Source organism: Notothenia rossii, assembly GCF_949606895.1.
Source record: "Notothenia rossii genome assembly, chromosome: 2".
Classification (NCBI taxonomy): Eukaryota; Metazoa; Chordata; class Actinopteri; order Perciformes; family Nototheniidae; genus Notothenia; species Notothenia rossii.
In genome coordinates, this window is record NC_136904.1 from 25,185,697 (window position 1) to 25,329,875 (window position 144,179).

A 144,179-nucleotide genomic window follows, 5' to 3' on the forward strand; every position below is an offset into this window, starting at 1 on the left:
GTTTCTACGTTATTCATATTAAAAACAGCTGTTTCACTTCGGCCCCAGAGAAGCTACTGGCTCTGTTTACAACGTCCGCCATTGGTGTGACGTAAGCCGCATTCAAAGACCTTTGACATATCCGGAACTATCAGTTTCATTAGAGCACAACATTTTAAATTTAAACTATAGATAAATACTATTTACCCCATCTACTTTCAATAAAATAAATTACATAGAATTGTTAAAAAGTTCAGGGTTGCTTGATTTCTAAATCATCAGTATTAGCTATTTTTTTTCTTTTCCAAGGTAGTGAAAGAATAAATTGTGTTATTAACGAGGAGCAGGGAAGGCATCATAATATCCCTGGCAATGTTTTCAACTTCGACCTTTGAATCACATGTTAGGGGAATTCCACCTCCTTAGTAGCAATACATGAAAACTGATACTGGTTTTAAGTTACATGAGTATAAAGTTTTATCAAAACTAAGGTTTATTATTAGTTGTGAGCTTATTTTCAATAAATATCCAACTTTCTGCATGTGTGTTTGGCATTCCTGTGATATTTGAGCAATCCGAGTAGCCTACCATCTATTTCTGTCACAGCTGCTTGGTGAGGGTTGGACTGCCTTCACAGCTGACTTGTCGGACACCAGTGTTGGCCTAAAATGGCCGTTGAGAACAGACTGTTTTGCTGAATTATCAAGGTAAACATGCATCAAATAATATAATCACAATTCATCCTTTTATCACTAGCAGACTGTTATGTTAGACAACTTGGTGGGTTAATGAATGAAGAGTGTAGTTGTTAGTTCTTCTCTTGTGTGTTGTTTCTATTGAGTTGTTATTTGATGCAGAATGTTGTGTTCTTAAATGTTTTTAATCAATAAAGAATTGAAGTAAAAAGATATTCTATCCGAAACTTAAAAAATATTTTTAAAACTCACAGCCCCTCTCACCATGGACTTGTTTGAGATCAGAGGAGGCGCACTGGATGTGATTGAGGAGGATGCTGAGCACCAGGATTTGAACAGAGATTCAACCATCATGGCAGGCAGAGAAGCGAGGCCCCCCCGAGGTGTGTCCACCTTCCAGAGGTTTTCTGTAGGCACCAACGAGTCCCTTCACTTTGAGCCCTGTGAGGACAGCCTTCCATCTCCCACCCTACCAGAAGATGAACTGGATGATGACAATGTGTTCAGAGAGGGAGAAACTGAGGTGAGACATTGGCACATATTTTGCCCATGATGTATGAATGAAAAATTGCATTTTTTTCCTTTATTTGTTTGGGCTTAAATGATTAAAATGGTATTGGTAAACATAGCAGCACAAATGCAGAACCTGCCAGCTAGAGATGCCATGAATAGTAAAAAAAAAATCCATTAAAACATGCCCTTTTTTTTGTTCTTAATATGGCAATTACATTCCACATGCACATCTATCATTTCAGGTTTCTTTGTATCCCAGAAGATGGAGCTGTCCCCATGGAAGCTTTTGTTACCGAGACACACAATGTCACATGAGCAGAAAGTCCAGGCTGAAAAGTTGTTGTTACTGGATTATATTAAAAAGGCAATTTTGACTTTCAATTGTTTTCAGGGTGAGATCGTCACAGTCAGGAATCGATTGCAAGGAAAAGTTCCTGAAATGGAGAACTTTGCAGGTCATCTGGAAGAAATCTTTCTCACTGTGGAGGTAAAGTCATTCTCTAAACACTCTCCGTTTAGTGGAACAGATTGTGGTAATGTGTTTTGACATTGATTTATTATTTTATGGCGATGTGAGCATTTTGGGAATACTTATTTTCAAATACTTAGTTTTATCAAACTTGAAGACAAAAAGAAAGTTCAATATGTCAGATTTTATTTTTGTAAGTATATGTGTGTCTCCTGAGGACCCTAACTCAGAAGTCAAACACGGACATATCATTCACTGCCTCCCTTTACCCATCTTCCTCTCCTCATTTCTCTTCTTTTCATAGTTAGTTTAATGCGCAACACATGTGTAAATCTCTTTTAACTGTGGTCGTATGTGCAGGAGAATTTTGGCCGTCAGGAGCAGCACTTGGAGCAGCACTACAACGATGTGCTGCTGACGTTGTCTCAGCGTTACGACGAGAGGGCGGCAGGGCTGGAGGAGGAGAAGAAGGGCAAGCTGGAGGCGCTGTACAAGCAGCTGCTGGCCTGTGGGCGAGCCATGGACGCCTCCAAGGAGCTCATTGAGACGGCCCAGAAGGTGTACCGCAGCCAGGACAAGAGGCTGTTCCTCAAGGTGTCCACGCTTTTGTTCAAGTGCAGATTACATTAGCTCCAGTGAAGGATGTTACTGTCAATGTTAAAACCACTGCTGATAGTGATTGTGGATCTGAAATATTGTATTGTAATTCTACATCTATTTACTTTATTCAATTGATTTCTTTGACTTTATTGACAGGCAGTTATGCCCACCATTAAAAGGTAATTATGAAGCTTGTCAGTGAGCATGCCAGATAGTGTGAATCTGACCGTGACTGCAGTGTGATTTCAATGGATTAACAATATGTTTTTGCCTTTAGTCTTATATTATGTAAATAGATACCGTTTGAACATTTAATAAGTGTTATACAAACAAACAGCATGACACAAGCTGCTTGACCCTAAATGTTAAATTGTATTACTCAGACTTTTTTTTTTGTTCAACACAAGAATTGAGGACTTTGCCAAAGAGGAGGTTGAGCTCACGTTGTCTACAAGTCTGGAGTTTAACACACCACTCTCTGACATGTCGGATGTTAAAACCATGATGGACTCAATCAACGTTGTTCCAGGTCTGATTTACAAATAGTTTCCCCAAATCAGCTACAGTGCTGCTAATAATCAATAACTAATTGTTAGTACAGCAAAGAGATGAGGGTTCATTTATAGGAGACATCATTTGCCTGCAACAATATTTATTGGGTTTAGCAGAGAAAGAGACTGTGGGGATTGGAAATATATTTCTATTGAATTTCATCCACAAGCCATCATACAGATAGGAGATGGAAGTACAGTTGATGATGGAAGTCTCCCTAAACATCCTTGAGGTTATCACTATGATGGGAGCTGTGGTACATAGTAAGCCTACAAAAGCAAATGATAGGATTACAGTGATATTTTAAGTACATCTTAGGGATGATTTTACCTGAGTAACAAAGATCATTGGTCAGATATGGTCATTTCCAAGTTGTGAATGTAGGGAAGTGGAAAAACATTATGGACATAAACAATTAAATCAACAAGCCAAACCAGAAAAAGTCCGCTTTTAGATTAAACTACAGCAAGCAGTCGTAATGCATTTTATGCAAAACCGCTCCTGCACCGTTGTACTTTTGATTATATGACGTGATAACAAAAACAAATAAAAAATGTTTCACCAATATATAAACAGCTCCATCAGCCCCGGTAATCAACCCACAGATGCCCAACTCGGCCTCCCAGACGTCCCTGCGTGTGTGCTGGAGCCTGTTCTCCGACGACACGGTGGAGTACTATGAGCTCTACTACAGGCCGGTGCTGGAGGACACACCAGCAGACAGCTCCTGTGCACCACCTGGTACAAGACACGGACTACAGATTGCATGATAACACCATCTACTGTTGGAATAACATTGATTTGGAAATGTCTCTGAAGAATACTGGCAGTATGATGGTAATCAGTGCAGCCATTTGCCTGCTTTTCAGTCAGCAAGGTGAAAGTGAAGGAGACCCACTGCACTGTGGCAGACCTGGTGCCAAACGCTCAGTATGAACTCTGGGTGACTGCCACCAACACCACGGGCATCAGCCCAGCGAGCGAGAAGGCCTTATACATGACAGGTAATAAATGTTGCACTCCTACAACACGAGGGTTCATAAAACTTGTGAACGTTTAAATAATAGTCCTGTGGTCTCAGGATCTCTCCTAAAATCACTGTTATCTATTTTGTAATCGCTCCAGCTTCACAGGATTGATGTTAGAGGGAATAAAGTGTAAATCGTGATTGCTCTCTCGCTGTAGTGCCATCGCCTCCAGTGATAAAGCAGAGGGAGTGTACCAGCTGTCCAGAGGCTGCTCTGATCCGCTGGGAGTCAGGGAACACCAACCCTGTGGACTCCTACACGGTGGAGCTCAGTGAGATGGGCACTGATGGAACAGAGAATGCCATAACTGAGTAAGAACTAGTTATTAACTTAAACCCAGTTTGATTATTTAAGCTTTATTTTAACAGGAATATTCCCATTGCAGAATCTTTTTTACAATGGCCAGAGAAGAATAAATAGTTTAAGATAAATGAACAAACCAACTTAAAATAAACAGCAAGTTACTTTAAAAATAAATGATCAGTAACAGTACATGTGCATTAGAAATAACCCTTTTAATACTGTTTCTGAAATATTCCATGCAAAAGATCAAGTGATAAATGACTATGTAGCTCACACTAGGATGAGAAAAGGTTTAGCTTACTCCAAAGAGTGCGGGTTCGAGGAATGACGTACATCATTTGTCTCAAAGGTTGCTGTACTAAGCTCAGGATTTAATTGTGCTTTCTTTTGTAAACTAAAAATAGCCCTGTTAAAACAAAAATGCTCAAGTGAATTTGCAGAGCTTCAAAGATGCAGCACCCCTGTGATATTGGTCCTCACTGCCCTTTCCTTTTAATAAGGCTTTTGCTTCAATACATCCATAAAAAAAGCCCTTGTTAGTGCTTGCTCGTTTTTTTTTAGGTCCCTTGGTTATAGAGCTGCTGAATCAAGACACTCTGTCCCAGAAAATCTATTCTTAGCCTCAGCTCCTGCAGCACAGCTCGAATACCGTCCTCACATTTGGGGTCATTTTCATTTTTCATCTGATAACTTTGGAGAACAGGAAAACCTTTTTTATAATGAATAGTCTCTGCATTTTTTTGCAAAGAGGCGCCTAAATGTTATTAACTGTAATGGATCTTTCCTTAGTTTATGAGAAAGTTCTTAGTTAAACACCCCGTTTATCCACCTACTATTTCAGAAGTTGTGAGACAAGTTGTTATTTCAAGGCTTTACACTCTGCTGAAGATATGGAAATAAAAGCCAATCCAAAAAGTTGTCATCATTGTGCAATAAGACTGTTTAAATAGTAAGTGATATCAGCCTTCTGTCCCATTGGTTAATCGTCCAGGTCTATTGTAGCCGTGCCAACCTGTCAGTGTGTGATCCAGCTGCAGACAGGACGCCGTTACCTCATCTCTGTGAGAGCAGTCAACATCGGTGGGCCCAGCGACAGGAGTGAAGTGATCACCGTCTCCACGACAGGTGAGAGGCATCAGCTGTTCGTGGTACTTTCAGACATTGGGGGAAAGAAGTCAAAGTAGCAGTACTGATTTATAAAAAAAATGGTGTTAGAAGTAAAGGTCCTGCATTTAGAAGAAGAGCGGAAGTAAAGCAACGAAATTCACTTTGAGCGTCTAAAGTAAAATAACTCATAGCTAGCAGGCCACATGAATGTCTGGGAGCAAATTAATATGCTACACAAATATGCCCAAGATTCATTGAATTTTCTGAATATTGGATTGTAGATTAACATTTTAAAAAGAGGGGTTCGTTAAGCATTAAACACTTGAAATAACTAAAGGATAAGTTAAAAAATAAAGTAGAAAAAAAGTGAAACGATTTTTGCTAACAAGTTAGCAATGATTGAGAGTCAGACCTAAACATTTCAGATGTGTATCTCACACTGCACTGTAACTTAAATGCATGTACCTTTGTTATTCATGATTGATTATCTTTGCTTTTAAATTAGTGTTTTTAAATGCCATTTCATAATATGTTTCTTAATGCTCTTCATTGTTGTAAAGCACTTTGAATTGCCTTGTGTTGAAAGGTGCTATATAAATAAACTTGCCTTGCCATAGCAGCCACAGGTGTCCTCTTCGATTCCTCTATTGACCCCCTTATGGGTCATGTTTCCCAGGTTGGGAACCATTGCAAAAACATGTAGAATAGATAGATAGAATCTGAGGATGAAACCCTCTTTAATGGTCACACAACTGTCTATGTTTGGTAGTTAGTTATAAAAATGTATCATCTCTTTGTATGAATCAGGTTGTTCTATACACCTTGACCTGTATAATAGCTTACTATAGATGGCTTAATAATTGTAGTGAAGTAGGAAGAATAATGTAGCATCAAATAGAAGTAGTCAAAATTGTATTTGGGAACCGTACTTCAGTGAGTTCACTTTTATAAGTTCCATCTCTGCTTTTTACCTGTACAGGTACACTCTTCTACCTCCTGGAGGAAACTGCCCATTCTTGCCTTTCCATCTCTGAGGACGGCTTCACAATTTTCTATGGAAACGAGGAGCTGCCAATCAGCGCTATGGCCTTAGACGATAACAACACCTTTAGCAGGTAAAAATACAATAGAGTCTTTTGTGACAGAAGATAATGGGACTTTCCAAGAGTGTAGATATGTAAAGTAAGGCTGTGTGTACAGATGTGTTGCTGTCCTGGGGGATCTGATCCCAGTACGAGGCAGGCATTACTGGGAAGTTGAGGTGGATGATGGGACAGAGTTCAGGATCGGAGTTGCATCTGAGGACACGGAGAGGAACTCCTACCTCGGAGCCAACAACACCTCCTGGTGTATGAGGCACATTCTCACTCCATCCAGGTAAATGCATCATGTCTGTTAAAAAACCATTACTGTGGATATTATACTTGCTGTTTGAGACGGTTATATAATATAGATTTGCATAAGCTCTGTCTCAACAGAACTTTGTATACAACCTTATTCCTCCTATATAACTGACCTCAAACGTAAGAGATTCCATGATCGCTATGAGATAAGCATACTTCTCCATCTTTGAGTGATTGCTCAGTCCCTTGATTGACTTGTTATTCCCATCCCCATTAAACAAGCTGGGGAATGTTTTCCCTCCCAAGTTGATAAAGATGTTCAGTCAATCTGATCCTATTAGCCTGCTGATCCTCTGAGGGTCTACTATTGCAGTACATGGAATCTGGGCCACAAATATATTTTTTGCCGCAGGAGATTTTCCCTTTCCTAAGCAAAGAAATTGTGCATCCGCTCCCACAAAACAAAGCCTATTGATTGTAGAAGACACAGTGGAACATCAGTTAATTTATAAGTGTTGCCATGGCAACTCATCTTGGTTCAAAGCAGGACACTTGGATTGTCACATTGAGTAAATCATGCAGTGCGCAATGATCACACAAGGGCTGAATGTGGTTTACGTCGTGAACATCTTTATAGTAATAAATATAATTTTAACAATTTATTCACATTACTCATTCAACAGCATCATCTGTTTTTAAAATATGTTACACAGCATTTTTTCGTTCATTCTATCTATGCACAATAATACACCAAAGAAACATCCTTTAGTGTGTAAACAAAACGGGTAATAAATTGAATTACAATGGCTGACAAAATGCCCTTTTTTCTTCAGGCATAAATTTGAGTTTCTGCACGGCGGCTGCAGTCCTGACCTGAGGATCACAGTGAACCCAGTGCGGATCGGGGTGGCTCTGGACTACGAGAGGGGGACTCTGTCCTTTTTTAACGTGGATCTGGAACAACACCTACACACTTTCCACTGTAACTTCCCAAATTATGTGCAGCCCTGCTTTGGCCTGGATAACCCAGGAGCTCTTACTGTGCACAACGGCATCGAGGCTCCAGAGTACGCATTCATCTGACAGCAGAATGACGGAATAAAACCAAGGGCTGGAAGGACGTGAAATAACGTTGTTTTTCTTACTTACCAAAGTTCTGGGAGAGTCCCAGTAAATAAAAGCATATGCCGGCTCTTCGCAATTGTGTAAGATCCAAAGACAGTAAGACAGATTTATTTATAAGTGTTTCTTTATTATAGTATTCCATGGGAACAGGCATACACCATTTTCCAAGATAAGAAAAAAAGTTTAACTGAATTTTACAATATGTATTTATAGCATCAGTAACTGCAGCAGACCAAGTGTTTGAACTAAAAAGTAGGAAATAAAGGGGCTTGTTTTGATGAGCAAAAAGATGGTTTAAAGAAATTAAAAAAGATCATGTAGTCACAATAGTATTCAACAAAACAAAAAAAAAGGGAAAATCCACCCTGAATACTTTCACACTGATCAAAGTGAGTAATTTGTTTAATAGTGACATCTTTACAAAAATGACCATCTTCTCATAATTGTATGTGGACGTTTTGGAGTCAGACACTTAAGAGTAAGAAAGAAAGGTTTATATCAAGACAGCGATAACAAAGGTGAAAGATTTATATTTTCTAAAACCATTACAATCTCTAATGAGCATGAAGCCACAAGATGTGCTGCGCTTTATAAGTCATTTGGCTACACAAATATGCACAATGAAATAGTTGGCATGGTTTTCTATATTTACAACTGCTATATAGGTGTGCAATACTATAGAGAAACCAACTGGTTCACACCCCTTGTGTGATATAACAGAGAAAAAAAAAAAACTAACTGAAAAAGTACACATGGCAAAACCTACACCAAGACCATTCAATAAAAACCTTTCCTCCTTAAGAGTCCACGAAAGCACCAAATATCAGGAGATGGTGATTATTCAAAGACCATACCAGTATTTGTTTTTTCATTTACAGCCTGTTTACTAATAATCATCTGTGCTATAAAATAATGATATATTAAGATTTTCAACCTGTCAGTGTGTACATTTTGGTCCCCTTCCTTTTAAAAAGGATGTGATACATAAAGTGGGGCCAGATGTTCCTCTCCGTAAGTGCCACATGGAGATGAAAAAAAAAACAAAAAACATTCTGCAAGTTTTAAAATGGTTAACTCTACTTGGACAATGATCAGCAATCAATGCATTCCCTCTTTGTAGTAAAAAAAAAAGGCAAAATAGTGAATGAAAATGAAAGGGCGGATTTTTCCTTTCCGGGGTTTGAGAACTGTGTTGGTAAACCGAATGGAGACTTTGGGTCTGTGAGTATCCTGGACTGGGGGGGGGGGCAGGGGTTATGAGTGATCAGGCTTACTGCTGCGCGTCCTCTCCTCCTCTTCGTCGGAAGAGTCTCCTCCGTAGGGGACTAGCCCAGACGTATCTTCGTCCACTTTCGTCTTCTTGCCGATCTCATCTTGAACACCTGTAAGAACGCAATAAAAAAAGAGACAGAGAAAGGGAGAGAGAAGGGGGGGGTGGCGAGATTAAAGAGAAAAGGAAACCCATTGAGGAGCCCCATGTTAGCGTTGGTTTTTGGGTTCGTTTGATCCACAGCCAGGGATGGGAAGCAGAGCACACATCCATAACAGGCCGTCCAGGGTCACATGTTGAGAGAGAAAACGAGGGAAAGACAAAAGACATATACAGGAGGAGTGCGTTAGTGGGTTCTGCCAGTGGGGAGCGTCACACAGGTCTCCACTCCTCCACCACTCCTCCATGGGGGGAGATGCAGCTACATGCAACAGACATGCCCGAGGTGTCACCCTCAGGATATTTGAGATGAAGAAATGCATACCCATAGACGCGGTGATGCCAGGCAGACTGACTGGGTCTTCTGTGTCTCTCGGCCTTTTGCGTGCAACAGGGGCAGGGGCCACAAACAGAGGTGGGGGAGGGGGCATCAGAATCCTGTCGAAAGAAAGACATCAATATCTACACCTCACAAAGTTCATGAAGAATAATTTAACAAGGAAAATGTAATCAATTAACCTACCTTTCTACTACCTTCTCCTTTCCAACACTGGGGGCAGGAAGGGCCATCTCTTGGTTCACAGGACCCTCTGGAGATCTGCTGGAAGGCTAAACAAACAAAGAGAGTGTTTGAAAAACATCATTCAACACATGAAAACCTTTTCAAAACGTAACCTTCTCACTTATTTGAAAAATGAACTTTGAAAGGAGGAGAAGCTGAATAGAAAGGCCACGGCCTGATTCGGATGGTAATTTGAACCTTTGATATACGTCTCATGACAGGCAGGGAAATGGTTGGAGAGAGCCTGAAGTGCTAAGGGTTGATAGATGATGTTGGGAATTTCCAGGAGTTTAACCAGTTAAGCCCTGAGCCTGAATTAATTATCTTTTTTCTCAAAGCAATGATAAACCTGTGAGTTGGATGTAGAAGAGTCAGAATCAATATAGATGTTTTTTATTTTAAAGTAAATTCAGATTGAAAATAGTAAAAAAAAATGTAAATTATAGTGTCTATCAAAAAAACAAACATTACTTATGGTGAAAACCACCCTTGAATGATGGGATAGTGGACTAAAAGCTTTAGGAATCCAAACTATAACATATAATGAATACCCTGTAGGGGTGTAACGGTACACGTACCGAAATTATTGAAAACGTGAAGAACTTTTTGGAAGTAATCTCAGGTGCTGCGCTGCAGCATTCAGAGTAATTTGCTCACATTGGGTTCAACGCGTCATAGAGCAACCAAGTAAATCCATTGGACGAGAGGCATACTATGAGAGTTGGTCAGAGGGATGCGTTCAAATGTAGTCAGTAATTTGAGGAACTGTCAAAATGGCGAACGCAGATAAAGTTGAGCTCGAAAATCCTCCAGCATCATTGAAGTCTCCGGTTTGGGAACATTTTGGTTTCGCAGTTACGTACAAGGATGACTGACAAAGACAGGTGGACCGAACCAAAGCTGTTTGTCGGCATTGTTCAACTATTGGTTACGCGGCTGGCAATACATCAAACTTCCACACTCATTTGAAAAGGCATCACCCGAACGTGAATATCACCGGTACCAAAAGAAAAAAGACTGAAGTGCAAACCCAACTCCCAATAGCATTTAAGCCTCCACCACTCGCAACAAGTTCAGACCGAGCCAAGCTATTACAAACGCCAAATATCCTTATGTTGCCATGTTAGCAAAGCGCTACCTGGCTGTATCTGCTACCTCTGTCCCTAGCGAGAGGGTGTTCTCCACAGCAGGAGACATTGTTAGTGCCAGCAGATCTGCCCTTTTGGCAAGCAATGTGGACAAGTTAATTTTTCTTTAAAAAAACATGAAAATACAATGACAAGCAAGTCATAATGTCAAACTGGTTGCTTAGGTACTAGTACAGTACAGTTCAAATACAGATTATTTCAGTTCATCTAAATGTTGCGCCTTAATGTTTATTTTATATTTATTTGAGTAAATATTCACAGTTTAATAATAATTAAAAACCCAAAACTAATAGTTTATGTTTTGTGAGTACTAGTACAGTACAGTTCAAATACAGATTATTTCAGTTCATCGAAATGCTGCGCCTTAATGTTTATTTTATATTTATTTGAGTGAATATTCACAGTTTAATAATAATTAAAAACCCAAAACTAATAGTTTATGTTTTGTGAGTACTAGTACAGTACAAATACAGATTATTTCAGTTCATCGAAATGCTGCACCTTAATGTTTATTTTATTATATTTTGTATTTATTTGAGTGAATACATTATTCACAGTTTAATAATAATTAAAAAATATATATATATTTTATGATAATTTTTTCTGCTGTACCGAAAACGTACCGAACCGTGACCTAAAAACCGAGGTACATACCGAACCGAAATGTTTGTGAACCGTTACACCCCTACTACCATGCATCAAGATTGATGCAAGACAAGGGACATTTGACCTTTTTAGAGGTTTAAAAAAAAACAAAAAACCCACCTCTGGGATCATTTGGGTGGATTCAATAGGTTGTTAAATGTTAAGCCCTGAGGCACCGTTTCCTGAATATTGTTGTGATCGCCCCCGCTGGCGGGGGCTACCGGGCTTAACAGGTTAACATTGATGCAGCTTAATCCCATGTCTGTGTTCAAAAAACACTGCTCAGCTTTGTTAGTCAGCCAGTATTAGGAACGGTGGTTAGATGTTTATGAAAAAATTATGTGACTCACTACTTAGCTAGTCTGAAAAACATAGTAACAGAGACTGTGTGCATGTAGGATAACCCAACTGTGATTGATACTTTTCATTGAAAGTAATAGTGTGTCATTTTATGTCTTTGTATTTTATTTAATCTGTCAGCGATGTGTAGAGGTGTAACTCATCAGCTAACCTGTTCCTCCTTAGTCCCCTCCTGGAAATGACGTCTGGGACTTCCTGAGTCGGGGGGGTTGTCTAAAGATCCTCCAGGCTCCACTGTCCCACTGCTGCCAGCATCCTTCAGTAGGGAAAAAACCAACACATACACACGGCTGCAGTGACAGGATTTAAAAAATGTAGCACAACGGTATAGAGGCTCTTGAGTACGCATTCAACCCTTTCTAGACCCTCCAGAAAAACGCGATTCTGCGATCGCAGAATTTACCGCATAATCAGCGAAATGGCGCAGATTTTTAAAGGCCGCATATTTATCAAAAGGCCGCATAATCCCCGCATTTTTCCACACAAAGTTGAGGGGAAAAAAGTTAACTCGTCTTGACGTTACGTCATCAGCTCGCGCATCACAAAATGTAAACAACACTGTATAGAGTGAACGTGTGGAGCTCACACGATAGAGAAAACACCAAGATGAAAAAAATCTAATCCATCTCATTTACCGACGAACATTTCTACTAAAGACCGGGCAAAAAGTGGGGGGAAACTATTCTGCACCCTGTGCAACTGTGTGTTGGAGCATAAGAGAAAATTGACGGTGACGACCCACTTTGATTCATTCAAACATTCGAAAATGCTTTCTGCTGCTGCGGACAAGAAAGCCATTCAACTCACGTTCAGCGAGGCATCAACCTCCAAAACCCTTTCTAGGGCTACAAGAAACGAAGTGTGTAGCCTACAAGATTGAAGCTGGTCAGATAACGAACGAGTAAATGAAAACAGAATGAGGCGGAGAAGTGTGTGTGTGGGGGGGGGGGGGGGGGGGGTGTGTGAGATTAAAATAGCCCAATTGCTTTTACAATAAATAAACATTGAATGTGTTTAATTGAATAGTAAAGGGGTTCAACGTTAGTGGCAGGTTTTGTGTGAGAGAGAATAAATAAGACAGCCCAATATTTAAAAAAATTGTTATTCTTTTCCCCCGCATATTTAGCATATTTCACAACTTTCCGCAATTTCACCGCATAAAATCACATAAAAACCCCGCATGTTTAATTGCATAATCAAGGATTTTAGCCCGCATAATCAAGGATTTTTGCCCGCGTTTTTCTGGAGGGTCTACCTTTCAAGGCTGTACAGATTTAAAGTCAAGCATTTTATAGGTTAAATAATACAAAAATATATAGAAATACACAGCTGCTGAAGCCTTAGCAATTACCTGGTCGAGATAGGGATTTGGTTTCCTAGGACACACAGGATACTGAACCATTGCCTGAGAAGATGGAGGGTTTGTCGACATGTTAGAATGACTTGGGGGACCATTTGCATTACTCCAATAACCACTGGCTCCTGAGTACGCTGAATAGCCGCCAGCATACCCATTTGCTGGGTAGTTATACCAGGACCCCTGGCTAGAGTAATTGCTATTAGGTTGAAATCCATGTGCTGCGTATGCTGAAATGAAAGTATAGAACGTGGAGTTAATAGCATATATAACATGAACCAATAACGGTGTTCTTGACAGTTAAGTTCTATTTGTAACTTATTGAGCCACTACAGATGTCACACGATGATTATTAACAAGATGGATGCAGTCAGCTAGTACCTGATATTGGGTCACCCTGTTGGAATTAGTTACGAGGAATAAAGGAATACTCACGTTGTGTGGAACTGGTGGCGCTGTACATCGACGCCATACGGGCATTTTCCTGTCTCACCTGGAGAGAGAGAGACAAATATATTGAAGGAGGGAGATAGCAATCAACAAAGGCTGCATTGATTGATTATAACAGTTGCATTGTGGGTAGGTGCAGAGCACTCGTAATCTATCTCTGGAGATCAGGTGGTTCTCACTACCACTTTTATTTTAGGAGGTGGGTATCAGTAAGAACTATATGCTTTAATAGTTTCACCTTCTTTAACCTCCCATTAGGCACTCATTCAGTTAAACTCACACCTTTGTTTGTGTCAACAGTATCAGGAACTTACAGTTTCCAGCAGACTCTCCGTAAGTTTCTTCGCTGACTCCAATCCAGCTGAATTTGGGTGGCTGCAAAACACAAATAATGGATTTAATGTGGGTTGATCTCAAGTCATGGTCTGTTATTGAGTGAAAATGTTTAAGTTAGTAAACTAAATTAATCTATGTGTGGTTTCCTTCAAAATAAACATGGGTCTTGTTTCTTTTAGCTTGAATAGGGAGAACATACCTGATGTAGACATAAAGAGGCTCAAAAGACTCTCGTTTGGATGCTTGTTCGATGTAGCCAGAACTTTTCCCCCTGAGAAAGACCCGAGCCCCCGTCTCTGCCTGGATGTGACTCAGGTACGATCCTCCTGGACCCTCCACCTTTTCATTCACGTTGAACGAGGGACACGCCTGATCCAGACCCACAAAAATCTTTGTGTGCACAAAACTCTGATGATGTGGGGAAATATGGTATAAATTAATGTGCCCTGCATATTCTGTTTTTTTATAAACATACAAAAAAAAGGTTGAATAATTGTAAGAAAGATTTGTAAGCAGGCGCAGAAATCCAAGGCTTTTCCCTTTAGACCAGGGACGTTCTCTCTGCTACTTTATCTGGGAGGTGGGTATCAGTGAAGGCAACATGGTCTTCATTTGTCTCACTTTCTTAACCTCCATTTGAAAAGTTCTGACTGACACTATCACATGACAATCAATATTCAATACAATAGACCTGAGCTTGTTTCCCTGTTGTTTGTAAAGGGCTACATTTAAATATATTATTGTATTATATGTCCTATATGCCTACCCCTGAATGAGGAGCTGCAGGCCGATGTCCTGGCACTGAGTTGGTGTTTGGCATCCGTGGTGCAGATGGGGAAATGACGGGCCGAGGAGGCTGAGGGTAGAGTGTGAGCGGAGGCATTATAGGCACCTGATGTCCTCCTGATGCTGCCAAGGCCCTCAACAGGTCTTCAGAGATGATCTCTTTTATCCTCAGCACAGCCTCTGGGGTTGCAGTAAAGTGTTAGACATCAGTCATAACTAGGGATGTAACGATATACCGAATATCGCGGTATCGCGGTAAATAAATTTCCCAATACCGTCGTGAGACTGACAAAATCTACCGCGATTTTTAAAAAATAATAATTTTTAAAAAAAATATTTTTTTTTTAAAACACTTTTTTTTTTTTAAACCTTTATTTAACCAGGTGGTCCCATTGAGATCATCGATCTCTTTTTCAAGAGAGACCTGTCCAACATGGCAGCAAGTAGGTTACAACATGAAAATAAAACAACAGATAACACAAAAGGACATCGTATTTACAGGGCTACATTTACACACCTAGAGACATTGACAAGTACCAACCATATAGTTATATCTCGCCATGTCAATAAGCCTGGCGTTAGACTTTTTCGCTGTCCGTCATTTTGACAGACAGGATCGTAAAATATCCGTCATAATCCCTTATTACCCGTCGGGTCTGAACAGTTCACGATAGAGCATGCTCGTGAACTGTCAACGGGGGGTGGGGGGGGGGCGGTGTTATGCCGTGTGTGCATGCACCTCGCGGGACGCGCACAGCGTGAAGCAAAACCTCCCAGACATGTATTGATCTGTACGGCAAAGTACGGTTTGGGAACTATATCATTTCCTTTTGGAGGGCATGCATAACACGGCATAACACCAGAGCCTCGCTGCGGGGAAACGTTGGCGCTGTTCCGAGTTTGTTCTAATCTGTCAAAATGACAGACTGCTTTCAGATTTTTCCGTCATTGTTAAATAAAATATTCGGTTAACGCGACCACTGGTGTCCCAGCAACATCAGTACCAAGCGAGAGAGTTGTTTCCAGAGCAGGGGATATTGTAAATGCCCAAACACCCCAGCTTATAAATACCTGGAAATGTGGACATTCTCATATTCCTAAAAACCTGTCTGATGATGCTGAGTGAGTGACTAGTGAGTTTGAGTTGAGTTACTTGAAAAACTAAAGTGAAACTTGATTTATTTTATTGCAGGGTCTGATTATTAAATGTCCTTGTTTATTTGTGAGATGCAGTGGCATAAAGAAAATGCTTACTTTGTTTGGTAGTACCAGTAGGTACAAAAACACTGGTTTTCTTGTTCCAGTCTGTTACTGTCACTTTGTTTTTGACACTTTAAAATACTGCTATCCTACAAAAAGGCTGTAAAAATCAGATTTATTATGTAATAAAGAAATATTTTCCGAATAAAAAAATGTTTTATTGAAAAAAAAAAAATTATGATTTTTTTTTTCTTCCCTTTATTATTCAATATCGCGATAAATACCGTACCGTGGACTTGTTATCGCGATATTATCGTACCGTGAGTTTTTGGTATCGTTACATCCCTAGTCATAACCCACAGGCATTAAAATGCTTTCAACATTTGTGAATTACATGAGAAGAAGAGTATGCCAGAATTTTTTTTTTTAAAGTGCTACTTACTATTGACTTGATCTTGGTTCTTCCCCTGGACATGCAAATACAAAGGCCTTTGTCTGAAAGTAAGCAAATCAGAAATGTCATTGAAAACACATCATTTGTTCAATGTGTAAAGTATTAAAATAGTCTAAATTGGGATCAGAAAAAGCCTGTGTCTAAATACAGACCCTGCTTTTCCTTTTTCCCCGTCAGACATGTAATGGCCTTTCGTTGAGACAACTGATCCACTGAACTGTCGGATCTGGAAAAGTGAATAGAATATCTGATTAAGATTTAAGAGGGATTTATAGAGTTTCTTGATGTTTTGCCTGTCCATTTTCTTTTGAACTTATCTTGTGTGACACCTGCAAAGTTACCATGGGCTCTTTGTCTAGTTACCTCTTCCTGTGTTTTGCCTTTAGTAAGAAGTTCCCTGCAATTTATTGGTACATCGTTTATGTCGACCTCTGTGACCACCATTTCTTCCGTAGAGTTTGGCACATGGATATTTCGAGGCGTCTAAAAGAAGTAAGAATTGAGAAGGAAAGCGGTTAGCCTTCTAATGACGCAATAAACAAGACAGTTATTTACCACAGATGTCTAAATCATGAGCACCTTTGCAAGCAATGGTGGAGGAGTCAACAGCTTTCCTTTTGCCATCAACATGGCATTTATTTTAGCAGCCATGGCTGCTGCCATTTCAACTCCTCCCTGAGGCGCCGGCTTCTCTCCCGCTTGTTGTGACAGGGAAGCTGAGCTGTTTGAACCAGCAGTGCCGACGACTCCAGATAAAGACAGCGAGTGGGTTGCATTTTCACTGCTTCTCTGTTTAGGTTGGGCTGTCATATCCCATCGGCTTGTTAGGCACCTGAGAACAAAAAACAACGGACAAAAAATGTAATAACCATATTTGTAATAATGTCTAATACATAGCTTTAACCTTTTAGGAAAACGACATAAAAAAGGGGACACCAGAACATATATTTGCGATTTAAATCTTTAAGTGGTAATAAGTTACACCATTGAGTACTCGGATAAAACACTGGTCAAGTTAGTGGTAACCATTACGTAGAGGGGCTAAGGGAAATGTTTTGCATTGTTTTTCCATAGTTGTGTTAAATAATTGGTCACGTAACACGTAAAATATTCCCAAAGAATAATCTAATAATTTGATTCAAATGGCGCTGGTAACGTGATGATAGCGGTTGAAGCGGTACAAAGCTCCAGACGAAGGTAAATAGGAAATAGTGGAGTTTTAAGGAGCCTGGTGGTAAACCAATTGTCGGTTCGATTAAGCTAAAAGCACAGTGTGTTTTGCGCCAGATGCGTTGCGTGTTTTAACAGTTTATTTTCAGATAAGGCAGCAACAGTCAAAGTTAGCTAGCTGTAACTGATACTAATGCTAAGGTTGAGCTACCTCAGTTAACAAGTTACGATCCTGTTTATTTGGACTTTTGCAAAAAAATAAAAAAATATTCAAGCCAGTAGAGCTCGAGTAACCTTGTAACATACACCCTGAGAGTCAACTCGTATTGAGTTTTACGCCCATAAGTGATAGCCCGTGTGCTAACAGCAGGCCTCAACAACGCAGCTAGCTTGGCTGGCTAGCTTACTGCTACACATAGGCAGTGCGGGTGGCGTTATCTCGTGTTACTCAAGTTGCACAATATATTTAAAAAAGCAAACAAAAACTTACGGTGTGCGTCCCGTCATCCCCGAAGACATAGCACCACTCCAATAAATGTGTAGTATAATTAAAACAGTTTTTAATACAGTTGACGCTGGGCGACGGGAGCCATAGGTCTCGACTGGCTGTCGATTTCTTCTGACGACTTGTCGCAAAGTCTGACTAGGCGGAAGTGGAGCTGTTTTCTTGTTACGTAACTCAGTCTGGTCAGGCCCATGCCATGGATGTATAATAGGTCAGGCCGGGCTAATGAGTCCATGGGCCAGGCTGGCAGACCAGCTTCAACCAGCTACAATCTTTAACTGGTCCAAGCTGTTATTTATTCAGCAGGGCAGTAACAATCTCTAGTATGGATTCAAAGTCTGACATGAAAACTATTACAAAATAAATTAGTCTTTTCAATTAAGAAGCTGCTTAATATTCATAACAATATTCATATAGCATAGAAGGACTAAAATCAAATATGCCCATGTCCTAATTGTCTTGCAATACCACATCTGGTTTGGATTTGGAATCACACAGTCACATGACATGATAGCTATAAAAAAAAAACTGAAATCATCTTCTGTCATTATTTTGGATACAATCCATGACACATCCTTAATCAAAAAAGGTATGCCAAAAAAATACATATTTATTTTTGGTTGGTTTTGCATAATTGTAACTAATAAGGGCAAGTTAGAATAAAGATGTTATACGTGACTTTATCTGAGAACTTGATTTCTTCCTGAGTCACAATCAATAGTTATTGGCAATAATAGTTATTTTTTTCACAGACAACCCCCACACTTTGGATTCCGTGTTACTTTTACAATGCCATCAAGACCTTTCTTCTGTCATTTCTTGATTGAGAGACCCCATGGGGGCATGATTGTTTGCCAAATTAAAGGCAGTTGTTTCTACACGGACCACTATTGCTGTAAGCATGTTGTAACTTCCGGTTGTTGTTGTCATCTCCGGGTATCCCGTGTGCCTGTTCTGTTGCTGATAGCTTATTATCTTAACTTAATCGATCGTTTTAAAACTCTTGATCACGGCAACTGCCTGACGTTGTAATCACACGTTACTACAGCTTAAGCACTCACAACTCTCCTTCTCTTAGCGACTGTAACTCCACAATTGCCTACACTCTTTTCGGGTTTGCTAACGGTAGCTACTTTAGCTTGATAGCTAGCCATGGCTCTTTCCCCACCCTCGGGTGCTATTTCCTGCTCTAACTGTCTCATGTTTGGTTACTTCCCTACCTCCTTTACTGGTACCGATACATGTGTTAAATGTAGTATAGTTGTTAGGTTGGAGGCGGGAATCATAGCCATAGAAGCCCGGCTCCGCATCTTAGAAAATAACTCAGCTACAGTAAAGCCCATGTTAGCCGGTGCGGACCGGCAAAAGGTAGCTCCTCTTAGCCGTCCCCCGGCAACTCCCGAGCAGCAGGGAGATTGGGTGACTGTTCAGAAGGGGCATAACGCGAAACCCGCAGGTCCCCACCAACCCGTTCACGTATCTAACAAATATTCCCCACTCAGCGAGACACCCGCTGAGAAGCCAACTGTGGTTATTGGTAGCTCTATTAAACACTTGAATTTAGAGACCGAAGCCTCCACAGTCACATGCATTCCGGGGGCCAGAGCGGGCGACGTTGAGGCGCATCTTAAACTGCTGGCTAAAAATAAAATTAAATACAGTAGGATTGTTATTCACGTCGGTGGTAATGATGTTCGTTTACGCCAATCAGAATGCACCAAACTTAATGTGGCGTCGGTGTGTAGTTATGCTAAAACAATATCGGACACCGTAATCTTCTCTGGTCCCCTCCCCAATCTGATCAATGATGACATGTATAGCCGCATGTCATCATTTCAGTGCTGGTTGTCTTGGTGGTGCCCAGCAAACAATGTGGGCTTCGTAAATAATTGGACAGCCTTCTGGGGAAAACCTGGTCTGATTAAGAGAGACGGCATTCATCCTACTTTGGAAGGTGCAAATCTCATTTCCCTAAACATTTCAGGGCTTTGTGGACTTAATCCATGACAAACTGGAGTTGAGACCAGGAGGCAGAGTCGCAGTCTTACACGCTTCTCTGCGCTCTCTCCTAGGCAGTCATCCATAGGAATCCCGAACCCAATAAAATACCCAATTTAACGGTGTGTGTGTCTTCCCAAGGACAATTTAAGGTAAAACCTAATAGAGGTGTCATACATAATAACCTAATAAAAGTAAATGTAACAACTACTACAGTGCAACAAAACAGGAAGATTAAATGTGGTCTCTTAAACATAAGATCTCTAGCATCTAAAGCAATATTGGTAAATGATTTAATATCAGATTATAATATTGATATATGCTGTCTCACTGAAACTTGGTTGAGACATGAAGAATATGTCAGCATAAATGAGGCCACTCCACCCAGCCATATCAATACTCATATTGCCCGAGGCACGGGCCGAGGAGGTGCAGTTGCAGCAATCTTTGACTCCAGTTTACTTATCAATACTAAACAAAAATTAATCTATACCTCCTTTGAAAGCCTCGTTTTTAGTCTTACGCATCCGACCTGGAAAACTTTGCAGCCAATCTTATTTGTTACAGTGTACCGTGCACCAGGTCCTTATTCAGAATTCTTATCAGAATTCTCTGAGTTTTTATCAGCTTTGGTACTTAAAACAGATAAAGTAATTATCGTAGGTGACTTTAATATTCATGTTGACGATGATAAATATAGCCTTAGTGTTGCATTTAACTCTATATTAGATTCTGTTGGTTTCTGTCAGAGTGTAAATAAACAAACCCACTGCTATAATCACACTCTCGACCTTGTTCTGACTTATGGTATTGAAATTGAGCAACTATTAGTCGAACCGCATAATCCTGCTTTATCCGACCATTTCTTAGTAATGTTTGAAGTACTGTTACTAGATTACAAAGCATTATTCAAAAGCTCCTGCAGCAGAAACCTATCTGTTCGTGCTATAGCCAAATTTAAGGAAGAGATTCCACCAATACTTAACTCAATAGCATGTCTGCATGTAAGGGAGGAAACTTATACAAAATGTACACCACCCCAAATTGATCATGTTGTTGATAGTGCTACAGATGCGCTGCGAATAAAATTAGACTCTATTGCTCCTTTGAAAAAGAAGAAAATAAAACAACATAGATTAGCTCCATGGCATAATGCCGAAACCCGCAAAATAAAGCAAAAGTCGAGACAACTTGAAAGGATGTGGCGTTCCACTAAACTTGAAGAATCTCGTTTAATTTGGCATATTACTCTCAATGAATATAAGAAAGCACTGCGTAAAGCAGAGCAGCCTAGTACTACTCTTCATTAATAGATGAGAATAAGAATAATGCAAGATTTCTTTTCAGCACTGTAGCCAGGCTGACAGAGAGCCACAGCTCGACTGAGCCTTCTATTCCCATAACACTCAGTGTAATTATTTTATGTGCTTTTTTAACGATAAAATTGTTACTCTTAGAAACAAAATCAATGACCTCTTGCCTTTGACCAGTATAGTCTTATGAACAGCTCCCGGAAACGTAAGTTCTAATATTACACTAGATAGTAAACTAGAATGCTTTTCAGCCATAAACCTTGGACAATTAAATTCAATGATTCTCTCTTCTAAACCATCAACGTGTATCTTAGACCCGATTCCAACTAAGCTGTTAAAATAAGTTTTCCCATTAATTAGCACTTCTTTATTAAATATCATGAATATGTCTTTATTATCAGGCTATGTTCCACAATCATTCAAAGTAGCAGTGATAAAACCGCTTCTTAAAAAGCACAACCTCGATCCAGAGGTTTTAGCCAACTATAGACCTATTTCTAATCTTCCGTTCCTCTCAATAATTCGTGAGAAAGCAGTCGCAAAACAGTTGTGTGATTACTTAAAAAACTATGATTTATTTGAAGATTTTCAGTCTGGCTTTAGAACACAACATAGCACAGAGACAGTTCTGGTTAAAGTCACAAATGACATTCTAATAGCCTCAGACAAGGGACTTGTCTCTATTCTTGTCTTGCTCGATCTTAGTGCTGCATTTGATACTATCGACCATGATATCCTATTGCAAAGACTAGAGCACTTAGTTGGCATACAGGGAACTGCTTTCGGCTGGTTTAGGTCCTATCTATCTGAACGCTCTCAGTTTGTACGTGTCAACGATGAATCTTCCATGCAAACCAAAGTTAGCCATGGAGTGCCACAGGGCTCAGTGCTTGGACCTATTCTGTTCACACTATATATGCTTCCGTTAGGCAATATTATAAGGAATCATTCTGTAAACTTTCATTGTTATGCGGATGATACTCAACTATATTTATCAATCAAGCCTGATGAAATTAATCATCTAAATAAAATTCAAGACTGCCTCAAGGACTTAAAAACATCGATGAACTTACATTTTTTGATGTTAAACACGACCAAAACTGAAGTTATTGTACTTGGCCCGAAGAATCTACGAAACAAATTATCTAAAGATATACTAACTATGGATGGCATTAATTTGGCCTCCAGTGAGACTGTAAGGAATCTTGGTGTTATATTTGATCAGGATTGATCCTTTAACACCCACATAAAATCAATTTCAAGGACCGCCTACTTCCATCTACGTAACATTGCAAAAATCAGGCATATCTTGCCTCAAAACGATGCAGAGAAACTAGTCCATGCATTTGTTACTTCAAGGCTGGATTATTGTAACTCCTTATTATCAGGGTGTACCAAGAAGTCAGTCAAGTCGCTTCAGCTGATTCAAAATGCTGCAGCTTGTGTACTAACCAGAGTCAGAAAAAGGGACCACATTACTCCTGTTCTGGCTGCCTTACACTGGCTCCCTAAAGAACACAGGATAGAATTTAAAATTCTTCTTCTCGCCTACAAAGCCCTTAATGGGCAGGCGCCATCTTACCTTAAAGAACTCATTATACCCTACTGTCCTACTAGGGCATTGCGTTCCAAGAATGCAGGGTTGTTGGTTGTTCCTAGAGTCTCTAAAAGTACAATGGGAGCCAGAGCCTTTTCTTATCAAGCTCCACTTTTGTGGAATCAGCTTCCAGTTTGTTCGGGCGGCAGACACCCTATCCGTTTTTAAGAGTGCGCTTAAGACCTTCCTTTTTGATAAAGCTTATAGTTAGGGCTGATTAGATTCAGCCCCTAGTTTTGCTGATATAGGCTTAGTTTGTCGGGGGACATCTTACTTCTTCCTTCTCTCTGTCTATACCTGTGTACTCTCATGTTCCGATTAACCCAGCTTCCCAAAGTTTCTTTCTTTTTGGTGTCTATATACGCCGGGATCCGGAGTCATGGATGATCCTGCGGTCCTGTGTCATGGATCACGAGTCCTGGATCTTGAGTCGTGGCTGTGGTCCTGGATCATAAGTCCTGGATGGATATCCTCGTGGATTCATCTTCCTATTATACACACATGCATTTCCAAACATTTGGACTACCTATGTTGCAAATGTATTATCTTTTCAATTTACACACGGCATCTATTGCACGTCTGTCCGTCCTGGGAGAGGGATCCCTCCTCTGTTGCTCTCCCTGAGGTTTCTCCCATTTTTCCCTTTAAACTGTGGGTTTTCTCTGGAAGTTTTTCCTTGTACGATGTGAGGGTCTAAGGACAGAGGGTGTCGTATTGTCTTACTGTTATTCTGTACAAACTGTGAAGTCCACTGAGACAAATGTAACATTTGTGATATTGGGCTATATAAATAAACATTGATTGATTGATTGATGATTTACATACTGTGTTAATGATAGGTTTGCATAACACTTCCACTTAGTGGTACTCTTTCCCATTTGAACTGAATACCATACAATAAATTAATTCAAGCAGGATATTCCTGTTCCAAACAGCTCCACCAGAAAACTGTACTCTTCAGTGTGTGTGAATTATTGACTTGTTTCCCAGGAATTAATTTCCCAAATGTTATCAGGTTGGGTTGTTTTATTTTTATAAAAAGAAAAGTTATAGGAAGTTAAACATACCCTTGATCCATTTAAAACAATAAGCAGTCTTCTGTGCTTTGCAGTAGAAAACATATTTTTTTAATACGGAAAATAAAAATATTCCAATGTATTAATTGTGCTATCTCAGAGAATCCTACATAATTTAATTTTTTTCATTTTTCATACCCACTAAAAGGAATCCTTCGTTGAAAAAAATGGAAATCCTTTAATTATTGATACATATGTGCCCTATAGTTATTTCATATTTTACAAAATGTAAAAGTAAAACAAGGAACCTTCAGGAAGTAAAGTGAGTAAACATAGTTAAATAACTAGACAAATTTGAGCAAATACAAAATATATGTATAAGGCTTTTGTAGGCTAATGAAAAAACGCAAAGATAAACAGAGAAATATAAAATAAGTAGGAGGACAGAAGTTGGGTCACTGCAGGAAAAAGACTGCAAACTTATAATTGACATTATTTTATTTTTCATTGAATAGTTTCTATTTTTTTTCCGTGCCTTCAGACCAACATTTGAATCAGAAGGAACAAACAAATCCCCTGATTGAGAGTACAATTCTGTCATAAGAGAGACACAAACATAACCATGGTCAATAACTTCCTATTAACCATAATTTGCTTGGCTGTTATGGTATCAATATACTGTTTAAAGAGGATTTTTTAATAAGCAACAATCTTTTACATATATTAGTATCCTAATCTGAAACCAGCCTTGAACAGAAAGCTGTTCCCTGGGTCTGTGCATAAGGATGTTGGACAAGTGGCCAAAATATAATGATGTTTGATAAAAAAAATCAATGCAAGCAGGCCTCTAGGAGACTGCTTCAAAAACAGTGATAGACAACTCTGCGATCCACATCCTTCCTAACCATTTAGATCTCTGCATACACGCTCTGTGTGACCATCCACTTCACAGGTATTCAGATAGCTAGAATGGTTGATCTCATTTGCTGCAAATCCAGTGTAAAATTCATTGTCTATAAAAATATTGAGATTTACTTGAACATAACCTTTTGACTATGTTATAATAAAAACTCCAGATGTCCGTTGCAGTTGCACAGTGGGATGTACTGTATAAATATTGTATAAAATAAGGCAGTCTTTTCAGTAGGATAAACCAGATACAAAAATCTCTGGGAGAAAAAATGTTCAAGTCCAAAATGTTTTCACATATTTCTGCTGTTGTCAAATGTCAAGCGGTGTACAGCATTAAACCAAGAGCAAGGGATTGTTGCCACACACACACACACACACACACACACACACACACACACACACACACACACACACACACACACACACACACACACACACACACACACACACACACACACACACACACACACACACACACACACACACACACACACACACACACACACACACACACACACACACACCATCCCATCCCTGGACAAATCACTGAGACGTAGACATTTCTAATATTGTTTACAGTGCAATACAAAAGTGTTCATTCAAACTGGTACTGTACTTTTGATAAGAAAATAAACATGTTTATTATGGTAATGCTTTGTATGAGTAATAATTAGCTATATTATTTGTTTTCATCAGCTTTGGCTTTTCTCTCTCTTTTTGAAATTTCTATTTGTTCTTACTTATCAACTCATTCATTTATGAATGTTTTTATTATATAAAATAAGGAAAAACTAAGAAAATTAACATACCAAATCATGGGTAATTAGTTACCTATGATCATGATGTTGAGGTGTTTGTCTCTCAGCAGTGGCCTAAAGTAAAGATCCACTCCCTGACCCAAAGAGAAAGCATCCCCTCCCACATGTCTGTTATGACAGCTATGTGTCCACTTGGATGTGTTTCTGAAGGACACATGAAAGTGTTGCAAAAAAAAAAAAAAAAGCAGTGGAGTGTTCTTTCATGGTGTGGCCTCTGGGGGCAGAAGGAGCAGTCCTGCCTTGATTCGAGCACAGGGATGGAGGTCAAAGGTAATTATGATATGGCCTGATGTGGATTGGTCACCTTCATATCCAGGCCACATTTCACCCACTCCTCCAGTGTTGCTAGCTCCTTCAGCTAACAAGCAGTTTTTACTCAAACAGCAACTTCACAGGCAGACAGGAGTGCTCATGTAGTAAATAAGGGATGGAGGCTTTGCCAGGAGGCCTGTTAGGACCATCTCTCAATCGTGTCACTTGGCCAGCTACACTGCGGATGCCTGAGAGGCACGAGGAGTTCATAAGGATGCTGTGTGTCCGTGTCTGTTTGTCACAGTTCTCATCTGACAAGCCAGCTGCAACTGCCTGCCAGGAAGTCCTTCTGTGGTTTCTGTATGGACGGACTTGTGGACGCTCAGCATGCTACAGAAGCAGAAGAGTGAAGGCAAGGAGGCCCAGTGGCTGGCTGGGCTGGCAGGGAGAGAGACGCCCTGGCAGGAGAGAGGAGGGCTGCCCCGGACCGCAGAGTCCCAGGACCCAACACTGCAGCGCCTACTCTGGAGGCGGTCGCAGGCTGTGCAGCTTCCTCTCATCAAGGCCTTTCCAGTACTTGAAGTTGTTGTCCAAGTGCTGCATAAGGTTGGGAAGGTCTGCAAAAGCTGGAAACACAATGATAGAAGGTGAACACAAGAGTCAACTTTGGTAGTTTGTTTTTTCAAGTCAATATCACCTTCCTATTCATACATTTGGATGACTGTGTATGAATGCACAAACTTAACTTTTACTCTCTTATATCTTAATTCAGGATATCTACCAATAAAGATTAATCTGGTACTCTCTTTTTCAATAATCATTTTTTCAATACAATTACTTTTTTATTTATTTAATAATGACATTGACAAAGGTTTCCTGATCTACTTGATGAAGTAGGTTTCTCCACTGATCCTGGTCTAATGTTGTAGTAAAACAGAGTGTTTAGATTTAGTACAAATGTAGGTATCAAAGTACTTTTTAAAAGAACATGATACTTTATTTGCTAATTTGACAGCTCTATTAAACTAAATACTCAGTAGGGGATTACCTAATTTCTTTAGAAGGTTTCTTAACATTTTACTCATGCCACTTACAATTGTCTTCCTTCATAGGGAATGCACTGTCCACTGTCTGAGCTATTTGTGAGCTTGAATTTGGTTTACTATGCTTGTATTGTACATCTTCCTAAAACTGGATCTCAATAAGAAATCCAGATAGAAAAATTGATTTATTACATAACAATGAAGATGTAAAGCAGTGTATGTGTTTTTAGTGTTAACGTGCAGTGCATCCTTACCATCCCATGCGTCAAACATGTCCGTAATGAAGTAGTCTATAAAGGAAATCTGAGACTTTGGGATGCTACACGTGTTTCTGTCAAACACAGGCATAACCACTGGTAGACATTGTCTCTTCTCCTCGTCCGTCTGCACCAGAGACAACAGCACAAATGATTATCATAAAATAAAAAAAATCCATTTCACAACACCATCAAAGTTGTATCTTTTGTCTAATTACCTGTGCAAAATACTCCTCTGAGATGCGCCCGGCCCATTCTATACAGAGCTCCTGAGGCCTGCATGGATTGGAGATGTCCGCACACTTAATGAGCATCCGCTTGACGAGGATGCGATTCTCGGGGGACGTCAGAATGCTTTTGGCGGAGTCCTCATCGCTGCTTCCCTAAAAGGAAAGCCAGAAGCAGAGCATTAGCACACAAGGACAACTGAAGTTCTTATTATTATCAGCAATAGACAGCTATAGCACCAAGAACAGCTTGACAACTTTAAAAATAATGAATGTGTTTAGACACAAACAAATTCTGGGAAAATAAAATATGGCACTGACAGCAGGCTTTTTGATTCATGGGAGAGGATTTTTTTAAGAAGCAGCGTTTGTTTCTTATGAACTTCAGCAACACTTGCATGTAAAAGAGTACAGCATAAGTCGGGCAGTCACATGATTTTCAGCTTACTGTATCTTTCAAGATTGGATGAACTGACAATTTTGTTTAGTAGAAGTACAGAACGTCTATTTGGCTTAGCCGAGATGTGTGAGGTCTCTGTTTTACTTAAAGGTGGGGTAGGTAAATTTGAGAAACCGGCTCGAGATACACTTTTTGTTATATTCCATGGAATGCTCTTAACATCCCGATAGCAATGAATATCTTAAGTACTTTGACAAAAAATCCATACAATTCCATCATCTGTGGAAGCCGTAGTACTGTAAAAAGCACGACCAATCATTTTAGCCGGCCTGGCTAAAATAACTGGATGGCCTACCTGCCTGTCAGCCTTCCATCTGTGCACAAACTTATCTCGTGCCCTCATTGGTCATGTGCACGTTCGTGTGTGTTGGAAGTCTGAAGGAAGTGGCAGATTTCTTCCGGCTGTGTATTTTCAAATTCTAGCGCACTCGAGCTGGTTTTTACCAAAATTACCTACCCCACCTTTAAGGCTCGAGGCTGAATGAAAGTATATGTGACAAAAAGGCCAAAGAGCTCCTTTTTGATTTGCAACTAAACTACAGTCCATTACAAATCCTATCAAATACTTCGATGTTCTTGAAGTGGTTTTACACAGTATTTTCTCAGCATTAAATCATTCATCCAGATCATTCCTGCCTTTAAGGGGCAACTTTTAAATGTCTGTGTTGAGCATTCCACACACAGACGAGAAAGATGGAACCAAGTTGTAAAATTCTCTCCCCACAAAGATATCTGTGCCCGGGCAACAACAGGCCACAAGTCCCCTGAACCACTATCGTCATCTCTCAAGCTCTTAAAACATTTGTTGCTTGCATACTGTTCGACAGAATGAGATTACAATAGTTGCGTTTATCTAGTGTGTCCTTCCTGTTCTGAACTATTGAGGAAAAAGGAATTTGTATTTGAACTACTATTTTGTCACAGTTAGTAACTATAAAAACCTTTTTTGCTGTGTTTTATCATTTCTAATCTCACCCCATTTTCCTCCAGAGCAGCCAGTGGCTTGTTGATGCTGTTGACAAATTTGTTGACATGTTCAAAGTGTTTGGTCATCTCAGTTGCGAGCACCATATCGATGATGGCCTGTCGTAGCGTTCGATATTCATTCCTAGAGAGGAAGAAAGACAGAGACAGAAAAGACAGAGGGATGGACAGATGAAGGAGGGAAGGCAGGGAGGTGGTGGAAGAAAAAAAAGAGAGAGTGAGATGACAGTGTGGTAAACAGCATGGAAACCCGTGTGAACAGTTTTCCCCTTCTGACTGCAGTGACAGTGGCGATGAATGGATGCTTTGTTCACCTTCCCCCTCTGAGGGGACCAGCACATGTGAGCTTTTCTGCTTTGGGACTCAAATCACATTACTACCCTGCCACTGTCTCTCCACACACACACACACACACACACACACACACACACACACACACACACACACACACACACACACACACACACACACACACACACACACACACACACACACACACACACACACACACACACACACACACACACACACACACACACACACACACACACACACACACACACACACACACACACACACACACACACACACACACACACACACACACACACACACACACACACACACACACACACACACACACACACACACACACACACACACACACACACACACACACACACACACACGTCTGTATCACAAACTATTTTATATAGGGAACTCAATAAATAACATGTTATCTAGTAGTATATAATATAATTATGTAGACTGTGTTGATGCTTACAAATATTATATATATTTATTAGACTATTCTGTATATTACAAAACCTCTGTTTATCTAATAAAGTTTTGCAAAAACTACTGGGTTCCTAGTGCCACTACATTATTGCACATATTCATAAAAGTCAGCACATTTGCATATAGTTTAGAATAACATAAATAAATAATTCATCTTAATACAGAGGTTATCTTTTCAACCTTATGTCACAAAAACATTTAGTTAAGCAATTTCGGTAACACTGAGGTCAAACTTTTTGTAGACCTGCAGCCCGTCCACACAATAAGGGGAATGCCTAGTTTCATAATGCTAATGTTTTGTGTCTGATGATCAAGAACATCAGAGGCATGAACTGGATGATTATTTTTGTGGGTGACTTACAGTATTTTCTTGTGTAATGACTCTCCTACCTTTCAATGTTTTTGAAGATGTTGCACTTATCATCTCTCGTAGTGATCTGGAAGGCCAGTGCTGCATGGTGGCTCTCTAGCACAGCGGTGTCGTTGTAGAGGATGGCCAGTTCACTTCCTGCATTACACAGGAAGCTGTTGGTGCGGCCTGGGTGGTCCACGTCGTGAACAGTCGCAGCAATGAGGGCGGCCACCTCGTCAATGGGATCCAAACTTTGCTGTTGGGGCAGATTGAACAAGTTGTTAGGCATTTAAAGGAAAACTCTGGTATGATGATACTTTGGTGCATTGTTTTGAGTGATAAACTAGGCCAAAGGCTAGCCATAACCTTCAAAGACATTAACTAGACATGTCACATCCCGATATTAATACAGCTGTGACTTGTTTCAAGTATAACCTGCAGGTTGAACCCAGAAGTAGCTTTGCATAGTGGGGACCGGTTGTGTTTATTCATTATTCATGATAATCATTATTAGGATAATGCAATTAAAAGCTCCTTTTTTCTTTCTTTTTGTAGTTGCATTGAATATGGATCTTAAGATTTCCATGATACTTAACATATTAATCTTTCAGTTAGTTGAATGTGTGATCAATGTTGTAGATTTAAAAAAACTATTTTTGAACCTACTTCTGAAGTTGTCATGACAGAAATTGTAAAAAAATATATTTAAACATAGAAATATATATCTGTTCTGTGTGATGTAACATTTTGAAAATAAATAAACACTGAATGAAAAAACCACTATAAAGACTTTCAAAATAATTAATAATTTCTAAAATCATTTTCAACACAACAGATCTGCTAACCTGCTAACCTGATTTCCAGATATTTGTTAACCGTTGGTGATGTAACTTAGCTAAGCCAATGAAAGATCCCTCCACTGACATCAGAAATAGACAGATTGGTAATCAGCTTTAGCCAGAGCCCGGCCTCCAGCAGTTACTGAGCCACTGACACACTTGGGCCGGACCACGACTCTCTGATAACAGTCTCAGACGGGACTGTAGTAGAAAATCCCCACATTTACATACTGTAGGAGTTTAGGCTCACGACCAGAGCCGTGTTGGACATTTGTAAACAAAAGTGTGCTAACATTTCACTCAAGTTGCTGACTTTCAGCAACATCATTTTATATACACATCTTCTCTTTCAAAACCAGTTATGTCACCTATTTTTTCTTGAAGATGAAATATATATATATATATATATATATATATATATATACATCTTATATATTTATATGTCTATAGGCTAAGCTTTTGACCAGCAGCAACATTCAGATAACATGTTATATTTAACAAATTTGGCATATATTGTTTTAAAATAATAGAGATTTCTTTTCTTTTTTTCAAATTACCTTGACCCTCTCCTTGGAGAGGAAATACGCTGTTGCGTGCAGGACATCAGCTGCATGAGAAGAGTTGTGGTAGGAGTTACTGGAGTGGTAGTTAGCTTCAATTACTTGAAGCCAGGAGCGCAAAGTGGCCTCAGGGCAGTTAAGGTACTCGCAGACCCAAATCTGGAGAAGATCTTCATGCCCAAGTAAGTCAAAGGCCTGCGGGAAGATTCAGCATATTAGTTAAATATCAACTCTCATCCCAGGCTGTCAAACAAAAGGCATTGTTCCTTTGGTAGACCCTAACTGTGTTATTGCCTCACCGTTTCATGGTTGCAGCTTCCAAGTTCACAATGTCGAAGTCCAAGATTCCTCGTTCTCCATGGTCTGGGCGATACGAGGGGGGATGTCATTTAAAGTCAGAGGGGTTGTCAGGTGACTGGGCATATGGTGGGGCTCTGTGAGCAAGTAAGACGCAAGAGAATACATTAAGATGAATACATTTGTAGAAAATCAATGTGACTCTAAAATGTAGCATAGCAGTTCATATCCTTAATGTAAGTACACTTACGTTTCGAGGCCAAGATGTATTCATTTCCTGACAATCTGCGTAGGCCATCCTGTGAACAGAGAAGAAAGAAAGTGTCAGGGAGTGAGGGAGCACAAACTGACAGCATCATTCATGCTTTCTGAACAGACACATGAAGAGTTCAGCTCAGTGTTAGGAGCACCAGTGTCAAAGCTGTCAAAACTGCCTTCAGAATAAAATATATGGACAGTTAAAGTGTTTGGGGGCTTTGAGACATGTAATCTGACATCAGAACTGATATGAATGTATTTTGTGCTAAATGAAGCTGCTAGAAATACCAACACTGAGAATGACATCAGCTTGGACTTCAAAGTAAAGACAATTCAGTCACTTTTATTTTTGATACTTAAGTATATTGCAGCTAATAATTGTATTATTGTACTCAAGTACCGAGTTCTCCTTCCACCTCTGTTCATTGACCAACATTGAAAAGTGGTTTGATGCCCAGATTAAGCCACAATAATTTGTATCTAACGATAGATACGAAATTACATCACTTCACTTTCACACCTCGGAGCTCCATCAATATCAGAATCAGTACCAGAATCAGTTTTATTAGTTGGTTTACACATACGAGGAATTTGCTTTGGTATATGTGGTGCATACAAAGATACAGAAAGAAGGATACGTAGAAAAACAAATAAATATGTGGATAGATAAAGGTTTACATTTAACTAAAGATATTGTTTGTCTTACATCCATGAGACTAGAACCATTCATGTTTTAATTATATTCACAGCAGTGACAACAATTAACATCTGTGTTTATCGTTTTTAAACTTGACTATTTGTCTTGTGTATTTCAACCAAGTTGCAGGAGGAAATGCACTTTGACTGAGGCGAGAGCGTAACGAATTACAACAGTATGATACATAATCGGAAACAAAGACACAGATTTTCCATATTAACACTTTTATGAGTGATCTTTCATCTGTGCCATGACACAATGTTTTGGAGGTCGTCATATGTTGACACCTCATATAGTTCCCCCACTAGCACGCAGAGTGAGCGAAGGATGAGGCAGCCAAGCAGAGCCTAATAATAAAGCCAATGTGCGGTTTAAGAAATAATTTCCATATTGGTTAAATGTAATAGTTGTGTCAGAAATGACACCGTGTTAATTTATGTACATGTCAGATAATCTGCCGGAAAATATTACATTATTATTTGTCTTCCTCTGGGCACTGCAGCATGCTGTGACAGCAAATGGTGCTCATCAGGGGTGCAACACATCATCACTTTAATAATCAAACACATGCTTCTCAGAGGTTACTGGTGAAATGATCCGGCCCTGTTAGGACTGTGATTTCTAACAGCTTTGGGAAAAAAACAGGGTAATAAGAAACTGTAAATAAAGATCAAACAAGTGGCTCTACTTCAAACAATATCAGTCGGTTAATTAAAAAAACATTCATGGTCCCCAGAAGATGAATATTAATTACCACCTGATTTGTCCCTTAGCGCCCCCATGAGCTTGACATTTGAGGTTTTGTGTGACATCTGGTACAAACATTAAAGTTCTCGCTGTGTGAACTGAAACAACTTTGCCATCAGCCGTACTTTGTGTTCAGTGCTCAATGGCTCATGTTAGCTGAATGCTAAGCATGCTAAACTAAGATGGTGGACATTTCAAACTATATACCTGCTAAACTTCAGCAAGTAACATACTTTTTACTTTTAGTACATACTGCACTACATACTTTGTAAGACGCCCTTGCTTGAAATTTGCATAAAATTGCTAAATTCTGCTTTGTCATTTTCATTGAAACTTGAACTTTGACCCTCTTGCTCATATACAGTATATACTGCGCTTAGGATAGTGGGTTAGTAAAGCCTGCTGGCTTGCAAGTTGACTCTGGCATACTAAATAGTACAGAAGTTTGGGTATTGGAGTATACCCTTAGTCTTGTTTAATGTGAACAACAACCACTGCAGTAGTTCTGCATCCATTATAGTTTATCAAAAACATTTATATTGTTTAAATGTGTCTCTCAAAGAATAACTTACAAGACGCTGAACTAAATCTGTTTTATGTGGTAATGAAACTATGCCTTTAGGTTATCAAATGTTAAAACGCTTAAAAAACATTAAAATAAGACATTAGGAACATTAAAGCCTCAATTTCTCTCTAATGTTATTGTTGATACTTGTCAGCTTTGTGAAAACAGTAATGTAATATATTTACAGTATACAATGGGCGTGTGCTAGTACATGGGTATGTGTTGCAGAGTTAAATGTTTACTTCACAAGTGAAAAAGGAAGAGGAGAGTGGCTCATCTTTGACCCGAGCATTGTCTCATGGGGGCGGTGCTTCTGTACACACTGGTTATTTAAAGACTTTTCTGCCCAGAAAGATGACAGCTCTTCTCTTAATGTTCGCTGCGTCTTATGAGGTCAGAGCCAGCGCACAAAAATAAATTAATCTAACTACATATGCAGCCAGACACCTCATAAACCAACATGATCGTACATAAATAACGATCTAAACCTGAACTCATGCATCACTGTTTTCTGGTTTCATCAGTCTTTATCACTTATACAGAACAACTGTTTCTGGGGAAGGACTGTGTGTAACAGCTCTCTGCCTCTGTGAGTCCAGAGTGTACATGTATAAGTAAAGCCATGCTTATTCATCTGATCCAAAGAACAGGATGTTTCTAGGCCTGCGGCGTTGAGAGGAAGAGGTTCATGTGAGTGTGACTGTGTGCAGAGAGAGGGAGGGGGGGGGGGGGGGGGGGGGGGGGGTGGTTGGCGGGTTGGGCTTTCCTCTCCAGCCTACAGGAGCACAAAGGACAATCTAACACTTCCTCTGGGGTTGTTGCCAAGACTGCCAACTTGGCACTCTTTCTACTTCTGTACTTCACCATTGCTGTCTGTTAATCTCTCTCCCTCCCCAAAATATGGAAAGAGATCCTCACACATAACCACTCCTGGCTCTGTTTCTTTAATTGAACGCGCTATCATAGGCTTTCATGGTGATTGGACCTTGCGTGTTATCACTGAGGAATTCTGCCTCTGACGTGCGTTATCATATGGGAGTCGATTCATTCTTAGCGGAAGGAAGCTGTTTGGGTGTTTCAGACCTCTTGAAGGACCCTTGTTCTCCACAGGATCTGCTGCTTACCGTCATCAGCCCCCCCACGAGGTCATTCGTATGGGGGTCCTCATCATTGGTGCCAAACTGCGGGGAGTAGAGCTCAGTCGTCCTCAGGATCTCCAGTACCCGATCCAAGGCCTCTGCCACGGGCATTGGACTGCTCTCCTGCGCTGCATTGATGATGTTGATTACCTGGAAGACGAAACAAGTATTTTTATTTGTAAAGCCCTTTATGTAAAAAGCAACAACAAACTGATATTGTGTACTATTTATAAAAATACATGCGTAGGACTAGGATAAAATAAGCAAATGAAGTTCTGATAATGTAAAAAAAAATCAAAAATTCTGAAAAAATTATCGTACAATTCAAATAAATAGAATTTCCTGTTATTTTGATCATTACAAAATCTTCAATGACTGAAAATGTCTCTGTTCCCTGTAGGAAACCCTGAAGTTAACCAGTAAGATGTAAACTAACTATACTACTCGTATCTGCTGTTAACTATGCAGCTACAGAAGGGATACAGTTAGCGTAGATTAACATAACATCTTGAAAACAGGGGAAAAACAGTTGTCTCTGTACAAAATATATTTGACAGGTAGAAAACTTCCAAAAACTAATTTAAACATTTGCTTTTTCCTAGAAAACAAGTTATAGCTAGCTCAAATTATACACACATACACACACAACCACGCACTTTCACTTATTTCACTATCAGTGCTTTAATCTGTAGAGGATAGCGCCTTCAGGGACTGACTACACAGTCAAATGACAAAGCACTGGAGCTGCAGTGTGTCATATGACCATCCCTGGGGATTTTCTCTGTTTTTGACTATCCAGGCTGCAGACTTCATAAACCACAGCAACAGCAGGTCATTCTGGTTTGACATGCTTGAATGCCTTGTGCATGAAATGTGGCATTTTATCCGCCCATCGCCTCTTGACGTGGTATGAGTGGCCTCTAGCCTCGATGCTATTAGCTGTACAAGAAGTGCTCATGGCGGTTTTGGCAGATTAATAACCCAAGAGTTCAGTCATGAGATAAAAAACATCAGTACAAAGTGATAATCATGAGACGCAGGCTGGGAGGGATGATAGGGGGGGGAATGAACCCACCTTGGTGATGGGAGCCTCTATAGTCATGGAGTGGATTCGGGCCATTGAGGAGTGCCTTCGCTGCGAGCTCCCTGACAGAATGAAAAAAATACATCCCCAAATTACAATTAGGCGGCAGTTTTCCATCTAAAGATTGTGTTTGTGTGTAGGCTCAATCAACACTTGAAGCAAACAAACAACAAGGAAGGTCCCATAAGCTGGCAAGTAATGACCAGAGTTTTCATCATATATCTCCCTTCACTCTCACCATCGCTCCCCCGAGAAGTTGTGGACCTGACGTCCAAAGAGCCTTTCCTCCGGTCTTTGTGCTTACTAGATTGGATGTCTGGGGAGAAGAAAAAACGTTACATTAACATGCACACACAAACATTTCCAGTTCTGTGAAAAGGCTGACTTTGGCCCAATATCCTTTAAGGAGAGGAGACAGACTCTGAATCAGTCCAGCCTGAATACAGCAGCCTTTCTTTTATCATCCACAATGTGGGTATAAAATGTAATAAAGTCAAATTCAATTAATAAATGTTATGTCAAATACTGCACAAAGTGTGGAACAAAGTAAAATCCATATAAAGAAAGAAGTACATATTTTATGTCGTTTATATTATCAGATTTTTCCTAGGAATTTTTAAGATAAGGCTTCTGTTATCTTATGTTTCCTGTTCAGAAAAAACTCAAAACTGTCTGACCATATAGCACACTTAAAGATGTACTTATCTAATAAGATCTAATAGGCTTGACATTAGTTCTCATTGACTTGCGTCAATGAAAAAAAAAGCATGAAGTTAATTTTTTTAAAAGGGCTCAGTCATTTTCAAAAAACAACTGAGCAATGTAGTGTTTAGAAAAGGTTTCTCACAAAGCTTTCTTTGTCTACGTAAGCCGACAGTTATGCAGTGGACATATTTTGTACTTCAAATTCACAATTCACTTTAGATTAAATAAAGGGAAAGAATAACAAAATAAATGTAAATAACGAGTCTCTTTGAAAAGAGACAAACGTTAGATAATTTATCAGAAGGCCTAGGGTTCATAGGGGTGTTAATGTGACATAGACTGTGCTGTAAGAACATGCACAGCTTCACAAACAAATCATAATTTAAAAATCACTTATTTTCAGTGAGCTGCTGAATAGACGCCAACACAGGAGAGATCTGATCCCTGTGCTGTTGGCCTGTCGGGAGAAGAGCTGCTGCATTTTGTAATCAGTTGCAGCTGTGAGTAGGTTTCATGGTTAATACCACAATACGGCAAGGAACAATAGCCCAGATTAAAAAGGGAATAAAAAGCTGCATCACTTTTTCAAGATCAACATAACAAAGATTTTATTTATTTGAAGGGGTTTCTCATCTACATAAAGCAAGACTGCCGTTTGACATGTGTGTTATGATTAAAGAGAATAATGATTTTCTGGCATGGTGCATTCCATTTTCTGACAAATGTCCAAAGTTTTTTAGTTTAAAAAGCTCAGGTTCCCAGATGTGTCCTCAATGTATTGTTGCTAAGATTTAACAGATATTTGGTGTTTGAAAACAGTAAAAACGAGTGTATCATCTGTAGAACTGGAACTAATGTTGTGATTCCTAATGACAAACACACTGTTGGCCCTCACATCCTCAAACCTTGTGACCGATCACAAGTGACATCGTCATGGAAAGATTTTCCATCACTAATGCTGATAACTATACAGCAGAGAAAACCTGAACTACTAAATCTGAAATATGTAAGCAACATGTAATGTTAGCCTAATACAGTGTCGAGTATGGATCTTACCTGTCTGAGACTCTGCCTGCACACGTTCAGTGGATTTATCACTCTGCATGGACCGAATAAAAAAGCAAATTGTTACATGTAGGCAAGAAAATAAATAATCTCATTCATTATTTATCAGCAAAACTGGAAACTCACCTTATTATTATCATGTAAAGGCCAGTTGATAGACACATAGTGTCTGATTTTTCTGTTAATGACAAAAGTTAATTAGTAAACCAGGAGACAGTCATATTCGTCCAGTGTAATTATTCAGTTACAGAAAAGGTGATTTATATTTAGCGAGACTGAAAGAGCCTTGACATACGGACACTCACCCTCCCTGTCCAATTACAGGTGTGATCTTCACATTTTGCTGAATGCTGTCTCCGTTCTTCTTTTTGGCATAATAAATCCCCTGCCACTCCTGGAACGAGGTAAAACCAAAAGAGAGAGATGAAACATAGACATAGAAAATATACAGCAGAGTAATGATCCATTATAACAATGACGGCTACAGTTTTTTTATTCAGTAGTTTGAAAATGTCCAAAAGATGGTTGACGACTGGGTGTAGCAGTGTTTGTGGTGCATGTAAGGTGGTAAAGCGGGATAGCTCAGAGTATTTCACAGAGCAGCAAGTTGCTTTAATGGATTGGGCGGGTGGGCACTCCTGGAGTCCAGTGCGCTCGTTTCATGTCCCCCCACCTACAGACGGCTGTGGCAGCTTAAAAAGACTATTCCTGCTGTTAGCCTGTCTGAGACTGACCTTCGCTCTCTGTGTAGTAAGATTACAGCACAGCCATCAGCCGCTGTTCTTATGCACATGAAACAGAGCTGCTGGATGGCCAGTGGTGCGGACTCACAGCACACATGGATGCACGTGCACGCATGCATGCACAGACACAAAGGCAGGAGCAAATATCTGCAGTGTGATCTGTGATCTGATTGTGAGACGATAGTCTTCATGTGAAAACTGTGTTTGTAAGAGTATCAGCTATCACATAGATGTGATTATTTTACCCTGAGATACGGTATCTGATTCATTTGAACTGAAATGTATAAAATAGATGATTTAATGAATGCATATTACCTTTCCTTTCCGTATGCAGGAATTTATTGTTTCAAGGAGATCAGGCTTATTCTTCTCACTTTTAGGCACTTCTATTATTTCCTTCCCTATTAGCTCGCCTCGTTGGTAGCCCATAATCGACTCATAGGCCGGGTTCACGTACTGCAAAGGAGAGGAAACAAGAGCGTTGAAGCCAAATCGGAGATGACTGTTTATTACATCTACAATTACTTTACACTCAGTCCAGTTGACGACATATGAACCTTGCCAATCATAAGAGAAGGCGACACATTATTTGATTAGTTCACAGAGCTCAAAAACATATATAGCATATGTCATGTGAAAACATAACGTGATGTCACGGGATAAAGTGTGTTGATGGCAACAAAAGGAGCCATTCAGAAGGACAGAAACTGCATCTATCGAACTGAGCTCCGGGATCACAAGATATGAACAGGCTCTAAAGCAGCAGAGAAGGGGAGAGAGAAAGAGAAGAAGGGGAAGAAGAAAGAGAAGGACTTGCTGTACATCACAATAAAGCAACTACAAGTCTTAAGGATATAAAACCCACCTGAATTACTTGATCTTCAGAAGTGATCTCTATGGCCTCTTGGCTTTGTTCTAGAGCTGTGAAAATAGCATTTCCAGCCCTGCAATACAAGTAGAGAGACAACAGAGAAGTTGCGTTAACAAAAGCAACAAGCAGAGGGTCCAGCAACTATTTTTATACATATAAACATAAAAAAAGCATTCAAATCGCATAAAAAAGGACAATTGTTAAAGAACAAACCATCTTTTTTTTCTCTTTGTCCACACAGTTTTTAAAAATATTTTAATAAATAGAATAAAACAGATGGATAACGCAATAACGGTTGACTGAAATAAAAGTGATAAAACAGTAGGTAAAAAAGAAAAGTACAAAACCCAGACGGAAAAATATTTAAAAGTGGAACCTAGAACAAGACTAACGACATTCAATTAATTAAAAACTAAACATAAAATAAAACAGTTTATCAAATTATGTAAAATAATAAAAACAAGCAATATTTATAATAATAAATGCATACCAATCATAATATTTGTTGTCTGTGGATCTACTGGCTATCACCTCAACAGCTTACAGTATGTTTCTAATGTCTTGCTCTCAGCGCAACAGCTTTGAATTATAGTACAAAATGTAGATGCTACCACAACTCGGTACAGGACAAAGTACAGGACTCACCTCAGTTTGAACTGCGCCCGCACCTCTCCATGCTCCAACTGTAGCAGCTCGTTATAGCAGGCCATCATATTGGCATTCTCCACATATCTCTAAAAGTCAGAGGGACAGCAGGGATCAATCAAAGAACACTAAAATCCCATTTTCATATAAACGTATCCATTAAAGGGTTGTTATAGTGCTGCTGATGCCATGAGTTACAATGATTCAAGTACAAGGAACTCAAAGCACATGTCTCCTGAGCAAACAAAGATGATTTACAAACCGTGTTCCTGCCTTACAGTGTTGACAGTAGGGATATAAAAAAGCATATTGAAAGAATAATACAAACACAGGCAGTAGAAGACACACACACACGATTATGGATGGAATCTCGCTCACCCTATTAAAGCCGGCGTTGATCAGGGGCATCACAGAGGCTTCCTCTCTGTCTGGCCTTCAAAATAGAAAACGTGTTAGCACCCAAATAAAAACATGATCTGCTCTATAATGATATTTTATTCTGATAATACTCCTAATCATTAACAACTTAAAAAGACAGTTAGAGAAAAGTAAAAGGTAGTAGCTGGGAGTAGGGCCAGCAAGTTGACATACCTTTTCACAACGGCGACTATCACAGTGTTTTCTGAAGAGTTGACCGCTCTAATTGACCTGAATGTAAACAGAGAGAGCCTTTTAGCCAGAGAGCAGGCTGGTGGAAAAGCCCATGGCATCAAATCAATGTATTTTTCAGTTTTTCACGCTCCGATTCTCTCAGGCAGGCCGAGCCCAGTGGTGGAGCTCGGTGTGCAGGCCGAGGCCTCTGAAAGAATGCAGTGTACAGGGCCACTCATCCGCCTGTGGTTTCCCCCAGCCAGCGGTCATAAAGGCCCTTTAGTTCCCCATCAGAGCCTGTGCGTGTACACTGAACATATGGATTGGCCAAAATGAATGGGGTTAACATACACGCTGAGCAGGGCAAATTAATGTTTGTAAATGTGTTTTTGGTTTGGGCAGAGGCTAAAGATAGAGGGTGGTATGGGCATGCACCGCTCATTTCTCATCAACATGCCTCCGCTAGGTAGCATGGGATGAAGCGACGGAGCCCAAAGTGAGCCGTCCATTTACCCCACGCACAGAGCCATGACTGCACGTGTTACCAAATGCTCTGTAACACACAAGCGCTATCCTTTCAACATCATCTGGTCTGGATTATGTTTTCGGCTCTTAATGACAGCCACTAAAATAGCTGAAATAAATGTAACTGTATCCACCTACCCATCCAGAGGGATAGAGTCAGATGTAACACCTGAACACAATATGCTGTGATTGAGAGTTATTGACCAAGCAAGCAGAGAAGTCTAAACAGGAAAAACAATGTTAAATCATTGGCTACAAATGGGATAAACTACTTAATTTACTAAAAAGGTATAAATTGGTTCGAAGTACGAACGTACGGCTTGAACCTTTCCAGTGGTAGTATGAATACAATGTTGTTTCTAAAGTTGAAGTAACCTTGCACTTTTGCTTTATTAACTAATATTTTAATAATTGTTCTACTTCCAGAGTTTCTTGACTACTACTCTTCATTAATAGATGAGAATAAGAATAATGCTCGATTGAGCCTTCTATTCCCATAACACTCAGTAGTAATTATTTTATGTGCTTTTTTAACGATAAAATTGTTACTCTCAGAAACAAAATTAATGACCTCTTGCCTTTGACCAGTATAGTATTATCAACAGCTCCCGGCAAATTAAGTTCTAATATTACACTAGATAGTTAACTAGAATGCTTTTCAGCCATAAACCTTGAACAATTAAATTCAATGATTCTCTCTTCTAAACCATCAACGTGTATCTTAGACCCGATTCCAACTAAGCTGTTAAAATAAGTTTTTCCATTAATTAGCACTTCTTTATTAAATATCATGAATATGTCTTTATTATCAGGCTATGTTCCACAATCATTCAAAGAAGCAGTGATAAAACCGCTTCTTAAAAAGCACAACCTCGATCCAGAGATTTTAGCCAATTATAGACCTATTTCTAATCTTCCGTTCCTCTCAAATATTATTGAGAAAGCAGTCGCAAAACAGCTGTGTGATTACTTAAAAAACTATGATTTATTTGAAGATTTTCAGTTTGGCTTTAGAACACATCATAGCACAGAGACAGCTCTGGTTAAAGTCACACATGACATTCTAATAGCCTCAGACAAGGGACTTGTCTCTATTCTTGTCTTGCTCGATCTTAGTGCTGCATTTGATACTATTGACCATGATATCCTATTGCAAAGACTAGAGCACTTAGTTAGCATACAGGGAACTGCTTTCGGCTGGTTTAGGTCCTATCTATCTGAACGCTCTCAGTTTGTACGTGTCAACGATGAATCTTCCACGCAAACCAAAGTTAGCCATGGAGTGCCACAGGGCTCAGTGCTCGGACCTATTTTGTTCACATTATATATGCTTAGGCAATATTATAAGGAATCATTCTGTAAACTTTCATTGTTATGCGGATGATACTCAACTATATTTATCAATCAAGCCTGATGAAATTAATCATCTAAATAAAATTCAAGACTGCCTCAAGGACTTAAAAACGTGGATGACCTTACATTTTTTGATGTTAAACACGACCAAAACTGAAGTTATTGTACTTGGCCCGAAGAATCTACGAAACAAATTATCTAAAGATATACTAACTATGGATGGCATTAATTTGGCCTCCAGTGAGACTGTAAGGAATCTTGGTGTTATATTTGATCAGGATTTATCCTTTAACACCCACATAAAATCAATTTCAAGGACCGCCTACTTCCATCTACGTAACATTGCAAAAATCAGACATATCTTGCCTCAAAACGATGTAGAGAAACTAGTCCATGCATTTGTTACTTCAAGGCTGGATTATTGTAAATCCTTATTATCAGGGTGTATCAAGAAGTCTGTCAAGTCGCTTCAGCTGATTCAAAATGCTGCAGCTCGTGTACTAACCAGAGTTAGGAAAAGGGACCACATTACTCCTGTTCTGGCTGCCTTACACTGGCTCCCTATAGAACACAGGATAGAATTTAAAATTCTTCTTCTCGCCTACAAAAGGCCTTAATGGGCAGGCGCCATTTTACCTTAAATAACTCATTATACTCTACTGTCCTACTAGGGCATTGCGTTCCAAGAATGCAGAGTTGTTGGTTGTTCCTAGAGTCTCTAAAAGTACAATGGGAGCCAGAGCCTTTCATCAAGCTCCACTTTTGTGGAATCAGCTTCCAGTTTGTGTTCGGGCGGCAGACACCCTATCCGTTTTTAAGAGTGCGCTTAAGACCTTCCTTTTTGATAAAGCTTATAGTTAGGGCTGATTAGATTCAGCCCCTAGTTTTGCTGATATAGGCTTAGTTTGTCGGGGGACATCTTACTTCTTCCTTCTCTCTGTCTATACCTGTGTACTCTCATGTTCCGATTAACCCAGCTTCCCCAAATTTCTTTCTTTTTGGTGTCTATATACGCCGGGATCCGGAGTCATGGATGATCCTGCGGTCCTGTGTCATGGATCTCGAGTCCTGGATCTGGAGTCGTGGCTGTGGTCCTGGATCATAAGTCCTGGATGGATATCCTCGTGGATTCATCTTCCTATTATACACACATGCATTTCCAAACATTTGGTCTACCTATGTTGCAAATTTATTATCTTTTCAATTTACACACGGCATCTATTGCACGTCTGTCCGTCCTGGGAGAGGGATCCCTCCTCTGTTGCTCTCCCTGAGGTTTCTCCCATTTTTCCCTTTAAACTGTGGGTTTTTCTCCGGAAGTTTTTCCTTGTACGATGTGAGGGTCTAAGGACAGAGGGTGTCGTATTGTCATACTGATATTCTGTACAAACTGTGAAGTCCACTGAGACAAAAGTAACATTTGTGATATTGGGCTATATAAATAAACATTGATTGATTGATTGATTGATTGATTGATTGATTAATTGATTGATTGATTGATTGACATGTTGTTCATTTGTTGTTTTGATGAAAAATTACAACTGAGTAAAAATCTTAAACTTTACAATATCAACTTAACAGCTAAAAAATGACTGGAGAGTTTAGATGTAAGAAAACATTATTTTACCACGTCTTTAATAATAAAACCTTAGATTGCATTAAGTCTGAAATCAGTTCAAATGCCCATATTTGGAACGTGATGTGTTGGTAAAGTGGAACTTGATTTCATCTGACAGAGCTTTGAGGGAACACTGCACGGCATCCCTGTAGAGATACAACAGGAAATCGTTACAAATAATGAAGAGAATGAAGAGAAGTGAAGAGGCCTACCGGCATAGTGCTTCAGCATCAAAGTGTCTGGAATGTCTGTGGTCAATGATGACGAGGTCATGATGCTTCTCCAAGAAACATTCAAGAGCCGACTCGGGTGTTCGTGCCATGCTGCACCTGAAGTTGGCCTTCTCACATGCCCAGCAGAAGCCATTACTCTGACTGTCCTCTTTGGAAAAAACTAAAAGTACCTGCAGAAAGAGAGATGGCTTAGCAAAAATATCTGCACATGTATTCATGATTCAACAATTAATCAGTAAGAAAATAAAATGACAGAAAATAAAGAGAAATGCTTATCACCTAGACTAGAGAAAGCAACTCCTAGTTGATTGTTCTGTTTATACCTGCCGTAGAAATGCTAAATGTGTCACATACAGATTATTTGTTTGGTTTAATCAAATAATACTAGAGATACAGTATTTAGAGAGGAGATGGACATAACATTTGTTGTAAAACATTAGAGAGCTAATTGATATGTAGGTTTGATTTGATTAGAATGTTGGATATAATCACAGATGAGCTGCCTCCACCCTGTGCTACACAGCGTGTTCAGAAAGAAACAAGAGGAGGGAGCGCTACAGGAAAATGTGGATTTGATGCTTCAGTGCCAGCAGCTCAGAGTTGTCATGTCATCATTGGTGCATTCTCGCTCATTTGCGCATGTCGTCCTTATGCACTGTGGGCTTGACTCTGACCTCAGGCCTGCCGCGGACAGGCCCTGATTGATCAGGCTCAGCTCGTACTCGGGTGCGTCACAGATTTTATTGTCCACTGCCGTGATCTATGACACAATTAGTTGAGGTGGCCTTGACCGGCCGCAGCCCCTGCCTCCGGCCTGCCAAGGCTGTGGCACAAAGTGCTGCCGCTACCGTCAAGCCAGCCATTGGGAGCGTGCTCCCTCTCTGCCAGCACACTTTCATATAACCTCTTGCTTGCGTAAATACTGGACCAGAGAGTTAGGCCCGCCTCCAGGAGCAGTGCTGCACTAAGAGCAGATTCATGAGTCACTCTCTCAAACAGACGTCATCTCCAACTGTTGGCAGGGAGCAGGATGAACGTAAAGAAGGGAAAGTTTGTTCTGCGGTTTGGAGTTTGCATCACACCTGTTTAATTGAGTTAGGGCACAAAGACGTGACTTTGTTGGAGAAACTAGAGCTACTGTCCTCCAAACAATGAGAGGATAGAGGATTGCTTGTTCTGACAGTTGTCCTTTTGATTCATTCTCATGATCGCTGTAGCTTTATTTAAGTACTTGGCTCCAGGCCTGTGAGGGGTTTTGCTAATGCAAACCATATTCCGAACAGTTTCCCTGCAAGCGGCAAAAAGTGTCCGGGTCATAAATACATCACCACTGAGTCCTGCAGCTGTGTTCGGTACGCACAGGGAATTAGATCAGAATTCCACATTGGGATGTTGGTAGAAAAGTCAACATTCCCGAAGAGGTGGAGGAATGGGGTAATATAGGCTGAGATAAGGTCTTTTCAGATCCATCTGCACTGACAACAAGGATAGGCCTCACTCCGTAATAACACACCCAGGCCAGTAGAACTCGAAGTACATTTTAAGTGAGGACACACTGTTAATGGTCCAAAGAAAAAACGGAAAAGGCAGAGAACTTAGAAGAGAAACAAAGACAGAAAGAGGGAAAAACAGTTTGCAGGGAGTTGCGAGCATTTTGGCAGGGTTTGAACTCTCTGCCTAGAAAAGATCATTGTTAAACCAGAGAGGGCCCGGTCAGATCCTGTGAGCCGCGAGAAAAGAGGAGGAGTAGAGCGGAGAAGGGCATGACAGGATCAGCTGTGAGTGACAAAAACAGGAAGGGGATATCTTTCTACCTCGTTTTCCTACTGTGGTCACACTGGAGAGCATCAGACATTAGTTTGTGGCATAAATGCAGGACGTTTAATGCATTGCTGTTCTTTGACTACCGCTGACTGCTTTTCATTACTGATACACTCAGTTTAGCTGTGGTATTCAAATAAAGGTTATATATATATTTTACTTTACACCAGGGCTGCAATTATGTTCATGATTTATTATTTTGTCTGTGGGCTGTAAAAAAAGTTAGGAACAAATGCCCATCAGAAACTCTCAGAGCATAAGTGGACGTCTTTAAATGTTTTGTTTTATCTCACACTATAAAACCTGGAAATGAATTTAGCCAAACAAAGAGAAACAGAAAATCCTCACATTTGGGCAGCTGTAAGCAGCAAATGTTTAGCATTTCCAGCTAAATGGTATGTTAATTATTCAGTTATTTAATGCAACCTTGAAACCAAATTAAGTTTACTCTCAAATTTCTTACAAATTCTGAAAAGTCTGACTTTTTCTCCCAAGTTTTCAAACAATGAGCAACAGCGCCTGCCAAAGAAACGAGTGCAGTACCAAAGTGTATAATGACCCATTGAACGTCAGAGAATGTCCTGTTTGCAGTGACCACACTGGTGCATGGATCCTCTGTGCGCTCCTTCCATAACGTGCATTGTTCATTATGGTATGTTCTTGGTCATAAATGTTTGGCCTAGTTGCCTTGACAACCCAAGGCTGCCCTGCACACAATAGATCCATTAACAGTTTTTTTTTTCTTCCTCTTCTTTGAATGTTTGCATGGGGACGGTTTTTCCCTTTAATCTCTCAAAGAGGTGTGGTACCTTTGAGAAATTCAAGATTAGTTCTCAATGCAAACAATAGAAGGTGACGTTTTTGAAATGCTAATACTGAGAAAAATGCTACATGGTGTGACTGCCAAATATTGACAGTCACACCATGTTTAGCCCCAGGGCTCAGCTAAAAGCCCCTAAATGATATGAACATAAACATTTCCCTGGAGCACTTCTGCTGTTACGTGGAAAGCTGTAATGCGTTGCAACACATAAACATCAATCATTCAGATGTTTGGCTTTGTTTTACAATACCTGAAGTGGGTCTTTAAATAACTTCATTGGTCCAAATTGCACCTCTGTTAATGTGGTCTGAAAGATAACAAGAAAACAAGGATTAGACATAAATCAAGTCAGAGATATTTCTTCAGTTATGTGTGTTAAGTTTTCATTGGCTTTGTAATATTAATAACAATAACAACAACAATAATAATAGTAATAATAATAATAATAATAATAATAATAATAATAATGGCAAAACCAATCCGTTTCTGACATTATTAAATCATTATATGGAGACAAGCATGGTGGTAACTCAATTTTAAGAGCAGTTTTAAATCACCAAATAGGACATTTCTTGTCTGTTAACCTACTTATATTTACGGAATGTCAATTTTGAGGCCATTTTGTATTTCCATTTTTCCCATTCCATGTCTTTATTTGATCAATTATTATCAAGGATTTAACAAAATGTCAACCAAAATAAAATTAGCTACACCTTAACCAACTACAACACTAAAATGCTTCTTATACATTATTTGATAAAAGTAGTAACATAGTATAACACTGAAACGGTAATATTCACATTTTGTGATATTTTAGATAAAGGACTACAATATTGCTTCTTTTACTTAAGTGCAGGAACTGACAACCTCTTACATCATCATAGACATAAATGTATGTTTTAGATTTGGGCTTTTACGCCGTACATTAGGTCAATAAATGTGCTGCACCTTGGCCAGTTTTAACAGTAAAATGCTGCATAAATGTTTACATATCAGTAGTTAAAATCTAATAATAGAACACCATGAATTGGGCCATTTTGCAGTGCTTTTTACTTTTGATACCAACATACTGTACATTACATACATACTCGATTTTCAAGGCAGTATTCGCAACATAATATTTTGATATTTTTTGTTTTGTTTTTGGACCTGGCTGAAACAGCAAAAACAAATACATTTATAATAAATGTAAGTAATGTAACCTCTTGTTATCCAATACAACTATACACTAAAGTAGATAATTTTCGATTTTTCTAATTAATAAGACAGACTTATCAACTCATTGCACTTTCGCTATATGACCTTACTCTTTTCTGTCTGCAAATAATTTAGCTCCCTTCCTGCTAAATGGAAGCCAGCTCAGGGGTTAGTAACCATAGCAACCAAGCCCCTTGTGGACCGCCATCCCTGTAGAATTCCTCTTCTCTGTAAACAATCTACACATGTGAGGAGGAATACAGAGAGGAATTTTAGAGCGTGTCGGGCGGCAGTAAATCACTTCTTGTTAAATTGTAAGCCTTTTTGAGAGCTCCATTGAAACAACAAATGGGGGGGGGAGAAAAAAAGCTGATTAGCCCTCGCTTGTAGCCTTATTGACGTCATCATGACACTAGGCCATTTGTTGTAGCCGTCTGCAAACAAGGAGTATGGAATCATGATGGCTGCAAGCTGATGCTCTGTGATCATCTGATGTTTCACAGACACGAGGACCTGGTCGCATGATAGGCTCATGGGCACTTCAGAGACAGTATGCATGTGTTAGTGAGAGAGGCAGGGACTAACGTATGGAAAGGGCACATGCTTTTCCCAAAAAAGGTTTGACTGAACATGACCCAGTTTTCTTGTTGTCAGATGTGATTTCAATGAATCAGACCACGTGTGTCGGAACAAATAACTCAGCCCTCAGCGTTAGAATCAGAAACGGGTTTATTACCAGGTAGGTTGACGTGTAGGAGGAATTTGACTTGGTGTCGTGGTGCATACATAAAAGTAAAACAAAAATTAAAAAACACAGATAGCGAACTATTTTAAGAACACTAATAATATTACAAAAAAATAAGCAAAAAATAAAGCAGTATTTACATAATATAAAATGTAAAATATGTGCAGTAAGCAAATCAGTTATTGTCCACATTGTGTGCATTAATGTAATGCGTATACATTTTGATGAAAGATTCAAACCAACCATGTGGAAGTGAAACAAAACGCTTCTATGGACTACTACGGGTAAATGTCACAGATAGTGGCCACACAAGAAATATGCCACACATAGAAGTCATGTTTCCATTGCAATGCCGTGTGCTGGCGAGCTAGCTGAGGTCGGTCGGAGTCCTGAAGTATGGAGTTTGGCCACAGAGCCTCCAGCGAGCCGAGGCCTCGCTACAGCAGCGCTCTGTCTCCATCCAGGGAGACTTCCCTCTCTAACCCACACTGACACAACCAATGCAACTGCAGCTGAGGTTTTGTAACTAGAATATCCTGACACACACACGCAGCTGAACCAGTTTGCCAGCCTCTTCGGGCAACATACTCCTCTTGTACAGTACACACACGCACACACACTGCAATGAATCACTCAGCCAAGCATTTGCATCCCGCAAACATCACACTGGCACTCAACCAGAGGCAAACAAAGCAGGGGGAAGTGAGTGAGCATGTAGGCCAGGCAGGCGAAGAGTACGGAGTGTGTGCCTACGTAATCCTCGTCCCGCGCTGTGTGTGCTGTGTGTACCAGTCACACTGGACCTCTAGCTCTGTCGGGCCACTGGGCCACTTCTCAATGAAGAGTGTTGAGCAGCAGGGCATAGTGCAGGGCTGATTTAAATTTAAAGCATGCTGGTCTTTGTACCTCATCTTGATTTAGTTGTCTAGTTAAGCTGGGGTTTAAATAAACGTCACTATGACTTTCAGAGGAATCATACAGTACCGTGATTATTTGTTTTTTATGATGTTATTGTTTTGTCCTTTTAATTATTGAGAGCAACATGTAATTAAAACTTAGGATGTAAACTTAAAGTAGCTGGAATAATTCATAATATTGGAGCAGTTTCTTCTTTGAACATTGTTTTTCGTATACGTGTGATTTTGTATACATTTGCCATATCTTCATATATAGATTGATATCGGACAAAGTCTTCTTAATTATCTTCACCAAAAGATGTTGTGTTTTCAGTTCAAGTTGTTTACCTGTTTGTCTGTCGGTAGGATTACAGAAAAAACTAATTTCCCAATTTGGATTAAACTCGCTGCAAAAGCGTATGTGCCATGTGGACCTTTGATCAGGTTTTCTCTCAGTGATTGTGCTGTTATGTTTGTTTTTCATATATTGTGTCTTGATATTTGTCTATCTTTATGTTACACATGGAGCTGCTGTGATGCAAGTACAATTTAAGACTTGATCTAACCATTAAAGTATTATCGTATCGTATCTGAAAAACAGGGCAGATACACTACTTGCAGACGTCTCAAAATACGGTCTGCGCTCTATGCCATTACAGTTTTCATTATTTCAAACACATTTCACAAACCTATGGAACTGGGGTTTCTAAAATCCCCTGATTCCAGAGTAAAATGACCTCTCAAACCCAAGCTATCAAAAATGAGCTATGAAGCTTTTTAAAACTTTGAGTTTCTCTCAGTCACTGATCATTTTGTAAATACTGTTAGTAACTAATTTATTATGTACACATAGCTCAAAGTTATTAACTCTATATATAAATTATTTTAACATCCTGTTAAAAGAGGTTAGTTCAACGTGCTTTTAGGAAATGTAGTTTCTGGTGCTGTATACTGCTCTCTCATGTTAACCGCCCTAATGCTTATTGGCATGTAGGGCAGCAACAAAGAAAATTTAGAAACCATATCAAGATAGTGGAAAATAAAAGCAAATCTAAGAATAAGCAAAACAGTTCAGTAGCACCACAAATAAAGCCTAATTTTCCCAAACTTCAAATATGTATGTTATCCTGTGACATTGTAATCGTTTTAATGTAAGGGGTGCTGTGGTTCTTAACACTGAGTCAATATCCCATAACGATTACATAAATGTAGCTGATAGGACACCTTGAATTACAAAATGATATTGACAAAGAATCTGTAAATATAAAAGGACTCATTGCAAAAACGTGATTCCCTTAATAAGTTTGGGATTTGTGCTGATACCGATCCGACAAACAACTAAATCTCTAAACCTAATTACAACAAGCCAATTACCACAGGGCGGACCTGAAGACTCTGGGGCCTCTGAGGGTTTGGGGCCCGGCTCCCGCTTTTCCTTGTTGGTGAACCAGTCTGGCAAGTAAGGGAGATGTAGGATTTTAACACGAGAAAAAATTTATCTATTGTAAAAATCCTCACATGGATGACTTGAAAAGCTGTCTAGCTTGCTATTATGGGGGAGAATTGACATTTAGAGCCAGATGTCACACAATACTGCTATTTTCTGAAGTCTTATTTACGCAGGGGGACCATACCATCTTCGGTGACCTTGTTAAGGATGAGTCCCATTTGTGATGTATTACAAACGTGTGATTCCTGACAACATTTAAGTAATTCTAGTATGTTTATGTGCCAATTTAAAAAGGGTTACGAGAGGTTGATGATGGTCAGCATATTATTATTACCTGAATAATTTGACATGAAATGTTCATACTGTGTCATGCCAGCTTGCAAGTATCTTAAAAGGTCCCCTATTATACTGTTTTTCATCAATATATTATAGGTCTCAGATATATACAAAACATGTCGAAATACCGATCATGCATTGCAGCAGCCCATAAACCCCTGGTGCTCTAGGAGGAGATTCAGGTGATACGATGGGGTGGGGGGGGGGGTTTACCTTGGTTGGGTATTGGCTAATGGTTACACAAGCCAAAAAAAACATTACGACATCACAAAGTGGCCAAAATCTTTTTTTTCAGACAGGTTTTTATATAAATGGATCAGGACAAAAAGTGAGCAAATCTTTTTTCCTGAAACTTCCAGAATGTCTTTACACAGAGGGTACACATGTTTATGTATAAAAGACATGAAAATGTGGATTTTGCATACTAGGTGACCTTTACACGCTGGAATTCAAAATGAAAAAAAAGGCAATACAAAAATAACTTAAAGTGACAGTTTCCAGAAAGACAGTTTAAATATGGCTCCGCTCTTCCTCGTTGAGGCCGATGTGAGACCATCAGAGAGCTGGGGGGTGTCATCCCCAGCAGCTCTCAGGACAGTCTGCGGTCTCCTGCTTCTCTCATTCAATACACCTAATGTATTTACATAGCGGAGTTGCCTCTGACCCTATATCCTGCTCCCAGTGTATCCTGCCCTATAGATCTCCTCCTCCTCTCCTCCAGCCCACCAGCTTTTCTGTCTGTCACACACACACACACACACACACACACACACACACACACACACACACACACACACACACACACACACACACACACACACACACACACACACACACACACACACACACACACACACACACACACACACACACACACACACACACACACACACACACACACACACACACACACACACACACACACACACACACACACACACACACACACACACACACACACAGGGAGAGTGGCTTTCCACTAAAGTGAAAAACAGGAAATTGGATGACATTGTTCGGTGCGCCGACGTCAGCAGTGAGAGATAGAAAGAGTAAACAGCTTCCTCCACCCCAGAGCTGGGACCAGGATGCAGGGAATCTTGGGATGCATGCCCCTGCTCATGCTTCTTAGGAATACTTGCTGTTCTCTAACAATCTCCAGATCCCTCGCTTTGAAACCGCTCTCTACGTCTGACATGTTCTTCACACCTCTTTGTCTGATACTACGTTTGCCTCCTTTAAACTTTCCCACATTGATTGCAGAACTGACAACACTAGGACATTAGACAAGATCAGCATTGTCAAAGTGTTGCAGTGTGTTCTCATCTAAAAGTCTTAATCAAATGGAGATGAATCAATGTTCTTCATTAGGTCTGATTAGAGGGGAGCCCCAGCCACAGTGGACACACACACACACACACACACACACACACACACACACACACACACACACACACACACACACACACACACACACACACACACACACACACACACACACACACACACACACACACACACACACACACACACACACACACACACACACACACACACACACACACACACACACACACACACACACACACACACACACACACACACACACACACACACACACACACACAGCTAAGTGATGGGCTAAATGGCACAGAGTGACACACACTGAGCCACTCAGATAGTGTGGCTAGCTGCCCATGCTGTGTGTGTTACATCAGAGAGAATAATTCACTTTCATGTGTGGCCACTATCATGGGCTGCCCATAGATCAGCTCTGAAGCCATTGATAACAATGGGGTTTCATACCTGAGCCCGATCAATGACCAGCCTGGCAAAACATCCCTCAACTCAGTCAAATCCATTTCAACTGACTTTAAATCATACAGGTTTTGGATAAGTCAACAATGGATTTTGGGAAAAGTGCATTGTCAAAGCTAAAACGGGGCTGCTTTTCAGCTTTTCAGCTTTTTTCAGGAAAGAAACAATGATAAGATAGAAAATGGGATTTGGCAAAAACATATATCCACCTATTTGTGTTTTGGACTTTTTTAAACTGCCAGGCAAGCTGCAGAGGACACACCTTGAATCCAAACAAGATAGTTAAAGTAAACATTAAACTAAATGCTTTTGACTTTGAATGCACATAAGTCCCTTAGGACACTCTGTGGCATGGGTTAACTGTAAATGTGTATTTTTATTATGTATATTTTAGAAAAATTATCATTGGTAAAAGGCCTGCTATAGACATGCAAACTGTCGGGATGTTGCTGTGCCTCTCGTCCAATGCATGCTGGGATAGCCTCCCTCTAACAAGCACCGCTGCGGAGGAGTCCAACATCTCTCACTACTTCCTAATCACTGTATACATTTTTTATTTATTTAGGGGACTAAATAGCAATACAAATGAACACTTTAGGATAATATTCCTTCCTTCAAACACCATGTAGGTAGTCCTCAGTTAGTCTACATGCGTCAGTGCATTGGGGTATATTTTTAGTTTGCTAAATAGAGTACATTAATTCTCAGAAGACTTACGGACGAGAATAGTTACTATATAGTGGACCATATAGTGCAACAATTTCGACAGAGCATGCTGGGGTAGAACAATACAGATATATACATAGGTGATTCCTGCCTGAATACCATCTAGCAAAAACTACAACATGTTTTTTTTAAGGCTGATCAGATTATTTCATAGCCTTCAAACCTCCTTTGGCTCTTGGCCCAGTGTGAAGCAAATGATGGCAAAGTGGCAAAGTGACTATTGTGTACGAGAACTCAGAGTTGAAAGTGTCGGTATTGTTTTCCCAGCAGGGATTTCATATTACTGCTCAGAATTCTAAATAATATTTAAAAAAATGTTTAATTTGCACCCAGCTATGGATTTCATGTAATCCCCCTGTTGGAACGAATACATAAAACGATGACTCCAGTACACAGCTGCTGTAAGAATCACACACATCGTCTGTGATTAAACCCAGACTGCTGAAGTCAAGACACTAATACAACTTCCCACGTTAGCAGCACTTCCTTTCCTTTAATGTGTTCCCTTTTTTTCCTGCACACTGCTGTCCATTACTCTCAGAACGACGCACTCGTCGACACGCAGGGGCTCACACACAACATACAACAAACCCCCTGTTACCTAAGGTTTGTTATGTTACAACTCTATTCATATTCTGTTGTATCCTGATGTACAGCAGACAAGTCTTTCTTTTACACATAATATTAAAAAGGAAAAATAAAACATGTATGAGGAATTTCTGATCATTAAATATTTGTCCCTGCTCTTATTATTTTCTATTGCTTTAATATTGTAGACAAAGAGCAGTGAAAAACACACACCCTCCCCCCAACCGAAATAAAAGTAATTTAACGTGTTTATGCAGTTCATTGGTTAAGAAGAAAATGCTGCAACCGTGTGTATTCTGTCTGCGTCCACATGTCTTATCCATGGTGACCAAGCCCACAGTCAGCCAGGCAGAAGACTTTAGTTGAGTCACTGGCATGGCAGAGGGAAACTAGGCCACTGTGGATCAGTTTGTCCCAGAACATATCTCTCTCTCTCTCTCTCTCTCTCTCCCTCTCTCTCTCTCTCTCTGTGTCTGGTGGAACGCACTACAGAGGAAACACCAATCTCCTGGAACAGAAACTACAATATCCTGTAAAGAAATATTAATTTAATATATTTGTAATTAGAAAAACTAGATTCAATGAAATGTTCGAGTTTTAAAGTTCATCTAATATCTATTTTCTTGTTATTCATTGTGTGTCAGATGCATGTCAGGAGATGAACAACGTGCCTTCTTTCACTGTCTATGACAATTGTTTGACTGTGTGCACAAATTCAAATCAATTTTACTCATCCAGATTGTTGTTTATTTTGCTCTTCTTTAACATTTTATAATCTTTCCTGTTCCTATGTCTAAGAAAACAAATACATATTAATTGTTTTAAGAAGTCTTCGATTAATCCTCCTGATTTCTTAACTTAATTAATAATTGAGTCTACAAAATAAAGGAAGACAGAGAAAAGTCACTAGAGTATATGAGTGTTTACAATTAAATTAGCACTAAAGTAGCAAAAGGCCATATTTTTGGGGAATTATACGTTAATCTATTTCTCTTGAAAATAGGTCTAGAACAATTATTACGTCAAAACTTTTCAATGATTTTCAGTCAATCATTCATAAAATCATTCTTCTTTTCCTATAGGGTGCTTTAATTTGGCATGGAGGCCAAGTGTTTCCGAGGTTTTGTGTGTTTGCATATGTGCATTGACACATTCATGTGCACGGTAGCAGCTGATGCAACTTGGAACTAGTTTAAATCCAGGTTTACAAACAGAGTGTGCTTTATAAAAAGCAAATCACATAAACAACTGCTGATAAGGACATCCCCCGGGGCAAATCATGGCAACATTTGAACACGTTTAAGGGTTGGGAAGTCTCTTTTCTTCATCATGGCAAAGAAAAGATCAGCAAAAATATCAGAGACAAATATTTGCAATTAGAACACATATCTTCAAGCCATGCCCCAAAATCCAAAAAGGTGACTGAGCAAGTCTTTGGAAGCCCCCCGTATGTGGGCCTCCAAATAAATCGCATCCATTCTGTACGTATGACTGGAAAAATATAATTAAGTCTGACATTATTTACCGATTTCTTTTTATTAGAGCCTACATTTAGCCATCTAATCTCTTCAATGATGTCCATACACCAAGCCTAAACAGAGACACCAACAAACAATCTGCAGTGTTTTGCCCAACTGCTACTTCATATCATATCACAATATTGACACACCCCGTCACATCATGTAAATGTATACGTAAAACATCATGACATCAAATATTGGATGCCCCTCCAATCATGTGACAGTATTCTTTTCCTGGTGTATACTGTTATAATCTGATGATTTAAACTCTGAAATGTTAACAAGTCTAGGTAAGTAAATATTCTTAGTAATATTAGCTCGCAATTGTATATGCTGGCTTAACATGCCGTTGTTAGATATAACACAACAAAATAATACAACATAAAGACAGAAAGTGAAGCGTTATGCACAGATTGACTTTGTTTTTAGTGCAGTGCCAGAGTAAGCCCTGACCTTTATTCTGTCTGAAGTGACATCTCTCCTACCTCACCAGATAGTACACACACACACACACACACACACACACACACACACACACACACACACACACACACACACACACACACACACACACACACACACACACACACACACACACACACACACACACACACACACACACACACACACACACACACACACACACACACACACACACACACACACACACACACACACACACACACACACACACACACACACACACACACACACACACACACACACACACACACACACACTGTCCTGGAATTCAGTCCCAAACCCCCTTGAATGACGTCCGTGGTTTAAAAATACAGAGTTTGCAGAAAATGGGAAGGTTACTCCATCCTTGGTGAGCTGTCCCTATTTCTCACTCAGGTTGCACACCTTCATATCCGACAAACACCCATTAGAGATGAACTGCGGCTTTAGTGCAATCTCTCTTTTTAATTGAAAATAAAAATGGCTGTTCCTACCTACTGTCTACTGTCACAGATTCTTAGAAGAACAAAGTACAGCAGCATGCATATTATGCTCCTACATATACAGTCTATCAGGTGTTAATATTTCTCAAACTAAACGTGTAATTGGATTGTATGTATACGCGGCTGACATCAGAGTACATGCTGCATTCCCTCAGCTCGTGACGCTGCCTAGGCCCTGCGTGTGTACCCTGTGTCCACAGTGGTGCGGTGTGTATGTGATCTGTGCGTCACTGTGCCAGCGAGAGTAACTGAGGCCTGGCAGAGCAGCAGCTCCTGCCGACAGGCCCGTTGCGGAGCCTGAGCTCAGAGGAGTCCTCACACATGGGCCCACAGGGGGATGTGAAGACGAGCAGGAGCAGGGGAGAGACACACTCATTAAACATGGGGAAAAACACATAGTGATCGCTACATGCATACAAGCTAAACCGTACTATGATGATGAAACTGAGGCTGGGATTTCTTTCATGTCAAAAGAAATATGAGGTTTTAAAGACCCTGAATGTTATGCAACTCCTGTGGCTGCATTTATTTAAATGTGTCCAATTTCCCTCTTTGTCTTTTCGAATGATTTGTATGAAAGTTGTGTTTGCTGTGTACAAACTATGACCCTGGCCAACTTTATTATCCAATTTTAAGGAAAAGTCATTTGAGGAAAATCTGACTTTTGAATCTCAGTACGAGATCTCCTAAGCCTGTATGGTGATGAAAGCCAGCCTTCAGAAACTATACAGCAGCAAGCATGCACGGTTAAAGTGTTAATGCAATCATTTATTACTGCACCTCTTTGAATTAAGGGGACTTTTTTTTTTTTAAATGGTTAAAATCAAAGATAGATATCTAACTTTTGATCCCTAGTATGGGTCATTCTCCAAAAACACTGCATCCTACATTGCCTTACACCTTCCCTGCCTCCTAAATGCAACTTTTTTTTCAACTCCCACATACATCTCCAATTTGTTAGGCCAGCTTTTTGTTATCTAATTATTATTTAATTGTCTTGAGACTTTTAGTCTCAAGACTGGGTTAAAACAATCAATTGAGTGCCCCTTTAAAGACAAAAAATATACAGTACATGATGTCCTGGGTATCAACCACTGTGTGTAAATTAAATAAAGACAGAAGACAGATTAACGAGGAGCCGAGCACTTTCTCCACTGTTCACCTTCAAGATATTTCGGTCCTTATCCAGATTACTCTGAAATCCCCATAAGACCTGGACAATCCTAAGCCACCCAGTGCTGCAGCCCCTTACTAAAACGTCCTCCTCTGCCACTATATCAGCCTCCTTCTCTTACTTAAACATACCTCACTTTCACTTTTATCCACTCCCAAACAATAGCCAATTTTTGCTGTACAAACCACACTCAAGGATATATGTATGATTATGTATTTTTCCCATCATTGTGTTCCCCCGGCTTCATCGGCTATATATCCTTAATCGTGTTTCATTTGCACTGCGCAGTGTGCACAATTTGCAGCATGTGCTCAAGCGGTGTAGTCCACATTGTACTTCCTCTTTTACAAGGTAAGATCAGAGGCCAGTAAATCAAGAGGACAAAGTTAAGGAGCTTGGGAAGTCTAAGTGGGACATTGCCCGCTCCAGTGACACCACAGTGAACTGTAATCTTACCGGCAACATTTCCACTGCAGTCAGCCCCTTCTCCTTCTCAGTACAGCAGAATACTTGACAATAAGTACACAAGATTAACAAATAAACGAGAAGATCCTACCCTGACTGTGTTTCCAGAGTTATACCCAACTGTACAATCTTAATGACCTCGCCGGCACTGTGGCCTGCAGAGAGGATTAGATTTAGCAATACACTCACGGCGGCCACACCACCTTTTGCTCTATCGGCAACTCTGCGTGGCTCCACCTCTCCACAACAGCTTAAATCTGTTTTTTTAAATATCAGAAGTGGTTCTGCGAAGCTCTTCAGATGGCTGTGAGAGAGCATTAGATAATCACCGGACTCCCCCTCCTCTTCACCTGCTAAAACAGGAGCCTGATGTCACCGTAGCATGAGGGATCAGAGAGCGACACGAGCCACAGCGGGGGGTTCGGCACAAACACTACACTTGATTTAAACACACACGCACCAATTAATGAATGGGGATTTGAGGACTGCATGCCAACACACACATTCATAGAAGTTTGTAACAAAACTTTGTATATTTTCTATTGCAGAATCTCCTGCTGTAACATAAACAGATTAGGAGTATAAAATAAATCCTAAATTCAGAAGTAAATAACCCTAGTACTGGAAAAAAAAGGTTAGACCAGCAACTTCCATTCTGAATAAGTCAAGTATTGCCATTAAATCATCTTATATATAATGTTTTAATTTGGTACTGCTCCAAATGTACCCCGAGCCCTTTAAGAATATTATGTTAAAATAGCTAATAATATGCAGGAAAAAAAAAAAATAGTTTGAATTGTATAAGCAACTGAAAACAATCGTAGAATTTAACAAAATATTTTCTTGAAAGTTATGTAGCACTGAACTTACATTTTGTAAACAAAAAAAACATATACAGTGGGGCAAAAAAGTATTTAGTCAGCCACCAATTGTGCAAGTTCTCCCACTTAAAAAGATGAGAGAGGCCTGTAATTTTCATCCAAGGTATACCTCAACTATGAGAGACAAAATGAGAAAAAAATCCAGAAAATCACATTGTCTGATTTTTAAAGAATTTATTTGCAAATGATGGTGGAAAATAAGTATTTGGACACCAACAAACAAACAAGATTTCTGGCTCTCACAGACCTGTAACTTCTTCTTTCAGAGCCTCCTCTGTCCTCCACTTGTTAAATGCATTAATGGCACTTGTTTGAACTCGTTAACAGTATAAAAGACACCTGTCCACAACCTCAAACAGTCACACTCCAAACTCCACTATGGCCAAGACCAAAGAGCTGTCAAAGGACACCAGAAACAAAATTGTAGACCTGCACCAGGCTGGGAAGACTGAATCTGCAATAGGTAAGCAGCTTGGTGTGCAGAAATCAACTGTGGGAGCAATTATTAGAAAATGGAAGACATACAAGACCACTGATAATCTCCCTCGATCTGGGGCTCCACGCAAGATCTCACCCCGTGGGGTCAAAATGATCACAAGAACGGTGAGCAAAAATCCCAGAACCACACGGGGGGACCTAGTCAATGACCTGCAGAGAGCTGGGACCAAAGTAACAAAGGCTACCATCAGTAACACACTACGCCGCCAGAGACTAAAATCCTGCAGTGCCAGACGTGTCCCCCTGCTTAAGCCAGTACATGTCCAGGCCCATCTGAAGTTTGCTAGAGAGCATTTAGATGATCCAGAAGAGGATTGGGAGAATGTCATATGGTCAGATGAAACCAAAATATAACTTTTTGGTAAAAACTCAACTAGACGTGTTTGGAGGAGAAAGAATGCTGAGTTGCATCCAAAGAACACCATACCTACTGTGAAACATGGGGGGGGGAAACATCATGCTTTGGGGCTGTTTTTCTGCAAAGGGACCAGGACGACTGATCCGTGTAAAGGAAAGAATGAATGGGGCCATGTATCGTGAGATTTTGAGTGACAACCTCCTTCCATCAGCAAGGGCATTGAAGATGAAACGTGGCTGGGTCTTTCAGCATGACAATGATCCCAAACACACCGCCTGGGCAATGAAGGAGTGGCTTCGTAAGAAGCATTTCAAGGTCCTGGAGTGGCCTAGCCAGTCTCCAGATCTCAACCCCATAGAAAATCTTTGGAGGGAGTTGAAAGTCCGTGTTGCCCAGCGACAGCCCCAAAACATCACTGCTCTAGAGGAGATCTGCATGGAGGAATGGGCCAAAATACCAGCAACAGTGTGTGAAAACCTTGTAAAGGCTTACAGAAAACGTTTGACCTCTGTCATTGCCAACAAAGGGTATATAACAAAGTATTGAGATGAACTTTTGTTGTTGACCAAATACTTATTTTCCACCATAATTTGCAAATACTGTACATTCTTTAAAAATCAGACAATGTGATTTTCTGGATTTTTTTTCTCTAATTTTGTCTCTCATAGTTGAGGTATACCTAGGATGAAAATGACAGGCCTCTCTCATCTTTTTAAGTGGGAGAACTTGCACAATTGGTGGCTGATTAAATACTTTTTTGCCCCACTGTATATATATATGTATATATATATTTATAAAACGGACAAGTAAAATCAAGCAATCTGATTGGTTCTTAGCCGTGATATACTGAGCGTATACCACGGGTAGAATTTTAAGTTACTTTTCACAACAAGTCAGTATCCCTCCGTGTCTGAGAAAAACAGTATACCGTTGGGCGTTCATACTGGAACAACAAAGCAGCGGAGAAGTAACGGGGCAGAAACCCTCCTTTTTACGCAGCGGCCCAGACATAGACATCAAACGGCAAAACATATTCAGTGTGCAGTTCCTTTGGCATTAGGGCTGGGGTATCTAGATACTTTCCAAGCTTTGACATAATGAATTGTGCTACTTTTAAAGCAAGCAACGATGTTTTCAAATCTGTAATCAAAGAGGTCCGCAAAAACGCTATCGACCAATCAGATTGCTTGATTTGACTTGTCAGTTTTATAAATATATTTACATTTCTTCCGTTACCTAACAAACTTACAAAGCATAAAATGGAAACATTTAAGATTAACTTCGACCTCCGGGGGGGTCTTACTATAGTATGGAGGAGTGAATTGAGCAGTGCCTATCTCCAGAAAAAAAAAGCACCTAAACTACGACATGCAGAGCGACGTGAAGAGCAGGTAGACCAACTGGAAAAGTACCACCATTCAAAACCTTTCTGATGCGGGTCTTGAAACAAAGCAGAGAAATTATGACTGTTAGTGGCCACAGGTGCGAAAGCTCTCTCCAGAGCTACTGGAAGCCCAATCTCGGGGACCGGAGAAAGTGGAGCAATATTCTCGCCACGCCAAGCAACAGCCTCGAACAACCTATACAAGTGACCACGTAAGCCATGCTACTGATGCTGGACAGTTTTTCAGTGGATGCACAATAAACAGCAACATACACATTAATGTAAATAAACAGCCAAATAATGGATTAACGCTCTCTGTCTAATATGTTCGCTTGCGGTTAGTGTTGTTGCATAGGAACTACCTTGCACTATGTTTTGGGCAGAACGCAACGGAGGGACTATTTTATTTTGAACATCATTATTATTAGAGTGTGTATTTTTCTTTCATATTGCCACGCTAAGGGGGTTGTCGACCCTCCGCTTCGCGTCGGGCCGAACCACGCCCCTTAGCTGTGATATAATGAGCAAATACCACGGCCTGTCGTGACTCGTGAGCTATTGCTTAATTATAAAACGGACAAGTCAAATCAAGCAATCTCCTCCGCTTCGCGTCGGGCCGAACCACGCCCCTTAGCTGTGATATAATGAGCATATACCAAGGCCTGTCGTGAGCTATTGCTTAAATATACAGGGCTGCACATAAATGGTGCGCAGGTGCGCATGCGCACCCGCCGCCAAAAAAAAGAGCACCGGATCATTTGAAAAAAGCGCATTTGCGCACCAACATTGAGAGAGACAGAGAGACATGAGTGAAGAGAGAGATAGAAAAGACAGATATTTGCGAGTTGCATAAGAACTGGTAAGACGTGTGACTACGCTGCACGACTGCTTCATGCGCTCCCCCCTGCTGCGAGGCACGGGCAAGCACCCCCCCCTCCTCTGGGTCTCAGATGATTGACAGTAAATAGAGAGTGATGTGATGTAGCACTGATATAAAACACTCAAAATAGACATAGAAATAATAATAATGAGAATAATAATTTTAAAAAGCAGTGACACACAACTTCTGACCCAATCAAATGTAAGGCTCACGTGTCTGGATTATTCGGCCAAAAAAGGATTATAGCCACTGTTTTTATGTAGGAATCATTACGTGCAAATGGCTCTGCTAAAGGTAGGAATAGAGGACCTGTTGTTTAACTATAATCACTATTTGATTTGACCTATTACCTGGTACAATCTGAAAGAGAAGAACAGCAAAACTAATAAAACAATATGTGTATTACGTAAAATAAAGAATTCAACTGCTTTCTTCTCTGTTTACACTGCACACAGTAATAGTGACGACCTCAGAGGAATGTAATCAGGCAGGTGCAGCAGGTACAATACATGACGCAGGTACTTTTGACAGACGTGCAGGAATGTTCAAACTAGTAATTCACTACTATTATAAAGGCATAGGTATTTAATTGTTTTCCATTGTCTAGTGTGCATTACAATTATTTTTAATGGGGCGTTTGCTTGCGTAGTTTCGAATGAAACATTTCCTGCTCTCCTATGGCTTCCAAAATGCCATCGAGATTACAGAGTTGCTCTTTCACATATCACACCCCATGCAATGACTGAATGTTCATATGTGTTAGGCAACAACTAGCTAAACTACTAAGAAGAGAGATACCAATGATTCATTTTATCAGCTGTTATGATTAACAATTTAATTTAATATAATAATAATTTAACTAAATATAAATAATATCCCACTTCTATATTGTGTTAGCTGTAATTTAGCCCTTCAATAGTATAGAGATGTTAATATTGTATAATTGTTTATTTTCTGCTCTTTTAATTTCTAACTGTGTGCAATACTTGTATTATATGCTGCTGAAACAAACAAAAAAAGTATATTTGGGATTAATAAAGTTTATCTTATCTTATCTTACAGGACTTTGTTATGTGTCTTTAAAAGAAAAGCCTGGACTTCGAGTGAAGATTCATCATCTATCTTGGTTGAATTTCATTTAGTCAGAGTCGAATTACATGGATAAATCTTCCTGTATGATGATACTAAAAGGTGCATCAAATCAAAGGTCAACTTCTCACATATAGTAAATATTAACTTAATTATTTTGGAAATACTTGTTTTTATCTTTGTGGGGAAAATATAAATGTACCTCACATGTATATTTATATTTTAATCTTACAAGTCTTACTACAAGTCTGTCACAGTCAAGTATTCTGAACATGAATCCTGTCCTTGCATCCACACACCCCACATTGCAAGAACAATGCACAACATTTGAGCTCTGCGCCGTAAAAGTTGCACGGTATGTGAACTGAGGCTACAGTATGTCTTCAGAGCTCAACGCAGGACACACCCGAGAGAGTTTTGCGTCATAGCTGTGTCCATTAAAACAAGAAGGGAGACAAGCACTGCTGGCTTAATGCGCTGTTCAGCAGGTGAGTGAGTGTCTTGCGTGTTTACTACAGCCAATAAGCTGCAGGCCCATTCACTTAAATCCAGTGAGGCTCCAGTCTGCTCAGAGCATCTTTAGTGAAGAAAGGCAGTAAAATGATGTCAAACATCGGGAACATTTTTATTTCAAAATAGTCTCAGATCAACTGCCAGATTTTTGCAGTGAAATACAAATGAGGTTCATCACTTAATACTAAATCTACCAATATTTGGCGTTTTGTAAATATTGGCACGTGAAAAATCTTTCGACACTGTACCATACACAACTTTTCTTCAGTTTATTCTGGCTGCTTGTACAGTAGTGTGACGAAGCGTGAAAATGGCCAAAGTACTTCAATAAGCAGATGCTGTTAACATAACTGTTAGCATTGTTAACACTGTGTTACAGGAGTCCACAAATGTCACATAAGGCTGTCTTAAAAGGGGAATATAAAGAAAACTGGACTATGAACACTGACAATATGCAAGAAAGATATTTCTCAGATGAACTCTTTCTGTGGAGGAACAATTATATGGTGACCTGTCTGTACATGGTGTACTTTTAAAACCAGTGTTAAGTGTGGGGTTAAGACCTCGACAGATATCAGTGTAGAGGCGATGAACATGACATCACTGTTGTATCTGAAGGGGATATTTACAAGAGAGAAAATATTAAAATAATTGCTAAAACAGTAAAAAGACGTGGTGTTACTAACTGAAGAAATGGAAGTTCACAGACAGATCACTCAATAGATCACTGTATTTAAAAAGTATTACTATCGTGATGCCAAATCGTACATAGAAATAATATTAAATTGCATTCTTTTTTTAAATGCCATGACTCTTTTTTAAAGGAATAGCTCATTTTCAGAATGCACTTATTTGCTTTCTTGCTGAGAGTTATAGGAGAAGATCAATACCACCACAATAATATAAAGGTATACAGTCAGCTACAGCCAACTGGTTAGCTTAGCTTAGCATTAAGACTGGAACGGGTGTACACAACTAACTTTGCTCTCTGGGCAGCGGGTAACAAAATCAGCCAAAAAGCACCTCAACGCTCACTAGTTTACATGATATATCTTGTTTTTGTTATTCATAGAGAAATTGTAAAAACAACAAGCTGTGGTATTATAACCCTTAAGACCGCTGGAAGTCACAGTGGTCTGCTCCAGCAATAGTCAATACACTCCCCGTGGAACCACATCTCGACTGCTTTACACTGGTTTTGGATAGATACAAAAAAAAAGTTGATCATTGAGCTTGAGAGGTGCTCGTGTGTTTGCAAAATGTCCAAAATATTTATAAAATGTCCTTTTGACTGTTGGCTGATGGTTTAGTCTACTTTTGGAGATTGTAAAACAAAGCAAACTTTATTACAGGAAATTCAATTTCTTCAATTCAATAATCACGCTCTGATTTTTTTTAATGCGCACTGCATCACTAAAAAGGTATTTCAAAAGTTTAGAAAAAAAATGAATAAATCCCCTCTGCTAACTCTCAACTCACACATTTGAAATGCATATCGGTAGCATGACACCGCAGCCCTGCAGATGCACAGAGCTTAGAAAAGCCAGAAATTTGGGAAGATAGAGTCCAGAAGGAGCTTTAAAGACCACCAGTGGACCTGGATCACTCACATATACATTCCTGTGAGCTTCTGAAAGAGAGCAGAGAGCGCTGATACAAAGTAAACACTTGTAGTGCCTTGCTTTGAAAGAATACCGTTTCCATAATCTTATGAAACTATCACATGCTGACCTTATGATACAAAATTCTTAACCTGGAGGGGGAGCAGAACAAGCTTTGAATGTGGCCTTATTTGTTAAGACTATTTCTAAAACAATAGGAGGTTCTGTTTCATAAGTACATGCACCCAACTGACAACTCATGAGAGAGCGAGCTCTCAGAGAGGTGACAAAGGGATTTATTATATTATCCTAATTAGATTTCTACAGAGGATCAACGTTAACGCTGTCAGCAGGGGGAGACCTTGGTGTCATTACATCAAGTGCTGGAGCTGCTTAATGCTCAGGAATAGATGGGTTCTAGGAAATAAATACTGTATAAATACTGTACTAACGTCATGTTTCACCCCTGAACCCTTTGACACCTCCTGCTTTGTACAAACATCGAAGGGTGATAAGCTCAGAGCTGTGGGTGCTGCATGGGCCTCATTATGCTTCCTCTCAACTCCGTCTGCTCATGGACCAGAGGAGATAAATGACACGGCAAAAATAAATCTCCCCCTTGTACCCCTGCACACACTCGAGGCAGAAAGGGAAACACCGGGTCACACTGCAGCTGACATGTTCTCTAAATAAAATATAATGCTCATCATCATATTTAAAAGCTGTATTGTATGTTGATGTCAGTGACTTTTTAAGAAATATGACTTTTCCCTTTCGATAAGAAAAGATAGAAACCACTCTAATGTTGGTAAATATGAACCCCTGTCAGCAGCCAGTTAACTTAGCACAAAGACTGGAAATAGCTAGCCTGTGAAAGGGAAAGAAAATCCACTTATTAGCACCTCTTAAAGGTGGGGTAGGTAAGTTTGAGAAACCGGCTCGAGATACACTTTTTGTTATATTGCATGGAATGCTCTTAATATCCCGATAGCAATGAATATCTTAAGTGCTTTGACAAAAATGGAAGCTGTAGTACTGTAAAAAGCACATCCAATCATTTGAGCCGACCCGGCTAAAATAACTGGATGGCCTACCTGCCTGTCAGCCTTCCATCTGTGCACAAACTTATCTCGTGCCCTCATTGGTCATGTGCACATTCGTGTGTGTTGGAGGACGGGCTCTGTAAGGAAGTGGCAGATTTTTTCCGGTTGTGTATTTTCAAATTCTAGCGCACTCGAGACGGTTTCTCAAACTTACCTACCCCACCTTTAAGCTCACTAAATAATGTGTATGACTTGTTTGTGCAGAAAAACAGAAGTTCAAAAATGCAAATGTAATATTCTACAGGGACTACTTTTTTGTAGGAATTCAAGAAAACATAGGCCTAACTTGTTCATAAGTGAGCTTTGGAGTTGCTGGAAAGCATATTTTGTCCCCTTTTGGAAAGAGCTGGACTAGCTATTTTCCCGTTTCCAGGTTGTTATGCTAAACTAAGCTAGCTGGCTGCTGCCTCATGCTTCACATTTACTCTACATACAGAGAAGGGTATCGATCTTGCTCTCAAACAGCAAACACACAAACTGTAAAACTGTTCTTTTAAACATACAGTACATGTGCCATTTTAGCCTTACCAACACTTGCTCCAGTAAGAATCATAATGTTAACTATGGTAGTGTGCCAGGCGTTTGTGCCATGCTCTGAGCAATAAAAGACCATTGTACACACATGACATCCTTGATAGACATAGATAAGCACAGTCCATCACTTGATCCAATCAGCAGCTGTACAAAGACAACAGCAGGGCCATTGAAGTCATCTGAACGACAGCATTTATATGAGTGAACAGAGAGACTGCTGCTATTGTGAATTAGATCATATCTGTCATTGTGCGGATATAAACAGTTAGATGTAGATAAATGTAATAATTTATTGGACATTCAGAGAGTAATATTTAAGAGCAAATGTGTTGTAGTGCAGGAGCGACAGACAGGGGGAAGAGCTTTGAAAGTTTGATGCACAAATTAAAGAAAGTGAAATAGTGATAGAAAGAAAAAAGAGCCAATATCAGTCTCACTCCTCTCAGCCAGCAGAAAAAAGCACAGTGGATTAATTCATCACTATGCTGAGCCTTTGCCCTCCTCTGGAATAAATTACCAGATGACTCTCAACTTAGACCACACACACACACACACACACACACACACACACACACACACACACACACACACACACACACACACACACACACACACACACACACACACACACACACACACACACACACACACACACACACACACACACACACACACACACACACACACACACACACACACACACACACACACACACACACACACACACACACACACACACACACCTAACAAATGGAGAGAGTCTGCAGGTCAGTGCTATATCATAGCTTTACTAGACTCTTGACGTGTAACAGGATTCAGAGACTTTTTCTAAGTTCTGCACGGCGAGTTAGCAACAGTTGTGTGTTTCCCCAACTGAGGCTTGACTTATAGAAAGCAACCTTGTGTGCCTTGTCACTTCTGGGGATGGGAGGGTTTAATGGGGGAAGTCTGATGTATGGCTGAGTGATTCCGCCACTTATGTTAATACATGCAGAGGCTGGAATCAGGCAGCAAGCAAGATGGTATTACTCTCCGGATACTTATAAGCATAGCACCTTTTATTGTCCTTTTCCATTTATAGTAAGAGGTAACCGTAAAACTGATTCTACATTAGCTGTTTAGGGGGGGATACTTGATTTCCTTGAGTGGGGGCAATCGGACGGGAAAAGTCAAGGCCAGATAAATGGTGTTGTGTTATTTTTCTGTCTGTTTGGCCATACAAACACACAAAAATGCCCACTATCACAGGACCTTGTACTTGAGCCTTATCATCGCCAGAGCAGCCCAGATGGTAACGTACCCTTGACAAAGACTCACATCACACTACCAAACTTATTTTGAATCGTTCTCACACTGCAGACGCCTCGCTGTCTCTCCATCTCATGTAAAAATGTAAGCATGATGACAGCGCAGTTTTTACATTTGCTTGATTCGGTTTTGTAGTAAAATAAACTTCTGCACTTTGTTGTTGCTACTGCTAGCTGTGTGCAGATGTGGATGATTAGTATCATCCTTTAAAGGGATAAATGTGTGCACTGCCTTACACAAGCCATTACAAAAACATGCACACAGAGACTAAAAACAGCACAAACATTTAGTAATAATTAGATACAAATTATTTAAGATGATGTGGATTTAACACTCTTACTAAGGCTGCAACTAATGATTATTTTCATTATTGATTATTCTGATGAAGGTTGCCTGGGTGTCGTGTCTAAAAATAGAGCAAATTACAATTTCTTTTAAAGCCCTATGTGACTTCTGACAAACTGCCCTCGACCCAAAGAAATTCAGTTTACAATAGCAAATTCAAAAAAAGAAGCAGCAAATCCTCACATCGGGGACGCTTAGACCAGAGACCTTATGGCAATATTACTTTAAAAAATACTTTAAAAATCTAATCAGAACAGTTTCTGTCAGTCAAATATATATACAAATATATGTTAAACTAAATACAACACGATAGTCCTTTTTATGAGAATGTGTTGCAGAGCGTCTTGTAAAATCTATGTTGTTCATTCACACAACTCCAAAACAATGAATGGCATTAGTGATCTCTTAAAGTAAGAAGAAATCAAAAAAGCAACAACGAGCAGAAGCAGCCATTTATCAGTGAGCCATGAACGCATCACAGCAAGCAGGTGTGCGCATAATTTTGATGAAAGCTACTATAACTAACATATCTATACATTATGATAAAAAAAAGATAGGGGCAACCAAAGAGGATATTAGGCATGACACCTTACAGAACAGGGATTAACCATTTCCAGCCGAAGGAGATTTGTATACCATTAGTCTAACTCAATCAGGGGACTAATTCAATCAAAAGGCACAGTGGGCGTCTTGACATGGGCGCATCTGTCACACTGACTTCTCACTGCGTCCTGCAGTGACATTTGGCCACAAAATTCGGTTTGACAGAGGCCCTCAAATAGCCTGCGGTCTGTCAGACAAACGCACACATACTCATGAAAACAACCAACACACAGATGCACTCATGCGGCAACTCATGGGGTTCACAAGATCACACACTTTGTGTATGGACGTTTGGTGTTTGCAAGGGCCTGCTGAGATGTACACGCAAACATTTCAGTCCGATCTGTCTTTGATTATATTACCAATGCGCCACTGCTCAAGGCTTCTACATCATTATTCTTCATTTAGAGATAGGAAAAGCTGTTCTAGTTACTGTGTTTTACATATTGGACAAGGAAACCAAAATCATAAGTTCTTAGTTTGCTGCAAAACAACCTCCTTTCTTTTCGAAACACGTATCTGAATAATTGCAGTAGTGTTGTGCTTATTTGAACTGTTCTACAATTCATAAATGCCAAATATTCACAAAATCACCATCATCTTGATTAGAGACACGCTTTTAGTCCCTGCATTCAGGCAGACGCAGAACATTGGGTAATACTCTGTTAGAGTAATTATTTGTGGTTGAATACACAAATGGCACTGTCATTTTTGTGATGATGTAACACACTGAGGGTTAACTTTTTGCTATTATGTCACTCAATCCTTTTCAATACATTCTATTCAGATACCTTGTCCATTTTACAAATACTTTCATTAACACATTTCTGTAAATTACTTGTTTTATTTTAGGCCTCTATAAGAGAAAAGCTACAGGTGAAGCAGAAGCTAAAGCTCACGAGAAACATGACTGACTAGAGAGTCAGCTTTATGCTTAGATTTTGCTTCTATGAAGTGCATAAATCCAGCATTAAGATCGTTTACATCAGAAGTGATTGAAACTGAAGCAAATGTTAGCTTTATCAAAACTCTTACACAAAAACTACAGAGAGAACAGAACCTAAGGTAAGCATGGAGGCCTGTGACCCCGTGACCTTTAACTGAGTGTGTATAGAGGCCTTTTGCCCTAAATAAAAAACAATACATTATAGTTTCAAAAGCATTTGAATGAATGGTAACGCAGGCTTGCTGTCCCTTTTTGTCTCAAGGTATATCTGCTGTTTTTTTCACTATAATATGGCCATTCAAGATGATAGAAGTTTTGGAAATACAGTTGTTTGACGTCCTTAATATTGTTATTATGTGAATTGAGTACATATTTTGTATAATGGAAAAGAGGCCTCTTGGAGACCAACTGTAATCTGCATGAACACACACACACATTTTGTACCAGTGTCTCTGTGAATGTAATGAATGTAGGTGCCCTCACCTTGCAGCTCGGGGGTTTTAGGGGTAGTGCCGAGGCAGGATTTCCTTGCTGAGTGGTATTAGTCTGCTGGGGTGAGTGGGAATCCTCGGACTCTTTTCCACTTTGGTAGACCACCCTATCAGAGATATGAATACTTGAAGCACAGCCCATGCTTCAACCCACTTCAGCCTTTTTCTCTTTGAGCAAGTGCTTTATTTTGAGGCTACCAGAGTGTCATTCGCCCTTTTTTTAAGGTCCACTTTTCCTTCTAAGGTCTGTCTTTTTGTTAAATATATATAAATACATATATATATATATATATATATGTATATATATATATATATGTATCATCTAGGCCACAGCAAAGTCGGTTCTCCAATTGCTCCAACACAAGGCATGAATAAAATCTCTCTATCCCCCACCCCCCGACCAGGAAGCTGATTTCCTCCCTCTCTTTTTCACATGAAGTTAATTGGAGGTCTTTAATCAAAGCAGCTGTCCTCGAAAACTTGGATTCCGTTATTCTTCAGCTGGGCTCCTCAGATCCCCATGGACGATTTGGATCCCTCACTCGGGCTCCTATTCTCGCCTTCTTCGTACCACATCACCATTTTCTCATTTCCCCCTAACTTCACTGTTATCAAGTAGGCTAGGCCTGAAAAACACACCATGCAGTCCCCACGCCAGCTTCATGCAATAGTTTTATCCATTATGGGTGTCCAATGTTTCATGTGTAGTCGTCCTCCCACACCCCGGAGCCATCAAAAATGACGCTTTTTCCTCTATTTGTGTCTCTCTCAAACAATCTGGATGTCCACTTCAGCTCAAGACACGGGCCATAAACTGGTTCTCACGACACTTTGCCCCAGTCCTGCGCGGTTCATCATCAACAGGCTGAAATATTCACACTGCAGGGTGTTATTCTAGCCAGTCGGTCCGATGTCAAACACCCTCCGTAAAACATAAAGCCATAATGTAGTCCGACAGAACACTCCTTCCATCAGCACACATTCACCAATTTAGGAAACGGGGAAATCTTGCTGGATGGCTCGCAAATATCCATTCAGGCATCCGCTGCCCGGTTGAGGATGATCCGCCTGATTTAGGAGATCCAAACCCGGGTGCAGCTGGCTACTGTCACCGGGCTCCACGGTTTTCTCTCATTCTTGTAGGAATAAAAGGATGTAGAGGTTGTCAGATACCACGTACCACCTCTGGAGAATGCAACCGCTTGATAGACACAGAATCTTCAACAACAAAAAAAACAGACCAAAAAAAAACAAAAAACAAGACCGATCCGTGTCCACAAGTTTCGGATCTGAAATCTGGCACGGCAGGATGATTCACGGTGAAACAGAGCGAAGATAAGGCAGGACCGAGCTACATAATGCTGATTTTGTGTTAGTCTTTTCTCTGCCTTTTCTGGCGTTTGCCCTTCCAATTCTTCAGCACTGCTTGACAGCGGCACATCCAATAAAAGCACCCGCAAGGATTGACCTACAGCCTTTACTGACGTTAATGCAAATGAGCTCCGCGCAGCTAATCGGCGTCGTGCTCTGCGCCGCTGGGTGGTCTTCCGCTTTCCGTGGGAACTTTGAAAGCAGGAAAAGGGCTCACACAGACGAACACGGAGCTGGCTGAAGGTAAGCTGAACTGTATGAACATTTTCTAAGGATTGCACAAGCATAGCGGGCGAAAGATGCTTTTGGTGTGTTTTTTACGGTCATATCACTGGAACATTAGTGTAATTTACAGCGGGGGTCGCTTTAAAAATCGCGGCGGTGAAATCTATGGAATGCCAACTGTGCCAAAATTAAACCTTTATTGACACATTATTTAAAAAAAGAAAAAGTGAAAAATACAGACACTTTTATAAATTAACTGTGTAATGATAGTGATTTTTTCCAAATAGAAATTTGACTTGATATCTGGTAGCACAATCATTTTAAAAAAGGCAGAGAAAATACTGGTAATTGCTTAGAATTATAATTTAAAAATACATTTACTAAATAAATAATTATAAAAAGATACAAAATTATAGGTGTGGTGAAGTGTTTGGAACAAAGGAGATTGAATGTTTCAAAGTAAATTGTATCAATATTATGCAATTTATATGAATGCTAAAGTTATGAGTTAATGTAAGATGAAGATGTTTTACACTCATTTTAGGTTTAGTGTCCATTTTATCAATGTTTGTTTATTAATTGTGTCTGTTTGTTTTGCTTTCAAATTTGTTTTTTTCCAACCAACTCTCCACAATCCAAAAGCATTTGGTTTACTAACATAACATCAAGAAAAGCAGCAAATCCCCAAAACATAGAAGCTGATTTAAGACTTTTTAAGGTTTTTGCTTAAAAAATATCTCAATGCTACAATGTGTACACAGTGTATGATCAATTGTCTCTCTGACTAATCAACTAATCGACTTGTTTTTTTCTCTCTATTGTCTGTATTTTACTGCTGTATAGCACTTCCATGTTTGAAGACCCATTTCATGACAGTATTCGTGTTCACCTGCATGGCAGCCTCAGCAACTGTCACATAATTTATCTTTATTTCCTAAACTACTATAGCAATACAAGGGAAGAGACACAAAAATATGAACACTTTTATGATATACAGTATTTAATCCCCACATTTAACCCTAGAACTCATTATGCTTGAATCTAATTGAGATTGTGAGAGACATATTTTCTTAAATCTATTATGGGGCAGTAGTATTGGTAGTTTTACTTTATTAGATTCCTGTTTTTGTGTAGTTTAGTGTATTTTTTTCACAGTAAACAAATTAAATAATACCAAGAAACCCAATATTATTGTATATGAATATAATACAGTATAAACCAAGAAAAATACAATACGATACAAGAATGTCGGATAGCAGTTTGTCGTAGCACACATTTCTTATCAAAATATAAAATAAAGACATAAACAAGCTATTAGGTCCCTACTATACTGTTTGGCTCGAAATACCAAACAGATCATGCATTGTAGCATCCCATAAACCCCTCTGTTTCAAAAGTGCTGATTCTCTGTCTGTTACTTTACATGAAAATAAGGTGCCACTCCCCACGCCCCTCTGAGATATATTTGCTCTAGGAGGAGATTCAGCTGATAAGGTGGGGGGGTTACCTTGGTTGTTTATTGGCTAATGGTTACGTAAGCCAAAATATCGTTATGACATCATAAAGTGGCAAAAATCTGATCAGCTCATTTTCAGACAGGTTTTTATATAAATGGATCAGGACTAAAAGTGAGCGAATCTTTTTTCCTGAAACTTTCAGAATCTCTTTACACAGAGGAGACACATGTTTATGTATAAAAGACATGGAAAAGTAGATTTTGCATAATAGGTCCTTTGTCCGGATTTACACAATGTTCACTTCAGAGGAGAGTGCTAACACGTTTCTTTTCTATATTTTAATGAACTGATCATTTATAAGTCAGTTCAACAGGGATAATGTAAAATAATTTAAAGAGGACCTATCACGCAAAATGCACTTTTTGATGTCTTTTATACATAAATATGTGTCCCCAGTGTGTCGGGGAACTCACGCAGTGTCAGAAAATAAAACCTTTTCTCTTTTCCTCCGTACCCAAATCTTTTAAAAATGGGGGTACATCGAGCGGATACAGATTTTCTGCCGATATGACGTCAAATCGGCGGCGGAGCCACAGAAAGTTGCTATCAGAAACAATGCCTGACCTGTTTTGGACGTAATCTCGTCTTTGTTTACATTAGCAAGCCTCACTAAAACTCTGAGCTAACCTGTACTGAAGAGCACATGTGTTTAGAAAGCAGGAAATAAAAAATGGAACTCACCTTGTGATAAACCCACAAGAGAAAAAGCATTTTGATACTTTCCATCATCATTTTCATGTGTTTGCAGTTTTTCAAGCAAACTAAACAACGAAAATAATTTGCTTCACAAACACCGGTTTTATTCACTACCAGGATATGTTCTGAGCTGACATCTTTTTTTATTAAAAAATAAACCTTTTATTGTCCTCTGGTGGAAAAACTAGGTAATTGCAACACTTAAAAAATGCCTCAAATACACACAAACACCAGTGCAATACAAACATTTAAATGTCCAATAAATCGCTGTCAAATATGACTAATGACAGCACATCAAAATATCCATTGAGAGATTATTTTAATTTATTTTAAAGCTTTCACTGGCTGCATTCATGAGGGGATGACATGTTTACTCTTGTTATATTTGCACTTTAGGCATTTACTGTATGTGTGTTTGGTTATCTGTTATCATCATTGTGCTTTGTGTTGCCAGGATCGTATGATACACTTATGGCACAGGATACCTTTTTTTAAGGTTTAATCCTCCCAAATTGAAACATGTGAAAGGATGGGTTGTGTCCTGTGCATATACAGTACATGCTTTAGTCAGCTAAAGAAGCATGTCGTAACTGGTAATAGTGTATAAAGCTTACGTGCTCCATTACCATTACCTGAGAGGAGTTAACCTTGAAGAAAACAGAATCATATAAGTACATTAGGTTTCATAGAGCCAAGCCATCATTTAAAGAAACAAACACAAACAGTGCATCAAGTGAAAGTGCTTCTTCTAAAATATGGTGGTCTTTTTTTGAGTCAGAGAACAAATAGTCTGAAATTCAGAAATACAATAGCTGCACAGTCATTCCTGAAGTAATGGTTATTATGGCAGGAGATGCACCTAAACCCAGTCAGGGAAAACATGACAGTGGAAAGTCATGGACACACTCATTCTTATATGCTCCAATATGTAATGCTTTGACACATGTTTACATAAGCTGGTTAACATTAGCTCTGAAGATTCAGGTTCCGTTGTTACAGGAAGTGGCGTTCAGTGAGAGCAAGAAACAAATGGAAGAGATCTATCTGTGACTGTGCTTTGAAGTGAACTAGGCCTACAGTGTATTTTCTAAAAGCTCCACATTGGGGCGCCACAGGATATATCCTAAAAATATTGGCTTCTGCTTTATTTAAACTCAGCCTCAACCTCATCTCCAACAAATACAAGGACTACAGACTGAATAAATAAACTACTGTCAGAACCAACTATCATTTTTTAATTGTACAACTTTTAAGGGAAGTCAGAGATCATTTGCTTATTGTATAAAATGAAAATAGACAGAGCACATGAAGAAATCGATGTCTGTCTCCTTCAAAATGACTTACTTCAACTGAAGACTTTTGGAAAACATTTCATCTGTTTATTGTGTATCTATTTAAACTGCATAGGCAGTACATTTGAACTGATATCTAGGACCACAATACATACTTTAAAAAAAAAGCAATTATTAAACAGAAAACCGAAGTATTTAGAATCATATTGATTTGTAATGACAGAACAAAGCATCTGTGAGATATATGGGAAAGTATAGCTCTGGTGTCTACTGTATTTTTACACCAGTTGGTAGGATTAGGGTTCATTTTTTATATTTTAGAGGCTGAATTTAAAAAGGAACCCAAAGGCGAGTCAGCAAACAAGTGATTGCTTTTGATTCTGGTGCCTAGAAATCTTTACATTTCTGTCTGATAAGAACATATTAACAAACAGTTTAGTCAATGTTTTAACTTTTTAACTAGAGATCAGCCTGGATGTGCAGCAGACATTATTGTGAACGAACTGTGACATATTGCCATTAGCAATGACTGTTTTTCATGTCACTTACCTTCAATTCAAGAGCTGAGATTTTTTTTCACACAACACATCCAGACAGAACACATTTACACTGTGTCCATGCTGCTGTATAATGTATTGTGTGCACATGTTGTACTTGCAGTATCTTTGTTCAACACACAATTCTCAGCCATGATCAAGTGCAAAAAAACTTGATACAGGTTACATCATCACACTAACAGACAATTTAAGTGTGTTCAAAGTGGAAGATTAGAGCATGTGAAACATCACTGATTTCTGTCCTTTCTGCTCCACGTCAACGACACATGCCTAAATAAATGTCATAGTCCTGGATCATAAATGTGTAAATGTAGAAGAAGAAGAATCAGAATCAGAATCAGAATCATCAGAAGAAGCCTCCTCCTCTCTGGCTGACGGTTCTGGACCCAATTCAGACTATTAGGTCACCCCTAAAAAGTAAAGAGATTTTTAAAGATGACTGCTGATTTCCTACAGACATTAAAGCCTAATCATTACCAGATCCCAATCAATTCTCCAGTTTGAAGAAAGGTGTTGAGGCAGCTACAGTATTGCGTAATTAGGCAACTGTACAATCAAGCCATCCATCTGCAGAGGACTACATAAAAGCTAGGGAAAAAAAGGCAGGCAACTTCTTGGCTTCTTGAGACCTTTTCACTGACACATAGTTACCTACAGTCCCTAGGATTTATCAGAAGCCAGCTGTAGCCCGATAGCTGGAACCCATATTTCATTTGTCTTTCACAGCAATGTCATATTCAAAACATGCCATTTTTAATTGTTCCAGACATATAAAGTGCTTTGTGTAATATACACATGAAAGCTTTAGCGCAAGTTCAAGGAAGACCTAACAATGAGTCACTTACACGTCACTCTATTGCTCTCTCCCCCCTCATTAAACATGTGGGCGTCACCCCTCAGCAGCCAATTGCTGCACACGTTAAATTCCTTAAAGAGCCTGTGACACGATTTCCCCCCATCATCCAAACCCATCAATTTGAGTAAATATTGTCCCCTTGAAAACCGTTACTTAACTGATTTTGGATAGTTGTACTTTGATAACCATTAATCTGCCCTTCAATGTTGACCATTTCCTGGATCTTCTCGGGGATTCTTCAAGTCCCGCCAAATTATGGGTGACGTCAATGCGGGCACAGCGCTCCAGCTGCACCGTTCAGGATCCCAGCATCTGCATGTAAACGCACGATGGGGCACACAGCAGCAAGCTCAGACAGCGATGAAAGTTTAATTTTGAACGTGTCTGAGAGCTCATATGAGGCTGAAGGATCGGTTTATTTTGTATCTGTTAGAAGTTTAGGAATTAGGTGCGTCAATATTGGCGATCATACGGTCATGTAGCCAGTGGTGGACTGGGACTAAAAATCAGCCCGGGACTCTCGACAGGCCCACTTCGGTACCACTAGTAAATTGTCAATGGGGGGAGTGGGGGATGTGCTAGTGACTTATCCGACCGGCTCACTTCGGTACCGGCCCATCGGGATTCGTCCCGATGGCCAGTCCGCCACTGCACCCAGCCCAGCCCACGTAAACTGTCAACGGGGGGAGCCTCGCTGCGGGGAAACGGTGGACCTAGTGTCCCGATCGGAGTGGGAATAATAATAATAATAATAATAATAATAATAATAATAATAATAATAATAATAATAATCCGTGCATTTTATCCAATAATTTCCCAACATTGTGGTAAAAAAAAACACGTTTAATCCATGTTGGTGTAGGCCTACTACAACCAGTGGTGTAGTGGGGTGGGGATGTTTTTACTGGGTGGACGGGGTGGTGGGTGGACGGGAGACACTATGGACGCGCTCGTGAACTGTCAACGGGGGGGGGGGGCTTGGGGACCTCTGTGTCGCCTGTCAGCGCAACTTACATGATGCCGTTTAGACAATATAATAATAAAGGGCGGTGCCGGCTGTCAGCGAACCGATCCGGCCTTTCTGCGCGACTATCACTCAAATGCGGGACATAGTCTCAATGTGTGGGACGCGGGACAAATAATAAAAATGCTGTGTGTGCAGTCCCGCACAGTGCGGGACACCTGGTCACCCTACACACACAGTTCTGCCCCTCACACACACACGCTTCAAATCAAGTTGCATAAATGCTTGAGCTACGTTTTTATTATAATTACTGTGAAATCTGCCTATTATGTTTTCGTCATTATTACAACAAACAGACACTTGCAACTGATAACACTGGCAATGATTTTAGATGTATTAGACTATTAAAAAAAGAAATCATGCTTCAAATAAGTGGGGGTACGGCCGGCGTAACCCGGCGTCCAACGCCCACTACACCACTGACTGCAACTACAAAAAGCTAAGGTTTGTTTTCTCATCAGGAAATGCAGACCGGCTCAAACAAAATATTTTTAAATCATCATCCTCACGATCATTTAATGTATCATATGTTCGCCGAATTGACATGAAAGCACTAATAAATGTAGTTTCATCCACTTGAGTTTACAAAAATAATCGATTTGTTTTTATATCAGATCAGACGGGAGGAAATTCAGCAGCTCTCACTACCGATTTTTAATCCTAATTTAATCATCATCTTCACCACGATCATTTATGTTTATGTTCGCCGAATTGACATGAAAGCAATGACAAATATGAATATACTGTAGTCAACTTCATTAAAACGTTATTAACGTGCCTAAACTCAGTAATTCACCATTTCTACGCATGACAACACACTTTGTCCGTGTTTGGCTCTCTCGCCGCACAGTGAAGCGTTCCCGCATTGACGTCACTTCCGGCTTCCCCCAAAACCTCAAAATGAGTCGAAGGAATTTTCCCGCGATGTTCGAAATTATTGATATTTATCGGAACGGTATCGCTTTTTCTTTTTTAAACTGACGGTTCGAGATTACTAGTAGCCCACTATTTCATTGCACAACAGTTGTTGGGTTCGTGTCACAGGCTCTTTAAAGGCCTGCTCTTCCCTCCTGTCAGCTGTCATTTCAGGTGACTACACGCAATGGTAGTTCTACATACTCCTTCTCGTGAGAAAACTGTAAGCAACATAGCTCAAGATGTCCAACTCGGACAATTCGGATCACGAATCTGCTCCGGAAATCTTCGATCCCGGTTCGGCTCCCTTCAGCGGATTATCATCAGAGGCAGACTTCCTCATTGCCCGGCTCCTGCAGCAGGGCATCCCCACAGCCCCAGGCCTCACTCTCTCTCAGCTCCGAGAGCTCTCGGACCAGCTCTCCAGCATAGCTCCCCAGTCCGGGGCAGCAGCTCCAGTCAGCTCACCGGAGAGATCAGGGCGAGGACGCGGCCGCAGCCGCGGAGGTAAAAAGGGCAGGAAGTCGAGCCCTCCTGGACCCCGGCCGCCTCCAAAATCCACCCCTTCCCAGGCTCGCCAAGCCGGGAGTGTCTCTAACCCGCCCCTCATGGAGAGTAGCGTGGCCAGCTCCCTGCAATCCCTAGCGAGCTCCATGAGAGCTATCGATGCTCGCCTCCAGGCCCTGGAAGACTCCGTCACAGGAGCTTCAACTTCCGCTGCACTTCGAGCAGCGCTTTCTGCCTCAGTCCCGCCGGGGTTGCCGGGTCAGGGTGTCCCATGCATTCCAGCAGTAGCTACCCCCTACTCTCTGGCTTCGGCCCTTCCAGCCCCCCCTTCAGGTAGGTCTTTCATTTCCCAAGCCGCCAACATCTCCTCACGGCTTTGGTCGAAAATTCTTGAAGGGAAGGACGTCAATCTGCTCAGCCTTATTCTGCCCTCCCCGGAGTGCGATAAAGCCATCGCCACAGGAGGAAATATCACCGCCGTCTTTAAGGCCGCAGACCCCAGGCTCGTCAGAGAAATCAGCGTAGGGCAATTCATGGTCACTTTCGGCATCTTCCGTGATGTTCTTTGCTCCGTCTACCCTGAGAGAAGAGTAGAATTAGATGCGTACATGGCCATTATTGGCGACATTAACATTAGATACGGGAAATCCGTCTTCTATCAGTACCACAAAAGCTTTTCAAGCAAAGCAGCGCTCCACCTAGCCCATAGCAATATCCGCCTGGACTGGTCAGTGATGGACATTGAGCTGCTCCCAATGGCCACCGGCGGCCAATCTTCTATCTCATGCAACAGCTGCGGAGCGCAGGGCCACATCGCTCCCCTCTGCCCCTCAGTGCCTTTCTCCGCGCCCAGAGCCTCCCACATGCAGTATGCTGGGAACGATAGACCAAGCTGTCAGTTTCTGCAGGGATGCACACCCGAAGTCCGCTTGCCCCAGGCGCAGCCACAGCCTCACAGTAGCTCTGCGCCAGAAACCTTGTGGTGGAAAAACATTCTGAAATATCACCCCTCCACTCCCATTAACATCCCTCAGCTAGCAGCTGCGCTTTTTACTCACCCAGATTCCGCGTTCGTTGACTATCTCCTGTCAGGGCTCTCCCAAGGCTTCAGGGTAGGGGTCCTCTCATCTCCCACAGTGACTTTCGTAGCAAAATACTTACATTCAGCCGCTAAAGAACCCAACATAGTTTCCCAGCTCATCGACAAAGAACTTCTCAAAGGATAAATAATCGCTCCTTCTAGCTCCTCCCCCTTCTCAGTGTTCCGTTCAAATCCCATCGGAATAGCCACACGCAAATACTCCGAAAAAAAAGAGGCTGATTTCAATCTGTCCGCTCCCCGCTCCGGCCCATTCTGCAGCGTCAATAGTATCATCCCTCCAGATCAGTTTTCCCTTCACTATGCCTCAGTGGTTAATGCAATAAAAATGATCAAGTTCACAGGGCACGGAGCTTGGCTCTCCAAAGCGGACATTACCGATGCCTTCAAAATCATCCCCATTCATCCGTCTCAGCGGAATTCGTTCGGTATTAAGTGGGAGTCCAAACTCTATTTTGCCGTTCGCCTGACCTTCGGGTGCAGAAGCAGCCCCTGCATTCTCAATTCCTTCTCGGAAGCGCTCTGCTGGATCCTGCTGAACATCGTCAGAATCCCCTCCGTCCTTCACCTACTGGACGACTTCCTCCTCAAAGATCCGCCACAGGACAGCTCAGGGATCTCACTGGCCAAGCTTAAACATTGCGTTCAGGAGTTAGGCGTCCCTCTCTCCAAGGAGAAAACGCTAGGTCCCGACACACGCTTAGAGTTCTTAGGCATCATCCTCGACTCCATAGACATGAAGGCGTCCCTCCCCTCCGACAAATTGCAGCGCATCCGGGACATCACCAAGTGATACTGCGAGCAACAAGTTATCACAAAACAACAGTTGCTCTCCCTTCTCGGACACCTCAACTTCGCCATGCGCGTCATCCCCCAGGGGCGCTAGTTCATCTCTCGCCTCCTGGACGCAGCATCGACGGTCGACAACCTCCACGACTGCGTCTTCCTAGACGAAGGCTGCCGCTCAGACCTACGTTCCTGGTCCCTCCTGCTTGCCCACTGGAACGGAGTTACTTTCTTTTACGATGACCTCGTGTGTTCCTCCGACTCAATGAGGCTTTTCACGGATGCCTCCCCATCCGCGGGCTTTGGGGGGTTTCTTCAGGGAGAAAGAGAAGCTCAAGTAAGATGATAGAATCACCAGTCTAATCACCCAACCAAGCACATCAGCATCTATGTCTCACTGTGGCGTAATCGAACTGCTGATTGGGCTAGTCCTATATCATGGGTCATGTTTCAGTATTTACCTAAGCAAACATTATTTCATGCTGCTCATATTGCACTTCATATTCTTGGTTTCATGCTCATATGGCTCATGTTAAGCAGGGTATGACATTCATGCATCATTGTACCCAAGCAACAGCTGCATCACATTGTCTACATCTCCCTCTTCACCGGGCATCGGCTCGTACCGGCTATCCAAGATCTCTCAGTTTACCTATGGTAAACATGCATATAACTGGTGGTGGTGTCTTAAGAGCATTTCAGGGCTCGTCCAGGATAGGTGCAGCAAACCTGCCGCAATCGAGGTAATTCTTCCTCTTCCCTACAACAACTGGACGGCGGTCCTCCTCTGCCTTCGCATCCTACACTCGCCCGGACATCAGCGCCGTGCTGGCCATCCAACGATCTCTCAGACCCTAACTATGGTATTTATGCATATAACTGGTGGTGGTTCATAACACGTTTACAAGTATACATGTTCATTATGGTATCGGATTTCAAACTGCATCCCTGTCCTAGTCCGCAGGCTCCCGCCCACAGGGAATAATGTCTCGTCTCACGTTGCATCTACACGTCACGGGCTACATTCTCCTGCACGCAGGTATCTAATCCCAGGCCTGTGCTCAAATGTGTCTGTGTAAAAATGCATACCCTGCGACGTCAGGTCATAAGAAGAAGAGAGGAAAAGAAAGAGAGAGAAAAGAAAGAAGAGAGTAAAAGAGAAAGAAGAAGGGACCGTGTGTCCCCGTAGACTCCGGTCTGTGCTCAATGTGCCTGTGTAAAAATGTATACCCTGCGACGTCAGGTCGTAAGAAGAGGAGAGGAAAAGAAAGAAGAGAGTGTCCCCATAGACTTCGGTCTCGTGGCTGTGGGCCACCGTAAACTTCGGTTTCCGTCATAAACAAGATCCCTGCTTCGGCAGGACGTTCGAGGCGGCGTAGTCAAGCCCTGCTAGCCAGGCAGGCGACCCTCAGGTCGTTTTCAGATAAGACCGGCACTGATTTCGGCAGTCAGTCTCAGCATGACCCGTAAGCTCCGGCAGTGATTCTGGCCCCCTGCCGCATACATATATTAATCTATTATTTCCTCCCCAGATCACCACAGTCACCCTACAAGGTAAGAACTCAGTTCATCTCATTATTCTATACTTCACTGGTTTTGGGGATTTTCATCGGAGCGGTTCTTTCCCTCCCGAACGATTATCCTGCAAACCGGGGCCTAATCGCCAAAACACCATTCCATTCTCCTGTTGTATTATCATGGCAATCATTTCATTTATATGACGTGTAACAATAAACATGTATTCCATACATCACGTCTCTCCGGTTTGAACAATAGATGGCAGCAGAATGCAATCAATAGTTTCTTTCAATGTCTTTTTGTTGGTATTATGAATTTATTTTTAAATTAATTAAATCGTTCAGAAGCAGTTGACTTAAAAGAGCAGATTTTGCAGCCCTGATCTCCTCAGGGAGGTCGTTCCAAAGTCCAGGAGCTCTGACAGCAAAGGCTCTGCCTCCTTTTGTGTACCTGGACCTTGGAACGACCAACAGCGATGCCTCTGAGGATCAGAGTTTGGATGAGCTGGAGGAGGGACAGGGATGTTTTTCTTGCACCAGGTAGGAATGTTTTGCAATAATCCAATCTACTGAAAGAATGGATGACAGTTTCAACATTCTTGGTAGATAGGAAAGATTTTTCTGAGGTGATGAAAGCATGATTGAACCATTGAATTTACATGGATGTGTTGACGGCAATATCAACATGACCTATGATCATAAATTCAGTTTTGTCCGCATTTAGCTGCAGGACATTTTGGGACATCCATTTGTGGACATCCAGGAGGCAGATTAACAGTGTTAAGGGTCACAACTTAAATAATATTGTGGTGCCATTTGTCAACCAGGTAGGTGCCCAGGTTTTTCTGTGACCCACAGTCAACTACTTACAACTAAATGTGTTGTGCAAGTATATTTACTCCACTGCAGTACTTAAGTATTTTTCCTTAAGTTTTTCCATGTTATAGTACTTTATACTTCTATTCCAAATTGAGGGAAATATCACACCACTGAATTTATTTGAGGATAACTTTACTTTTTCAGAACATTATGGTCAAATAAATAAATAAAATATAATGCAAATGCCAGATATGCAATCTTGCAATATGTTTTCAGCACCAGCAGTGATCAATTAACAAACACCAATATGTTACATTTCAAAAATATTATTTTAAAAAACTGACACCCAACTCTTTTTAATTACATTTATTAACATTGCATAATACAAAACATTACTTGCATTCCTCTGTTGAGCCTTCCTTGAATTAATTCAAAGGCAGCCTTGAAGAGTTTAATATCCAGTGTACGCAGTAAAGGACATTTAAAGACATCTTCACAACAGAACATCTTTCATTCTTCAGGCATTTTTGCTTTGCACACAAAAGCAACCAATCAGTTCAGTGAAAATGACAAGTAGCATATAACTGGCCCAGATTTGCAATAGCAGAAAAGGCAAAAGGTAAACAATATCTGATATGGACCGCATACTTTTTAAGTAAATATATAAAAACACTGATTGTTGGGTATCCAATATAGAGTATGAAAATATAAATAAAACTTGTCTTGTTCATTCAATTAAAATCTTTACAAAATAATAAACTAGCGATAAGAAATGTATATTGTTTAATGACCTACTTCAAAACTTTTATACATTCCTTTAAATAAAAAAATACTTATGAATTATGATGTCTGACGTTTCCTCAAGGAGGTAGATTCTCTCCTTGTTTGATGACTTTCACATACCAAATTGTACCTTGTCCTTAAACTTATGACGTCTTTAAGTATGAGCCATAATCAATTCAGCTTCACAATAGCCAGGCCAGAAATGCAGTTAATATTGAGATTAGTTAAATCACTAATTTGTCGCTATTGAGCATAAATGTAATCTGAATAAAGCTGTTTGCAAAGGCACTGTGATGCATAGCAATATCAAATCAAAAACAATGCATACATGTTTGTGGACATAAAAACCCGTTCCAGAAAGGGACTTTGGTGCCACCTGTCGTTAGATTGCTTCAAGATACATCTGTTTCATACAGGTTTGAATAATATATTGCTCACTGCTTTGACTTTGAATTGCAGCAGGTGAGTCTGCAATGAAGCTTTAAAGCTCAATAAAAACTGCCCATTTCTGGCAAGGCTAGTGGAAGTAGGACTGCAGGGTGCCACGACGGCGGACATCGGTTGTCCAGCAGTGGAAGCCACCCCCCAGGGAGTTAGCATGGCGAATATTCACCTTAACGCTCTTGATACCTGCAAAAAAAAACACATTGATGCATCAGATACATTTCCTTAAAGATCATATTCATCATGACATTTTTAATGGACGTGAAAACTGAGGAAATTTCCTCTGGTAGAATTCGGACATCAAATGTTCCGTTAAAGTCTTAAATGATGCAAAAAAAGAAACTGGAATGACTCTAATGTGAAACTCACCAAGGCTCTCAAACATTTTTTGAATGGTGACTTCATTGGCGTCAACCATCACACGCTTTTCATCCAACATCAGGACGTTCATGGACAGCCACTTGGAGGACATCCACAGAGGATGATCTAGAACAAAAAAGGAGAGGAAAGGTTTATTTTCTCTGTAAGTATTCAAAATGGTTTTCTTATGTAAGAAAATATAAGTTTTACTACTAACCATCAGGAATCAGAGGGGTTGGAGGTTTCACAACAGTCCACCCAGCCTTGTGGAACATGTCAACCTGAAACAGACAGGGGACAATGAGCGACAGTGAACATCAAACACATTTAAAGTATCAGTCTCCAGGAAGTTAGCATAGGACACTGGGAGATATTAAAAATAGCCTTTCATGGTCCAACAGTACCTGGTGACATGGACGATCAGGGTTTGACAGCACCAATCCTGGTCCAATAATGTTAAAAGTGGCATCAATGTGCATGGGGTTAGGATCCTTGAATGAGATGATGTGGACTTTGTAGTCTGGAGCCAGGTGGCGGCGCATCCACTCAATACCCATGTAATTTGTAACCTGCAAAACAACACAAATGAGTTACCTCTGCTGCAAATTCTAAACTTTGAACCTGTATTGGAATAAAACGTTGTTTTGTCTCACCTTTCATTAATTCACACTTGATCATTTTGAGCGATAACATATTGAAATATAGACTGGTACATATGTACCTATTGGGCTTTACGCAAATAAGTTATACGTTTGACAGCATTCATACCTGACTCCTCTGGACAAAAATGTCCCTCCCAGCCCGGATGAAGTCGGCTGCATCAAAGCACGGCTCGTGCTCTGTGGTCACAAACTTCCCCTCGGCAGCCAGCTTGTGTCTGTCCTCCACTGTGCGGATGGGGTAGTCCTGAAAGGCACCAAGCAACAATAATCAAGCAATAATCAGATAACAAAACATATCTGTGGTGACGTGAAGAACATAAACAATCACTTCCAACGTGGATTTGATCAAAAATACAATCTCAAATCTTTAAAAAGTTGTACAACACAGCCAACACTTGAAACACTCAACGTACGGTGCTAATCTCACAAGATAAGGCCTCACCTGGTCGTACAGTTCATCGGCCATCGTGGGTTTAGGAGCAGTTGTCCATTTGGCACCGTTTCTGAAGTACTCCTTGATCAAAGGTCTGTAGGCTCTGTACTCAAAGAAGCGAGCCCTCCAGGCCATAGGAGCCTCAATAATCTCATTCCCCACAACCAGAAGGATGTCTCTGGGCATGGCCGCATACATGCCTGTAACAGATTCAAGAATCATTGTAATATTATAAATAATAAGAAATACATGTAGTGTAGTTTAAAGTGCAATATGTGCCTTTGAATGTTGTGCAGTAGAAATATAAAGAAGCAGTAATTGAAAGGATAAGTAACTTAGAATTGCTTGTTGTTTTGGGGATTTTGGGTGTTTCTAAGTGTCTTCATTGATTACAGGCATAGAGCTGTTAACTTCTTTACACAGACATGTTATCCATAATGTTGATGTTATTTGAAAAGAGATTTGTGTAATTCTTTACCTGGGGATTCGAAGTCTGGAGTTTTGTATTCCATGGACCAGTCCATGGGTTCTGGTCTCCTTACATTGACGCCCTCATGACGAAGAATATTGCACATTTCCTCAATCTCAGCAACAGCTTTTTTCAAGTGGTCCGCAGGAAAAGACTGGCCCCCATGCTTCATATAGAAAGGCCAATGCTTCTCATATGTGTTAGCCTGTTGATAAGTTCACAACATGACAACATGGAGTTATTTTAACGGCCTACACCTGAGCATTATATAAGGTTTACAGATGCACTCTTGACATTTTGGCTTACTTTCACTTCCACGGTGAAGGGAGGCACATGGGCATTTTCAGCGCGACCCACAATCACCTCCTCCAGAGGGTCCCATTCATTGTGGCTGCAGACAGGACATTCCTGCTCCACAGGCTCAGTAACATGGTCAGCTGCATCGTGCGACTGTGCAGCTGCTGCACTGGAGGTGCTCTGCAAGGCCCTCTGCACCCATCCAGTCGCTGACCGTCCAAGCTGAGGGGGGGAAATGGATCACAAGCTGTTTAATTTTCTTCAGCACAAAAAAGGCCTAAGGTTTTGTGAAATTACAGTATACTGAGAAAGGCTTTTGTACAAAATAGGCCTATTTCTAAATAAAAGTAACAGTCCTTTTCAGGCAAAATATGACAAATATATTCATACAATCTGTGTATTAGTCCCTAACAAAACTATCTGTGTGCAATTACTTTTGCTGATTTTTTTGTTTGTTTATTGTATTATAGTTACAGATACTTAGTGAAAATTGAAGTGATAGAGGCAAATAAATGTTGGCTTGCAGTTTACATCCAAAAATGCCAGTTCAAACAAGGTTAAACAGTGTAGGCTGATCAAAATAATGGTTTAGAGATAGCAATGATAAATGCATCAGTACGGTATTTTTTTTGCTGTTAAAGTACACGTGTTCATAAGAAGCCGCTATCTCCACAGATAGCTCAGTTTCACTGAGTCTGGGAGTGCATCTGCTGCAGACAGCTGTTCACTGTCACTCAGGGACCAAACACGCAGAGTCTTTCAGCAGTTGATATACATTATTGGACTCAGTCTAAATTGACATAATCAGTGTTTTTCCGCAAAAAATGTATTAGAATCAACTAAAAATGCTTAATCAGACAACAGGAAAAATAAAAATAAATGTCAACATTTTTGCTTTATTCACAATCAGCTATATGTGCCTATTTAAACAGATTTAAAAAAAAACTTTTTCTAAAGAATTTGGAAGAAAAAATAAGAAGTCATGAGACCACCATAATACCAACCATGGCTGCGATCAGATGGGCAGCCTCGGCCCCCCTGCTACCTCCTCTCAGACACCTGACTCGCAGCATTGTCCAATGTAATAGTGAGTGTGTCAGTGAAAGCACACGACAGCGCAGGATCCACCTCTCAGTTTGCTAAAAAATGAAGACGCCTCAGCAAGCAGCCACCTTTATAGCCCTGGGTCTACGTGCCTCTAAGACTATTGGTTGCCCTTATGTTGTGGAGCAACGTGACCTGTAGAGAAACCTTTCTGAAACTCAATCCCTGACACCAGCAAATTCTTATCAATGGCTACTTCTGCTGAAAAGTTTCCAAGGCCAACATCTGAAATGTATCTGGAATTGCGTTCCATTGTGCAGAAACAACCATTTTCTGCACAATGGAACGTTTTTATTAGTGCCAAAGAAACCCTGAGGAAAATAATAAAATAAATGACTTAATAGCCTATTTTTGGCCCCTCATGCAAATGCTGAAAACATTTTTTTTTGCATTTTAGTAATTGATTAGGATATTTAAAATAAGATTTATTTGAAATGAAGTCTTTCAATCTATTGTTTTCTTAGTCCTTTTTGATTTCTTGTGTTGGTGACCGGTTAAGGAAATGATATTATATATATTTAATAAAGCTACAAAATAAAAGGCTTAACTGTGTTACTTTCAGTGAGGCGATAATATTCAGTTTGTCATGCTTGCTTATTGGACTTGTTAGACTCCAGTGTCGTATAACTACATTAACAGTACAACCATAATAATTGTATTACATGGGAACATTACCAAACACAGTATGGGAAGCAGGTGAAGGTTGAAAAGTAGAGTATTATAGCCTAATCAAAGAAACAGATAGCCTTTACACGGCTGGGTCACCACATGCTCCTCTGGACTGTGCTCTCAAGAGTTTCACAACCCTATGACCTCAGTGACTGCTGATATTACCCTGCCCTCTAAAAAAATATCTGGCTGATGCCCAAGGTTCACAGGATATGCACTGAGGATGCCTTTGGCTCCCAGTAGCATAATTTATTGGTCCAATAGTCAAAAGGGCAACTTTGTGGACTAAACTTATATTATTTCATTTAATAATAATGATTATTTACCTTTACCTTTATCCATACAGCACCTTTAAAAAAGAAAAAGGACAAAAACACATTTCAGCACTGCAATGAATTCAGTCCTGTCTTTATGTGATACAACTTATTTATAAATATAGTCATATTGTGTGTTTTTTCTGTTACTGTTTGAGCCTGTGCTTGTGTGTGTACTGTAGGCTGCCTGTATGCATTTGCATAATTTTCCAATCTTTGATCCAAATTCAAACACAAGGATGGTACCATTACCAGTGGCAGAAAGTGACTAAGAGCATTTACTCTAGTTTCTATCTATGTACAAGTTACTAATAAACACACAAAAAACAATACATTGTAGATAAAACCAGTGGTCCTAATCTTTTTTGACCTATGACCCCTACTCATGAAGCGTGGTGGGCCCTTCAATTACATTTCAGATGCCTGTGAGTATTTCACAGGTCTACCAATAAATCGTTCTGTTTTTTAAAGCAAAGATAAGAGAAAAGTCAAACGAACAATTGCACATTTTTGACATAGCACTTTTCGCTGTTGCTTTAACATCTTTCGACTCCACAAATAAGTCTTGTGACCACTTGGAGGGAGCCTGGACCAAACAGCAAATACAGGAATAATACAGGACTTCAATTTGAGAGAAACTCCAATGTGATTTTGAATGTGCCATTCTATGGCTCCGCCTAATGCTCCTTTCGACTCCCTGGGTTATTTACACCATGTTAAAGCCTTTTCAGCTGATCCCCCCCCCAATCGATGAAACAAAAAGAATGTCAACAAAACATTTGTTTCACATTTTAATTGTGTTGTTCAATAAGACCACTTCCATCTTTACTTTTTTGTAATTAAACAACGATATGGAGTAACAATATTACCTTCAATTGTCTAGCTACCCTACATTATTCAAATATTTGATCCTTTCCATGATCCTAACCTACTTTTCAGAAATTGCCCCGCCCCCTGCACACAATCCCTTTTTGCAACATTCCCCATTTTCTAGCAGTGCTGCACTTTTTTTCTTTTTTACAGGACTTGTGGCTTTTAAAACGAGACAATATGATGATGTATTTGATTTCAGTCATTTTAGCAAGTATCTTCATCATTCCGTTCGCAATAAAAACGTTGTCCCCTTATCTTTGGTTGGATATTCTGTATTTAAAGGATCTGCTGCGGATTTTAGTGACGTTCGTTTCGAGGAGAAGAAGGAGACCTTTCTTCTTTGTTTTGGACCGTTTCTTGGAGCAGACCGCGGCACATCCAGACAAGTCGTTCATTGTGTTTGAAAATGAACACTTCTCGTACACTTACACAGATAGAAGAAGCAATCAAACAGCCAACGCACTTCTGGCACAGCCTGGGTATAAAGCTGGGGACACCGTGGCACTTTTCATGGGCAATGAACCCGCCTTCATGTTTACCTGGCTGGCCCTGGCTAAATTAGGCTCTCCGGTGGCTCTTCTCAATCACAACATCCGCACCAAGTCTCTGCTGCACTGCTTCAACTGCTGCAAGGCCACAGTGCTGATAGCAGCCTCAGGTATGCATCTGGTAGTGTTTTAATGTGTTAATGACAACAACTTAAGGTAGCTGTGACTTGAGCCTTGCTTTCAGACTCAATGTCAAACTATATTCCATGGTTTAGGGTTTCATTTTGAGCCCAGTCATGCCTAATTCCAAGCTGTTTTTAGAAGAAGAAGTTAAAAGTTGTGGAATATGTTTTTTTTGGCCATCACAGTTTAGAAAATCCATCACAGTGGGCCTATAATGACTTGATCTCATGCAGGTGATGTTTCATCAGAGAAGAAAAGGTGTTGAGGAATTATCCAGAATGCACACCCTGCCCGATTATATTAACAGCGTCATGTGGAAGGAAAGGAGGCTTAAACAAGTTGTTAAATGGGGATGGCGTACTCGGTTTATACTTAATATTGACCATTTGAATGTAAAATGATGTTAATATTGATATTTGTTGTTGTTTAAAAGAGTCATCTGTGGTCAGTGACAGTTTTTAACCAAAGCTGGGATGCTAACCAAATTTATGCTCTCAAAATACGACCGTTGACATACCAAGTTTCTCTGACCAATGTCAATCTTTTCAGTCTCTGTTGTCTGCAGTCACAATTAAAGTGAAAGTCAAGGTTGAAAAGTGTTGTTTGATCATACTTAATCATACATTTTAGTGGGAAAATATCAGCATTCGGACCGGAAACTAGTATTTTCTGGTTCTGAGTATACTGTATGTTTCTTTGCAGAGCTAAAGGCAGCAGTGGAGGATGTGCTGCCCACCCTGACGGAGCAGGGCGTCACCGTGCTCCTGATGACCAAACACTGTGACTCACCTGGGATCGAGAGTTTTTCTGATAAAGTGGACGAAGCATCAGATTCCCCGCTCCCTCGATCCCTCAGATCACACATCACATTCAAAAGTCCTGCCGTTTATATTTACACCTCAGGAACAACAGGTATCTGAGTGGCGGCGTTTCATGTGATAATCTGTTCCCACAACAACTGTTCTTGAGTTTAAAGGTGTGTGCTGTCTGTGTCTTGCTGTATTTCAGGTCTCCCTAAGGCAGCTGTGGTCAATCAGAACCGCCTCTTAACAGCGTTGGCTGTTTTGGCTTCAAATGGTGTGACGTCTAGCGATATTATCTACCTCAACCTGCCTCTGTACCACACAGCGGGATTCATTATAGGCTTTATCGGCTCCATTGAGACAGGTGAGACCATTTAAGTGAAGCAGAGAGCGCAAAACAACTTGTGAGGCTGTGTGAGCTTCCTTGTATGAATACTTATTTTACTTAGCTAACATTGAGTTCTTCAGTTGTTTCCTGTATAGTCTTTATATTTGTATTGTAGGCCAAACTGTTTCAAATTCAGACTGCAGCAAGAGGTTAAGCCACCAAAGGTTTACCCTCTAGTCACTGTTTTACGTCTATGAGTTCACGGTTACTGCAATAGGTTCCCTCTGCAAAGCATTTAAGTCTAACATATATGTACCATTCATCAAACAAATCCATTTCAAAGAAAATGGTTTGAAATCTAAAAAAGGAACTCTAGAAGAAAAGACCTGATGACTAATTTATGACAGATCCGAGCTAAATGTATCATCATACATCTTTGACATATAGTCATTGTCCTAAGAAAACCACGTGTTGCTAATTATTTTGCTAAAGAAACTAGTTAAAAAAGCCATTGGATTATCTTGAATGTGTTGTCAAAAAGCTACAACAAGTCTGAGTAAGATCATGAAGTGTGCAAACTTAAAGATACATGGTTTTCACAGGAAAACAACGATACTTAAAGGTGCACTTCACAATTCTAATGAATGCCAATACATAATCCAATTCAACACACTATTTGTTATATTTAATGAGCACCACGATTTCCTAGCTCAGCAAAAGACAGGCAAAAGACCACAGATGTTAAACAAGAAAGGCAATGGGAGTGTGAGGGAATCAAAAGCAGCTATTACTTGTAAAAATGATTGGTTTTATGTCATTCTTTAAACTTTGAACTTGTTTTATACTGCACACAAAGTGGTGCCCCTGCTCCTCTTCTTGCCTCTGGGTTTCCTTGCAAAACTAAATGAGTCCTTTGTTGCTGGAAACCAGTAATCTGACCAAACCCAGATTACCTCTACTTTCTAACTGCTTCTTATTAAACAGACTAAAGTTCACACCGCTGTGATTTTCTGGGTAAGCAGCCTGAGTTACAGAAAGATATTCATGAAAATCCAACACTGTTTGAGAACAATCACCTTCCTGTTGTGCACTACATGCATTTAAATGGAATACACTTTATTATTGTTGGCATTATTTTCAGGGGGAAATATTCTAGTGGTAGACTATGGATACTGCAAATAATACAATCGTAATGTTTACATACAACTACCTGAAATATATTGATATTAATAATAACAAATATTGATAAATATCCCTTATAGGCATTACATATTTGTAAAAGGACATCACCCGTGTCTCTACTTTCATAACTGAAAATATATTTGCCTCATCACATTTTCTTTCTTTTTTTGCTGTCTTATTTTGAAGGGTCAACTATTATTCTGAAGAGGAAGTTCTCTGCCTCTCAGTTTTGGGACGACTGTAGGAAACACAGTGTGACTGTTGTGCAGTACATAGGAGAGGTGATGCGTTACCTCTGTAGTAAACCGAAGGTAAATGCTTTTTAAAGTGAATGACGCTGTTCCCAGATCTTCAGACAGTACTATTAAACTTAGCAGTACTACAGAACAGGAAAGTAAGAATATATTTTGCTGAAACTGCCCAGTTATTTACCTAAAGATTTGTATGGAGCTCAGTATCACTTTTTCCCTGTTAGCCTCTGCAATGGTGTCTTGGTCATCATGTGACATTTATAGTTCAGTTACAGTAAAGTCTGAGGTGAAACACAAACCAGGGGCGTTCCCGTAAAGCTGGCAGTGGATAAATGTCAACCTCCCTCCAAATATTTTAATTTGATTGATAATGCCTATCGAAGGAATATTCCTTTTGGACAGCATGTAATTGTACAATTTAAGGCTACTAAAACGTTTCTAATTGTTGTTTTAGTTATATGTGAAGGAAGTTACACGTAAACCGCCATACCTGATGCCTCATTTAAAAAATATATATGGCTACATAATGTTGACAGATTGATTGATTTATCGATCCCGCCCTTTAACCTTAATTGTATTTATTAATCAAATGGAAGTATTTTAATAGCTGCAGTGAGTACAACCCAAACAAGCTCACACAGGATATTTGGCTGTGGGACGCATGCCTCCTCTCTCTGCCGCCTCAACTGTTGTAAAACTCCTCGGAGCGAGACAGCTGCTGAAGCAGAGCTGAGAACCGGCTGCAACAAGCTGCCGCTAAGACAGATTCAGTCAGAGATAACTTCCCAAATCAGTACATTCCCACAGAGCAGCACAGCTGGCTTACCAAAATAGAAATCGTTAAATCACAACTATCGGGTTACAACCTCCTGCGTCATTATCTGTGGGGGTTCGAACAAAATGCAACTTTATGGATGCATCTCAAAATGAAAAGCTGAAATATGATCAATATACATTTGTAAGAGGAGGAATGCAACATCTCCACATCTCTTAAGGCGGACTCTGCTGTATTTAGGAGTACTACATTCTACCTACATGTATGGCCATTCAGAGTATCTTATTGCATCACATGAAGTGCAGTCTCAATTTACCGTGTGACCCTGTTAGAGTAGGAGGAGGTGGCCTGTCTGTATCTGGTCAACACTAGGAATAGATGCTGGCCTTTACTAAGGAAGACCATATTAAGTAACTTGGCAACCAAACATTTTACATAAGCATCATTGCTTGTGGAAACTGTTATGCAAATTATTACATACAGGCAGGGGTTAGCCATACTTGATCTGAGAGGATCCTAATGAGAGGCGTAATTAGATGACTGAAACTGTGACTGTGTGACACATATACAGTATGTTTGTTTATAAAGAAATACTTAACCCCACAATGAGTATTTGTATATCAAATAATCACACTGTGTTGACACTTAAATTCTTGAAGAACATTTTATTTTTCTTACATGCCATGCAAAAAAAATCGAAAACAGAAAAAAGTATTTATGAATTGAGGAGAAGTAGCATGAACATGCGGAAGGGTTTAAAATATATATATATATATATATTTTTTTTATATATATATCTTTTATAGATGAGACTTGGATTATAATGCACAAGTTGTGTGAGAGATGGTAAACAGATGTGGTTTCAAAATATTTTGTTGTTAAACACAGCCGTCTTTTACTTCAAATGTTAGTTCTTTGTTGACTGCGGAGGTATGCAAGAAAACATTCTTAAAAAATTGTCTTCAAGAATTATGTATCAAATCCTATATTTCTGTAGTACTGGCAACATTTGTGATCTAATGTTTTGTTTATGTGACAATGCAGAGAGAAAATGACAAGGACCATAAAGTAAAACTGGCCATTGGCAACGGTATCAGAGCAGAGGTATGGAAAGAGTTTCTCAATCGCTTCGGTAACATAGAGGTCCGTGAGTTTTACGCCTCCACCGAGGGAAATGTGGGATTTGTCAACTACGTAGGAAAAATTGGAGCTATTGGGCGAGTTAACTTTTTCCATCAGGTAAGAATAATATTGAAAAAAGCATTCAATTGTCTTTTAGCATTGTAATCTTATACAGGCAACTTAATTGTGTGGATGCAAAACACATAGGTGGCATAGAATCCCATGCTGCCAATAAATAATATGGTAAATATGTATTATTTTGCTGTCTGCGTAGAGGATGTTTGGCACATAATGAAACAGTGATGTGTTTCTTCCTGTAGAAGCTGTTTCCCTTCACTCTGATAAAGTATGACACCGAGCGAGATGAACCCATCAGAGATGATAATGGCCTCTGCGTGGAGGCACCCAAGGGTGAGAAAAAGAAACATAAAACTCAATAATAATTATGGATCTTATAGTCATATGATATCTACTGATGTAGGTGTTTAATGGACAATGGCTGTAAAAGACATGTCTCCTTTTTGTTAAGGTGAGACAGGACTGCTGGTGTCAAAGATCACAGACATCGCTCCTTTCGTCGGCTACGCCCAGAACGAAGAACAAACGGAGAGGAAGAAACTTCGTAATGTTCTCAAGAAGGGAGATCTTTACTTCAACAGTGGAGACCTCATGAGGATTGATAACGACAACTTCATCTACTTCCAGGATCGTGTAGGTGACACATTCAGGTACAGAACTCCTGAGCACCTTAATTTGATTCGTAAAGAAAAATTGTTTATGGTTTCAATACTGCAGGATCAGCAATGTAATAAAAGTAAAAAGTTGAAATAAAAAGGGTTAATAGATACATTTTTTAAGAAAAACAAAAGTTTATCTGCATATTGTGTGAAATGCAATATATACAGAACACATGAGGAAATCTGTGTTTTAAAGGCAATGATTAAAACAGAAAATTAAATATTGAAAGCAAGTCATTGGGAACAAATTGATTAACAAAGTCGTGTTAAAATGAATGATAATAGTAAGTAGACCTCTGGGCTCTGCAGGCACCCTATTTGACAGGATTATGAAAGCTGGGTAAAAAAAAAATGTCACTTAAAAAACACTATTTAATATAAAGTTTTAACTTTGAGCTTGCAGGTGGAAAGGTGAGAATGTAGCCACAAACGAAGTGTCTGACATTCTGACGATCAGCGATGGTCTCAAAGAAGCCAACGTGTATGGAGTCCAAGTGCCAGGTGACGGCCGTTTCCTATGCACATTTGACCTCACAGTATGTTTTAAGATCTCATGACTCCTAAATGCCAGAACATTGAAGAGAGACTGATTTGCAAATGAATTGGTCAACGAATGCTTTATCTGTTTCTATTTTGCCCGGCTATGCAGGGCATGAGGGGCGGATAGGAATGGCAGCGGTCACCATGAAGGAAGGCGCACAGTTTGATGGAAGTAGAATATTTAACCATGTGGTTAGCTACCTGCCTTCATATGCCCGACCTCGCTTCATAAGAATACAGGTACGGTTATTTCCCAACTCAATTCTCAGCACTACATTTTGAGAAGAAAGATCACGTTAAGTTTGCATACATTAAAATACCTAGAAAAAGGTTTTGTTCTCAAAAAAAGTAAATAACAAATATTTTGATGCAACCTTATCAATCTGGCAATACATATTCTCACTCTGTTTCGAGTGTGAAACAATCCTTCTAGGAATCTATTTTTCCAAGTTTGATCTAAATTGTTTTCTTTCTTATTATGACAAAAGAACCGTTGAAAATAAGAAGATTTTGTAAGGATAATCTTCCTTAAAAAATGTTGATCTGTAAAAAACAAATGGACCGAACAACATCTTGGCTGTTCTTTTTTTAATTTCTTTTTTGCATGCTTTTGTAATAGTCATTTTAGCAACAAGAGTCTGACATTCACCACTAACCCTTGTTCTCAGCAGGACTACAACATTCATGTTTGCTATCCCATTTGTTTCACAGATGAGCAAAACAGTTAAAAACTAAAGATGATCCTGATCTTTTTCCACATGTGTTTTAATCATAAACACAGGAGAGAAAACAGTTAAGATCACACTTACACAAATGGATCACCAGAATTTAGCTCCCTCAGTTGCCTCTCAGGGTGTCCGTACCATGTGATTAAAAGCAGATAAAGATATTTTGATACGATACCTGAATGATTGATTCGTACTCCTATTCTGTCCAGAATGCCGTGGAGGTGACGGGGACATTCAAGCAGATGAAGGTGAAGTTAGTGGAGGAGAGCTTTGATCCAGGATGTATCCAGGACCCTCTTTACATCCTTGACAATGAAGAGAAGAGTTACATACCGCTGACAGCTCAGGTCTACAGCTCCATCATATCAGGAAACATCAAACTATGAGAACGCTCTCTGTGTCCACTAACTGTGCCGGCTTCTCAGTCTGGCATAAACCTCTTTTTTAAAAGCAGTAGATGGATAATCAGTAGTGTAAGATTTGTTTTTAAGGATCCATTTTAGGGGCTGGAGTCGGCCTGTAAGGGAGGGAGTGAGTTTTATAATACATTTGTTGACAAGTGATGATATATATATATTATTTTACAAGCTGGTTTACTGCTTTCAAGTATGAGGACTGCTGCTTTGACTTCATTCAGTGTTAACATGTTGTTGAGAAATGTTGCTGTATATTTGGTTAAACAGTGAAAACAAACTCGTTAGAGGCTATAGGACTGTCTCTCATAGGTAGATATTTATGTGCCTATATATTTTAATATGAATTACTTTGATTCTTACTATACAGCCAGAAATAATGTTCATATGCACTTTTGCTAAGGTTTTACTCATCATAACTAAACAATACAAAGATAAATCTCAGTGGTGACATGGAAAAACCACAAGGTGGAGACAAATGCAAACTCTGTGCTCAGTGTAGTGGGGGTATACAGTACAATATTCACTTTATATAAATTAACATGGACAGTGCACTCAAATGTCCCCCAGATGTAATTGTTGAACATCTTATCATTCCAAAAACACGAAGATTAATCTGTGTCTAAAATATCACTGGATGCTCAACCACTACAGTTTATTTTAGGTGGAATAACTAAAGGATCATGATAAACAGAGGTACACAGAATACAGACTTCGCTGTCTAATTTCTTTTCTTCATATATGCTCTCTGTGAACATATATTGATCTTAATGGTATATCTGTTAACCCCTCCATAAAAGTGAATGAATAGAAAACAAAGGTGTGCATTTCTTTCAGGGAGAACAAGTCCTGCAGGTACAGCTCGTACTTTCAATATTTATACACTATAATCAGTTACATGCCAATTTTAACCAAATCTAGCCTACCAAAATGTAAATCACCAGAATAGACTTTTCTTTTGTTGGAGTAGTGTGAGTTTTGCACCCAACCAACCTGTCGTCACAAATACATGTTTTTCATGTTCCATTATTCTTTTTTGGTCCTGTTCATGATAGTGCAAAAAATATGGCCCTTAATAAAAACATCAATCAATCAATCAATGTTTATTTATATAGCCCAATATCACAAATGTTACATTTTTCTCAGTGGACTTCACAGTTTGTACAGAATATCAGTATGACAATACGACATCCTCTGTCCTTAGACCCTCACATCGTACAAGGAAAAACTTCCAGAGAAAACCCCACAGTTTAAAGGGGAACATGGGAGAAACCTCAGGGAGAGCAACAGAGGAGGGATCCCTCTCCCAGGACGGACAGATGTGTACGGAGCCCCTAAAGGGACATGGAAAAAAAAAAAAATGGAGAGAGAAAAAAAATAAAGTCAGGAAAACGGATTCGTTTCTCGTGAGCACGAGAAACAAATCCGTTTTCCTGACTTTATTTTTTTTGGAGAAAGTTACAGATGCACCAAGGAGGACGGGGAACACACATTAGACAACCATTTCATTGCAGACTGTTATGTTTACGTGGGGAAATGACAGAGCATACATTATTTGAGATAGACTATATTTTGAAGTCAGACTTAATTTTATGGACATTTCGGCCAGGGGTGTAGAGCTATTGGTTTAAGCACAGGATTGGCAAAACAGGAGAGTTTGTAAACCAGTCTGCTTTGATCTATGAATTAATGTCCGTGACTCGCAGAGTACCTGCTTCCCCCGCATCTTCTTTATAGGGAAACAAACACTCAGAACACACACACAGAGCCAGTGGCGGACTGCCCCACCCCCCTGATTTTTAGTCCCAGTCCGCCCATCATGCGTCCTGATGACCGGCGATCTCCTTCATAAAACTAATAAAAGGGGGAGTAATCGGGCAGTTCGGTGTGTGTGTAGAGGTGTGTGTGGTTAGTCACTCTTTATAGCTGTTCAATGAAGGTAAACACAGAAGGCGGTGCGTAAAAGCTCTTTTAGCGCTGGTGCTGCTCTTCTCTGAGTTACACGTCCCGCTGCCTCCTGGAGTGACCACACACCCCTGGCCGAAATGTCCTGAAAGTGAAGTCTGAGTACGAAATATATCTCAAATAATGCACTGTCATTTCCCCACGTAAACATAACAGTCTGCAATGAAATGGTTGTGTCCTGTGCGCTTCACTTCCTCCTTGGCGCACGAGATACTAACCCGTTATCCTGACTTTTTTTTTTCTCTCTCTTTTTTTTTTTTTTTTTTCATGTCCTTTTAGGGGCTCCGTAGATGTGCAATAGATGCCAGTAAATCGAAGAGATAATACATTTTACAGCTTAGGTAGACCAAATGTTTGGAAATGCATGTGTGTATATATATATATATATTCATATATGAATAAAAGCTCTTTCAATAAAGGTTACATGTCAGTTATGATAAGTTTAAAAAGTGTCACTCACCGTTTTTACTCTATAATTTATGTTGAAATAACATGACTTAATGATGACACATCATCAGCCCAGGCTTGTAAGGTAAGTAACAGGCATAAACCTTAGAAACCATGCTGTTTTTAAATTTGACAAAAGGTCATTCTAGGGTCATTTGGACAGAACAATTTTGACTTATGTTATTTTTTTACTGAACATCTGACAAACACATTCTATATCAGGGTTCACTTTGTTCCCAACTAGTTGCTGATCCTAAGTGAACCATTATTGGCAACAATACTTTGGAAACCAATCCTCTGCAGGTCATTTTGTTCCACAGCAGAATGATTACACAATAAACTGATTTGAGGAGGGAGGAGCAGTAAACGCATACAAAAAATACTATTTAAATCTGATTTCGACATCTGCGGAGGGAGAAGTGTTTTCCACCCATGAAGCCTTCAGTTACTCCCCTAGTAAACATTGGTCAAAGTTCGGTGCGTCGACTCAATAAAGGTCTGACTACATTCAGTTTTTGTGTTGTGTGCTGCTGAGAGTTTAAACTCTTAATACAGCCAGACTGACATTTTTGTTCTGACTAACAATGATAACATATATTTTATACACGGCTCTGGCAGGTTTGGCACTTTTGGTGTTATTGCTTCGCCTGAAAACTCGTTATTTTTTTCAAGATTTGAGTTTCGCCATTTCTTCAATTAAAATTGCTATAAGCCTTAACAAAATTAAGAAGCGGAAACCGTTTTACAGTATGCTGGACGGTTTTCTGGACAAAGTGGCGAAACATCCGCAAAAGAAGTTCATTATTTTCGAGGAAAGCTCGTACACCTACAGCCAAGCCGACAAAGAGAGCAACAAAGTGGCGCGAGCGCTGTCCACACACGCCGGCCTGAAGGAGGGGGATACGGTGGCCCTCTTCCTGGGAAATGAGCCTCACTTTGTGTGGCTCTGGCTCGCTCTTACCAAGTTGGGATGCATATCTTCTTTACTGAACTGCAACATCAGATCCAAGTCTCTGGTGCACTGCTTCTCCTGCTGTGACGCCAAGTTCCTGGTGGCTGGTGCCGGTAAGCTGATTTCGGGTTTACTGCAATTATTTGTGATTCCATACTTCCCAATCTTAATAATTTGTGTTAAAACGTGTACACTTACAAGAGACTACCAACAATATTACTTAAAAAAAAAAATTCTGTGCATGGTGTATACGTTTATCCAGAGATATTGTGGATGTTTAAAGGGATGATGCTGATATTGATATTTGGGACACTAATTGAATTGAATTATTTAAAAAAGTAATCCATAACACAAAAATAACAATTTGTATATGGAACCCTTACATTTGAAAAATTAAATCTGAAAAAAAAGCATTCAATAAGAAACATTTACCATTAACCCTCCGGTATCACTGTCGACGTTTTTGTCCATATGGGTCATTTTTCACTTTTCATTTTGCAATAACTTTGGTTGTGTTGGTGCAAATGGCCTGATTTTTTGTAACAAGGCTATTTTCTCGATCTATTTTGGAATTCCAATTTCAATTGTTCAAATCGGTCTTTAATTCACTGTGTAACAAATCGACTACGCAAATTAGTCATTCGAGACAAAAATGTCCACTGCAAAATTCTTTGATAAAAACATTATATTAAAAGGTTTTTTTCCCAACTTCTTTGGGTTCAATTTTTAAAGCAACTTCCGCCCTAATAGAAAATACCAAAAATGTAATCATTTTCAGGATTTTAACTCTTTAAATGCCATTTTGAAAACATGAAACCGCTGTTTTTTTTCATGATGAAAAAAGAGAAAATTAGTTATTTTCTCAAAAATACATATCTGGTGACTGGCTCTTTTTTTTTTTTATAACAGTCTTGGATATGTCAAATATTAGCAGCAAAATTGATTTTTTTTGTTGCATTATTAGTTAAAAGTTACATATTAGTCATTCGGGACAAAAATGTCCACTTCCAAAAACTGCACTAAAATGACAACAGATTAATATTTTTTAAAATCTTTTGGGCTTAAATCTTTCAATCAACTTCAGTCCTGATCAAAAATACCAAATGTTAAATTATGTTCAGGATTTTAACCCTTGAACTGCCAGTTTGAAAACATGAATTAGCTTTTTCTAGGAAAAACATGCAAAAAAAGGCAGTTATTTTCCATATAATGAATGTTGGGGGGGTCGGCTTTTTTTTTTATCACAGTCTTGGATATGTCAAAGATTAGCAACAACATTTATTTTGGTGCATTATTAGTTTTTGCACAGAATCAGATTAAACAAAAAACTCACACATTAGCCACTCGTGTCCCATCCACTCCCATTATAACCACATCTTTTGATCTCTCCGCAATACCGGTATAAAATCATGCATTTTGTAATGTCAGGGTTTTATTTTGGAGGAAAATAGTTCAATTTGTCCTTTTTATTCTATATCACCAAATGTGACATTTTACCCTTGAATTACATGCTTGTCATTTCTTGGTTTCTTTGCCTGTTGTATAATGGGGCCCTGACAGCCATTGGAATACATGTATGCAACTAATATGATGTAGGTGTGTTGGTATGGATGTGGAAGAGTGATATCAGCTGAGAAATATATGTGTGTGTGTGTGTGTGTGTGTGTGTGTGTGTGTGTGTGTGTGTGTGTGTGTGTGTGTGTGTGTGTGTGTGTGTGTGTGTGTGTGTGTGTGTGTGTGTGTGTGTGTGTGTGTGTGTGTGTGTGTGTGTGTGTGTGTGTGTGTGTGTGTGTGTGTGTGTGGATGTACAGTGTGTGTGTGTACAGAGACAACAATATACAGTAGATTTGGTTTACAGCAAGTCGCAGTTTTTGCCTCATATCTTTCTTTCTTTCTTTCTCTCTGTTTCTCTCACTCCCTCATTCCCAAACTCATACACACTCGTACATATTAAACCTCCTTGTATGTGTGTGAGTGATTGTGTGTGAGAATGAGACAGGAGTAAGTGTGCTCTCATGGCGTTTTGTTTTTCATTTGTGCTGTTTCATGTGTCTTTGAGGTAAACAGATGTATGATCTTGACCCAGCTTGACCCGATGTTTTGAATTGTTTGGAACTTCAAAGTCCTTTGATAATTACTCTTTAGCAAAGAGATATACACAGCCATACATACAGTCCTTGAAGTAAATAAAAACACCTGGCTGCAAAGCCAAAGCTTCAAATATGTGTAGTTTGGCTGGATGGTCATTTCATTCCTGTGATACGCAACAAGCAGTAAGATGAAGAGGAGCTTCTCTGTGGGGCAAGAGGTCTCAAGCAGCCCGTAACTTGAGCTGCAGGACTCATCCTCTGAAACAGAAACTCCCTGAGAAGGAGAATCTGGTGTGGATCTGAACTGTGCTTGAAGGGAGTCAGCACAAAGATAAAACACTTCTTTGCCAAACATGAGAAGGAGAATCTGATGTGGAGTTTGCAGTGGAGTCTGATCCTTCTTCGTCCGACCCTTCCCCTGAAAGTGGAGAGGACACAGAGGATCCCATCCCGTAGCTGCGCTACATGCCTCTGCACTATCCTATCCGGAGGATCGTGTCCATCATGGGTGGACATCAAAACATTTTCAAATCTGGTTTCCCTCTCACGAGGAAACGCCACGCTACATTCCTGCTGCCAGAGGTTTTGTTTCAGGGCCCACGCGTTATGCCATTACGAGTGGCATGAATAAGAATTCATGACGTGGAATCCTTCTTTGATTTATTCTTTACCCCTGAGATCATCAGCAGTATTGTCGACATGACACACCTGCATGGGGGACGTCCGGTGGCAAACTGAAGGGATGTTGATGCCACAGATGTTTGAGCAAACATTGGATAGGATATTGCAGAGGAATGTAGCGCAGCTACGGGATTGGATCTTGTGTGTTCTCTCCACTTTCAGGGGAAGGGTCAGATGAAGAACGATCAGACTCCACCACAAACATCTGATCATTTCTCTAAGCATGGCTTCACGTGGCGGCGCAACGAATATTCTTGTTACTCCTGGGGCAATCTCTGGTGCTATCATCCCCTTTGTGGTGTGATTGAGGAGGAGATCACTAAGGACTTTAGTGACCATCAGGCTTTTTCCATCTAAAAGGTTTTGTATTCCTTGATACATCTCAACCTCATCACCATCGTGTTGTTCCTCAGCAGCTCCTCTGCAGCTCCTCAGCAGCTCCTCTGAAGCTCCTCAACCTCCTCAGCAAAGGACCTCATCGATTCCTCTGTGTCAACGTGGGATTCGGGGCAGAATTGTTCCTTCTTCTCTGCCCCCATCCGATAAATGAACTGTTTGGCAAAAAAGTGTTTTATCCTTGTGCGGACTCCCTTCAAGCACAGTTCAGATCCACACCAGATTCTCCTTCTCAGAGTGTTTCTGTTTCAGAGGATGAGTCCTGCAGCTGAAGTTACGGGCTGCTTGAGACCTCTTGTCCCACAGAGAAGCTCCTCTTCATCTTACTGCTTGTTGCGTATCACAGGAATGAAATGACCATCCAGCCAAACTACACATATTTGAAGCTTTGGCTTTGCAGCCAGGTGTTTTTATTTACTTCAAGGAGTGTATGTATGGCTGTGTATGTCTGTTTGCTAAAGAGACATTATCAAAGGACTTTGAAGTTCCAAACAATTCAAAACATCGAGGTCAAGCTGGGTCAAGATCATACATCTGTTTACCTCAAAGACACATGAAACAGCACAAATGAAAAACAAAATGCCATGAGAGCACACTTACTCCTGTCTCATTCTCACACACAATCACTCACACACATACAAGGTATAAGGAGGTTTAATATGTACGAGTGTGTACGAGTTTGGGAATGAGGGAGTGAGAGAAAAAGAGAGATAGAAAGAAAGAAAGATATGAGGCGAAAACTGCGACTTGCTGTAAACCAAATCTACTGTATATTGTTGTCTCTGTACACACACACACACACACACACACACACACACACACACACACACACACACACACACACACACACACACACACACACACACATTTCTCAGCTGATACCACTCTTCCACATCCATACCAACACACCTATGTCATATTAGCTTCATACATGTATTCCAATGGCTGTAAGGCCCCCATTATACAACAGGCAAAGAAACCAAGAAATGACAAGCAATGGTAAAATGTCACATCTGGTGATATAAAATAAAAAGGACAAATTGAACTATTTTCCTCCAATATAAAACCCTGACATTACAAAATGCATGATTTTATACCGGTATGGCGGAGAGATCAAAAGATGTGGTTATAATGGGAGTGGATGGGACACGAGTGGCTAATGTGTGAGTTTTTTGTTTAATCTGATTCTGTGCAAAAACTAATAATGCACCAAAATAAATGTTGTTGCTAATCTTTGACATATCCAAGACTGTGATAAAAAAAAAGAAAGAAGCTGACCCCCCCCAACATTCATTGAAAATAAGTGCCTTTTTTTGCATGTTTTTCATAGAAAACGCAAATTCATGTTTTCAAACTGGCAGTTCAAGGGTTAAAATCCTGAACATAATTCAACATTTAGTATTTTTGATCAGGACTGAAGTTGATTGAAAGATTTAACCCCAAAAAGTTTTAATAAATATTAATCTGTTGTCAGTTTAGAGCAGTTTTTGGAAGTGGACATTTTTGTCCCGAATGACTAATGTGTAACTTTTTTTGTTCAATCTGATTTTGTGCAAAAACTAATAATGCAAAAAAATCAATTTTGCTGCTAATCTTTGACATATCCAAGACTGTGATAAAAAAAAAAGAAGCCGACCCCCCGAACATTTATAATATGGAAAATAACTGCCTTATTGTGCATGTTTTTCCTAGAAAAAGCTAATTCATGTTTTCAAACTGGCAGTTCAAGGGTTAAAATCCTGAACATAATTTAACATTTGGTATTTTTGATCAGGACTGAAGTTGATTGAAAGATTTAACCCCAAAAAGTTAAAAAAAATATTAATCTGTTGTCATTTTAGAGTAGTTTTTGGAAGTGGACATTTTTGTCCCGAATGACTAATATGTAACTTTTTTGTGCAATCTGATTTTGTTCAAAAACTAATAATGCAAAAAAAATCAATTTTGTTGCTAATCTTTGACACATCCAAGACTGTTATAAAAAAAAAAGAGCCAGTCACCAGATATGTATTTTTTGGAAAATAACTAATTTTCTCTGTTTTCATCATGACAAAAAACAGCGGTTTCATGTATTCAAAATGGCATTTAAAGGGTTAAAATCCTGAAAATGATTACATTTCTGGTATTTTCTATTAGGACTGAAGTTGATTGAAAGATTTAACCCCAAAAAGTTAAAAAAAATATTAATCTGTTGTCAGTTTAGAGTAGTTTTTGGAAGTGGACATTTTTGTCTCGAATGACTAATATGTAACTTTTTTGTGCAATCTGATTTTGTGCAAAAACTAATAGGGCGGAAGTTGCTTTAAAGACTGAACCCAAAAAAGTTGGGAAAAAAACCTTTTAATATAATGTTTTTATCAAAGTATTTTGCAATGGACATTTTTGTCTCGAATGACTAATTTGCGTAGTCCAATCGAATGATACCGGAGGGTTAAAACAAAATCTATTCCTCCCTTCTTTCTGGTAAACAAACCACTCTAATATGCCTCAAAACTAGTTTGCATTCCTATACTGCAATATCTTGTTTGTCAATTCATTTATTGGACTGGGCTTTGACTTTCTCGGCTTAATTCCCATGATCTGTAATGATTGATTCACCATGTTTATTATATCAGCACTGACCTCCAAGAAGTCTGAACTTCCTTGTTCGGTTTTGTCTCTCTCAGACTTGAAACAGGCTGTAGAGGAGGTGTTACCCACCTTGACCGAGCAGGGTGTGCGTGTGTTTATCCTCAGTGAGCACTGTGAGGTGGAGGGCATTGAAAGCCTCTCTGATAAAGTTCAGCAGGCCTCAGACCAGCCTCTGTCACCTCAGCTGAGGGCCAACGTTAACATTAAGAGTCCCGCACTCTACATCTACACCTCAGGAACCACAGGTAATCTGACAGGCTCATCTGACCTTCCCTTCTAATCTGTGATTGTGTTTATAGTCTGCAGACCTTGAGCTGCAGAGATAGGACAATAAAAAATGGCTGCGTCTGCTTCTAATGGCGTTTTCTCTCAGGACTTCCCAAGGCAGCTGTTATCAACCACGAGAGGCTATGGATGTCAAGCTTTCTTCAGTCCATAGCTGCTGTCCGCTCAGACGATGTCCTCTTCCTGTGCCTGCCTCTTTACCACACTTCTGGATTTGTGATGGGGCTTTGTGGAGCCATGGAACAAGGTAATTCACAAGATCATAAACCTACCAATGATTCACAGGGTGCATGCTGATTGTTTAGTCAAGGCTAAACAAGTGATATGGACTAGTAGTGTCCAACTATATTCGTATTTCAAGGTCCTCAAGGTCAAAAACACTTTCTTAGCTCTAACTGTGACTTTATTTTGTGTTGCTTGAATCTGTGCCTTCATTTGCAGGCATCACGGTTGTTTTAAAACGTAAGTTCTCTGCCTCCAACTTCTGGAACGACTGTAGGAAGTACAACGTGACAGTTATTCAGTACATTGGAGAAATTATGCGCTACCTCTGCAACACACCTAAGGTAAAACCCTGTGTAATGTCACATATGGTCATGTTGTTTTAACACATTACAACAATATAGCACATACATTCATTAGCAGCCTTGATAGTTTTATTCGATATTTTCATGTATCAAAACCAAACAAAACAACACAATGTGAGGTCTCTTATTCTTGTCTCACCTCTTGCTCTCCTCTAGCGAGACAATGATAAAGATCATAAGGTCCGACTGGCCCTGGGGAACGGGTTAAGGAGCGACACCTGGGAGGATTTCCTGCAGCGATTTGGGGACATTTGTATCTGTGAATGCTACGGAGCGACTGAAGGAAATGTTGGCTTTGTCAACTACTGTGGCAAAGTTGGAGCTATTGGCAAAGAGCATTTTCTCCACAAAGTAAGAAGTTGCTAATGCTAATAGGTTTTCAGTAATATTTTGTGGGTTAACATTTTACGCCATGCGATGAACATGCAGCTGCAATAGCATATACAGTGGGGCAAAAAAGTATTTGTGCAAGTTCTCCCACTTAAAAAGATGAGAGAGGCCTGTAATTTTCATCCTAGGTATACCTCGACTATGAGAGACAAAATGAGGAAAAAAAATCTAGAAAATCACATTGTCTGATTTTTAAAGAATTTATTTGAAAATTATGGTGGAAAATAAGTATTTGGTCACCTACAAACTAACAACATTTCTGGCTCTCACAGACCTGTAACTCCTCCTCTGTCCTCCACTTGTTAACTGTATTAATGGCACCTGTTTGAACTCGTTATCAGTATAAAAGACACCTCTCCACAACCTCAAACAGTCACACTCCAAACTCCACTATGGCCAAGACCAAAGAGCTGTCAAAGGACACCAGAAACAAAATTGTAGACCTGCACCAGGCTGGGAAGACTGAATCTGCAATAGGTAAGCAGCTTGGTGTGAAGAAATCAACTGTGGGAGCAATTATTAGAAAATGGAAGACATACAAGACCACTGATAATCTCCCTCGATCTGGGGCTCCATGCAAGATCTCACCCCGTGGGATCAACATGATCACAAGAACGGTGAGCAAAAATCCCAGAACCACACGGGGGGACCTAGTCAATGACCTGCAGAGAGCTGGGACCAAAGTAACAAAGGCTACCATCAGTAACACACTACGCCGCCAGAGACTCAAATCCTGCAGTGCCAGACGTGTCCCCCTGCTTAAGCCAGTACATGTCCAGGCCCATCTGAAGTTTGCTAGAGAGCATTTAGATGATCCAGAAGAGGATTGGAAGAATGTCATATGGTCAGATGAAACCAAAATACAACTTTTTGGTGAAAACTCAACTAGACGTGTTTGGAGGAGAAAGAATGCTGAGTTGCATCCAAAGAACACCATACCTACTGCGAAACATGGGGGGGGGGAAACATCATGCTTTGGGGCTGTTTTTCTGCAAAGGGACCAGGACGACTGATCCGTGTAAAGGAAAGAATGAATGGGGCCATGTATCGTGAGATTTTGAGTGACAACCTCCTTCCATCAGCAAGGGCATTGAAGATGAAACGTGGCTGGGTCTTTCAGCATGACAATGATCCCAAACACACCGCCCGGGCAACGAAGGAGTGGCTTTGTAAGAAGCATTTCAAGGTCCTGGAGTGGCCTAGCCAGTCTCCAGATCTCAACCCCATAGAAAATCTTTGGAGGGAGTTGAAAGTCTGTGTTGCCCAGCGACAGCCCCAAAACATCACTGCTCTAGAGGAGATCTGCATGAGGAATGGGCCAAAATACCAGCAACAGTGTGTGAAAACCTTGTGAAGACTTACAGAAAACGTTTGACCTCTGTCATTGCCAACAAAGGGTATATAACAAAGTATTGAGATGAACTTTTGTTATTGACCAAATACTTATTTTCCACCATAATTTGCAAATCGATTCTTTAAAAATCAGACAATGTGATTTTCTGAATTTTTTTTTCTCATTTTGTCTCATAGTTGAGGTATACCTAGGATGAAAATTACAGGCCTCTCTCATATTTTTAAGGGGGAGAACTTGCACAATTGGTGGCTGACTAAATACTTTTTTGCCCCACTGTATATATATATGTATATATAGAGAGAGAGATGCAGTATGAATTAAAATGTTAGAAGATAAGATTCTTTATATAACTACTACTTTATTTTTTCTCACGTTTTATTCTCCAATTGCATTTTAGATGGGATATAAGTACGCCCTCATAAAGTATGACACGGAGAAAGAGGAGCCCGTCAAAAATTCCAAGGGATTTTGTATTGAAGTCCCCAAAGGTCAGAAACCCCCCCCCCCCCCCCCCCTTTTTATGAGTCTTGAAATCTAGCTCTTACTAATAAACATCCTGTGCTTCTTACAGGAGAGACCGGGTTGTTTGTGGGGAAGATCGAAGAAAGAACTCCTTTCAGTGGCTACGCCAAGAACCATCAGCAGACAGAGAAGAAGAAGCTAAGAGATGTGTTTGTGAAGGGAGACCTCTACTTTAACAGTGGTGACCTTCTAAAGATAGACAAGGAGGGATTTGTCTTCTTTCAAGACCGAATTGGAGACACTTTCAGGTGAGTGGTTTGAACAAAGTTGATGAGCTGAGCGGGTAATGGAACATCTAGGAACAGCTTTAGATATCAAATAGATGTGTTGACATTTGTAGAACATGTCACTCCCTAAAAGGTTCACAAACTCATTCTGTGTTTGACTTGGTAAATTAATTGGAAAATAACTATTATATATTAACTTTTACATTTGACCTCTGCAAACTTAATTAAAGATGTGGACACAACATTACATTGTATTATATTCAATACCTATAAAGCATTTAATTTAGCTAATATAATTTCAGATTCATCATTGAATTATAATTTTATAATTCTGTGTTTGTTTGCTAATTATGACCAACTTTTCAGTGCTAAATGAAAACATAGCAGTCAAGTTATGCATTTACTGTCTTTGTTTTATTGACCCTGAATAAAGGTGGAAAGGCGAAAATGTAGCAACGACAGAGGTGGCCGATCATTTGCTGATGTTGGACTTTGTCGAGGAGGCTAATGTCTATGGTGTGAAGGTGCCAGGTAAGAATCACTTTGTTAGTAAGGATTTATGGTGCTGAAAATCTGTAACTCCTAAAAACGAAATGTTAGTTAAAGCCTTGCATCTGATCATTAAATGTGTTTGATTGTTTATTCATTAGACTATTTATATTCATATAGAATTTCACAATAATCATACACAATTTTTGTAATTTGTTTCCATTAAGTGCTTCTATAAAACGGAGAGACATTTATAATCCTCTCCTGCTAAAGTTGTCATTTGACTTTCTCCTTCACTTTTAAGGACACGAGGGACGAGTTGGAATGGCAGCAGTGAAGCTCAAAGAAAGCATGGACTTTGACACCAAAGCTGTCTATCAACACGTCAAAAACTACCTCCCCAGTTACGCAAGACCCCGCTTCGTTCGCTTGCAGGTAAGGAAAGTCTTGCTGAATACGTTTATAACACATAACAATTCATGGATTCGTCTGAATATGTCTCTGTTTGTCTGGCAGGATGCAGTGATAGTTACTGGGACGTTTAAGCAAATGAAGGTGAAACTGGGACAGGAGGGCTTTGACCCGGCTGCCATCAGTGACCCTCTGTTCTACCTGGAGGACAACAACAACTATGTACCCATGACTCAGCAGATATTCAACTCCATCACAGATGGAAAAATCAGGCTCTGAATGAGTACAGTGTTTATTGTTGGATTGTGAACCTCAAAATAATACATTTGATTTTGAGATTTTAAGTGATACTGGATGTCAAATAATGATAAATGGCATTCACATTGAACATTTATGTACAGCACATTTCATGAGCTACTTGAAGGGAATATTGTGTACTGAAATATTTTTAAGGGATTTAATTGAAAATTAAAAACATGATTGTACTGAGTAAAGCAATCCCAAATCATTGACATGGTTATACAGTGATCTTAGATTTGCCAAGAACTGAAAGTGCTGGCACAGCAACCGGCCTGAACAGTAGTAAATTGCTCAATACAGCTGAATTACTGTCTGTATCTAATCTACTGTACTTAACTGCTTTTAGGATCATTATAGAAGCTTAGGTGCTGTGGTGGTTTCCAGTGGATTGGTAGAGGGGGCAGTGTTAGCAACAGGAGAAGAAGACATACAGTTAATTCTTCTGCAGGTGGAGGATACGTTTTTTGTAGTTGTCTGTGAAACCTTTACAGGGCAGCAGAGCTGGTGCGGGCCACACTGCACCCACTGGTTGCAGAAACTGGGCACGCTGTAGAACTTTGTCAGCTTTTTTAGGACCTTTTTATCCATGAGATTTGAAGGCACCTCTGTAATCTTAAACATAGGACCAGATCCTGCTGTCGATTGCGTGCTAGGGAGGGCGCCTGCATCATCTTTAAAACTAGGCCTTGTATCAAAGTCGTAGCCAGACAGTGGCCCCCTGCAAGTGTAAGGCAGAGGCTCGCTGCTGCAGCTGAGAGAGCGCATTGGTCTCCTGGATCTGTTCCAGGCCTTGTCAATCCACAGCTCCACCTCAGCCTTTTCAAGACAGGAGACAGCATCCTCGCTCCCCTCAGACTGCATGTCAGAGTCGAGGTATTCGTCCATCACCTCATCTCTCCCTGATTTTGGTTGGTCTGCATTGTTCAGAGCCTGAATCTCAGCCAGGAGAGTGGAAGCTGTTTTGGAGATGATGCTCCAGTCTTTAAGGATGTCCTCTGCGGTGGTGAACTGCGAGGTCACCGTGAATCTGATGATGCGCTTGGTGTTAATGTCTGCAGGGATCAGGTACATGGTGCCTGAGCGCGTCAGTCTCCTCAGCAGCTCTTGTGTCAAAGCATTTCCCCCCTAGAATAAAAAATACATAAATATTGCTAGGCCAAAAAACCCAAACGTCTCAAATAAACTCAAACATTTAGAGGAAATAATTTCAAGGTTACCACTTTTAATGATCTCCTATATTGCTCTGAACTTGACTAGCATGCTCTTGAAAAACTTTATTTCCTTATAAATTAACTGACCTTTATATGAGATGTTACTTTCAACAATGATTAGCAAGTCAAAGACATGTTGCTCAACAAAGTTTACTGCATAGACAATTTAAATCTGTGCCACCTACTTTTAGGCAGAACACCACCAGGCCAAGGTGCCTCTCAGCGGGAACTTCGAAATTTGGGTCACTCCTAATGTGAGACTCCAAAAGCTTCGCCATCTCAATCCCCTGATGCAATACAGAAATATACATGTAAATCCTATAATTGAAAGACAAATAAAAGCTTTGGGATGTCCTAGTATTTTATACATAAATACATGTTCATAATCTGATTACATTGGATATTCATTCCTTCAATAATTTGCATTAAAATAACTGAGTGCCACTTACATGTCTGATATGAGCCTGGAGGTTTTTCAGGCCAAAGGAGCGCATAACAAACCAAAGTTTCAGAGAACGGAAACGTCGGCTGAGGGGAATTTGCCAATTCTGAACAGAAAGACAAGGTTTCCTTATATGAAATGATTCACTATAATAAATAGAAATGTAATTAGGTGATACAAGACAGTATGTTACCATGAAGTCTGTGGCTGCCTGTGAGTTTTCATGTCTGAGGTAAACAGGGTCAACAGTGAACGTCTGTTGGAGCTTATATTTATCTTTTACCCTGAGAAAACAAGGTAAACCCATATTAACAAATAAACAAGCATCTTTCACTTAGTATTAATTGTTTTTTTTATCTATCATATAGTTTGAATTAAATGTACTATTAAGTTGATTCTTATTTGGGCTTTTGCACTATAATGTAAGTATACAAATCTGCTATTGCTATAGAAAATAAAAACGAATTATCCAACAAAGAACATGCTTTTCATCCATTATTTCTGAAGAGCTGAGACAAGTATTTAGCACTCTTACTCACCAGAAAGCTGTGCAGTCAAAGTGAACCATCATCCACTTGGAAGGGTTGAAGACAAAGGAGTCAGCGAGATCAATGCCCTCCAGGGACCAGCGCAGCTCAGGACAAAAGTATGCAGAGCCAGCGTACGCGGCATCAACATGGAGCCACACTCCCTCTTCTGCACCTGTAGAAGAGATTAAAATACAAGTACTGTCCACGCGCATCTCAAAAAGACAACTCAATGTTTTGACTTCACAGACATTTTTTTATACAGATATTATTAGGAGTGAATTTTAAGACGTACAGACTGGTCCAAGTTCAGACAGATTGTCAAAGGCACACACTCCTGTAGTTCCCAAAGTTGCACACAGCTGAACACAGGAGAAAACAAAACCACCAATGAGATGAAAGTTTCAATGTCAGTTTTTTGTAGTATTTGAAACACAAACCTAGGTTTTTATCAAACCAAATTGTACATAATTATGTTTTAAGAATACCACTTGATATTTGTAGGTTTCAATACATACATCCACAGATCTACTTTAATACTAGAAGTCGTTCTATCAAAATTCTAGTGAGGTAAACATATCTAAGTGTTTTAGCAAAATATATTGAAAACATGAAAGCAGCTGTTATTTTAAATGTCCCATGACTGTCACATTAGTGTAGATAGTTGAAGCAACTCTATATAAAAATCAAGCCCTTATAATACTTGTGAGTATTCCTAAACATACTGTACAAAAGGTCATCGAGGGTAAACATAATTTAGTAAACACTGTAAATCTCCACCTAAACACCCCATGATACCCACCCATCCTTCAGTCTACGTACCATGAAAGGGACCAGTCCCATCCTCCTGTCTTCCTGTATGGCTTGTTTCAAAGTGTGTCCTCTCAGAGACAACTGATCATCAGTGGGAAGAAACCTGATCTTCACCAGAGAGATCAGACCTGCCTTCTCAACCGAGGAATGAGCCTATAAAAGCAGTAAACATTTCAGGTCACCTTCCACCCTGGCAGACAGATTTCTACTTGAATTAGGGAAAAGTAACTTGTTATTCAATGAAATTCTTGATTTCAAAATAATGAGGGATTAAGGTTAGACAATGCATTCCATATCTCACATTATGTGTCAGATACAATTCAAAGGGGATTAAATATAGGTTTCAGAGAGAGCCGGTGGAAACGTTCAGTGACCTGCCGCAGTAGCAGGTGAGGTGAAAAAACGGACACTGACCTGATCTGAAGCGTAGGCCACTAGTCTTGAATTTAGCACCGAGTCGTCCACGTCCTGCTCGAGGTCAGGACGCAGCTGCAACATTTTGTCTTTCCTGGCTGCCAGAAGAGTGACCAGTGTGCTCTCACTGACTGTACTCTAACAAGAGGTTCAGGCAGAAGAGAGACTTAAAAAGTTACTGCAGAGAATACTTTCAAGTTTGGCGTTTGAATAAAATCAGATCAGGGTATTCTCAAACCTGCAGTATGCCTCCACCTCTGCTGTCAGGATGGTGATGCAGGAAGAAGGAGGGGAGTCCCAGTGCTTTACACAACCAGTCCATCACATTCATTTCCAACTCAGTACATGCTGGGCTGGAGGCCTGTTCAAAACCAGCAACAAACTCTATTGTATGTCTTCAATCAGAGCTGGGCTATTTGGAAAAAATCTTCTATGCCTAGTTATTTCCTTTCTATATGTAGAGACACATCACGATATAGCATGTTTTCCTGTAATTAAATAGCCTATATAAAATAATCACATGGTAAAGCCTATTATTTAAACTACTGATTTAAAAAGAAATGACAAATGAAAAGTTTCTAAGAACTTTAGTCTGAAATGAAACAGTTTCAAGCTAAAATAATGCATGCAAATACAGATTAATCACATTAAGACAATAGTTTGCTTTAACTACTGTAACTGAGGTGATTGTTATTACCAGTTAAGAAACCTCATTGTGTATCACAATATCTATCCATATGATTACATCACCATGCAAACCCATTGAAAAACGCGAATGTAGTTATGTTTTCTTAGTTGTCTTGAGGTAGTGTAGAAGGTGAGTTGTTGCCTTACCCAGGTGAATCCAACACAGTTAATGGCATCGGCCAGCATGTCCCCAAGCATGGAGGGCCAGGAGGTCAGACTGGGGTAGTAGGCGTGCATATGAGGACTCTGCCAGTGAACCACCTGAGGGAGAAGAGGAGACAGAACTTGCTTCAGAGACATCGTTTCTGACTTCTGATGATAATGTTTGACAGTAGGAACTTACTCCTGGCATGATGACTTTCTCGATATCCTTGAAGATGCTCTCCCAGTCCTCCGGCTCCTCGGGCGCAGTATCAGGAAGAAGCTCCCTCATGTAGCCCGGCTTCACATCTGGAATCACCCTCCTCTCCCTGATGGTGCCCAGATACTGTGTGATGTAGTCCACCAGCTCCTTACCTGGTCAGAAACAGACACTTTAACAGCTGCAAGGATACTTCTAGTGAAATACATCTTTATTCTGACTATTGTTTGCTAATCATTATTTTCAGTGAGATATAACATCAAAACAAAACATGTCATTACAATGAAATGAAAGCTAGCATTACCTCTGCGATTGTATTCTTCAGGCTGCATTATTATTTTCAGATGAGAGCTTTTTGGTTATATTTGTTGTGCGAAACAGCTGTCTGCAATGATGCTTTTTGTATCTTTTGGCAGAGATCACAGAACTATATAGGTCCTGTTGTGAAGAGCACGCCCTGAAGTGGTGACGCATTTGAACCATCAGACAAATGCCCATCACTACATTTGCACCAAATATTTACCCTCTGCTAGTGGAAATTATTTCCTTATGCAGATCATTGTGAGATTATACTGTATTAAGTTTAATAGGATAATATTATCAACGGTATAATTGAATCAATCCCTCTGTACCTCTAACAAATAGAAAAATATGGATCAGTGTACTTGTTTATTGTGCAATACTAAAGTACATATAAATTATGAACTCCCATTGTTCCATACAATAACCCTGAACATCAAAATAATGTTTAAAATATATCTAACATATTTGCAAATAGTTCTTGAATTTAAGACAATTATAATGTACAGTTTTTGTATCCCTTTATTTATTACATTGTGAAAAGGCCCACTGATGCATCATTGCCAATGTAGTGGATCAATTGTACGCTCTCTCAACTGATACAATTGAGATTCTCTGCTCTGTTTCCTCCTCTCATCTCGCCTTACCACATTACAAAAGATGACTATTAAAGGAAAGTGATATATCTATTGTTTGATGACTTTGCACAAACAAATAAAGGTCTATCATAGGGGAAATTACAAAGGAAATAATCTACGAATGAGTAAAAGGGGATGATGTGGGAAAGCCATCTGTGTCGCAGCTTATCGCTGCCTTTTAAACTCCGACAAAAGCCTGAGCCGCACCTGGACTGTTCACACACTCTGCTGTTTGCTGTGCATTGTGCTCCACTTGGACTTGCTCTCATCTAGTTATTTGGGGAAGCCAATAAGCGGTGCAAATCTAACCACAAGTTCAAATACACTAAGCACACATCAGTGTTTTTCAGAGAGAGTTTGATGACTTATGATGAGAGGCAATCAATTCATTCCGTTGATTCGATGAACCTAATAAAGGAGCAGGATGTTTATCCAAGCCATTTCAAACCTGTTATCCCATACAATAATATCAACTTACTTGAAGTTCTTACAGACTAGAACTTCAACACTAGAACATTTTAATATTCACCAGACATGGTATTTAAACACTAATATATCACCTCTCTAAATATTGGAGGATGTGCATGCTTTAACATTTATTTAGCAAGTTCTGTGAACACTTTCCAGTTCAGTTAAACCCACAATTTCTATGAATCTGAGCTATAACTGCCACACATACTTTAGATCCCATGTGTGTGTGTGTGTGTGTGTGTGTGTGTGTGTGTGTGTGTGTGTGTGTGTGTGTGTGTGTGTGTGTGTGTGTGTGTGTGTGTGTGTGTGTGTGTGTGTGTGTGTGTGTGTGTGTGTGTGTGTGTGTGTGTGTGTGTGTGTGTGTGTGTGTGTGTGTGTGTGTGTGTGTGTGTGTGTGTGTGTGGTACAATACAAAACAATAAGTATTATGGGATGTTGAGCAGAGCACACTGCGACTATTGTGCTCCTAGTGTGCCTTACCATCTGGGAGTATGAGCCTGATGAAAGCAGGTTTAACACTGATTGTGCAATTGACATTACATCAAAGTCAAAGTGCTTCCTAATGGATCATATTGTGTTGATTTTATTCAAATAAGATACAAATATCAACATGACCCTGAGCTTTATATTTCAAACCAAAAGTCAAAAACAATTCATAGAAAGAGGATTGGGCCACTTAGTTTGACATGAGTAGAAGTGGAAAAGACACACCGACCAATGATGATACTGTCTGAGATGAAGGTGAAAAAAGGAACAAAGCAAGGGTTTAGAAATGTTGCTAGTTAGTTATCATACACATATAGTGTAGTTTTAACTACGCTTTAGAAAATGTGTTATTATTTAATCAAGGTTTTGTTTTTCTTAATTTTAACCTTGTCATTGAAAAGTTGAAGTTGTAATGGGCAGCTTTATGGTGGGAATGTTATAATATGTAGATTCATTTCAATGCTACCTCATTAATAAGCAAATGTGGTAAAAAGAAAAGAAGACAACATTTTGCAAAAGTTGTTATGTATTTTAGAGGTGATGTTTGAGTAAGACAGTACATTGAACTTAAACATTGACTTTAATTAAATTGTGTTATGTCAACTGGTTCCACATATTTGTACTAGATTAGTTGAACGCAATAGAGTTAAGTAAAACCTATTGTCTTTTATTTAAACTTAATATAATTGCTTTTAACTAATCTAATACAGTTATGTGTTATCTGGTTACATAATACATTTATTTAAGTCAACGTTTCAAATGTTTTGGAGTGTAGATAGTCAGCGGCTAACTCTTTCTTTACAACGCAATACTAAACTTATCAGCTGAAAAGAAAATAAGAGACAATAGAGAACATAGAGACGATGTAGCAAGGAAAATAATAAACCGATATCTGGCATGTCCACTCCTGCCAAAATATTTGAGGTGTCAATTAAAATGTGCATGAGCTTTGTCCATATTAGACTAACAATTTAATTGGGATTTTAACACCTGTTGATTATCTGAGATATTCAGACTTTGGAACACAACATCCAGTCTGAAATGGTACAGGAATGTTGGCCTGCATTTCAGAGCTGGCTTCAATGCAAAATATATAGTGCTGCACCCTCCTAATGCGATGTTGATCGAAGCTGGAGCTGCATCAAAGAGTACTTATGAAGTAAAATACCTTAGACTTTTTGATAAATAATAAGAATTTATTAAAGTAAAGTAAACATTTCAGCCATTACATTACATGTTACTTGTTAGACGCTTTTATCCAAAGCGACTTACTGTGGGTAATCCCCACAGGACCAATTTTGGGTGAAGTGTCTTGCCCAGGGACACAACGCCATGCTGACTGCAGTGGGATTTGAAATATGCTCCCCTGATCCGAACACCAACACACTAGTCCACTGCGACACATCTGCCCTATTGCGCCACAGCCGCCCTAGCCCTATTGCGCCACAGCCGCCCTATTGCGCCACAGCCACCCTATTGGCCAGAGCCGCCCTTTCTATTTCATCCTTACTGACCGCCAGAAGCAGTGCTTAGCACTGGATATCTTCTGTCTCGCGCATGCGCAGGTCGAATATTTATGTCAACAAAGTCATGTGCGACCTCGTATGACCCCGGAAGGCATAAGTTCCGGTGTTGTCAACGAGTTCAGTCCTTTTTCATCTTCTCGCTGCAAAAGTTACTACTTTATGAGTAGAAGCCAAGCTAGCCTATTACAATTTCGATTATTCAAGCTCATCGCTACCTGTAGCCTTGTGATCGTCTCGATCGGAGCTGCGGGCTAAAACGCTCGCCCTTTGGGTGTCCCAGACTCTCCTGACCTGGGCAGCCCATTGCCTGGCCAGGCAAGGGTCAATGTATCTACCCAGAGAGCAAAACCAAGTCGCCGACTTCCTCCCCCGTCACAAGCCTCCACCCGGGGAGTGGCGGCTTCATCCAGAGGTGGTGCACAGCATCTGGGGTCTCTTTGGCAGGGCAGAGGTAGATCTCTTTGCCTCGAGGATGTCGACCCACTGCCCCCTACGGTTCTCCTTGATGGAGAAGACCAGCCCTTTGGGTCAGGACGCCCTGGCTCATACATGGCCAAGGTGTCTTCTCTATGCCTATCCACCCCTTCATCAGGGCCACAGGCTTTTTCTGGTGGACCCCTTCTGGCCAGCCAGGACTTGGTTCTCCCTGCTGCACAGACTCTGTTGCGGGACGCCTTGGCGTCTCCCCAACAGGAAGGACCTCTTAGCTTCAGGGTCGGATGTGGCACCTCCTGCTTTGGGTCTGGCCACTGGAGGGCCCGACCCGCTGCTGAGCGACTGCATAGAGCCTGTCAAGAGGACTATTCTCAATGCAAGGGCACCATCTACTCGTATGCAGTACGCAAACAGGTGGAAACTATTTTTTGACTGGTGCGTGGTGCCAAGGACGAAATGAGGACCCAGTACATTGCTCGGTGCCTACTAACCTTGAGTTCCTGCGGTCCCTCCTGGACGACGGCCGGTGTCCCGCTACCGTCAGGGTGTATGTGGCTGCTATATCATCTCAACATGCAAGGGTTGACAACAACACAGTGGGGAGCCACAGGCTGGTATCCCTCTTCTTAAGGGGGGCTCTGAGGCTGCGCTCCCCGAACGTCCCAAGGGCTCCTACATGGGACCTACCCTTGGTGCTGGATGCCCTATGCTCACCTCCCTTTGAACCCTTGTCACAGGCAGAAGTGAGGTGGCTCTCAGCCAAAACTGCTTTCCTTCTTGTCATCACCTCAGCAAAGCGCATGAGCGAGCTCCAGGCCTTGTCCGTGAACAGCTCGTGTCTGAGGTGGAACTCAGATTGCTCAGGTGTCACTTTATGGCCGAATTCAGCGTTCCTAACCTAAGGTCCTGGCACGCTCTCATTTCAATCGGTCTATCCAACTGGCACGGTTTGATACCCCACCAGGAGAGGGGGAAGAGAGGTCAAGACTCTTATGCCCGGTGCTGGCCCTTAGAGCTTACGTCCAGATTACCGCACGCATACGTCAGTCTGAACAGCTCTTTCTCTGTTACGGTGGTCCTAGAAAGGGCTGTGCGCTCTTAAAGCAGCGCTTGTCCCACTGGATCCTGGACGTCATTGCCCAGGCATACAAGGTTAATGACCGTCCCTTCACCCAGAGTAAAGTGCCACTCTACCAGGAGTGTCTCCACGTCATGGGCGACCTTGAGAGGTGTGCGCCTGGAGGGCATATGTGCCACGGCCACATGGGCATCCCCATGCACATTCGCCAGATACTAGAGAGTGAATGTTGTAACTACTAAGTAAATGTAACACCCTTTTCTCCCCGGTTACACTTTTAATTTGCCCTCTACGCAGAGATGGGGTCGTTACTAAAAAAAAATAATTGCATATTACTTTTTTTAAAAGTAATGTATTACACTACTTTGTTACTCTCTACATAAAGTAACTCGTTACTTTACTTGTTACTTTACTCGCCGAGCACGTACGAACTGCGCATGCGTGAGTGGCAATAACTCTCCTTACCAGCAGGCGGCGGTAGTGTGTATTCGTCATTCAAAATAGGCAACAACCGGAAGACAGAGAAGAAGAACAGACTACGTGATATAAACAAACAACAAATAGCGTGTGCGTTAGCTTCACCTTAGCATGTGTTCTTTGCAGGTGTTTGTTGAGGTTTGACGTGGTGTTCTCACATCCCTGTCTATTCTTCGGACGAACTCAAAATAATGGGCATACCTCCACTCCACCCCTCGAAAGTTATCGCTGACTCAGCCATGTTTATGCAGCACTGCACGTGGAGATATGGATCCGCAGGTCGCGCAGATTACGTACATATAACCTGCGGCGGAAACCCCTGTCAGTGTGATTATGACTGATTATAGTAAGTAACAAAGTAACGCGTGTCAGGGCAATCTTAGTAACTGTAGTGTGATTACTGAATTATAAAAGTAGCGCGTTACACTACTCCGTTACCGACAAAAGTAATATTATTACAGTAACACGTTACATCCAGGTTACACCCATAGACTGTATATATAAAAGTTACACCCAACTCTACCTGTACGATGGGCGCTGTAAGTGATGAAAGTGGGGGATGTTGACTTATCAGGCGCCCGCAGCTCACAGCGAAAGGGCGAGTGAGCGAGGAAGAGAGAGAAGAGCGTACTGGTACCGGTGCTGTTGTTATTAGAATCTGGTGCTAGCCGCTAACGGATATAAGAAAAATATGTTTCTACAATAATATGGGAGAGTCCTCTCCAGTCAGACTGAGAGGCTGATAACTACAGTTCAGTGAGGTAAAGGACTAAATGAGTGTTTAGATAGTTCACTTTAGTCTAAGTTATCTCAGTGGGTCTCAAACGGTTTGGTCACAATTGATGTAAACACATATTTTCAAGGCACTCCTTTATAATTATTGGGATAAACAGGTTTGAAATCATTCCAATGTATACAATAGGACAGTAGACCAAAAATATCGTTTAAAACTGGAGAGATAAAAAAATATGCATAAATAAATAAATGTTAACTAGGTCAAATAAGATATGATGAACAACCTCTCTGAAGAACCAGCACCTTACCGTGGTAGAGAGGTTTGTGTGCCCTGATGAACCTGGGGGCTGTGTTGTCTGGAACCTTGTGTTCCTGGTAGGGTCTCCCATGGCAAATTGGTCTCAGGCAAAGGGCCAGACTGAGATTGGTTCACAAGACCTCATGAAAGACGACACACAAAGTGAGGATACCCGGCCCGGAGGAAGCCCGGGGTCCCCTTCTGGAGCCAGGCCCAGAAGGAGGACTCGTCTGCGAGCGTCTGGTGGCCAGGCTTGCCACGGAGCCCGGACGGGCACAGCCCGAAAAGGCAACGTGGGCAACACCTCCGCTTCTCCGTCCCGCGGGCCCACCACCTACGGGAAACAGCGATGGGGTCGGTTGCGCTGCCAGAAGGGTGGCAGTGAAGGCAGAGGGTCTCGACGGACCAGACCCGGGCGACAGAAGCTGGCTTTGGGGACGTGGAACATCACCTCTCTGGGGGGGAAGGAGTCGGAGCTTGTGCGGGAGGTGGAGCATTACCAGTTGGATCTGGTTGGGCTCACCTCTACGCACAGCGTCGGCTCTGGAACCTTACTTCTGGATAGGGGTTGGACTCTATTCTTCTCCGGAGTTGCTCAAGGTGTGAGGCGCCGGGCGGGTGCGGGGATACTCACAAGTCCCCGGTTGGGTGCTTCGTTGTTGGAGTCTATCCCATTGGACGAGAGGGTCGCCTCCCTACGCCTGCGGGTTATGGGGGGGAAAACTCTGACTGTTGTGTGTGCTTATGCACCCAACAGCAGTTCAGAGTATACGGCCTTCTTGGAGACCCTGGAAAGAGTCCTGTATGGGGTTCCTGAAGGGGACTCTTTAATCTTGCTGGGAGACTTCAACGCACATGTGGGCAATGATGGAGACACTTGGAGGGGAGTGATTGGGAGGAACAGCCCCCCTGATCTGAACCGGAGTGGTGGTTTGTTACTGGACTTCTGTGCTAGTCATGGATTGGCCATAACAAACACCATGTTCGAACATAAGGATGCTCATAAGTGTACGTGGTACCAGAGCACCCTAGGCAGAAGGTCCATGATCGATTTCGTTATCGTATCATCGGACCTGAGGCCGTATGTTTTGGACACTCGGGTAAAGAGAGGGGCGGAGTTGTCAACTGATCACCATCTGGTGGTGAGTTGGGTCGAGTGGCGGGGGAAGCCTCTGGATAGACCTGGTAAGCCCAAACGTGTAGTTCGGGTGAACTGGGAACGTCTGGAGGAGGCCCAAGTTCAGGAGGCCTTCAACTCACATCTCCGGCGGAGCTTTTCGGGCATTCCTGTGGAGGTTGGGGACATTGAACCAGAGTGGTCGGTGTTCAAAGCCTCTATTGCCGAAGCCGCGGTGGGGAGCTGTGGTCTCAAGGTCCTAGGTGCCTCAAGGGGCGGGAACCCTCGAACCTCCTGGTGGACACCGGTGGTCAGGGAAGCCGTCCGACTGAAGAAGCAGGCCTTCAGGGATTTGTTATCCCGGGGGACTCCCGAGGCAGTTGCAAGGTACCGACAGGCCCGAAAGGCAGCAGCCTCAGCCGCGGTCGAGGCAAAGCAGCGGGTGTGGGAGAAGTTCGGAGAAGACATGGAAAAGGACTTTCGGGCGGCACCAAAGTTGTTCTGGAAAACTGTCCGACACCTCAGGAGGGGGAAGCAGGGAACCATTCAAGCTGTGCACAGTAAGGATGGGACGTTGTTGACCTCAACTGATGGAGTGTTAGGGCGTTGGAAGGAGCACTTTGAGGAACTCCTGAACCCGACAACTCCGCCCTCTATGTTAGAGGCATAGCTGGAGTATGACGGGGGATCGACACCAATCTCCCGGGGGGAGGTCACTGAGGTCGTCAAACAACTTCACAGTGGCAAAGCCCCGGGGGTGGATGAGATCCGCCCAGAAATGCTGAAGGCTCTGGGTGTTGAGGGACTGTCATGGTTGACACGTCTCATCAACGTTGCGTGGAAGTCGGAAACAGTACCGAAGGAGTGGCAGACCGGGGTGGTGGTTTCCCTTTTTAAAAAGGGGGATCAGAGGGTGTGTGCCAATTACAGAGGCATCACACTACTCAGCCTCCCCGGGAAAGTTTACTCTAAGGTACTCGAAAGGAGGGTCAGGCCGATTGTCGAACCTCAGATTGAGGAGGAACAATGCGGATTTCGTCCTGGTCGTGGAACGACGGATCAGCTTTTTACTCTCGCAAGGATCCTGGAGGGGGCCTGGGAGTACGCTTATCCAGTCTACATGTGTTTTGTAGACTTGGAGAAGGCGTATGACCGGGTTCCCAGGGAGTCACTGTGGGAGGTGCTGCGGGAGTATGGGGTGAGGGGGTCTCTACTCAGGGCCATCCAATCTCTGTACTCCCAAAGCGAGAGCTGTGTCCGGGTCCTCGGCAGTAAGTCGGACCCATTTCAGGTGAGGGTTGGCCTCCGCCAGGGCTGCGCTTTGTCAGCAATCCTGTTTGTAATATACATGGATCGGATTTCGAGGCGTAATCGTGGGGGAGGGGGTCTGCAGTTCGGTGGACTAAGGATTGCACCACTGCTTTTTGCAGATGATGTGGTTCTAATGGCTTCATCGGTCTGCGACCTTCAGCACTCACTGGATCGGTTCGCAACCGAGTGTGAAGCGGCTGGGATGAGGATCAGCACCTCCAAATCTGAGGCCATGGTTCTCAGCAGGAAACCGATGGACTGTCCACTCCAAGTAGGGAATGAGTCCTTACCCCAAGTGAAGGAGTTCAAGTATCTCGGGGTCCTGTTCTCGAGTGAGGGAACAATGGAGCGGGAGATGGGTCGGAGAATCGGAGCAGCGGTAGCGGTACTGCAGTCGCTTTACCGCACCGTTGTGACGAAAAGGGAGCTGAGCCAGAAGGTAAAGCTCTCTGTCTACCGCGCCATTTTCGTTCCTACCCTCACCTATGGTCATGAAGGATGGGTCATGACCGAAAGAACGAGATCGCGGGTACAAGCGGCCGAGATGGGTTTTCTCCGCAGGGTGGCTGGTGTCTCCCTTAGGGATAAGGTGAGAAGTTCGGTCATCCGGGAGGGACTCAGAGTTGAACCGCTCCTCCTTTGCGTCGAAAGGAGCCAGTTGAGGTGGTTCGGGCACCTAGTTAGGATGCCACCTGGGCGCCTGCCTAGGGAGGTGTTCCAGGCACGTCCAGCTGGGAAGAGACCAAGGGGTAGACCTAGAACCAGGTGGAGGGATTATATCTCTTCGCTGGCCTGGGAGCGCCTTGGGATCCCCCAGTCAGAGCTGGTTGATGTGGCCAGGGAAAAGAAAGTTTGGGGCTCTCTGATTGCACTGCTACCTCCGCGACCCGACCACGGATAAGCGGGAGAAGATGGATGGATGGATGGATGGAACAACAAAAATAAAATAGGTTACATTTATTTGTTATTGGCTATGGTTGGTTATTGGTTATGTTCACATACTTATTTGATTATTAAAATGTAAACCGATCTTTTTCATATGGGTGTTTTAGAGTTGTACCCCTAGATCAAGTAGTAATTATGCTCAAAGTGCACCAGATTGAAGCATTTTACTTTAAAATGTTCACAGCATTCTTCCCGGGGGGCCCCCTAGAGCAGTGTTTTTTTTTTTCACAAAAAATACATGATTGTCACTAAAAGCCTTTTCTATACATTACAATAAAATATAAAAAATAATTGATTAATTAATTTTAATAAAAATTCAAGTTAGCTATTATAGGCATAAAAAGAAAGAAATGTATAATTATTTCTTTAATAGAAAGGTTTCTTCTGCCTGTAAAGTGTCCAAACCAGGCTTGTCTGGATAAGCACATTTTAAAACATATTGCCCATGCCGTGTTGGTACCATAGACTGTATATATAACAATGCGTACAATGCGTGACGTCACTGGTAAGAGACGGACCCCGAACACATCGTGTACCCCGAACACATCGTGTACCCACCGGTTTCAGTTGGATTATTTGTCACAGTTGCTCCGATCAGATCGGTCTCCTCCATTTTGTAGATTATTTACGACTTTTGAATCCACATAAACACATCGGCAAAATCTGGTTTACTTTGAACATGTGTTTTAAAGAGTTTAATCCCTTTGTGAATTGTTTCCACTTCCATTGTTTTCCGTCCTTTAATTTCTTCATACAGCGGGAATCCAAATTAATGAATCCTGAGTCCTTGTGTGTGTGGGGGGTGGGCGCAACTTCCAACATGAGTCATTTGGGGGGGTTCTTGGGAAAAAAGGTTGGGAACTCCTGCCCTAGAGGATGTGGCGTCCATCCCCCATTCTATTGTATTCCTTGGATACTCTATTGATCTTTATCCTTTAAGACCAGGCTCAAAACACGAAGGCACCGAGCATTCGCAGCAGCGGGCCCTAGGCTCTGGAACACTCTGCCCCTCCATGTGAGGTCGGCCCAGACCCTGTTTTTTTTTTTTAAATCAACACTTAAAACTCACTTTTTCTCTCTGGCCTTCTAGGCTTCTCTTATCAAGAATAACTTTTATCCAGGACCTTTTCCCTCTCTAACCTCTCGAGGTTTTATTAGAGGGAAACGGTTTGAAGAGTGGCTTAGACAGGCCGGGGAGTGTTACGATTCGTAGACACAGCCAGCGCCGTATAGATAGAAGAGTTACGACAGCGGAAGTCCAAAAACGGTTATCGTCACGTGGTTCATGCAGACGAGGATCGTTCCCCGGAAGTTCATGGCAGGCAATGTGAATGCATTGATAACAGGAGATAGAACTACGATCTTTGGTAATTATTAGTGAATAAAGGTTTTGATTTGCAATATTTATAAAACAAATCGATATGTGTATGTATTTACATCAATATGTTTTAAAAAATAAAATAGAATTTGCTAATATTAAGTGATAATATTAGGATTAGTGTGAACAACTAGTTTACATGTTAGGCTAACAGTGCCTTGGTTAAAGAGCCTGTTGCTGTTTATAGCTTTGAATTCTTTAAAACCAATATTATCTTCTTAAACTTGTATGGTAGTCAGGAGCATCACTTTCTAATGTTTGATATATTTAGAGGGAGGGGATCTAAAGGAATGCTTCAAAATTCAGATTAGATTAATTTCTACCATTTTCTTAAATTCATGGTAGTTTCAGTAATCCCATGGTAATTGAGGACACAAGTTATCTAAATGACTAATGTCATCTTTATGGCTTTCAGAAAGGACAGGAGACCGACAGGTGACTATCAAAGGACTAGCAGCAGCAGCAGCATGATGATGATGTTAAATGTGTTGTTTTAGGAACATCCATTGCAAATACATGGAATTCAATAAACATTGAATAGCATATCATGCAGTTTGTCTGTGCCTTTTCCTCTGTGTAGTCCTGATTTGCTGTGCTGCCTCCTAGTCGCCACCATGGTTTGCTGTGCTGCCTGGGGATGCTCAAATCGCTCCGAGAAAGGAGTACGAATGTACGGCTTCCCCACTGACACAGAGCGGAGGAAAAAATGGCTTGCTCAAGTCAGCAGGAGCAATTTCACGACCAACAGCAAAAAAATATGTGAGGTTATTATATACAAACACTGCATTTGCACTTTTTCACAAAACGAAAACCACACCATTAGGAAAGCTTAATGTTTTGTTTAATACAAAAAAACAGGGAAAGGCTTGAAAAACACTGAGACTTGAGACTCAGGGTGCAGGGTGAGGGTCTCTGTGCAGGTATTCAGGCTCCATTGAATCCCCCTCTGGTTCTTGTGCTGAAAGAGGGAGTAACAGACAGGAGAAAGGGTTATACACACCTATAAAACACACCTATTGGATGGGAAATTGCCTTGGGGAGATAAGGTGTGGTCTTTGTTCCCAACTGAAGTTATGGAACTTTATTATTTGTGAGTTTAACAAAGTATGACAAATGGCATCAGTAACAGATGTGATATGAATTTCTATAAAGTTGTCTCACATTCTTGGTCATATTTTATATACAGTATGTAATGAGTATAACATGTCCAGTAAGTATAAAGTGTTTCCTAATACTGTGTATTCAACCACTATGGAATATGTATGTGGGCAGACAAAACTGAGTTGTTCTGTGTGTGAAGTAACCTCAAGTCACTCCGCAGGCACATTTTGATGCAGACCGGTTTGTCAAGACAAAAAAGGGCAAGACTAGGCTGAGAGCAGAGGCTATACCCACCATCTTCGTGCATCGCCCTGTGGTCAAAAAGAGAAGGGCCCCTGCACCACGATTCACCCCGGGACCTGTATCTACAAAGCCCATAGCTCATGATCACAGCTATAGTGTAAAAGGTGACACAGGTATAATAAGTATGAACTCTTAGTAACAAAAGTCATATTTCTTATTTTTAAGTGGTATAATATTTTAAATGTTCGAAAATCTACAGTGCCAGCTCTTCTACTTACATTAGTCTCAAAGATTGAGGGAAGAAGGGATGAGGAGACTGAGAGAAAGGAAAGTGACGGTGAAGAAAGAGAGGACATGGCTAGTGAGGAGAGACAGGGAGGGTGGACACCACCCACTCACCCAGCAGCCAGTCAGCATACAAGGGAACCAGCAGCCAGTCAGCATACGAGGGAACCAGCAGCCAGTCAAACAGATCTATTAAAAAAATTAAAGAGAAAATTAAAGAGCCAAGAAGGAATCAACAAAAAAGCAAAGTCTGCACTAAGAAAAATAAGGAAGGAAAATGCAGCTCTCAAGAAAACAATGAAAATTAGGGACAACAAATATAAGAAAACGTTTTAAAAAGACCAACCTAAGGCATTAGGCAGACTCACCACAAAGGGGATGAAATGAAGCAATGAGACAATTAAGAAGGCTTTAAAAATTCGCTTTGCGTGCGGACCAACGGGTTACAAAACTCTGCAGGAATTGCAGATTCCCCTTCCAGGATTAAGGACACTGCAAAGAAGGATGCAATGTGTTAAGTTTGAGCCTGGTGTGTAACAGCTAACATCAATGCCCCTCCACCTGCCAACATCACTGCCCCTCCACCCGTAACATCACTGCCCTTCACCTGCCAACATCACTGCCCCTCCACCTGCCAGCACCCAGCCAGAGGAGCGCAAACAACAAAAACAAGCAAGGTGTCCCGTCATGTACCTGGACATTTGGGTTGGCAAAATGGATTAAGAGAGGGACTTGAAAAACCTTGGTGGCTCTCTACTCATGTTGTTACAGTTGTCTTGGTTGCAGCTCTCAAGTTTTTTTTTGTTGCCATTTCCACATCTTTAGAAAATATGAAATAAATGAAGTGAAATCAACCTCTTCTCTGGAGAACAAACTTTGATTTCTCTGTCTTGTGAGTTTGCAGTCTTGCAGTTTTGCTCCTCCACCTGTAACATCACTGCCCCTCCACCTGCCATACAGTAGGTTACTAACAAGATTACTTATATAATACAGTGATAGAATACATGTTTAGTATGCTTACTTATATAAAACAGTAGTATTAAACTTACCTTGTGTTTTCACTCTCACTTAAGTCCCTTTGCCATCAATCCAAAATCAGCTGAGCTGCAAAATTATAGAGACAGGTAATAATCAACATAATCACAAGGACACAATATGGCTCTGCTAAAAACACTCACTCTTACACGCACCAAAGTTATATTTATCTAATATTTAACTCCCTCCACCCCCGCATACAATCCCTTTTAGAAGACCCTCTTCTCTAATTCAACAACGTTGGACGAAATGACATTAAGAGAACGGAATTTACAATTAAAAGGCTGTTCAACGTGTGTTGCTAACTTGATCCGGAATCCTAGCTTTATCTGTTATCTGTAAACGTTCCCTAAATCTACTAATTTAGGGATAATCCACTGACGTCCTTTAATACACATGTTAATTTGAATCAGATGTACTGATAATATCCGCAATATAAATCTTTAAACTTCTTCTTACCTTTAAAAGTCCGTCACGAACGGTCTATTATGCTGCAACTCTACAGCTCTGCTAGCCTTGGCGCTAACTTCCGGGGAACGATTGAGAGGCTCCACGATCCGCCATTGCTGTAAAAAAGTGGTCCATTGGAGTGAACGGAGATGACGTAACTCTCAGTCTATACGGCGCTGGACACAGCGTACCTCCCTATTACTCATCAGTTTTCCAACTAAGGCTCCAGTGGGGACCGTTTTCCCTGAGTGTGCCTCTCCACTTATGTTTCTTACTCTAAAGCCGTTTTCCCGTTTGTGTTGTCTGAATCAAAAGACGGATAACGAGAAAAACCAAGAAGACCTTATTAAAAAAACGGTCCGGTTTTGGTTTTTGATAGCAATTTCACTCAATTTTTCGTTTTGTATTGAAGAATGAAGAAAAAAAGTCCGGTGGACCGGAAGTTAAAGAACATATTTTAAAAATAAAAGACACGCTATAATGGCAATCATAAATGGCAATGCTGTAAAAGTTCAATCCTGGAACCCAGAAGTCTGACGTGACGACCCTTGGCCCCCCTGCTTCCGGCGCCCATCCTGACGAGGATACGTTTATTTCTGCATTCACATGCAGATATGCGTTTATAGAGAATACAAGTAATCTTTGCATAACTTTATTTCGCTGACTTCCGGTTTGTACTGTGTCGGCAAATCCATTGTCCAGCTTGTCACTGTGTGACTGACAACGTCATGTTTGTTGCATACCTGCAAGATTTACCTGTGACAAATGTCAGCGATGTGAACAGAACTGTCGCCCTACTTTCACCTGCACCCAGCAGCAAGCGGGAGAACGATATCTCATACAGTTCACACAGTAATGGCACAGTTGTTAAGCATTATTTTGTCCAACTATAGTCTCTACATTATGAATTTGATGTTTGTCTAAACTGCTATGAAGCTTACAGCTGAGTTAGAACAGAAAGACATGCAGGCCATAATCACTAGACACTCAAAAGAGGAATGTGTGTGTAAGGCTTACATGAACTGAATTGAAACACATTAGCTGATTAATAAACAAGACATTCAAGTCAAAGTTTTAGGCATTTTCATTTGTAGCACGCTGTAAATATGGACTATGAATGAACGCATACAATGTGGAAACACACAAATAGATTTATTCTCAATACTCATAACATTTATCAGACACAATGACTTTACTGAGAGTGAAAATGACAAGAACATAGTTACTGTATGGTACTGAAGACAAAATAAAATATATTGCATTTACCTCTTCCTCTAACTCTCTCTCCAAAAGTGGCCTCCATTGTTGTGCACAACAAAGTGTTCAAGCTCAGGTTTCTAAGTGATCTAATTGGTTATGGCTTTTAACATGTGCATTCTGGGTGCAGGGGCTTGATAATTGAGTGTTGTATATCAATGGCAGTGTTGTTGCATCAACACACAGGCTGTCGGTTTTGAATAACGTGTCAAATGTAAATAAGAGTGTAGTTATTTGGTCAATCCAGTGTCCAGCTTGTCACTGTGTGACAACGTCATGTTTGTTGCGATACTAAGATTTCCCTGTGACAAATGTCAGCGATGTAAACAGAAATGTCGACCTACTTTCACCTGCACCCAGCAGCAAGCGGGAGAAATGTTTCAAGTTGTACTTGTGAAGTTACGTCTACAATTAAAGGGTGAGTAATTACGCTTTTATTTCTGTAACGTTAAACGTATTGTTTTTCTTCAACAAGTTTGACTACATTGAAAGACAGAGGAGGGACAGTATGTGCATTCTTAATGAACATACTTTGTATTTTTTATGTGTCAGTGAGGTGTTATGCTACAGGTCCATGAAGACAGGCACAGTGAGTTCAGGATGAAGTGGTCTTACTGTCTGGTTCAACATGTTCCTGGGGATTCGGAAAAACGGAAAATTGAACGAAGTTGTTATCAAAAACCAAAATCAGGCCGTTTTTTTTTTATTAGGCCTTCTTGTTATCCGTTTTTTTTATTCAGACAACATAAACAGGAAAACGGCTTTGGTTTCATGTTTTTTCGTTTTTGATTTAAAACGAAAAAAGGCTGGTATTTTCATTTTTTGGTTCAAACGAAAAATCAAACTAACAAAACGTACACGGACCGAGTAGTTAGAGGGTTGGAAAGGACAAGATAAAGTCGTTATTGAAGAAGAAAATGAACACCAGAAGGTGGCAGTAATGCGACATTAAGGACACCCGCTGCCGGATCATCACAGGAGAAGAACAGGCCGGAAGAAGGATTCAGGAATCAGCTGTCAAAAAAGTATAAGCAACGGATCATAAGGAGGTAATTTGTATATGAACAGCATAGTAGTACAATAATCGTGTCGGCATCAGGACTAGAGGATATCTCTTTACATCTGAATATGATAATATCCGTATCTGATCCGCAGTTAAATGCCCACAGTAGCGAACGTTGACGTTAACTGCGTGAGAGCGTAGCAAGCTAACTGACGTAGCTAGCATTCTAACAGAAGACAAACCAGCTAAGTTAACATGTAAATAGTTACTATATGCTGCTAATACCAAAGTTGTGGTTGGTTTGTGCTCTGCGTTTAATAACGTGTGTTTAATCCAGGTAAGGAAAACGGTCACGGTTAACGTTAGCCTTAAAACTCTTACTTGTTGTGTTCAATGTTGACATGTGAGCCATGAAACTAACTTCCGTCCACAAGCTAACTAATGGAGGTACTGCGCTAACAGTGATAGCATAGGTAGATTCATCAACGACATGTCATGTGTTTTAGCTTTACATAACGTTTGTCTTATTAGCTTATGATGCTATGACAATATTACTCAAGAGACCTAAGTGGTGTTACGAAAGTGAAAGTTAAAATGTTTGATGTCAGCACAATTCAATGCTTGTTGTAAAACATCCTGTGTAAATGTATTTGCCTGCCTAATGACTGATAATGAAATTATGTTGGGCTTATCCTCCTAAGATTTCGTACTACACTACCAATCCCTGCTGCGGAGACATTGGTTTAGTTATTAGTTTTATTATGGTAGGGATAACCCTGCTGTTTATTCTAGTATTATTTTGGCAACAATCTTATGTAAACAAACACATATTTTAAAAGCCAGCCAAGATGAGTTCAGCTAAATTGTTTGAAAGGCATTTCTCTATCTCTTACAATAAGTCAAAAGTGTAATTATTGTGGTAGGTTAAACTGTTGTCTTACTTAGAGTGATAATATGTGAGGCCATCAGCTACTTGTTGATGTTATCGATGCTATTTAGAATTTTTAACAGGACTGGTTGAGTGTTTTAGTCACAGCTTTGGTTATTTTGTTTTACAGGGATGTTCAGAGCTTGTGTAGAACACTGCCTGTGAGTCTTACTGAACACATCCGCCAAGATGCCTGCAGTTTCCAACGGGCTCAGAGAGCTGTATCTGTCCACTTCTCTGGGGGAACTCAACAAAAAGGCTGAAATTAAGCCGGACAAGACAAGCACCCGGAAGTAATGCTAACTTTCATGTTTCCAGTATTTACCGTAAAGCACTCATAACACAGAGAAAATGTCTCCAAGTGAGGGAAAAGAGACAAGATAACGTGTGATAGAGATTGTTGCGTTAAAGTTTGAATAAGTGTAATCCTTTTGAAATGTACAGCAACCTTTAATCAAACAAAATTAATTGGGTTCAAAGCCTTGCACCACATGCTAAAATCCCCAGTATAACTTAAGCCCAAGCATTTTACAATCACATGGTGATTATGTTATTTAAATTATGCTTTTTATATGCTTTGTTGCAGCTATGTTCAGAGTGCCTGCAAAATCTTCAAGGCGGCAGAGGAGTGTCGTCTGGACAGAGACGAGGAGAAAGCTTATGTGCTGTACATGAAGTATTTAACTGTATATGACATCATCAAGAAAAGACCAGACTTCAAGCAGCAACCGGTATAGTTAAACATTATAAATGTGTATCTTTGTGTGGAAAACTAACAAGATTTGGATTTAGTGTGTAACTTTTCTCCATTCCATTGTACAAAGGATTATTACATGACCATGCTTGGGCCAAACAGCTTTAAGAAAGCCATCGAAGCCGCAGAGAAACTCTCTGAAAGCCTTAAACTCAGGTTAGTTTTTTAATATTGCACATTACTTATTAATGCATAAGATTCAAAATCTGACTTGAGAAAAACATTTTTTTTTAACTCTTTTAATCTTTACATTGTGAACAGGTATGAGGAAGTTGAGGTTCTAAAAAAACTTGAGGAGAAGGAGAGACAAGAGGAGAAGAAAAGGAGGGAGGAAATGAAAGAGAAAGATAGCGGTCGAGGTTCTCCAAAAGTGTCTTCAGCAAATAAGAAGGACAGCAAAAAGGTAGATATATATTTTCTTGTTATGAATGAAAAAAGATAGGGACTTAATTTCAATGAGAATTGCTTCAGTCTGTGTGTCTAAAACTGACGTTTTGCAAGTGGATGTGAAGGTTGTGGTTTATGATTTTTTTAAATAACTTTTATACAATGTACAGTTTTAAATCTACAGTTTACATCATGCCAGTAATACCAGTGACACTAATAGCCTAATCCGTAAAGATATGAATGGCGCTGTTGTGTCTAATGGTTTGTTTTAATATTTTAATTTAATTGATTTAATAATAAAACAAAGGCCATTTGTCCAAATCCGAATTATTCAAATCAACATTAGCGTTTTAACATGATGATTTCTTTATCAGATAAAAGGAGAACAGAATGAACTGAAGACTGAACTAAGGAATACACCCTCGAAAGGTAAGCAGAATACATTTCCTTCTGATGTTAAAATCTTTCTTTAAACCGAGAGATTAGGTTCCATTATGGTGAGTGTTTCACCTGTGAAGTGCTTGGAATTTGAGACTGTTCTTTTCAGATTTTTTTTATTTCTTTTTTGTCTGATAGCTGCGGTGCCAGCTGGTAGCATCTCAGCTGAGAAACTTTTCCATATGATGGAGGACCAGACAATTACAATAATTGTTATGGATGCGCGCAGCCTCAGGGACTTTGAGGAGTCTCGCATTCAGGTCCCGGGCCAGACGTGCATTAGCGTGCCGGAGGAGGCCGTCAGCCCAGGGTGAGAGTAGGCCTCGTACCTGATAGTTTGAACTGACACTGAATGTGTCATTTGTAAGTTGGACATGAGGATATAAGTGAATGTATTATTCCCTTTTGTTGCTTTTCTGTTTGTCAAATCAAAATAATGAGAAGTAGAAAAGACTACAGTACATTGTAATACCTGTCCTCCTGACCTGGTTCTTTGTGGCTTTTCAGAATCATTGTGACTCAGATTGAGGGGAAGCTGCCAGATGCGTCTAAAGAGCATTGGAAGCGGAGGGGATTTGTGGATTATATTGTGCTGCTGGACTGGTTCAGTTCTGTCACTGACCTTAAACTGGGCACCACCTTGCAGAGCCTCAAAGACGCCCTCTTTAAAGTGAGTGGGTGGGGTTTAGAGTGTGAATAACAACTGCAGAACCTTCCTGTGAGCTACAATGATGTGTTTGCACTCTCCACAGTGGGACAGCATCACAATCCTGCGTAGTGAGCCGCTAGTGCTGGAGGGAGGCTACGAGAACTGGCTGTTGTTTTACCCCATGTTCACATCCAACGCTAAAGTCCACCCTCCTCGGCCGAATGTCATCAGCTCCCGCCCCCAGTGTGAGTATGAGCAGCACCATGGGCATGTTAGAGCTTTGGCCCTTTGTATTTATCAGGCCACGTAGTTTAGTCGATTGTTTGTTATGCAGCTCATGTTGTTTTATTGTAAGAAAAAAAAAGATTAAGGCTAACTAATTCATGTTTAAAATAAAGTGAGTGAATTCTCATTTTACTTATGAGCATTGAATCCCACACCATGCTTGTGTTTTCAAAATGTGATCCTCCATGCACCTTTTAAAAAAACAATGAAATAATCCAAACTGTTACCAGCGGCTACTCTTTTTTTTCTCTTGTCCAAGTGTCATATTTACACTCAATAGTTTCCAAAGCCCATATTAATGGCTCATTTGAAATGACTCTTAAGATAAATGTTCCTATATAAATGATTCTCTTTCAAATGTATTTCCTTCCTGTGATGCTTCGAACAGTGAACTTTAGCTACCCATCCCTAGAGGAACCAAAGCCTGTGACCCCACCTCAACCAGAGCCCGAGGTGACACCCGAGCCTCAGGAGGCCTCCGCTCCTGTGCTGGTGAACGGGGTTGCACCAGCAGAACCCCCCACATCAAAAACCTCCGAGGTTACTGACGGGCCGCCAGACTCTCTGGAGTCCACCGTCACCGGCTCGACCAATTCTGGGCTAGACCTTAGTAAGAAGGGCCCTGCAGCAGGTGCATCCATTCAGACGCCTGCAAACAAAGCTTTCCCACAGGTACTGTATCCGTATATTTGGGAGTATAAAACATAGAGCTGTGTGTTTCAACACCACTCATGTTTTGTTTATTCCTTCTGCTCCCTGTCCCAGTTTGACCGTACCAAGAAACCCTCTGTCTGTGTTACCGACGAGCCAAAGCCCGGCCAGAACGGATCCATGCAGAACGACCCAAATATGCCCGACCGCTCAGTCAAACCATCCATCACCCCCAACAATTCACTGTCTAAAGAAGAACAGAGCCAGATACACTCTGAGGCTGTAGCAGGGATGGAGAAGGCGAAGCAAGAGCAGGAGAAACGAAACCAGGAGCGTCGTGCAGAGGGTGAGAGACGGGAGAAGGAAAGGTTGGAAAGGGAGCAAAGTGAGAAGAAGAAGAAGGACGAGCAGGAGAATGGACCTCAGGAGAAAAAGAAACTGGAACGGCAGAAGGCAGAAGAAGACGATAAAGAGAACAGGGTGTGGGACGACAAAGAGAGGAGGGGAAAGGAGCAGAACTCTGAACCTCCCTCCAAGAGTATGTCCCTGGACTCTCCTGCTCCCAATCATATCGTAAGTGAACTTAAGGTGAGTCCTATTTTCTCCCCATGTTACTTACTACTACAGTGTGACGTTTATTTCAACCCTCTGTCTGTGGGAAAGTCAGAAAAGTAATCCCCAGATCCCACAATGCTAACGTTAGAGTCCCTTTAAGCTGTGTCTTACATGTGTGGCTAAAGGGAAACTGAACAATCCCTTGTTATTATCTCACAGTTTAAACAACGAGACCACAAATCCCCTGCTGAAACACTTTGCACACAAACAGAACTCTTATCTGGTCTGACGAATTAAAGGATTTAAAGCTGTGTAAGACTCATGGACAGTAAAGTAGTTAGGGGAAGATAAGACTTCACAATACCTGGCTGTTAGACATTATATTGTAGAAGATACAACTAATATAACTTTCTTACTATGTACAACCTCTTTTCAACAGCAAAGTTATGGGATTACATAATCCTAGATACAATTAGTTATCTGTAACACTTCAGCTACATTACAGAAGTAAAAAATAAGCTAACTTTGTATGTTTGCCCTTTCATGCTCACCCAGCAGATTATATTTTCCAACACTTCAATCTTACCTCAGAGGCGTTTTGTTGAATTAAATCTTTGTGAAACTAGAAGAAATGAAAGGTGGGGTAGGTCATTTTGGAGAAACCAGCTCGAGTGCGCTAGAATTTGAAAATACACAGCCGGAAAAAATCTGCCACTTCCTTACAGAGCCCCTCCTCCAACACACACGAACGCGCACATGACCAATGAGGGCACGAGATAAGTTTGTGCACAGAGAAGGCTGACAGGCAGGTAGGCCATCCAGTTATTTTAGCCGGCCTGGCTAAAATGATTGGTCGTGCTTTTTACAGAACTACAGCTTCCACAGATGACATTTTTTTTTGGATTTTTTGTCAAAGCACTTCAGATATTCATTGCTATGGGGATGTTAAGAGCATTCCATAGAATATAACAAAAAGTGTATCTCGAGCCGGTTTCTCAAACTTACCTACCCCACCTTTAAGACACTAGTTAGACAGTTATTGTGCATTATAAAAACAGTGATGTATGTAATTAAGTCACACAATTGTATGCCAACCTTTACTTCCCCCCTCACTATGAAACTCTTTCATTGTCATTTTTGTAGAGAACTTTAAAGTAAAGTCGGTTTGTGTTTTTGTTTCTGCAGAGGGAGCCCCTGACCCGAGCAAGAAGTGAGGAGATGGGAAGGAGTGTCCCAGGCCTTCCAATTGGTTGGATGAAGGTACCACATGTTTAAATCTGAAATGTGTTAACTCACTTGATAATTGAAGAATGAAAAAAGGTTAAAAACATATATATTTGAATTGATAAATAATGAAGACCTTATGTGTGCTTGTTTCTTTCAATTAAATGACCTATTTTCTTTCCATGTTCCTCCCTCCATTATTGGCTAGTTCCTGGACACGGTGACGGGGACCTACAGATACTACCATTCCCCGACCAACCGTGTCCACCTGTACCCGCCGGAGGTCACTGTTCCCCAGACCCCCCCCTCCACGCCGCCAACAGTTAAACAGAAACCCCCGCGGCCCGCTGAACCAGACTCCACCCAGGACCAGGACCGGGAGCAGTCTAAACTGAAACGCTCCTACTCCTCCCCCGATATCGCCCAGGACCTGAGAGACGAGGCCCAGAAGAAAACTGCCCCCCCCACCGCTGCTTTCACACCCACCATCAACAGAGACACCAAGTAAGGCACTCGGATGTTTTCTGATATCACTATATAAATATGGATACTTTCTGTTTGTGCTTGACAAAACTATTATATGTCCCAAACAAATCGACAGGCTTGGGCCTAACCCAAGCCGTAACCATGGAAACAGCTTTGTGCTCGAGCCTGATTTACAAACATCATCACCAAGAATCATGAGAACTGTACTGACACATGTTGGTATTCAAATACAAATTAAAACTTAAAACTGAGGTGTCAAAATGTTCAAATATAGACAAAAGCTAAATAAAAGAATGTAGACAATACAATATCTTGACATGCACTGATCAGTTACTGGGGTCAGCTCCTCAGCAATCCCAGCAACTGAAGTCTTAAGGTCGCATTCACACCTGCCTTCTATAGTCCGGTTGAATCGAACCCTGGTGCGTTTCACCACTTGGTGCGGTTCGTTTGGGTCGGTGTGAACACAGTCTGAGACCTCTGAAGTGAACTAAACAACCAGACTCTGGTCTGCTTAAAAGAGGTGGACTCGGACCGCTTGCAAGTGAACTCTGGAGCGGATCATCGCTGATGTGAACGCAGTCTGCACCAAAACCTAGGAAGCGTAGTATTTACGAGTCACAAGAAAGTGGATGTCTTAAAATATTTGGCGAAGCAGAATGAAGTGTTGAACAGTGTCGTAACAGTAAAAATGCTCCGTCAACTATACATAAAAGTCAGAGCCACCTGTCGTCGGTGAAATGCCCTCCTTACGTCTCATTATATGTGCTATAATGTTTTTTAACGGACGTTGTCTGATTATATAATCATATGCGTGGGCCGCTAGTGTCTGTTGATCTCCAGATCAACAGCAGCATGAGAATAACCTGCCGAAAGTGCCGATGCTCCATGGCGGAGGCTGCGGTAGAAATTGCTGGAATTTGCGTTTTTTACCCCCTTAATGTCTGACCAATGGTTGAACAGCATTTCCGTGCACATGACTTGTGTTTAAAGTTTATAGTCCGTTTGAGTTTTGCCCGTGTGAACGCAAACCAATGTAACAAACTGTGGTCTGGTGCGCACCAGAGAAGCGGACTATTAGGTGTGAATGCGATCGAGTGTCTAGCGTTTTGAATCAATCATTATAATGTGTTTTTTTGGATATAACACATTAAGATAAGATATTATCTATTAATCCCAAAGTGGGATTTTTTTGATGTAGCAGCATGTAAAACAAAGTATTGCACATAATTAGGAATAAAAAAAGAGTAGAAAATATAAAATTATACAATATGAACATCTTAAAATAGGAGATAAAACAGAACTAAAAGAGTGAAAATATAAAAGTTGACCGTGAATATAAAAATATGTAGACAATAATAAAAACACTATTCAAGAGCTAAATTACAGCCAACCCAATATAAAAGTAGGATATCATTTACATTTAGTGTGCAAGAATGGCATATGAAATTAAATATAAATGTACAGTGAGATGTTATAAGTCCAGTTAACAAAAGAGAAGCTATGGAGCAGCCAGAGGTGAGTGGTTCTATAGACTTATGTTTTCCTGTATCCTTGTGACAGAGGATCTGGAGCAGTCTGTTAGTGAAGGAGCTGTCTGTCCAGCACATTGTAAACTCTTTAGCCTTATCTCTGCAGAAACTGCTCTCTCATTGTGTTCCTCTGTCCTGCAGGCCTGCCACTAAAGTCTATTCTAAAGTGGAGATCGCACGGCCGTCAGCTGCCAAAATTCGCAACCTCAACCCTTCTTTTGGAGGTCTGGGTCCATCGCTGACGGGCCTCCGCAACATGGGCAACACATGCTACATGAACTCCATCCTGCAATGTCTGTGCAACACTCCTCCCATGGCCGAGTACTTCAACAACAATTACTACCTGGAGGACATCAACAGGTCAGATTCTGGATATGTAACGTAATAATAATATATGCCTGTAATAACTGCAAAATATACCTGGCTGCTATATCTCCAAAATGGTTACAGATGTGTACCGGTATTTTGTAAATTGTTTAATTTTGTATCTTTACTAAAGAAAATGGTGCATGCTTCTTATTTAATACTAAGCTGTTTTTGGCTCTTTTCTGCTGTAACAAATGTACATTTCCCCACTGTGGGACAAATAAAGGTATTTTCTGATAACTACTTCCCAGAAAGAGACATGAATGAGGTAAATATTTAAGATGTCCATCGCTGCTTTGTGTTTCTCCCAGGTACAACATCCTCGGCCATAAGGGCGAGGTGGCGGAGGAGTTTGGAGTGATCATGAAGGCGCTGTGGAGCGGTCTGTACAAGAGCATCAGCCCGCGGGACTTTAAGGTCACCATAGGCAAGATCAATGACCAGTTTGCTTGCTATGACCAGCAAGACTCCCAGGAGCTGCTGCTGTTCCTCATGGACGGGCTCCACGAGGACCTCAACAAGGTAGCGCACGCACTTCATGCAACATTTAGAACAACCATCAGTGTGGCATAAATAAAGTATTTAAAAGCTTTCGAATACTGCTCGGAGAAACATTTACATCTAATGTGCTCAACCTCGATTACATATTGAGTGAATAAATGATAAGTCATTAATTTATTTGAACTGTGTCTTCTGCTACTGCCTGTTAACGATGCAAAACGCAGTCTTTTATCATTTTTCTTCTGTTTTTTTCACCTGGTTTCATTTTGATGGCAAATTAGAAAGTAAGTGACTAGCTGTGTGTCCTTGGTCCTCCTGCAGCAGTGTGAGTGTGGCGTGTCTGCATCTGTCCGGTCTGATGCTCTGTCAAAACCTCTCTGCATGTAGACCCAAGACATGCCTCATTGCCTGTAGTGACTGATGTTACCGGCTTCATGTGCATTTGAATGGAGGAAAGGACTAGATGAATAGGGAAAGACAATTTCATAGCTTGATAATTATGCTTTTTCTATTTTTAGACATCAAAACATGATTGTTTTTCAATTTCTTTCAACGGAAGGCAACAAGCAGTCAGAGATGAGAAGGAAAGGCAGCTTTGAGATTCACTCTTTCCATTGTGTTTGATGAGGTTGTAACGGCTGATGACGTCCATTTCTCATGACACACTCTCCATCTTATCCCCTTTGTGTGATGTTCAGACCCGTCTGCCATTGGTTGGCTCTGTCCCCTCTCCCCTTTTATCTCTAGGCTAATGCTATAAGTCTGTCTAATTAATGAGTTATTAATTAGCAAGCGTTAACCTGCCTCTCATATCTTCCTACCTATCATAATGACCTGGCTGAACTGCATGCAAATGAACTGAAAGAGATTAGGACTTGAATTCACTTAGACACTCAGTCTGCAGTGTGTAACTTCTCCTGAGTCGTGAAGACAGCTTGCTTAGACCTTGAGCTGCAGTTGCTTTTGTGTATCAACATGTTTTCTGTCTCTGGTGTCAGGCGGACAACAGGAAGCGGTACAAAGAGGAGGATAACGACCATATGGATGATCAGGCAGCAGCCGACCTGGCCTGGAGCAAACACAAGCTGCTGAACGAGTCTATCATCGTGGCTCTGTTCCAGGGTCAGTTCAAGTCCACCGTGCAGTGTCTGACCTGCCACCGCAAGTCACGGACCTTTGAGACCTTCATGTACCTGTCGCTGCCTCTGGCCTCCACCAGCAAGTGCTCCCTGCAGGTCGGTCACACAACAACCTGCCAACGTTTTGTTTTGAGCTTTTTCTGAGTAACGTAGCCACTCAACCAAATGAAATGTAATGTTGGGATAGCAGAGTTCACATTTAAGTTCAAATGTATGCAGGGTTTCACATGTAAAGATTGAAAATGCAAAAGATTCAAAGGATTTAATGTCATATGCACATTAGCTACAGTGTAGAAATGGCAATTCAAATCTTACGACGCGAGCTCTTCCAGCGATGCAACGTAGTTAAATAATAAAATACAAATAAAAAATAGTGCAAGAAGTCTATATACACGTAATTAGAATATGATATACATAACATGCTGTACTGTTGAGTTCAGTGTTTCTTTCTCTTAACAAACACATAAACCTTCATCTTACTACATCTTGAAGGCTTATAATGCTACTGAGTGTCTATGTAAATATATTTCTCTGTTATATATTTCAACTGATATGCTTGCTGCTTCTCGGCAGGATTGTCTGAGGCTGTTCTCCAAGGAAGAGAAGCTGACGGACAACAACAAGGTGTTCTGCCGACACTGCAAAGCCCACAGAGACTCCA

The 144,179-nt window shown here is 40.6% G+C and overlaps 9 protein-coding genes and 1 long non-coding RNA gene across 19 annotated transcripts in view; 4 read left to right on the plus strand and 6 right to left on the minus strand.

Moving 5' to 3' along the window:
- whamm (WASP homolog associated with actin, golgi membranes and microtubules) overlaps positions 1–134 on the minus strand; it is a 13,225-nt gene extending 13,091 nt beyond the window's left edge. Inside the window, 3 exon segments of the mRNA XM_079662383.1 lie at positions 1–26; positions 29–58; positions 60–134. The exon segment at positions 1–26 is cut by the window's left edge and continues 577 nt beyond it. Coding sequence (XP_079518509.1) covers positions 1–26; positions 29–58; positions 60–119 — 116 coding nt within the window. The 5' untranslated portion in view covers positions 120–134.
- A 380-nt stretch (positions 135–514) lies between these two features.
- fsd2 (fibronectin type III and SPRY domain containing 2) lies at positions 515–7,810 on the plus strand. Its single transcript, XM_079662385.1, has 13 exons — positions 515–686; positions 929–1,197; positions 1,579–1,674; positions 2,017–2,250; positions 2,413–2,435; positions 2,664–2,785; positions 3,385–3,549; positions 3,678–3,812; positions 3,994–4,147; positions 5,131–5,264; positions 6,226–6,361; positions 6,447–6,623; positions 7,423–7,810. The coding sequence occupies exons 2-13, from the start codon at positions 940–942 to the stop codon at positions 7,670–7,672; spliced, it is 1,884 nt and encodes a 627-aa protein (XP_079518511.1). The 5' UTR covers positions 515–686; positions 929–939; the 3' UTR covers positions 7,673–7,810.
- Positions 7,811–7,820: 10 nt separating this feature from the next.
- Positions 7,821–18,284, minus strand: LOC307026786 (KH homology domain-containing protein 4-like). The gene is made up of 14 exons (XM_079662386.1): positions 18,102–18,284; positions 17,021–17,273; positions 16,805–16,924; positions 16,594–16,667; positions 16,430–16,482; positions 14,768–14,967; positions 14,201–14,409; positions 13,980–14,040; positions 13,651–13,708; positions 13,210–13,445; positions 12,010–12,114; positions 9,667–9,752; positions 9,469–9,581; positions 7,821–9,096 (listed from the first exon to the last, which is right to left on the minus strand). The coding sequence occupies exons 1-14, from the start codon at positions 18,128–18,130 to the stop codon at positions 8,969–8,971; spliced, it is 1,725 nt and encodes a 574-aa protein (XP_079518512.1). The 5' UTR covers positions 18,131–18,284; the 3' UTR covers positions 7,821–8,968.
- Positions 18,285–24,520: 6,236 nt separating this feature from the next.
- On the minus strand, positions 24,521–73,307 carry pde8a (phosphodiesterase 8A). Its single transcript, XM_079662384.1, is given in 24 exon segments — positions 24,521–26,648; positions 27,320–27,449; positions 27,541–27,705; positions 28,985–29,117; positions 30,182–30,399; positions 31,540–31,694; positions 31,697–31,737; positions 31,842–31,881; positions 31,884–31,976; positions 32,090–32,138; positions 35,231–35,395; positions 36,321–36,391; positions 36,568–36,645; positions 38,091–38,133; positions 38,226–38,277; positions 38,405–38,493; positions 39,158–39,298; positions 39,708–39,786; positions 40,359–40,447; positions 40,737–40,791; positions 40,950–41,006; positions 44,658–44,848; positions 47,573–47,629; positions 71,726–73,307. Coding segments are annotated over 24 exon segments (2,448 nt in total). The 5' UTR covers positions 71,876–73,307; the 3' UTR covers positions 24,521–26,541.
- Positions 73,308–85,265: 11,958 nt separating this feature from the next.
- gatm (glycine amidinotransferase (L-arginine:glycine amidinotransferase)) lies at positions 85,266–89,524 on the minus strand. Its single transcript, XM_079664308.1, has 9 exons — positions 89,367–89,524; positions 88,372–88,584; positions 88,075–88,270; positions 87,606–87,796; positions 87,270–87,407; positions 86,906–87,070; positions 86,719–86,782; positions 86,511–86,627; positions 85,266–86,327 (listed from the first exon to the last, which is right to left on the minus strand). The coding sequence occupies exons 1-9, from the start codon at positions 89,433–89,435 to the stop codon at positions 86,215–86,217; spliced, it is 1,266 nt and encodes a 421-aa protein (XP_079520434.1). The 5' UTR covers positions 89,436–89,524; the 3' UTR covers positions 85,266–86,214.
- Positions 89,525–91,414: 1,890 nt separating this feature from the next.
- On the plus strand, positions 91,415–99,968 carry LOC307030684 (long-chain fatty acid transport protein 2-like). The gene is made up of 10 exons (XM_079667261.1): positions 91,415–91,980; positions 92,696–92,905; positions 93,002–93,160; positions 94,493–94,617; positions 96,377–96,571; positions 96,775–96,865; positions 96,984–97,182; positions 97,595–97,692; positions 97,841–97,971; positions 98,669–99,968. Exons 1-10 carry the CDS (start codon positions 91,500–91,502, stop codon positions 98,843–98,845), a joined length of 1,866 nt encoding a protein of 621 aa, XP_079523387.1. The 5' UTR covers positions 91,415–91,499; the 3' UTR covers positions 98,846–99,968.
- Positions 99,969–101,705: 1,737 nt separating this feature from the next.
- LOC307030685 (long-chain fatty acid transport protein 2-like) lies at positions 101,706–112,793 on the plus strand. The gene is made up of 10 exons (XM_079667262.1): positions 101,706–102,349; positions 108,070–108,279; positions 108,408–108,566; positions 108,761–108,885; positions 109,063–109,257; positions 111,048–111,138; positions 111,222–111,420; positions 111,833–111,930; positions 112,193–112,323; positions 112,405–112,793. The coding sequence occupies exons 1-10, from the start codon at positions 101,869–101,871 to the stop codon at positions 112,576–112,578; spliced, it is 1,863 nt and encodes a 620-aa protein (XP_079523388.1). The 5' UTR covers positions 101,706–101,868; the 3' UTR covers positions 112,579–112,793.
- On the minus strand, positions 112,579–117,401 carry hdc (histidine decarboxylase). Its single transcript, XM_079667260.1, has 12 exons — positions 117,359–117,401; positions 117,037–117,209; positions 116,841–116,954; positions 116,245–116,367; positions 116,007–116,144; positions 115,602–115,745; positions 115,075–115,141; positions 114,792–114,954; positions 114,446–114,536; positions 114,260–114,358; positions 113,996–114,097; positions 112,579–113,724 (listed from the first exon to the last, which is right to left on the minus strand). Exons 1-12 carry the CDS (start codon positions 117,384–117,386, stop codon positions 112,951–112,953), a joined length of 2,016 nt encoding a protein of 671 aa, XP_079523386.1. The 5' UTR covers positions 117,387–117,401; the 3' UTR covers positions 112,579–112,950.
- Positions 117,402–129,073: 11,672 nt separating this feature from the next.
- Positions 129,074–132,332, minus strand: LOC307029028. 8 transcript variants are annotated; one of them, XR_013805200.1, is made up of 6 exons: positions 131,373–132,330; positions 130,928–130,982; positions 130,247–130,845; positions 129,872–130,067; positions 129,645–129,743; positions 129,074–129,207 (listed from the first exon to the last, which is right to left on the minus strand). It is a non-coding gene; the product is annotated as an uncharacterized lncRNA (long non-coding RNA). The 8 variants fall into 8 exon arrangements; XR_013805201.1 differs by having other exon boundaries at positions 129,645–129,715; positions 131,373–132,329; XR_013805199.1 differs by having other exon boundaries at positions 129,645–130,067; positions 131,373–132,332.
- A 1,180-nt stretch (positions 132,333–133,512) lies between these two features.
- The window catches only part of usp8 (ubiquitin specific peptidase 8), a 13,188-nt gene continuing 2,521 nt past the window's right edge, over positions 133,513–144,179 (plus strand). Inside the window, exons 1-17 of one of the 3 annotated variants that reach the window (XM_079664583.1) lie at positions 133,513–133,669; positions 134,682–134,844; positions 135,138–135,282; positions 135,376–135,461; positions 135,567–135,708; positions 136,067–136,121; positions 136,269–136,440; positions 136,638–136,800; positions 136,883–137,024; positions 137,453–137,736; positions 137,830–138,303; positions 139,456–139,530; positions 139,703–139,998; positions 141,654–141,872; positions 142,190–142,400; positions 143,378–143,614; positions 144,092–144,179. The exon at positions 144,092–144,179 is cut by the window's right edge and continues 55 nt beyond it. In XM_079664583.1, the coding sequence (XP_079520709.1) occupies positions 134,741–134,844; positions 135,138–135,282; positions 135,376–135,461; positions 135,567–135,708; positions 136,067–136,121; positions 136,269–136,440; positions 136,638–136,800; positions 136,883–137,024; positions 137,453–137,736; positions 137,830–138,303; positions 139,456–139,530; positions 139,703–139,998; positions 141,654–141,872; positions 142,190–142,400; positions 143,378–143,614; positions 144,092–144,179 (2,893 nt within the window). In that variant the 5' untranslated portion in view covers positions 133,513–133,669; positions 134,682–134,740. Of the gene's footprint in view, positions 133,670–133,724; positions 133,961–134,681; positions 134,845–135,137; positions 135,283–135,375; positions 135,462–135,566; positions 135,709–136,066; positions 136,122–136,268; positions 136,441–136,637; positions 136,801–136,882; positions 137,025–137,452; positions 137,737–137,829; positions 138,304–139,455; positions 139,531–139,702; positions 139,999–141,653; positions 141,873–142,189; positions 142,401–143,377; positions 143,615–144,091 lie in introns of those variants that run through there. The other 2 variants (XM_079664585.1, XM_079664584.1) reach the window with 2 other exon arrangements.

Coding starts and splice junctions, on each gene's coding strand:
- hdc (XM_079667260.1), bottom strand. CDS start 117,386: ATGCAGCCTGAAGAATACAATCGCAGAG. Junction 116,955..117,036: donor AGAAAGTCATCATGCCAGGA/GTAAGTTCCTAC, acceptor CTTCTCCCTCAG/GTGGTTCACTGGCAGAGTCC. Junction 114,537..114,791: donor TTTGACTGCACAGCTTTCTG/GTGAGTAAGAGT, acceptor TTGTTTTCTCAG/GGTAAAAGATAAATATAAGC.
- LOC307030684 (XM_079667261.1), top strand. CDS start 91,500: ATGATGATGTATTTGATTTCAGTCATTTTAGCAAGTATCTTCATCATT. Junction 93,161..94,492: donor TATCGGCTCCATTGAGACAG/GTGAGACCATTT, acceptor CTTATTTTGAAG/GGTCAACTATTATTCTGAAG. Junction 96,572..96,774: donor GAGTTAACTTTTTCCATCAG/GTAAGAATAATA, acceptor TTCTTCCTGTAG/AAGCTGTTTCCCTTCACTCT.
- fsd2 (XM_079662385.1), top strand. CDS start 940: ATGGACTTGTTTGAGATCAGAGGAGGCGCACTGGATGTGATTGAGGAG. Junction 1,198..1,578: donor TCAGAGAGGGAGAAACTGAG/GTGAGACATTGG, acceptor AATTGTTTTCAG/GGTGAGATCGTCACAGTCAG. Junction 3,813..3,993: donor GAAGGCCTTATACATGACAG/GTAATAAATGTT, acceptor CTCTCGCTGTAG/TGCCATCGCCTCCAGTGATA.
- gatm (XM_079664308.1), bottom strand. CDS start 89,435: ATGCTGCGAGTCAGGTGTCTGAGAGGAGGTAGCAGGGGGGCCGAGGCT. Junction 88,271..88,371: donor CCTTCACCGTGGAAGTGAAA/GTAAGCCAAAAT, acceptor ACTTATCAACAG/GCTAACACATATGAGAAGCA. Junction 87,071..87,269: donor TTTTTGTCCAGAGGAGTCAG/GTATGAATGCTG, acceptor GTTGTTTTGCAG/GTTACAAATTACATGGGTAT.
- LOC307026786 (XM_079662386.1), bottom strand. CDS start 18,130: ATGTCTTCGGGGATGACGGGACGCACACC. Junction 17,274..18,101: donor GGGATGACGGGACGCACACC/GTAAGTTTTTGT, acceptor TTTTGTTCTCAG/GTGCCTAACAAGCCGATGGG. Junction 13,446..13,650: donor CGCCACCAGTTCCACACAAC/GTGAGTATTCCT, acceptor CTTTCATTTCAG/CATACGCAGCACATGGATTT.
- LOC307030685 (XM_079667262.1), top strand. CDS start 101,869: ATGATAACATATATTTTATACACGGCTCTGGCAGGTTTGGCACTTTTG. Junction 108,280..108,407: donor CTACACCTCAGGAACCACAG/GTAATCTGACAG, acceptor GTTTTCTCTCAG/GACTTCCCAAGGCAGCTGTT. Junction 109,258..111,047: donor AAGAGCATTTTCTCCACAAA/GTAAGAAGTTGC, acceptor ATTGCATTTTAG/ATGGGATATAAGTACGCCCT.